This window comes from Sorex araneus, chromosome 4 (genome assembly GCF_027595985.1).
Source record: "Sorex araneus isolate mSorAra2 chromosome 4, mSorAra2.pri, whole genome shotgun sequence".
Taxonomy (NCBI): Eukaryota; Metazoa; Chordata; class Mammalia; order Eulipotyphla; family Soricidae; genus Sorex; species Sorex araneus.
Genome location: NC_073305.1, coordinates 137391123 through 137505720, shown reverse-complemented (window position 1 = coordinate 137505720; position 114598 = coordinate 137391123). Strand labels below are relative to the sequence as shown.

Here is a 114598-nt window from a genome sequence, read left to right as displayed (position 1 = left end):
CACGCCGACCTTGCTGTACAGAAGGAGCATCTGTTCCTTTGTCAGGGCTCTGGGAAAAAAGATCCTCACTTGAAGAAAACAAGCATTTATTTCCTAATACTTTGTATTTAGATAAAATAGTGTTTGGTCAATTTGTTCCTGGAAGATATTTGTAATAGGTTTGTTGGCTTTCTTACCACTGGCTCTTCTGCAGTTGAAGTTTAATTAGGCTGTCTAAAATATTTGCTGGAAGGAAGAAGGGAAGGGAAAGGGGAGGGGAAGGAAGAACATCATTTTGAGGTGTGGTGGAAGATAAGATCAAATTTTTGTTCTAAGAATGGTATTGTTGGGTACAGTTATCTTAAAGCAGGAAGTAACTGTGTATATATGTATATACATATACTTTTTTAAAAAAATTATTAAAAACACTGATTTACAAAGCTGTGATTTATATAATTGTTTCAAGCATTTAGTGTTCCAACACCACCCATGAGACCTTACCTCCACCAATATCCCCAGTTTTCTGCTCAGTCCCAATCTGCCCCCCTTGGCACATAAGAAATATACTTTATTTGCCTATTCCAACAAAACTTTAAGAACTGGCAAATAGAATAAGAAATTAAAATCATGTAATACAATATAAAAAATGCCAATTCTTATTTACATATATGTTTTCAACTTGAATATAAAGTGTATTACATTAAATTTTATACTAGGATCTCCTGAATTTTTCAGCAGATTAATTTCTGAATGATGCTCAACTTGAGGCAGTGGAGTCTAGCTGGAGATACGGCATCAACTGTGGAGTGTGGGAGCTGTTGGTTCTGTTTGGACAGGCACTGGGCTGATCAATCCTGCTCCGGGTGCCGGGGAATCACATATATTTTTATTTCATTCTTAAAAGTAAATGATAAGCGAGAAGAAGAAAATAATGGGTCCTGGGGAGCAGGGATAGATAGAACTTTAGGGCTAAGGATGTGGCTCAAATGATGGAGCACATGTCTTATTAAAGCTCTGAGATTGATCCCAGGCACCACGTGTGCCCAATCCAGCACTACCAGGAATGAGCCTGATTCCCCAAGTAATACTTGGGTTGGTCCCCACAAGTAACAAAAAGAAAAACAGTATTTTTACTAGTATTGGAATATCAAGAGGACCTTCACAATTTACAAACTCACACACACACACACACACACACACACACACACACACACACAATACCCAGAGAGCAGAGGCAGAATGTTTTTCTAAAAGTGAATTATGCCATTCTTCCCAACATGTGAAATAGTTAGAATCCCATGGTAGGGGAAGCTTTACCTTTATTATTTTAAATATTAACTATTACTCTCTAGCCCCTCAATTAAGGGACTGAAGAGATAATACCATCAGTAGGATGTTTGCCTTGAATACAATCAACCTGGACTCAATCCCAACCTCCCTGTTTGGTCCCCCAAGCCCAACCAGGAATGGTCTCTGAGTTCAGAGTCAGAATTGATCCCTGAGCACCTCTGGGTGTTGCCCCAAACCAAACCAATTAATTATGAGGTTTAAACAAATAAGACATTCTTTAGTGTGACAGGGACTATTCTAAGAATGTGATCAGTGACAATCAACTGCTCCCCCAGTAATTGGGATATTCCTTTTCAGGTAACTTACTACTCTTTTCATAACGTATCTAATGTTGCTTTACTTTTGGAGTCCCTCCCAAGCACCTCTTTGAGGGCCAGGGGCCACTTTGGACAATACTCAGCCCATCTGTGTGGACTGGTTGGTTCATTGTTCAGGTCTGCTACTTGATTCAGGTTTAGGTGTGCTGGGAGCCACCAGGGCCACACCCGGTGATACTCAGGGAACCGATATGGTGCTAGGGATAGAACTATGGGTCTCCATTTGCCAGGCATGTGCTCCAGCCCTTTGCACTACCTACTCAGCCCCAATACAACTCCCCTTTAAATGCAGTCTCCTTTCCAGGTGGTAAACTTTCCAAGAAGAGAAACACCTAGTGGGGTTCCCATTTTTCTCATTGAACCTAGAACAATGAGCTGGTGGAAAATGCACAATGGATGATGGAGTGTCAGATGGGTGATGGCATGTGGTGTGATGAAGGATGGGTCTGTGAATGAACCCCTCACCTAGGAAGCAGCTGAGCACACCGGGTTTGCTCCCTCCTTCCCTTTACAAATGAAGGTGCAGTGTCCAACAAGTTTCCAGATATGAATGAAAGACCCACCTAGCCCCTGAAGCAAGCACCATTAGTATTTGCCAAACTTTTCATCTAAACTCTTCCCAATGTAAGTGTAATCAACTTAGATCTCCTGGGACTGGTGGCTGGCATAGCCTCACTCTAACTTTGCACTCTATCAAAATTGGATCATCATCTCCTTAAGACAACATATTTATCCTCACATAGTATTTTCCTCAGTCCCTCGGGCTGTGCATTATTAACTAGCCTATGGCTTGAGGCATCCCTGACTGACCACTGCACAACCCAGGGTGCTCCTGTTCTCTACTTGAGCACAGCAAAAAAGAGATTATTTTTAGACTATTCCTGTCAGTGCTGGAGAGAGAGTACAGAAGGTAAGGCACTTGCTTTGCACATGCTTCAAATCCCCTCCCCTGCATATGATTCCCTGAAATTCTTCGGGGACCATTACTCCTCAGCAAAGACTCAGGGAAATCCCCTGAGCACTACCTGGCATGGCCCAGCCCCCACCTCAATACATATTCCTGCTGATGTGAAAATACTGTGATTAAATCTACTAATATGGATTCTCTTATCTGATTTCTTTTCTCCAACCCCTGACAGAGAAGAAAACAGATGAAGTGGCTGGCAAAAGAGGAAAGCCATCCAGAGTCACCTGGCATGAAGGTCTGGCCAGGTTGGCCTGCTTGTCCAAGCTGAGACCAATGGGAGAAGACAGGATAGACATATGAGCAAGGAGGAAAAAGCAGAGCTGGGATGAATGAGAGAAACTTTTGCCAAGTCTGTCCCGGGCCATGGGATCACAGTAGATATGACCGCGGATAGCATTAGCAATACACCGTTTTTCCTCCAATTGTACTTGGATGCGTATCATAGCCTACCCCTGTACTTGGTACTAAAAGACAAAAAGACAAGTACTCTGAGGCTGGAGACTCATAAAGAGGAGCCTAGTGGCGGGGTGCCCCCGAGTCCAGAAAAATGAGTGCAGGGATGCCTCCTGGGGGAGGTGAGGCCTAGACTTAATCTTAAAGAATAATTAAAAGTGGATTATGTTCGGTTTAATGATAGAGGCCCAGTTTTTCTGTTGTTGCTCTGGATATGTCTTTTTTTTTTTCTGATTCCTTCTCCTCACTAAGGGTCAACTCCTGCTTTGAATATAGAAGATGCTTAGCAAATGTGTCTAGATGAAGGAAATCAAACCACATAAGGACAAAGCGCTTGCTCGCTTGCTCGCTCTCTCTCTCTCTCTCCCTTCCTCTCCCCCTCTTTGACTCCCCCATCTCCCTCTCCTCCACTGTCCCTTTCCCCTCCTCTCCCTCTCCTCCCGCTCCCTCTCCCCTCCTCTCCTTCTCTCCTCCTCTCCCTCTCCCTGACTCTCTCACACAGAGTATATATGTATGTAGATCATTGAATCTGATTAGTGGGCAGTTAGCAGAAGGGAGTGGCAATTGACAAAGAGTTTAATTTTAGGCAGGTTGTTTACTCTAATGTCCCAGCTGCAATGCAGAATGAAAGATGTTTATAGAGCATGAACATAAAAAGAATTGCTGGGAAGAGACTTGTAATACCTCCTTACTACCTCTCTTAATAATAACTAATAGGAGTTTTTTCTCCCGTTTATGAGTCCATTGTCATTCTTTCCACTCCTCCATTTACTTACTTAGGCTATTTTGCTTGAATCATCATACAATATATAAAGTCAGCAATAAAGGTATATACTAGCAACTGTGAGGCTCTCGAGTTGTTTTGTTTGGGATCTTTTCCCTTTGGTTAATTATCAAGTTCTTGCTTGGTAATAATCAATGACTAGCTAATTGGAAGCAAGAGAGAATAAAATAGGCATTATTCAGATAGCACTTTTAATGAAAAGTATACATATAATACTGTGGGGAAATATTACTAAATAGCAGGAGGTTTTATCTTTTTTTTCTTTCACCTGTTTACCAAAGGATTCATTTAAAGTCACTCCTGAACTAAATCCAGGATGTGAATCCTTTCATTTCTAGACACCTCCCAAAGGGTGAGCACTGGATGATGCCAGGAGAGAGGAGGAGACTCTGGAGAGCCCCAGGACCCCAGTTACCCTAACGAAGCCTGAAGGTTCAATCCCCAGAGGACATAGAAGAAATGGTAAGCAAATGGCAGCAGTTGCCTAGAGAATTAGGGAATGAATAACAATGCATTTTGCTAAATTAACCGTATTACATTGTGCACAGCAAAGTGATGGGAAAACTCTTTAAAAATTGAATAATAATTTTCTCACATCATTTGTGTAGAATGAATAATTTTCCTACTTCAGTGGACTTTAGTTGGATTTAAAGTAGGAAGAGCTTCAGCACTGTTCACCAAAGCATAGTTTGCAAGATAATTGGGAGGGGGAAGAGGATGCAAACCGCAACCAGCACATTCCCGTGTGAGCATCTTGGTCTCCCTCCACTCACCTGCACGTGTCGGAAAACATTTGTTTGTACATTTCTGAAGGTCTCAAAATCAAAACTTGGAGCACTCATCTTTGTCCCTGCTATCACTAAGCCATGACCTCACCATGTTTGAGGAGGCAGTGTGTGGGTGGGGGGAGGGGAGGGGAGCAGGAATCAAAGCAATGCTTCATTCGATTCTGTATTTTTCTGCCCTCATTCAAATAAGCACTTGGTTTGGAATTTGTAGAGAAAATGGAAATGTAGCAAAGCCCTCCTTAAAACAGCAAGCCAGGAACAAAAGCAATGAGTGCCCAGCCACACAACCAAGGAGCCCGTGGAAGAGAGTAGATCAAAGACAAGGCTCTGCAGGCTGGGTCTGGGCTTCGGAAGCCAGTGCACAATGGAGAACATTGTTCTCACCGTAGAGGTTTTGCAGCTCACAATCCATCTGAAATAAAACGGTATCGTGTAATCCTCCTTGACATTCAGAAGCTGCACTATTGCTATGAGCTGTGATATTTGTTCATGACTAATGTCAATTTTTAGAAGCAGAGTAGGGGGCAGCGCGACGGGAATCCTACGGGAATCCCCAGAACCCTTCCCTTCCTCCAGCCGTGTCATCCTTTCCTCTCGTCCTCTTCCACTCCTAATTCACCCCTGCCCAAAACTACAGAATTTTTGTTAATCTGTTCTGTCAGGACTGGAGCGATAGCACAGCAGGTAGGGCATTTGCCTTGCACTCGGCTGACCTGGGTTTGATTCCTCCATCCCTTTCAGAGAGACTGTCAAGCTACCGAGAGTATCCCGCCCACATGGCAGAGCCTGGCAAGCTACCCATGGCGTATTCGATATGCCAAAAACAGTAACAACAAGTCTCACAATGGAGACATTACTGGTGCCTGCTCGAGCAAATCGATGAACAATTGGATGACAGTGATACAGTGCTACAGTGCAGTGCTGTTTTGTCATCCTCCTCTTCTCTAACATCATCTTCACAGAGGTCACTATTTACTTCTTTTCTTGGCGGGGATTGAGGGAGTGGAGGCACACCTGGCCCTGCTCAGGGGTTACTCCTGGCTCTCTACTCAGAAATTACTACTGGCAGTGCTTGAGGAACCATATGGACAGGGATCAAGTCCAGGTAAGCTACTGTACTATCTCTCCAGACCCAACTGTTTGCTTATTAAAGTCAGTCTTTCTTTAGTTTTGTTTCGGGCCCATACCAAATGGTACTCAAGGAATACTTTCAGTTCTGTGCTTGTTGTGGCCTGGTACTGCAGGTGACCCCCACAAGCATCACCCAGAGCTTGGAGGCAGAGAGGGTGCAAATGCAGTACCAGGACTGAACTCAGCCCTTCTGCATATAAAGCATGTGCTCATGCTCTGCCAACTGGGCTCCCTCCAGCCCACCTCAGTTCATCTGTTTGTTTGAACTCTTCCAAACATGGCTTAATCTGTCTGCTTCCCCTCTACGTGTTCCTTGGTTGACCTAATCCTGTCTTCTCTGTAACTCTGCTAGCCCCATAGACTCAACTTTGAACCCCACAAAACCCAACTTCATATTTCTTGGGTTCCCATCGTGACTAGGCAATGAGATCTTCCCCAATCCTAATGCTTCTCCCCATCCTTTCTTTCCCCACCAAATCCTGCCACTGACCTAAAGTTAGATACTATTTTGTTCCTTTGTATTTGCCCTTAGCAATAAATTGACTTTAGGCAAATTAGAAAAAGTTGCCCTATCTCAGGATACCCTGTGGCCATTTGCAAAAAAAAAAAACTTGAAAATTGGGGTCATGAATGATACAAAGGCATAAGGGGAGCATTCTTTGCGTGTACCTGATTGCATTTTGATTCCCACAGCCACTAGGGGCCCTCAAGCATCACTGGGTGTGAGTATCACTGGATGTAGCATTGGAGGGTCCTGAGAACCACTGTCTGGTGGTTTCCAGTACCTCAGAACTGTGGGCAATGCATCATTGGGCTTTGAGGGTTGAATGGCCTGGTTGGCCACGATCACCAGGGGTGGCCTTCAGGCACTCAAAGCATGGCTTAGGAGAACAAAAATCATTTCCAAGGGATGGTGACTAATGAATGGTGCCCCCCAGAATTATGTAGTACACACTGGTGTGACTGTCTCTGTCTCTGGCAACCATGTCACTGAGAAGCTATCCTGGACCTGCATTTACAAAGCAAGCTGGGGACTGAGGTGAGCACTCAGTGGGGTGAGCACATGTTTTGCATGCAGGAGGCCCAAGTTCAATACCCAGCACCACATATGGTGCCCTGAGCATGAGCAGGAGTGGCCACTGAATAGTAAGCCAGGAATGGTCCCCGAACACTGCTGGATATGGCCCCCAAAACATAAATTAAAATAAAAATCAGAGGCATAGTAGATCCATGTTGTCTTTTTTTTTCTTTTTTCTTTTTTTTTTTTTTGCTATTTGGGTCTCACCTGGTGATGCACAGGGGTTACTCCTAGCTCTGAACTCAGGAATTACCCCAGCGGTGCTCAGGGGACCATATGGGATGCTGGGAATCGAACCTGGGTCGGCCGTGTGCAAGGCAAATGCCCTACCCACTGTGCTATCAATCCAGCCCCCCATATTGTCTTATTTTTTAAAATTCTATTTTAGGCATCATGATTTGCAATATCGATAAGACCAGGTTTTCATGCATAAAGTATTTTAACACCACACCATCCACCAGAGTACCAGCTTCCATTCTTCCATTTGCTATTATCCCAGTGTCCTCCATGGCCTCCCCCCGCCTCCCTGCAGTGATATGCTTCCTACTAAAAACCACGTCTCCGTTACTGTTGCCTTTGGGCATTTGTTGTCTTCTTACCATGTGTCTTTATATCCTGAATATGAGAGAGATCTTCTGACTCACTTCATTCAGCATGATATTCTCCAGATCCTTCTATACAGCAGCAAATTGCCTGATTTCGCCTTTTCTTACAGCTGAGTAGTATTCCATTGTGTGTGCACCATACTTTCTTTATCCAATCATTCGTTCTTGGCATCTGACCTTATTTTCATGACAGTTTGCAATTTCAAAATCTTTCAGCCACAATCCCCAATGGCTGAGGGGCAGTTTCTGGGAGAGATGAGGCACCCAAGCAGCTGTATTTATGAAAGAAAAGGCTTCTTCATTCAGCCTGAGATTTGGTCCACTAGCTGAACAAACAAGTGTTGATTTTTAAGAAGGAGGTAACTTAGAAGTGAAAAATTGTGAAGTCTGAATATTGGCAGTGCGAGAGGGATGTGGACTTGGCTTATGTGTTTGTCTCTTATTATCCCTCTGTGGCATTGGCTGCTGAATTTCCCATTGATTATACCATTTCTTCCCTCCCTCCTTTATATTCACGGCAGAGTCTAGCAAGCTCCCTGTGGCATATTCGATATGCAAAAAACAGTAACAACAAATCTCATAAGGGAAACGTTACTAGTGCCCACTCGAGCAAATCGACGAACAACGGGATGACAGTGCTACAGTGCTACAACTTGCATACTCTAGTGATCTCTTGCTGTAAAACAAATCACCACCTTCCAAGAAAGGAAACTTTTCTTTGTAGTTCTCAGATCAAGCTAGGACTTCATGCTTGCAAGGTAAGTACTCTATGACTGAGCTACATCTCAAGTCATCCCCAGAGCTCAGTCAGTGGGCCATGCATGAAACCTGGGTTCAGTCCCCAGTCACTGTCACTGTCACTGTCATTCCGTTGCTCATCGATTTGCTCGAGCGGGCACCAGTAACGTCTCCATTGTGAGACTTGTAGTTACTCAACAAGTTACTTTGGTATTATTAGCACCAAAACGAATAATAATAAAACCTTAATGGCAAACATAGTAGCAGTCATTTATTTTGCCCATAAGCCTGTGATTTGGATTCACCAGGGATCAACCTTCTGTCCTGCATGGAGCCAGAAGGTCCAGCCATGGTGGGGGCACCTGCTTCCAGGATGGCTCAGCTATATGGCTGGTCAGTTACTTCTTACTGCTGCCCTGGGGCTCATCAGAGGCCACTGGTAGGGACTTTGGCGCCTCTCCACTTGGGCTTCTAGTGGCTGCATGGGCTATTTTCCAGGTAAAGGCTATATTCAAACCACTAATTGAACTACCTCAGCTGACTTCTCCCATGGACAGAGATGAACTGTCCTGCCAAACCCTGCCAAATTTCAAGCAATATGTTTTGTGGTTTTAAACCACTAAGGTTTGGGATCATTTATTTTACAACTGTATTTATCACCAGAATGTACAGGTTAGACTGAATGTAAGGTGAATTCATTCCCACATCTCTCTCTTGCAACCTCGAAGGTTAAAAACTACATTTCCCAAGGTTAGAGAGATAGTACAGTGGGCAAGGAGCTTGCCTTGCATAAAAAAGCAAAAATTTTGGCAGGAAATTTGATTCTGTTCACTTCTGCCTTCCCATCTTTATGGAATACATCTGCCTTCTGAGCCTAATAGTAAGGGACCTGGGAAATCTGGTGGGATTTTTTGGTTGTTTGCAGGCAACATCTGACAGTGCTCAGGGCTTACTCCTGGTTCTGTGCTCAGGAATTACTCCTGGCAGTGCTCAGGAGACCATAATTGATTTTGAGGATTTAAAGTGGGGCAGAAGACAAGCACTTTGTACTTATACATTCTCTCTGGTCCCCCACAACGTTCTTTTGCCTTTTTTCTCTTGCTTGCCTGCTGGCTTACTCTCTGATATCATTTCTTGACCACACATTTAAGGAGTGTCTTCTGTGTGCCAGGCACTGTGTTAGACTCTGGAGACAAATCTACAAGCTAAGCAAACATGACTTTATCCTCACAGAAGGTGCCAAAACAAAGATAGATGACAGCAAACTGCAACTGGAGGCGGTGCTCAGGGGCTGCTTCTGTCTCTGTCCTCAAAGGTTGCTCCCTGTGGTGCTCAGGAAACCATGAGGTAACAGGAGTCTAACGCAGTCTCCTGCACGCATAATATGTGCCAAACCCCTTAAACTGTCTGTCCAATCACTTCATAATGTCTTGTCTATGGCTAGTCTTTTTCCTCCAGTGACTATGTTGAGTAGTTGCAAGAGCCCATATGAGACAGAACTGAAAATAGTTACTCTCTATGGAGAAATTGGCCAACCCATGAATTAGACCAATCAAGCCCTGTTGTTCCCTACCTCTGTCAGTCATTTTACATATATCCTGTGCCACATGCAGTGCTGGCATCATTTCATTTCAATCAAACACAACCTTTGGGACATATTTAATTTTCTTTGCTTTAAGGACCAGAAAGCTGAGGGATTGAGTTTGGGCAACTGGGCAATCTGCAGTAACACTGATGGAGAGAGAAGGGCCAGGGAAGGAGCAGAAAATAGCAGGAGGTGGTAGATTCACTTGTGGCTTCGTGGCATAGGAGGCCCCACAGGCAGCTGCCCTGACTGACTCCCTGTGTGGTGTAGTGGGAAAGCCCAGGTCTCAAGGGTAAACAGAGTTTAGGGTTAACTCCCAAGTACTGTGTGACTTTGTACAAGTTATGTCACATCTTCAAGCCTCTTAGCCTCCATTTCTTCATAAGCAAAACAAGTTCTGGTGAAAATGAGTCAGGCAGCCTATGTGGTCGATGTTTGACATGATGCTACTTTCCCTTCCCCTGCAGGGAGCACAGGTACCTCCAAAGGTCATCACTTTGATTCTGTTGTTTCTGCTCTCCGAGTGTGTGATGGCTCCCCCTGCCCAGCCCGCACCCAGTCTTTCAACTCCCATGTGAGCCCCTCTATTGAAGGTCTCATTTTTTACCCTGTAATAGTGCCCCCACACACACATACACACACTAGAAAAGCGCATGATACTGGGGTGAACATAGCAGGGAGAGGGGTGCTGACTGACCATAGGTTAATGGAACCATGGTAATAGATGCTTGGCCTGTAGCGAATTGTGTCTGAGTGGGCCCCCTGAATGGACAAAATGCAGTCTGTGGGGGAATGCATGTCTGGAGACCAAGGTCACCCACAGGGAGAGTGATGGGGGTCTGTGGTGTGTACACTGGGAGCTAACTACACACCTCTATCTAGAGGGTCTGAGGTGCTTCCAGACACTGTCTCTGAAACTCAGTGGGTATAGCCAGATACTGTCTCATCACACAGGCTGAAGCAAGGGGTAGTGTCTACAGTTCAGTCCACTGCTCTGCCAGCCTCACCTCTCTATCCACTCTCCCACCCCCTCCATCCCAAATCTTGTTCATTTGGAATTGCCCACGGTCTTACCCCACTGATCTGGAAAGTTCTTTTGCCCTCTCTCCTTAACTGCCATCTGTTCTTCGCAGCCCAATCCTTCCTGGGGCCTTCTGCAATCCCAGCATGACAGCTGCCTCTTAAGAATTGCCCACACTTGGCTTCAGGCCTTTCCACGCCCTCTGCCTCTCCCAAAGGCCTAAGGCCTCCCTGCCTCTTAGTTCATGATGTACACGAGGCACCCAGACGTTGCTCTGAACACACTCCCAGGGCTGGAACCCTAAAATACACTTGGGGATTCATTCCAATAAAAAGCTCGAAGCCAATGTTAGACACTGTTCAAATGGAGATGCATTTCAAGAACGCCTCGGATTAAAGGGAGGAAGATCAAGGGGAATATGTTTCCCAAGGAGTTCTGAGTCTTGAGGACCTAAATCCATTGGAGACACTTGATTTCCTGAATTGATTGGAACCATAACACTGGGGTGAGTAGGAGATGTCAGAGAAAACTTGCTGAAACGCTGAGCCTGGCAGAGAAGCATCCGCTGCAGTGTGGCATTGGTGCCATCTGTGTACAAAATGCCAGTGCCCACGCCTGCAGCTGTCTGAAGGTTGGATTAAGAAGATGCCCGCATGGGCTGGAGAGATAGCACAGGCATTATGGGGCTTGCTTTGCATGTCACCAACCTTGGTTTAAATCCTCCATACTCCATAAGGTCCCCCGAGCCCTGCAGGAGGGACCCCTGAACACAGAGCCAGGAGTAAGCACTGAGCACCACCATGTGTGGCCCCTGCAACCAAAATTAAGAAACTAAGAGCTGGAGGAGTTCCAGACACACCCAGCCTCTGACCTTGCAGAAGAGGCTGTGTCTGTTTTACTTCACTGTATCACTGTATCACTGTCATCCCGTTGCTCATCAATTTGCTCGAGTAGGCACCAATAATGTCTATTGTGAGACTTGTTGTTACTGTTTTTGGCATATCGAATACGCCACAGGTAGCTTGCCAGGCTCGGCCATGCGGACAGGATACTCTCGATAGCTTGCCAAGCTCTCCAAGAGGGGCAGAGGAATCGAACCTGGGTCGGCCGCATGCAAGGCAAACGCCCTACCCGCTGTGCTATCGCTCCAGCCCTTATGGACACATACATGCTCAGATTCAAGATCCTTTGACTCGTGCTAAAATTAAAAGCAGCTGCTCAGGGAATAAGTTCATGAGCCAGAGAATTCCTGGGCCAGAGTCTCAAATCAACCATGGGCCTGACAGCTCCTTCGGGGCCCCTGGCCCACTGACTCAGCACTAGACCCACTCGTCCCGCCTACCTGCCTGGCTGGTCGATGCTCCCTCTAGACAAGGAGGCTGGGTTGGGGATTCTAGGTCATGAACTCTGACCCTAAGGCTAGGGAGGGAGGAAAAATCCTCACACCTAACGGAAATTCTTCTTTCTCCTTTGAATCTCTGGCTCTTTTCAGGTTTTCTGAACAACCCCCACTCCCATCTTACTGACCCAAAAGTATCATTCCCAATCTGCCTGACCATATCCTCATATCTTTCAAGGTGCAGGTTTCTAGGTTGTTCTCCAGCCTTGCTGATCTAGGTGTGCTCAGGCAGACGACCCGGGAATATGCCACTGAGCATATCCGCCCCTCACCTTCCTCTGAGCTACAGAACAGTTGCACCACACATTTCAGTACGCATCTCATGAGCGCTGCTGCCCCCCATCTCCCACGCTGGTCTGGGGAACTCTGGCACTCTACCACAGTCTGACCCTGCTGGTGAGGAAGGACCCTAAAGGGGGCTACTAGGCAGAATACCCCAGGGCACCCAGCAGGTGCACCCAGCAGGGACTAACAACCAGGGTCTGTCTCCTGGAAGTAGCCATAAGGCTGGAGCGAAACTTGAGCAGCAGGATTAAGAGGCCCCCATCAGGTGGAGGGGAGATGCTCACTCACATCTCTCCTTTCATTTGATTTGGGACTCCAAGGCAGAGCTTCGGCCGGGACCTCAACACTTACATTCCTAGGAGGTACCATTATATTAGACTGGCCGGACCAGTTCTTTATTGGACTTTCCGAAGATCACAAACAAATAGGGCCCAAGGAACTGCCTTCCAGGGCAAAGCCAAATAGACATAGAAAACTGCCTTTGTACATTTATTTCAGTATGAGAACGTGTCCACATGCATGGAATGGCTGAGCCTGACCCTGGGCTGGCCACATCCATCCCACTTCTTGGGCCTTTCTGATAAATTGTGACCAGCTCAAGTCACAAAGGAGCAACTCAAGATCATCTCTCTTTACCCTCCAGAGATTCAGAACCCCCCAAACTGAAGACAGAGCAAAGTAGGATAAAGAATTCTTGTCTTCAGAGGGGGTCCTGGTAATTACAGAGACAGAAAATGAGCTTCCTGGCTGGCCCATTTGGCTTTTCACACTGAGAAACCTTCAGACAGAGTCGTCTCCACTTTGGCTCATGGGGAAAATCCTGCCAGTTATCATGGGTCTTGCATTACTCAAGCTCTCAGCACTCATCTTGGCTTGCTTTTTTTTTCTTTTCTTCTTTTCTTTTTTTTTTATTATTGAGGTATCATGGTTTACAATAGTATATTAATGTTATTGTCAAACTCGCTTCTAACTCAGGTTGCTGAGAAAACAGGTTCTGGATTTTCAGTGAAATGTAGATTCCCTAGACTTTTCAGATCCCGGGACAAAACCTGGGACAAATCCTAGGACAAAAATCTGTATGTCAGTGTCTCTCCCCTGTACTATCTCTCCAGCCCCAGGGCTTTTATTTTTTAACAAATGAAACCATGCTATATTTACTATTCTGGACCTTAACTTTCCCGAATATATGTCGTAAATACCTCTCTGTGTCTGCATGTTTAGATTCACTTTCTGCTTCCTAACAAGTGGTATGCAATTGTGCACCCTCGAATGGAGGCAGCATCGTTTGTTTAACCATCCTTCTGTTGATAGATAGTTATGTTATTGCCAGATTTTTAGTATTATAAATAAGATAACTTCCTGGCACATTTTTAAGTAGGCATCAGCAAATATTTCTCTTGGAGAAATAGCTAGAAGTGAAATGGGTTCAATATTAATTTTAATGCAATATTAAATTTTAATATATGCTACTGAATTGTCCCATCAAACCCCTTAGCTGGAGTTCATACGTTATAAATTTTATGGAATCATAATTATATTTCTACTCCCCCTTTTTGTTGTTTATTTATTTGGGGGCCACACTCAGCAGGCCTCAGGGCTTGTATCACTTGGGGGACCATGTGCAGTGCCAGGGATTGAACTGGAGCCAGCTACCTGCATATAGCTACAAGTGAAATGGATTCAATATTAATTTTAACGTAACATTAAAATTCTACACTTCTGCACTATTCCCAGCCCTTCCTTCACCTCCCTTATTATTATTGTTGGTGCAATGTCTGGGGGTTGCACACTTAGTAGAGGTTGGGCTTGTGACTTCATAGAGTCCGTTGGGACCACACTCAGTGATGTGGGATCGTACTGGGCATCAAACCCTCAGCTTCACATGCACAATACCAGCACACTAACACTGACCCACACCCCGAGTCCAGGTCTTTATTTCTGAAGAAGTTTCCAGGTTCAGATGTCTGAGGACAGTCCTCTGAGAACATTGTAGTTACACGAATTGATGAGTGCTGCAATAAGGCCACCTTGAAAGTAGTCTCCAGACTCCATTGCTTCAGATCATGTTTTCCCCAAGAGTCCTAATACCTAGACTATTGGCCGGACCATAGGGAAGCTAGGCCTGTAGACCTTAAGCTCAGAGTTGCCACATTTGTTTAATAACAAACTTAGCCCCAGGTCAATTTCAGGTCTATTACATCAGTTGGTTCTGGGGCTCAAGTTGAAGAAAATGCTTTGCTTCCAGAAAAGCATTTGAAGGGCAGGAGAAATAATTCAGGAGTAAGGCACTTTCCTTGCACACAATCAATGCCAATTCAATCCTTAGCACCACATATGGTCCCCTGAGCACTGCCAGATGTGATGTTTGAGCACAGAGCCAGGAGTAAGATCTGAGTGTTGCCAGGTGTGCCTTCAAAAATAAATTAAAATTTTTAAAGAAAAACAAAAACCAGGAATACATTTGACTTCTGACTCTCACATCAGAACCAAGCCAAATGTCTTAGACTCTTTTAAAACAGTTGCTTATGTGACAGACACACCACCCCATTGGTCAAATAAGACTCCTGATCAAATACAGATCGATGGCCAGGAAAATATACTGACCCTGTAGGGTGGCTTTGCAAAGTGATGGCAAGGGAAAATGATGCCTTGGATTTATTCTTTCACTCTAATCTGCCACAAAGGTGAAGGGCACAGGTCCTGACACCAGAACACTTTTGGGTTTGAATCTAGGTGAGCTTGGAGAAGTCACCAAGGAGAAGATTTTTACTGCCATCATTGCCTTGACTTGGTCCTCACCAGAAAAGTTTTATGGTCATCTTTAATATTTGGCTTAAACACAACTAACAGAATGTGATAGAATAGGAACTTGAACTTGTCCCTTTACCCTCAGCAAGCCCAACCTGAAATTCCTCAGAGCTCGTTAAATGGCGTTTTTAACATATGGCACCTCAATGCCTCACACACCCAGCCTACAATTCTTTAGGGAAAACTAATCAAGCTTTTTATTACAAACTGCCTCCTCCTCTCCTCACCTCCACCCCAGCACCAGCAAAGCAGGGGGAATTTCTATCCCCAGGATTTTCGAACCTGTCCTCTGTATGACCTTGCCAGGGTGGTGGTAATACACAACTCTGCCATCTTAGACCACATATCCTTGCTCTCCACTAGGCAGCGGCCATCTATAGTGCTGAGTGCCAGTCTTTGGTACAGTGTGCAAAAAAGCAAAATTCAATTTGCACAGACTATTCGGTATAGTTCCAGCAACAACATTTCCTGGAAACAGAAAGGGATGTTGACAAACAGGATAGATTTTCATTTAGTTATTTTTATATTTTAAATTAATATTTTAATTTAGTCATTGCGAATGACAAAGTTATTCATGATTGGGGTTCAGGTGTATAATGTTCCAATATCAATCTAGTATCTAAGTTCCCTCCACTAGGGTCCCAAGTTTCCCTCCCACCTGCCATAGAAACACCTTTTCTCTTTTTTTCCTTTTGGGCACTATGGTTTACAAGACTGTTACTGATAGAACATCATACATACCACTTTAGGGATGGATGTGTTTGTATTCCATCCAAGAGAGCTTAAAATCTCTGACCAGGAGCTGGGGAAATGGCTTAAAGAACTGCAGCTCAGGTGTTACATACTGGAGCCCTGGTTTCAATCCCTGGCTCTGCTCAGCTCCCCAAGTGCTGGAACGTCACAGGGACCACCCCCAGGCATGAGCTGGGTATAGCCTCTGAGCATCTCTGTGTGACCCTAAAACTGAAAGCTGGAGAAATAGCACAGGGAACGGGGTGCTACATTGCACACAGCTGACCTGAGTTTGATCCCCAGGACTTCATATGGTCCCCCGAGCCCCACCAGAAATGAACCCTGAGCACAGACTCAGGAGTTATCCCCGAGCACCTCTGGATGTGGGCCCAAAACCAAGAAAGATGCAAACAAAGCCCCAGCCAGGCTCCTTTGGGGGAACCAGCCATAACACTCTCCTGGGTTGCCTCCCTGTACTTAGACCCAAGTGCCTTCCCCAGTAAATTTTTTCTGGGGAAAAAGTGCTGGACTCTTGTCAATTTCTATTTCTTGAGCGGCAGAGAACCTGGATGTCTAACAAGTAGACAATCAGATGTCTCCATGTATTCTTTAATTTACGAGTTGAGTTTCAACACTGCTTTTGCAACACACAGTTGTTCTGTTTTCCCAGGAAATGCACAAGATTGCAAGTTAGAAAAATCAAGAGGGGGCTCCTTCACATCCTCTTGTTAATGTGACATTCACACCTCCCTTTGTGTTCATTCAAGCAGGGTTTAAAGAGATACACTTATTTCTCACATTCTCTTTTTCCCAAGAAAAAAAGTACAGTAATTACCATAATTCCTTGAAAGATTTAAATTTTAAAATGAACAACCCAAAAATAGAGTGAGGTTTTCCAATAATTTTTATCAAGTATCATGCTATTTTAGAACTTTTTATTGAAGGAAAAGCATTAACATACACACAAACATGGTTTTTAAATAAGATAGCATAAAGAATTATTTTCAGGTTATTCTTATTTACTATATGAAACTCAGATTGGGAACTTTTTGTTTAAGAATCCTGGATATGTCGAAGTTCTGTTTCTCAATATTTATCTCTCCCCCTCTTAAAAAATATCTCACTTGTCTAGAAGTCTAAAAAGAAAATAGAAAATCCAAAATCTGCCTTCCATCAAAACGTTTTTCAAAAAGAAAACTTCAGAATCTAAAAATATTGCCCAATTTGATTTCTCCTTTAGACTTGGGGGGTTTATCTACTGATACATTCAGATTCACAAGGTGTTTGAAAAAAATAATAAAAAGATGGAACCAGAGAGAAAGCAATGCCTGCAGGAGGCTCAGGTAAGGCCCCGGGTTCCAGAGGTTCTCCTAAGTAGAGCCAGGGGCAGTCTAGAGGATGGGGCTGTTGTGACCCCCAAACAAACAAAAATCATCGTCAATGTTTTAGTTTGCCAGGGCTGGCATACGAAATACCACAGACTGATGGCTTTGAAGAATAGAAAGGTTTTGTTGTTGTTATTGTTGTTGTTGTTGTTGTTGTTGTTGTTTTCTCTCCCAGTCCAGGGGAAGTGGGAAGCAAACATGGGTAAGGTGTGGGCAGGTTGGGCTTCTTCCAAGGCTACTCTCCCTGGCTTGCAAGAGCCTGGCTGTGCCCACTTTCCCCTCCTCTAGGCCAGCAGCCTCAGTGGCTGTGTCCTGACCTGCTTCTCTTCAAGGATTGCAGTCACATGCACTTAGGTTCCATCCTATCTTAAACTTAACTCTCCCTATGAGGACCTAGTCTCCAAATACTCTATTTGGATGTATTCTGAAAAACTAGGGTTTAGCTCTTCAGCTTAGAAATTGGGAAAGGAAACATTTTGAAACCCACAATGGATTTCCCAACAACATAACTGAAAAGTTTGTTTATTTTGTTTTAAGGGTCACAGCCAGCAGTGCTCAGGGCTTATTCCTGGTTCTGCACTCAAGGATCACTCTTCATGGAACTGTATTTACAGCTCCATCCCCAATACGTCAAAAGTAAATTAATTAAGTAATAAATGAATAATACAGGACAGGGGAGAAAACTTTGAAGCTAAGGAATAATCCTTAGCATGTGGGAGGCCTGAGTTCAGTCCCCAAGCATCACCGGAAGTAATCCCCAGGCAAAAAGAACCACTAGGGCAGAATAAACACCCCCAAAATCACAAGAAAATAAAAATAAATAAAGTTACAAAATATGTGATGTGTGATCATTTATGACTAGCTTCTTTCATTTACCATGTTTTCAAGGTTTATCCATGTTATAGTATTTATTTGTTTTTCATTTTATAAATTGCCAATTAATGTTCCATTGTATGAATACATCATGTTGTATTTATTCATCGGTTAATTTATACTTCAGTTGTTTATACTTTTTGACTATTGTGAAACATACTGCTGTGAACAGTTGTCTGTGGACCTGTTTTTAATTCTCTTGGTTATATATATAATAGTAGAATTGCTGAACCATGTGGTAACTATGTTTAACCACTTGAAAATAGTAAAATTTTACTTCAACTATTTTTAGTCAAACAAAATAATTGAGGATAGATGTTCGATCTTTATGGATTAGGAATTTAATACTCTTAATATGTCCGTTCTCTCTGTACTGATTTACAGAGTCAATGCAATCCCAATCAAAATTCTAGAAGAAGTTTTTATGGAAAGTGGCAACAAGTTTTTAAAATTTATAAGGAGATATAAAGGACTCCTAATAGCCAAAGCCATTTTGAAAAATAATAAAGTTGGAAGTCTTATGCTACCAAATTATAAGACTATAAAACTAAAGACCAGAGAACTCTTGGGACAAGGATAAAAAGAACTATGGAGCAGACTAGAAACTTCTGAAATAGGCCCAGGAATATATAGCCAGTTGATTTGTGACAAAGGCATTACTGTGATCAAATAGAAAAAAGATGGTCTTTTCAGCATAAGATGCCAAATCATTTGCATATAAGTACAAATAATTAAATGTCACATTTACTTCAAAAGTGTGATAGTTATTTACTACAGAAATCAATTTGAAGGTGGATCATATTCATAATTGAAGGTGGGACATAAATGTAAAGACAGGATTCTTCATGAGATTGGCTCAAACAAATATTTCTTTAAAAGTTTTTGACTATAACAAAGCATAGTAAGTTGAACCTTTAAAAAAAGAAAAGCTATTTTAAAATAATATATTGAATCTTAATATATTGAATAAGTAATATATTGAATCATCAATGGCCAACATCCAGAGACTTAAAAGCAAGCTCCCAGAAGCGCATGCCTGCTTTGCAGCCTCGAAATATCTTGTAGCCTACTTTTCCCTCTGGGAGAAACCGGCAAGCTTCTGAGAGTTTCCTGCCCACCTGGGACAGCCTTGCAAGCTTTCCATGGTGTATTCATATGCTAAAGCCAATAACAAGCTGGATCTCATTCCCCTGACCCTGAAAAAGCCTCCAGTATGACATCGTTGGGAGGGCCTAGTCAAGAGAGACTTCTAAGATCTCAGGGAAAGGACGAATGGAGAAGTTACTGAGCCTGCTCAAGAAATCGACAATTAACGGGATTTTGTGATCGTGATCGTGATAGTGACTTTTATTAAAATAAAAACCTATATTCATCAGAAACACCATTCAGGGCCTGGAATGAGGCTTGACTAGGAGGGCACGTTCAAAGCATGCATAAGGCTCTGGTTGTGATCCCTGGCACCATCTCACACCGTAACAAAAACACAAAGCAAGTGAACAAACACAGATTTGGAGGACCTATTGATAATATGTATTCCTTACAACGTACTCATACCCAGAATTTGGAAAGAACAACAACTCCATCGGAAAAAGAAAAAGAAATCACTTAAAACAGATAAGCAACCAAAACAGACCTTTCACAAAAGAGAATATCCAGATGGCTGGCACAGGAAGAGGTGCTCAACACTACTCATCAGGAAAATGGGAATTTTAAATCACCCAATGGAGTTGCACCAAGTGGCTAAGAACAAAATAATTAATAATACCATTGTCAAGTGAGAATCTGGACAACTTAGAGGTCAGTCCTTGCAGTTGGGAGTGTGCACATATTTGTTCCAACATCTTGGGAAACTGCTGATAAAGGTAAGCACAAGCCAACTCCCCTATGCCCCACAATCCCACACCTAAGAGTTTGTAGTTGTAAACCACTATGTTATAGTTGTGAGACTTGCTCAAGGCGCCATGGCAAGGTACCAAATCCACTCTCCTTAATGAGGGCTCTGATTGTTGTTGTTCTGGTTTGTTGGTTTGACTTGCCTTGGTAATTTTTTTGTGGTTTGTTGCTTTCGTTTGGCTTGGCTTGGTTTGACATGTGGGAGGCCTGAGTTCAATCCCCAGCACCACATGGTACTCCAAATTTTGGTTGGTTTGGTTTGTTGATTTGATTTGCTTGGTTTGGTGTGTTGGTTTGGGTTGGGGGTCACACTTAGCTGGAGGTTACTCCCAGTGTGGTATTCAGGAGGATGGAATGTGAGTCTCCTGTTGCAGTCCCTGTCTGTGTCTGAAGGAAGCTTTCTCAGTCACAAATCACTGCTGGAAGCACTTCGTGCTGTTCATCTCCATCTCACCTTCCTTGGGGGTGAGGGAGCCCCCGTGGCACTTGTTACCCAGTCCTCCCCAGGATGCTTTGCCTTTTCTGAGGCCCCATTGGTTTCTGAACTTGTAAAACTCCTGCTAAGGCAAAGGGGCTCCTTCACATTTTCTGCAGTTGACACTTTCTTTCTCAACAAAGGTCCATCCCCTGTTCGCATGTCCTCAAGCCCAGCATCCACATTTGCAGGGGAAGGGGCGGGTGGACGTCATGATTTATGACATCCTGGGCAGCTCGCAGTTGTCATAAGTGAGTCTGTGAGGGTGAATGTGGTTTGGGTCTTTCGGGTGTGAAAAGATCTCACCTCCCTAGACCCCAGGGCCTCTGGCATTCACACACACAAAAAAAAACGCCTTGCAATTCTACTGACTCTGAGATAAAGCTAGAAAATGTAAGTCTGGCAGAAAATTTCAAGGGCTAATGGTGATTTTGAAGCAAAAAATTCACTAACAATGTTCTGTGCTTTCCTTTATAGTTGCTTTGTTTCAAAGCAGAACTCTGAAGTATAGTCATATACCTTCCCCAACTAACCCCTTCCCCCCTCCCAAATACATCTTCAGCTCATAATTTTAAGTATGCTTTCTCTGGATTCAGCATAACCTCCAGAAAGGTGTGTTTGGGATTAGAGGGACAAACCTGAGATTCAGCTCCAAGGAGAGAGATGTGGGAGAGCTGCCCAATTCAACCCACAATTCAACCCACCTTAGATGTGACTGAATTACAGTTCCCCCTCTGAGACCGCCAGGCTTTTGTTACTGCTGCTGGTGTTTAAATTTCCTGATTGATATACAGAGCAAATGAAGAGCCAGAAGGCAGCTCCAACCTTAAGCTTGAACAGCAGTGGGATCGCACCCATCATTCCTTTTGTTTAAGCTTGTCCAGACATGGAAGCTAGATCATGTGTTATTTTCGGTCCTATTGCCTCAAAGCAGTGTGTTGTCAAAAGTCCCAGTCGCTAGACACCACCAGCCCCTGCAGCTCCCTACAGCTCCTTCCTGGACCCTTACCTTCTCCACCCACCAGGGAAAGAAGGAAACACTTAGGAACAAACGATCTAATGGGACTATTAAGGAGCAGATCTGGAAGATACCTTGATTATTTTTTCATGCACTAAGCAGTACTATTGCATGCTTATCTAGAAGCAAATAGTCAGGAGTGTAATCTCTTCATGTGCATAAAACAAGAAATGAAATTGGTGGGGATCTAGAAATGAAGATGGTCCTGAACCTTAGCTCAGAGTCCCCGTCCTTGCCTAGAAGCCTATGTAATAACCCCAATCAGTGCTAACACACTTCTATATTCCTGGCAGTGTATGGTATCTGGGGTTCTATAGAGCTTCCCTGTTTCAGAATTTTCTCTAAAAACTCTTTAGGAAATTGACCTTTAACAAATTATCCCAGTGGGTTCAAAATGGCATATTTGTCTTCCTTCTCTCTCTCTTTTTGAAGGTGGTTTCTAAGAAGTGCCCAAGGGATGTGGCTACATTTCCAACAATTCTTAGCTACCCTTGTCAGTGGTTCAATGCAAGGGCCCAAGGATGTGGCACTATATAGGCCTTCTGGTGCCAGGACTTACAAGTAACACTTGTGGCCTCCAGGGCCACATGCAGTCGTGCCTGGGGTGGAGTGGTGAAGGTGGGGGTGTTCAGGGATGTACACAGCAATATTCAGGAGCCCATAGGATGCTGGTGATTTAACCAAGATTGACCACATGTAAGGCAAGCACCTTAACCCCTGTACCATCTCTCTCTTTCTTTAAATGTATGTACTAGTTTTCAGTTTACTTGCCTCTTGGCTCCAGATTCATTCCTCAGTGCCTGCTCTTCAAAAACAGACCTATTCCCTTTAGGCATGTTTCCTTAGCATCTGGCTCTGTGTTAAGCTTTGTCAATAGAGGATGCTGGAAAGACACTGAGGGCCTGGTGGCTTCTGCCCTGGTTTCCTGGTTTTGTTTAGCAGACTTCTGCTGTAGCCGATTCTACGGTACCCGTGGCTTCTCCCAAGCCTGGCTCTTACGATGCACATGGCCACAGCTCCTGGAGCCAGCAACTTCTCTGGCACTCCCCCAACTCTCTGGAGTTTCTCTGCTGAGTTCTGTTCTTGCTATCTGCTTTTCCTGACATCCTAGAAAGCAGATTTCTAAAAAGCTCCCTCAGACCAACTTTCCAAAATGTTCTTCTACCGTCCAGCAAACCATAGCCCGTCTCTTCCACAAGATGTGATCTCGGTTCATAGGGGCCCCTTCCTTAGGTTCTCTTTCTCCCACCTTCCTTCTTTTCCTCCCTCCCTCCTTCCCCCTCCCGCTCTCTGTCTTTCTCTGTCTCTCTCTCTCTCTATCTATCTATCTCTTTCTCTGACTAAGGAGTAGGTATGCTTCTTATCGATTACGCCTATATTCATTAGGTCGTCTTTGTTACTTTAATCCCTTGCTACAGTTAATATAATTCTTTACATTATATTCCCCCTATCCAAATTGCTGTGTAGTTTTTCTCTTGATTAGGTCCAGAGTGCTATGGAATAAAAAAGTCCTTGGACTAGAATTCACGAGATGTCAATGACACTTTGGTATAAAATATTTTGCTTTGCTTTCCCTGACAACTAAGGAGCAGAAGGTATCTTGTAACTAAAAGGGGAGAGAGTAAGAAGAAAGATCCCATAAGGGATAATGGAAAATTCCTACCTGTTTTATAGTTTTGCATGCACTGATACTAGTTGCTAGATTCCAATCCATTTCTGAGAAGGTAGAAATGGTGGGCTATATGTGGCAGGGACCATGTGGTGCCAGGGATCAAACAGGGCTCAGCCACATGCAAGGCAATCACCTTAAACCCTGTACTATATCTCTGACCCCAAATGTTCAGCTTTAAGGTCAAAGAAGAAGGACACATGTTGGAGCACATGTCTGGAGCTATAAGACTCTGGATCTGTTCCCCATACTTCACGACCTACCCCAACACTGTGAGGACCCCTGATGGGTTCTGGAGGCTCCTGAGCAACACTAGTTCTGGTCCCCATGACAACAGCAAAAACAACAAAAACTTTTCATCTTTATTTCAGTGAAAAAATATCTTTAGTTCCCCTGGGTCAGCCTAACCACATGAGAAATAGAATGAGAACATTGCTTTTCTGGTAAAGCAGCAACTATTGTACTTTGATAAGCTCAGAACGTTCCACTCTTTGATGCTTTTGTTTCTTAATCACACATAAAAGTGTGTTGCCATATAAAACATAAAGAGGACAGCTCTGGACATTTTATTTCACTGAACAGAGCCTGGCTACTCCCTGGGTGTATATTGACTCCTTCAGATGCACGTTATCACCTTCCGACTGAGGAAAGCATGAATCATGACCCCGAGGACTGTCAGACAATGCAATGACTCAGTTAGGGAGAGGCTGGTTAAGGGTCGCCTTTCTCTGAGGGTTGTTGAAAATAGTAGCTAGTGTTCTTAGGATGTGTCATATGGTCTTGATAAACAGTCAGAATAGTACCAACACATCAACAAAGGAGGTTGTTCTAAATTAAAATAAATAATTTTGTTTTGCTTTGTTTGAGGGCCACACACGATGAAGCTCAGGGCTTACTCCTGACTCTGTGCTCAGTGGTGCTAAGGTTCCTCTTGGGTTCGGTGCCTTAATCTTTGTACTAACTTATCTGATAGATGCCCCCCTTGAGTTATTTGATTTTAAACAAATAATTTATCTGCATGATTTGAAAACCCTTTTGTATAGAAGCTTGCCCCCACAATTCTCTTCATGTTATACTTTTGTTTGTCTATTTTGAGGTCACACCAGGAGCTGCTCAGGGCTTACTCCTAGATCTGTGCTCAGAGATCACTCCTGGCGGCACTTGGGAGAACAAATGTGGTACTGGGGAAGCACCCTGCCTGCTGAACTATTTCACTCAGCCCGTTTTTTATTTTTCCTTCATTATCATTTGAATGGGTCTTGGGTAGGGAACATATATGACTCAGGTGCCCATCTTGAAAAATAATTCTTCTTTTCACATTGATTCATTTTTTTAGGGCAGTAGACACACCTGGTACTGCTCAGGGCTTACTCCTGGCTCTGCGCCCAGGAATCTATCCTGGTGAGCTTGGGAACCACATGGGGTGCCAGGGATCAAATCCAGGTTAGCCACATGCAAGGCAAGTGCCCTACACACCGAACTATCACTCCAGCCCCCAGTCATTTTTTTTCTTAAGTAAAAACATAAAAAACATAATTCAGTATTTAAAATGAAAGCCTGTGTTTAAGTCAAAATATGTGTGTGTGTGTATGTGTGTAATTTAACCCTGTAATGGAGACATACATTTTCCATCTCATTTTGTCTGTTGGATCTTCTGGATATTTCTGTCCTGCCTGGCACACAGACTCAAAACCCAGACTTTTTGTCCTCATCCCTTGGTGTTCTTTGGGCAAATAGTACCTTGAATACCTATGTTTTAATTAGAACTTTTGATAGAGGCCAATTATTACAATAGCAGTAAATAGCAATATTATTGGGGCGGGGCCTGTGGAAAACCAACAATATTACAAACACTGGATTACCCACAGCCCCAAAGTAGCCTGAGCAGCAAGGGAGACAGCAGTAAGGCAGCTCAAACCCAAGTGGCTGGCATGTGGGGTCCTCACACCCCGTCCCTCCACTTTCCTGAGGGTGATTATCCCACCCCACAATCACCCACTCCTCAGCTGAGAGCCCCCAGTCAAGTATACTCCATTTCTCTCTTTCTGACAAAATCAAAGGCGGGGCGGGGGTGGGTGTCGGGCAGCTGTCAGTGATAGTACGGTGGCTAGAGCACTTGTCTTGCACGCTGTCAACCCCACTTTGATCCCCAGCACAGAATATGATCCCTGAGCATCACCAGGAAAGATCCCTGAGCACCGAGGCAAAAGTAAGCCCTGAGCACTGCTGGGTGTGGTCCCAAAATAAAACCAAACAGAAAGAAGATTGGGCCTCAGAGGAGGGAGAAATGAGACTAAAGTGACTCCTGGTTGCCATACATGCTGGTGGATCCTTCTGTGCCTCATTCCATCCAGCCAGTGTCTCCCCAGCTGCTGTGGCACCACAAAGGCCCTGCCTGACGGGCTGGGATAAGCTTAAATCGAGTTCTAATTAGTCAGCAGCACCACACTTCAGCTCCCATAATCTCACGGCTATTAGCCTACCATCTTTGTTTAGTAACAGTCGTTTAAAGAGAGCTGAGTAGACAATCCTCACAGAAAGCACCTTGATCTGGGTTTGTGTTAGGGACAAGGAAAAAGCTGGAACATCTACTTGCACCCCCCACACACACTCTCCCCCCAAAAAAAAACCCATCATCAAAAACATCTCAGCGCATAATACATTTTAGCAATCAGAGCCAGAATTCGAAAGCATAATAAAGAAAGGCAAATGAAAGCTTATAACCGTCCTATTTCAAATGCCTTATTTCCTGCCAATCATAAATCCGTTTGCAGAGAAGCAAAAGTTGCCTGTTCTGCCAGCGCCTTTGTCAGCTGCCAGCTGTTACTTCCCTGGAAAAAGGGTCAGAGGCTGCTGGTAGCTAATAGCCAGCAAGAAGCTACGTGAAAGAGTGTCCCTTGTGGGTCGGAGCTTCTGGCTGATTGTCAGCTGAGAGCTACAAGTTCTGGTTTGATAAAAGCCAGCTATAGATTTCAAATCTCACCCCCCCCCCCATTTTTTCCCATTTGTGCTCCGAGATTGCCGTGTACTCCAAATGGAGCTCCGTGAGCACACGAGCCTTTGTTCTGCCTTGTTAGGCGCCAGCAGATAGAGCTTCTCTAGACAGTCACTTTGTAGGGAGGGCCAGCAGGGCGAGGTGAAGTGAGGGTGGGGGGATGGAGGGGGCGTTGGAGGAGTGGCACGTACCCCAAGGCACCCTTGTAGTCCTGAGTGGTGAGGGAGTATGCAGAGACAGCTCTGAGAGACAAGCTCAGACTCTGGCTGTTTCTGTGACAACCAGGGCCAGGTGGGAAGTTAGATTCAGAATTTATTGACTGAAGCCCCCCAGGTCCATGCACCGTGCATGAAACCCCAATCTGAAACTGCCCTGATGCTCCCAGCTGTTTTCCCATAGGTCAGGAAATCAGGAACTCCCTCTCTGAGTCAGGGCATAGAACCTAGTGCCCTGCAGGCTTCAAGGGATTGTGGGGAGACCAGAGGACAGGGGCAGCAGGAACCCTGCCCAAGGAATCCTGTGCTTTAAATTCAGATGCTTAGAGGCTGTCATGTGCAATGCATCAACCGTGAAAAATAAACACCCGGCAGAAGCCGGCTTGGAGTAAAGGCGAGTGCACAATAAATTTCAACTGGTTAAATTAATCGCTCACTGCTCGTTGTGAATATTAATCCCAGGGAGGGAGCTGGCTTCAGCCCAATCAAAAGACAGGTGAAAACTGAAAACAGCAAAACATTTGGGATCTTGAGGAGGAAGGCTTACCTGTGAGTCAAGTGTAAAGAAATGAAAAAGCAGGAGCTGCAAAGAGCCACCTCCACCGGCTTCACAGGTCACCAAGGCCCTGGGCCTCACCTGTCCCCTTGAGGGTGCTCCAGGGACTTAGAATGAAGGAAGGTCTTGCCTGAGGGTGTCAAAGATGAATGGTGAAACTCCTATTTCTTTTCAAATGCTTTTGATGAATTATTTTTGCAGTAAATTATACCTAACTAAATTATGCTAGTTTAACTATTTTCAAGAGCAAAATTTTCACTGTTCTCCAGGGGCCTGAAGTTCATTTGCAATGTTGAACAGTCATCAACTCTATTAGTTTCCTAATTCTTCCCAAACAGAAACTGCACCCCATGAACAATAGCCTCCCCTCCTCCCATCCCCCACCACGCTTCCTTCTCAGTCCCTGGTAAGCTCTGATCATTCTTTTTTTTTTTTCTGTATGAATTTGGCTATGCTATGGCACCTTGTGTACGTGGGATAAAACATGTGTCTTTTTATGTCTGTCTTCTTGCACTTGGCATAATGCTTTCAAGATTTTCAAGATTCAGCTATGTCATCCTATGTATTATACTTCATTCCTTTGTAAGGCCGACTCACATTCCATTTTATGGGTATGTCCCATTTCTTTATCCTTTCCTTTGATGGACATGTGGGCCGCTTTCATCTTACAACCATTGTGAATAGTGCTGAAATGAATGTGGGGTACAAGTCCCTGCTGGCCATTGTCTGGCTTATATGCCCACGAGTAGAATGGCTGAATCCTACAGTGATTCTACATTTAATTTTCTGAGGAATTTCCTTCATCATCGTCGTCATTATAGTTGTTGGTGGTTGTGGTGTTGTTTTGGTGGTGATCGTGGTGTTTGCTGACTGGGAGCTTCACACACACTTGGCTGTGGGATTCCTCATTTTTAGGAGGAGTCTCAGAGGAAGCTGTGGTGCTTGTTTGCTACAATGCAGTGCTCACGAAGGTTTGTGTTCCTTCATGTGAGAAACTTGCTCACGTCCGGCTGAGATCTCTTAGTTGAGCTGCACAGAAACAAGGGTTGCAGTACTCACTAGAGGTGACTCACACACATGCTCCTCAAACTTCTTGGCCTTGACACCCCTATGCCTCTTTAGTTACAGTGCTCAGGGGAGTTCCCTCCATGGTTTTGATGCTTACACATACCCAGCCATGCCACTGTAAGAAAACACTTGTAGTGGTTGGGACAGCGGCCATGAAGCCACCAGGTTCAAACAGCAGAGCTGCAGATCATGTGAGCTCATGTGGGACTATGGGAACTTAGGCTGCTGGTCCCGCACTTTTAAGAGAGCCACTCTAGGATCATGAAGACGTGGCATATATACACAATGGAACACTGCACAGCTGGAAGGAATGATGAAAGCATGCAATTCACAGCAACATGGATGAAGCTGGAAAACATTAGTTAAATGAAGAAAGCTGGAAGAAGAAGGATAAACAGAGGATGATATCACTGAGATATGATATTTAGAATAACTGGATGAAGGAATGCAATGTTTTAAAAGTGGGGATGCCCTGATAACTCTAGGCCCCAGAGTATAAGGAGAAGAAGGGAAGAGAGAGTGGAGGAAAGAGGCAGTTAGGATAGAGAAGAAACCAGTATGAGAATAAGGGATGGAGATTATCATTTTGGATGGGACTGAGTGTTCAAAGTAGGTAAAGGGATATACCTGTACAAACCATAAGATGCAAAAGGAGAGAGAGAGAAAGAGAGAGAGAGAGAGAAGTACCTGCCATAGAGTCAGATGAAGGGGAAGGTGGTGGTGGTAGGATGAAAACTGGGGACATTGATGGTAGGAAATATAGACTGATAAAGGAACAGGTATTGGAACATTATGTAACTGAAACCCAACCATGAACAACAACTTTTTAACTGTGTATCTCACTGTGATTCAATTAAAAAATAAATTAAAATTTTTTTAATTAAAAAAATTAAGTGGCAGAGAGCAAAATTACTACAAACCAAAAAAAAAGATAAATGATTTTAAAAATTAAAAAATTTTTAAACAATTTTTTTAAAAAGAAAGGGGCCCACGCTCTGTATCACTGAGATTCAGAGATCTTGAGGTGAAAGAAGACTAGGGAGATATTTGCTAAGGCAAAGCTGTCCAACGACGCTGAAATACCTCTGAGTTGGCTGGAACTGGCTGGCTTGCTGTGCCCTGAGCTATAATTCTCTTCACTACCTCTGAGCTGGCACTGAGAACTGTACTGTACACCATAGCTGCAATTGGGCCCCTAGAGCAAGGAGAGAGATTGAGAGGGGCTCCCCAAATGTGAGGGGTAATGAGGTACTCCCATATTCAGTCTGGGTAGGGGTTCAGAGTGCCAGGTAATCGGAAACCTGAGTGGAGGTGATATAAGTCAGGTGGGGCCTGATAGTAAGGGAAACCTGGTTCCAGCCCACAGAAGGGGTTTCTGAGTAAGCCAGAGAATCCCATTCCTCCGAGCAGAAAAGTCAGAGCTCTTGTGCAGTAAACATCTTACGTAGACAGTGAAGGTTCTGCCGTGCCAGTCAGTGGCCTGAAACTCAGGCTTAGGCCCTCAGAGATAAGTTATAGACAGATGCAAGCCTGTGAAGCAACAATTGGGGGCCCAGAAGAAGGGTGCCTCTATGGTAGCTTTGGCTGGATTTAACTCCCATCACTAGGAGGAACATCCACACACTGGCCACTCACTCCAGGGACGAACAGGCCTGAGTCACCAGGGGCAGGGCCTGACCTTGGGCTGTGAACTTCCTCAGTCACTCCTGCGCCTATAGGCTTTTGGCAAGTGCTGTCAGCTTTCAGAGGCCCCAGAGTATCTGAACCTTGATAGTCTGGCCTGGTCGTGAAAGCCATCTGTCTAAACATAGTGGGGTTTCCTTAAATCTAGTTTTCAAGCAGGGGACAGAGAGATAGTCCAGGGATTTGCATGCAGCCAACCCCCTGTTTAATTCCTGTCACTATGTGATTCCTTGAGTAACTCCCAGTGTATCCCTGGAGCCTCTGAGCACCACTAGAGTGGCCCAGGCAATCCCCATCATCACAGGGCTGAGCTGCACTGCCCCTCAGACCCTCACAGCAGTGAAGTACAAGCCCCACTGGCAGAGAATCACCAGCAAGGACTCCCCCGCCCCCCACCTCCCCGTCTTCCTAAACACGGCTTGGGAGATCCAGAGGGGAAAAGTTCAAGTAACAGAGCAGCAATATGAATTAGCAACAGGGCATTTGTCTTACACACATGAGACCAGGTTTAATCTCCTTCATAGAAAAGAAGAGAGGGAAAGGGAAAAGAGAGGAGGGGAGGGGAGGGGAGGAGCTGGTGGTCAGCTCAAAGGGCTGGAGCATGTGCTTTCCCATGCTGATTCAGTCCTTCTGAGTCCTCAAATCCTTTCTATTTGAGTTTTTTCTCAAATTACTCATGATGGAAATACCCACAATCTTCAAGGAAAGCCCCACTTCCACTCTAAAGCTATTGTGGGGGAAAGGGGAGGTTGAGATACCATTTTATGGGGGAAAATCCCAATAAGACAAATCAGAGTCAAAATACGATCCTTATATAATATTATCTTCCTGGGATATAGGTTATGGTGTCATCAGCTGCCAGGAATTCTCTCTCATTTCACGATCATCGGGGCATTCCCATCAACCACATAGTACCCAACAGTTTGGCTCCTGCCACTAAATTCATGATCTAGTCAATGATAAGAGAAAGAGGAAGAGGAAGGCAGGTCCTTTTGCTTGAAGTGTGTGTCCTGAACATTGCATGCATCATTTCTCATATCTCATTGATCCTAGTCTGGGCCTCATGACCATCAGAACTGTAGAAAAGCTGGGTGATGTTGATTTTATTTCCTTTTGCCTGACTACAAATTCTATTATAATGGTAGATGATAATAAACATGGGGTATTTACTCAGCTTCGGTAATGGATGACAAACCTGTCCCAAACTAGATTTGGTTTCTGACAAGAGTCTCTGCGGGTAGATGATCAACCTATCTGTCTCAGGAGAGCCAAGGTGAGCACTTTGAAGGGAGCTTGCTTATCCTCCATTGTCACCTCCTTCACATAAGAGCAAAGTGTCCCTTGGGACAAAGACTATTTTCATAGAGAGGAGAAAAGTCCAACATGGCCCTGAGTTTCCTTCCCCTATTAGAAATAGGAAAACATCCAGACTTCATCAGACCCTAACTTATAGACCAAAAAAAAAAAAAAAAAAAGCCTAAGGCCTGAATAATTTCCAAATAGAGAATAAATTGATTTTGTATGTTTTGACCACACCAGGTGGTAGTCAGGACTTACTCCTGATTCTGTGCTCAGGAGAGCATACACAGTGGAATCGAACCAGGGTCAGCCAAGTGCAAAGCAAACACCTCAACCCTTATACTGTCTTTCCAGCCTTAGAGATTGAATTGAAAGGGAATGCATTTACTCTGACTGGCAAGCATAGGGATTTCCTCCAGTCTTTTTCACTTGTTTGTTTGGCCACACCCGGTGGTCCTTGGTGCTTACTCCCAGCTCAGAGCTCGGGGACCATGCAATGCTAGAGCTCAGAATTAGCCTTTGAGCCTCAATCCCAACCCCCCTTTATCCTATTCCTCTATGGAAAGCGAATTCATGAGGAAAGGCAGAATTGTGAGCTTTTTGTTTTCTTTTGTCTTTTGGCATTATGTAAAAGCAAAGTCTCAGTCTCTCTCTCTCTCTCTCTCTCTCTCTCTCTCTCTCTCTCTCTCTCTCTCTCTCAAGCTGTCACACACGTACACACACAGAGTACAATTTCCAGGCCTTATTGTCTTAAAGATGCTATTCTAAGAAACATCTTTCTTATAGATAGCATCGCTGTTCCTGTTTACTCTTACTTCTATATGCATTCTGCCAACCAGGCAAAGCTGAAAGGGAAGAGCTGTGAAATTAAAAGATTACTTTTTTTTTTTTCCCTGCCGGCAAGGGCTGTGCATAGAAGCAGCAGGCTCAGGAAGGGAAGCCCACTCCGAGGATCTTGAGCTCTCTGATGCTCTGAGAGGTGGCATAACTGGGTGTCACCAAAGCAGAGTGCCGAGGATGACTGTGCTCAGTGACCTGACCTTTGATCTTACCACAACTGGATCCTCACGTGTCATTGAATTCTCTGGTTTTGTGTTAATTCCCTGACATAGCAACACTCTGGTTCAATTGTGAGCATAAAAATATAACTTATTGGAGCCGAAGAGATTGTAACCTAAGTACAGAGATCAAGGCACTTGCTTTGCATGCAGCTGACCTTATTCAATTCCCAACAGCTCTGAGCACAGAGCCAGGAGTAGCCCCTAAGCACTGTTGGACGTGGTTTAACCCCTACCCCCTGCCCAGTTATGTTTTATTGCTACATATGATTATATAGAGTAGTCTTACCTGCTGTTTTATTGGTTTTTATCCTTTACAGTGATTCTTGATATATTAATTGAATTATATATTTACTGTTTGTTGATTTTTTAAAAAAATAAGAGTAGTGAGGATTTAGTGAACACAATACACACAGGTCATTGTATCCTATCTTGGTCTCTTGGGACTGCAGGACATAGTTGTAACCTGTGTCCAGGGTAGGAACCACAGTGGGCCAGAATCCATCCTGGCCTTCACACACACTCCACTCTGTGCTGGGGAGAGCCTTCATTCCCGGGAGGAAAGGAGATAGTCTCTTCACACAAAGGGAGTAGCTAAAATTGGTGCATTTGGAATCTTGATCACTCATGAAGAAGATAACTGACCGTTCCCGTTACCCAGATGAAGAAGTCAAGGTCTGAGAAATTAACAAACTTCCTTGAAGTCACCCCAGCTGTCAAGAAGTAGAGGGACTCACACCAGAAATCTGACTCAGAGCCTGGTTCTTTACCTAGATACTGTGAGCCTACTGTCTTTTCAACCTCTACGAATGCCCAGCTTTAGTCTCAGCATCTAGAGACAGTCATTCGTGGCCACATAATTTGCCTAAGGTTCAGTACAGCATGCTAACACAGTGAAAGCATAAAATGCTTTCCCCCCTCTCTTTATTCAGTGCCAAGGCTGGAACCCAGGGCTTCACACTTGCAAGGCAAGTGCTGTCCCGCTGAGCCACATCCCCAGCCTCTATAAAGTGCACTCTTAATGCTAAAGAAATGATTGCTCAGATTCTTCCAACAGAGATCTCCAGCTACCGCACCCAGCTGCTTTTGAATGGAATTTTTACGGTGTAAGAGGAAGAGCCTAGAGAGACATTGAGAACTGCCAGGGAAATGATACCCTGAGGAAATCAACCCTCTAGATTCCCTTTTCTGGGATGTGCATGGTCCTGGTGACAAATATGAGCTTGGAGGCTGGAAACGAAGCAGCCACGTTTATTCAGAGAGAAAGGTTTAATGTAAACTGCTCACCTGTCTCTCTGCATTCGCTCACGTCTCACATCTTTATGAAGTCTTGAAAAAAACTCAACTCGTCCATAAAATAGATCTCTCTTGCAACTTTGTACCTACATTTTCTATCATTTAATATACTTCTTTGGATTGCAGTTGCCCTACTGGCCAGCACCACCTTCTTATTCCCCCCTGCTTGCTCCCTGACGCCTGAAATGCCTTTAATATGGAACAAAGGCTTTCATTTCTTAGAGGGTGATGAGGCTTAAAATGCAAACACCCCTCAGAGAGGAGGCACAGCGATTTAAATTCACACCATGCAACTTAGGGATAAATGAGCGATCAGGTTTGGGTTTTGGTTTTCTTTTTTTTTTTTTTTCTCCCTGAGCGCACCTTTTGATGAGGGAAAGGTAGAGGAGAGAGTAAGGACACTAGAAAAAGCACTGTGGGAGGACAGGCAATCCAGAGAGGGAGAAGGCCGAGAAAGCACATGAAGCTGGTGACTGTATAAGTGCTGTGTGCTGCTTGCCCCAAGCCACGCCCGAGAAGGTACCAGGTGGCAAGGAGAGGCATAGCCTTCTCAGGAGTCAGATCTGGTTTGAACCTCACATCAGCAGCTCTTGCAAGCTCATTCTGTGCACCCTAACTACCTCCTCTGAAACACAGGTAATAAGACCTACCAGGCAGGGCTATGTGGATAATTTTTATTTTAAAATTTGCAAAACACACACAAGAAGAAGCGTACCCTATTACCATTCTGAATGGGGACACTTTAGTGGCATTGAGGACATTCACATTGTTGGGTAACCATCTCCACTGTTCGACCCCACATATTGTCAAATGGAAAGTCTCACCCATTAGCTATGACTCCCCATCCCTCCCTCTCCCAACCCCCCACAGCTACCATTCTCATTTCTCTCTCTGTGAATTTGATGACTCTGGACATGAAAAAAGCGAAGCGATGCAGTTTTGGTCCAGTGGTGGTTTGGCTTGGAACTCTCCACATCAACTCAGTTTGGACTTCTGAAAGAGATATCCAAACCTGCTTAGACTCTTCCTGTCTCTGTGCCTCACGCCGAGTGTGTGTCTGGAATAAAGCCAGCATTCTTTAAAATGTTTCTCAGGGCTACAAGGCCCTCATAGAACTCTAGGATATTGCCAGGGGATCACAGGAGAAAAATCACACAAACCGGATGGGATGGGGCATGGTGCACAGCCAAGACTAGGGTCCAACAAGTAGGACAGAGGTCCATAGGAAGGAAAGAAGGTCAGCAGGGAGCCAGAATCAGAAAGACTTGAGAAACACTGGTGGAGCAGTTGGGGACCTAGCTCGGTAGGTGGCTTTCTCACCCTACCTGACCCCGCAGGCAGCCCTGGCAGAGCAGCTGTGGGGACCTCACAAAAGAGCAGACTTCACACAGGGGTTCGGTCCCGGGAAGAGTGAGCCCCAGTTGTTCTTTTTTTCCCTCTTATTGGTCAGTTTTACCCAGCTTTCCAGCACTTGAAATCTCAGCATTTAAAAATGGAAAATTAAGGCTTGTCCAAGGAATAAATCTTCTCCTTTTACCTTTTCTTTCCCTTTAGACATTTATGCTGTGGGATGGAGAGTTTGTGAGTTAGGTCTAAGTGGTTCGCTTTGGATTTGTTTACAGGGGAAAGAACAGATGACCTTTATCCAATCACTATCACTTCAGCATGGATACTGAGCCAACTCTGGAGGATTTGCAGATTCTCCCCCCCACCCCCCTCCGACATTTCACTGGAGAGACAGGGGCTGACTTGCTATCCATGTGGCAGTTTTCACTATCACTGTCACCGGATAAACACAGCATCAGGGTAACTGGCTCAGTCTTACCTCACCCTTTCATTGCTTCAGGAGCAATGGCAAGAGTTGGATGAGCAACCAAGTTGCTTGTGCTCCTCCCAGGCTTGTCAGGAGCACTGACTGCAGCCCACACCAAGGGAAGGGCAAGAACGTTCTGGGATTGTGCACCAGCTTGCCGTGTGACTTTGGAGAAGTTAATCATCGTTGAGGCTTGGATTCCTGAAAGGTAACCTGGGAATGACAGTGAACACACTTCACAGGGTTGTTTGGAGGATTAAGAGTGCTAACAGGTGAAAGTGGGGTGGTAAGTGCTCCTGGAGAGCTCCTCTCCTGTGCCGGCTGCTAACAGGGCATCTGTTTTAGGCCCCAAACACCACTGGGGACATCTGGCTCAGGTGCTCATGCCCTGGATCCCCTGGGGTAAGTGCTGTTGCCTCTGTTCCACTTTCACAGCCTCAGGCACATGTAGACAGAGGCTTCTCTGCTGGAGCCCCTCTTAGTAAAGCTTATGTCTTCAGGCTGCTTTTTAGTAGTGTTCCTAGCAAAGGCTCCCAGGTAGGAACTCTTAACCGCTCAGGGTCACTTGAGACAGGAGGAAGGCCTAAGAAACAGCAATTAAGAGCAGCACTGCAGCCCTCAGTGTTCTCTCTATCAGGCTCTTAAGCCGTCAGTCTGAGGAAAAACAATTTGGTGGGATAAATAATTTGGGAAGCAACACCTGGCAGTGCTTAGGGGGTTACTGCCAGCAGTGCGGGGCTGGGGAATGATGTGGTGCCAGGGATGAACCCTAGGTACCTGCATACAAAGGATCGAGCTACCTCTCCTCCCTGCCCATGGTGGGATAAATGATAAACATTTCCCTTGTTCTCCCCATGGGCTATTTTCCAAAAAGTAGTGCCTGCCAGGAGCCTTCTCCAGGTTCTTCCCTGTCCATTTAAGGGCATCTGAGAGAAACAAAGACTTCCACCCCTCCCCTTTCTTTGCTATCTTTGCCATGTTTTTGTTCTGTTCTTTTCTCCCAACACTGGGAGGTTTTGCAAACCATTCTGGTACTAACTGCTCCCTTGAGAATGCTATTTTTCCCTACCTCATGAAAATTATTGGGACAATAGCTTTAAGGCAGAAAGTTCAAGACTGGAGTAATGCTTGTGCCTCGAGTTTAATTGGGGGGACAAAATGGTGGTACCAAGGGTGATTCCGAGTTTAGTGCTCAGAAGGACCACATGGTACCGGAGATTGATCCGGGGCTTCTTGCATACAAGCATATGCTCCAGCCCTTTAGGCTATCTTTCTAGTCCCCAAAGTTATTTTGTTTGTTTGTTTGCTTTGGATTTGGATGTTGAGCCACACCAGTGGTGCTCAGGTTTATTTCTGTCTCAGCATTCTGGGGTTACTCCTGATAGTGCTCAGAGGACCATATGTGGTGCTGGGGATTGAACCCAGGTCAACCATGTACACGATGAACATCCTATCAGCTGTACTATTCCCCTCCCCCCATTTGTTTTTTTTTTTGTTTGTTTTTGTTTGTTTGTTTTGGAGCCACACCTGGCAATGCTCAGGGGTTACTCTTGGCTCTGCGCTCAGGAATTACTCCTTCAGTGCTCAGGGCAATATATGGGATGCTGAGGATTGAACCCAGGTCAGCTTCATGTAAGGCAAACGACCTACCTACTGTGCTATCACTCTGGTCTCTATTTCTCTCTTTTAAAGTCCTAATTCTTTTTCATAGGAAAGCGTCATGTGTGTGGTAATATCAAATGGTGCCTATGATATGTGGTTATAAAAGTTTTTACTTATTTCCTCAAGCCCAAACCCTACTGCCACCCCACCCCCACCAACACACACACACACACACACACACACACACACACACATCCCAGCTTGGCATGTGCTCTTGCAGACATTTCAGATTTGGTCATTTGGTGGACACAGTGATTGCCTGCTGTGTTTGAGGCTAGATGTTGAGGACCAGGGGGGAAGAAACACTGTGTTTACGGTGTTTATATGTGTTTATAGTCACATATGTTGATAAAAATAAGGCCATGCTTCTCAAATAATATGCTAGGGACACAGCTCAAAAGGCTGGAGCATATGCTTTAATGTGGGAACCCTGAGTTTGCTCCCTAGCACCACGTGGATCCCAGAGCATCTGGAAGTAGCTCTGAATGTGGCCCAAAACCCAAACAAAAGAATTTCAGAGATACTCTTTCAAGTTAATATAAAGAAATACATAACAGACCAGAACAATGAGACAGTTGACACTTTCTTTGTATGGAGTCAACCCAGGTTCAATGCCTGATACCCCATATGGTCCTTGGAGCTCATCAGGAATAAGCCCTGCCAGATGTGACCCCCAAACAAACAAAAGAACGAAAGACATAAATATTTATGATTTTTAACAGCTGCATAGGATTCCATTTTAAGGGTTTACCAGAATGTGTGCAAGCTATGTTATGATCTTTTAAAAACCAAGTCACAGAGGCCAGGAAGATAGCTCAGGGGCCTGGGACTTGCAGGAATCAGAGTTCCATTCCCGGTACCACATGACCTCCCTGAGCACTGCAGGGTATAGTTCTAGAGGCTTCTAGCACTGCATTGTTGGGGCCTAGCACTGAACTGTTGGCTTGGTTGGCCTAACATCACTGGGAGTAGCCTTGGGATCCTCTCTTTATTGCTTGGGAGGCCTCCAAATAAATAAAAATCAAGCTATGTCTTTCTCTTCCCTCTGCTAGAATGTAGAGTAGCCCCATCACCTGCCCACTTGAGCAGAAACTGGCAGTATGGATGACAAGGCAGGGAGATATTTTCGAAACAGCGAGGACCTGAACAATTCAGGGATGGTGGCAGAAGCCTTGGGTGCGATGGAAGAGGACTAGCTTTCTGATGGCTGATTTCCAGGGAGGCACTGATGGCTTTTCTGTTCCTGTCTTTTGAAAGGGAGCCGAATCACTTTGGGAACCTTTATCCCTCTGGGGCCTGGGCCCTGTGTGAGGTGGGGACAGCCAGCCAGCTGAGTGAGCTGGCTCTTGGGCCTCGTCAAGGGGTGGACAGGGCCAGTCCTGGGGACACGGTGTGTGTGCCAGGCACCCAGCTGTGGCACCCAGCAGGCCAGCAACATTGCCTCCTTCAGGCCCAGAATCTCTGACTCTGCATCTGCCGACCAGCCCTCCCCAGCCCCCATCATCCTGTCTGCGGGCACTAAGCTCTGTAGGCTGCTGATTAATGAGGCAGAAGGGAAGGGGAGGAAATAAACTTGAGTCATGAGAAATATGCCAGGAAGAAGACACTGCATGTGTGTTCTCGCTTTTCTATTTACAACTGTGTTTGTGTTGGTGCTTTGGCATACAGTCATGTACCTCACCCCCAAACCCACAAATGTGCCCCAAACCCTCTGCCCTGTCCTTAGGTCGTGTGTGTGTTTAAAAGCAGTTGCTTTTTCATGACTGTTGGTGTGGCAATGTGTGTGTCTGTGTGTGTCTGTGTGTGGGGGTATGGGGGGATATGGAGGAGAAGCAGGTCCACCTCCTTCCATGCTCAAGAGCAGCAAATGCTCTTATCAAAGATGCTTAGATACCCTGGCTGCACACACCTCACTCTCTGTCCCCCAGACATGTTCTCCTGTGGAGCTGCTAGTGCACAAGGAATCCGAACCCCCAGATTCAATCCCCCTCCCCAGACACCTCCGGTGGGTCCTTAGGGCGCTGAGATCCAAAGTATATTATGGTAGTGAACACCCAAATGCAGCCTAATTGGTCAGTGACCTGTTCTACTGCATGAAGGAGGTTTCAGTTTTAAGAAATAAAGAGACTTCTCAGCGTTGATTCACTGCCCACGGGGAGATTTCTGAGCCCAGGCTTCCCCGCCACGGTAGAAATTTGCATACGGCTTCCACTTCCTGCTTCGGAGCCTGTTCCACGGCTTACCTGGGCCAGGCCAGGGCGGAGGGAGGCCGGGAGCCACTCCAGGTGGGTGACAGGCCAAGGAGAGAGCCCGACCACCCCGTCAGCCCGTCTGTCTGTCTGTCTGTCTGTCTCTCTGTCCCGGGTGGTTCTAAGGTAAGTTCTCCAGAGCCTGCGCGCCTGCTCACCGCTGACCCCGTTACTGCTCTCTCTCCCTTGCTGAAACCTGCCTTCCTCTCCTCCACCTTCCTCTCTTCCGCTTTGACTCGCTCCTGGAGGGACCAGCCCGGCCTGGGGAGTGACAGTTGAGTTGCTGCGGTGAGAAGGGCTGGGTGGTTTCGTGTTTCAGACAGGAGAGCCGGATGAAGCCTCTTAAGGAGTAGAGGAACACTCCAGGACGTCTCCAAGTTGCCTCCGAGACCCGTTTTGTTTGAGTATTTAGTGCTTCTCCCCCTCCCCCCGTCCCCACCCCCAGCCAGTTGTGGTGAGGACTACAAGCCCCGCGCTTCCTAGGACAGAGTCAGAGGGTGGGGGTGGGGGATGGCATGGATTAAGTCATTGACTTTTAGCTCCAGGACACGTCAGTGTTAAGAGATGGAAGGAGAACTCCCAAGTTTTCTCCAGCCCAAGTTTCCTGCAGGGAGTAAATCAACACCACATTCTTGGGACCCGCAGCTCCGCAGAGCGGCTTGCGGGCTGTAAACTGCCTTCTCAGCCCCTCTCTCTCCCGCCCCTGCGCTCAGATGATTTGCTGGCACTCACGGAGCCTGCAGGGAAAACCAGGAAAGAAATGTCCTGCCTTGGTCTTTGACACTAATCAAATTTCACAAGACTTTAGAGCTCAAGATGGTCTCTTAAGAGAAGAGGATGTTTTTCAGTAAATGGGAAAGAAAGAGACCAAATTAATGATGATGATGATGATGATGATAATAAGACTAGGAACTCGGTTTCAAGTTCTCTACTCTGCACTGGCTCTGAGATTTAGGCAATTCCTGTCAGTTTCCTTGAGCCTGGATTTCTTCATCCTTTCAGTGGGGGTGGCGCATGAACATGATTTTGGTCCAAATTCCCTTTCAACAAAATAAGGGCACGGTAATGAGAATCCCAGAGGGGTGGCCCTAATGGGTGGCCTTGGAAGACGTGTTTACTCATTACTCAAATATATTAATTTTATTGCCTGCTGCTAGATGATTAGTCCCTCCAGGAAAACGACTTTGTTTCTTAACACTTTTCTAATATCCCCCGTTTTGCTATTAAATGCTTTATAGATGCTCTAGCTCCGCTCATACAAGCTGCTCTATTTGGTTCCCTCGTTTGCTCTCAAGGTAGTAGGTAAAGCAGTGGTTAGGGGGAAAGGCCGAGGGCCATGTGGCTCTGTGAGAGGACTGCCTCGAGTTTGGCTCTAATTAAATAGGAGAAACCAGGGGATTTCTTGAATTAGTTCGTGTCCCATTTGGGTTGCCCAGGAAGAACTGACTTGTGCCCTTAACCACAGAATCAAAGGAAGTCAGAGAACTGGCAGAGAAGTCTGGCTCCAAAAGGCTGCCGCTCACTTAGCTGGGGCTGGAAACCATTCCTTCACTCAACTGGTGACTATGTGTGGGGCCTTTAATGGGGGGTGGAAGGAAGCTGAGAAGCACATCCTGATACCATGTAAGGGTGATGACTATGATTGGACACATTATTAAACTGCAGACACTCAGAAACCTTAACCTTTTCCTCACCACTGCTTACTTTAAGAAGCAACACCAAAACCTGTTATTATTGCTTGTCGTGCACCAGCTCTCTGTCAATGCCATTTATACAGGCTCTGGTGGACAGAAATGGACTGACCCAATGCTTTAGGTATTGCTCATCTGTCTGAGCAGAAAATCAAGACCCCGGTAGACTATAGTCCTTGTATAGACCTCGTCATGGTTGTAGCTATCTCTCACGACCTCTCTGGGATGAGGGGATGGAAATTTCAAGATATTTTGCCCAGGATGAGTTAGTGATTTTATTTTCAAACCACGATGCACCATTATTGGAAATCAGGCTCACTGTGGTTGGGCTGCCAGCCTCACTTTGATCTGGAAAGACCACCCACAGTCACTCTTGCAGCCTCTGGTATAGAAGCTCTGAGCAGTTCCAGGATGGAGCCTCTCGAGATAGACAGTGCAGTGTCACTGCTAACAAGAAGGCTAATTAGGAGTGAAGTCTGATCAGTGAACCAAGGTGTGGGTAGAAGGTTCTTAACCCAGGCTCCCTCATTGGGAGGGTGCAAAGGCAGAAGATGTTTCAGCTGGCTTCTTTCAGGATTAAAGTTAGTGACTTTCAGATGTTCTGAAAACTGTAAGAAGAGAAAGCTGTCATATTTGCAGGTATTCTCTAATAGAAGCTCACTCAGAACCATAGATCATGTGGGCATTTTGTCTAAATTAAATCTGTGTTTTACACATCACAGAACCCAAATCTCAGAACTATCCTTAATTCAAAAATAATTTTTTTCTGCTACAGGCAATTATAGATTAGCCTTTAAAAAGATATATGAATTGCAGGCAACTGCAGAGCAGAAAAGAGAGAGGAAAAAATTTTTTTTTGAAAAAAGGAGCACAGATGAGGCACATTAAACTTAAAATTCCTCTCAGATCCAACAAAATGACCCCAAATGTTTGATCATATTTCCTTATCAAAACAATCCTGCAGCCTTTCCGTGAGAAAGCCTCCGGGGCTTGGAATGAGACGCACTCCCCTCGGGCCTCTCCTATGTCTTCCAGTGCCTTGTCACCAAGATATTTTTAGTTCATGAAACCCAGGCTGTCTTTTCTCCTTCTGACAGTCTCTGCGTTTCGTTCCCAGCAGACCTCCTACTGACCCACATGTGTGTATCTGTTTCTGTCTGTGTTCATGCATGTGTTTATGTGTGGCTATATTATGTGTGTATGCATGTGTGCATGTGTGCGTGCGTGTGTGCGTGTCTGTGTGTGTGCATGTGTATGCATGTGTGTGCACCCGTACTTGGGCATGTGCAGATCTTCCAGGGTACCGGAAGTTGTGAACTCTGTGGAGGAGGATGGGCTTGTGACCACTGTGTAACTACTAGAGTTATGCCAGTTTGGCAGGGTTCCCTGGGAGGACAACAGGAGTCCTGCTGTTGGGGGATGCTGGGACAGACTGGAGCCCCACTGCCTGCGTGTGTCCCTGCTTCTTCCATGACACAGTGGGGTCTTGGCAGTTCCCTCGGTGATGAGGGAAAGTTGGCTCTTCTCCACTTCATTGTTTTGCTGTGCTAGGGGGTTCCAGGGCTTTTCCTTCTCCCCTCTTCAGGTCAACAGGCCTCCCTTCCCGCAGGCCTTCCCTCAGACTCTTCTTGGCTCATGGCTTACCCATAACACTCAGCAATTAAACAGTATTCATTCTTTCTCTTTCCTCCCCACTCCCCTCTCCCCCTCATTCTCAGGATACATAAAAATCATAGCTGCGGGTTGGGGAGATAATCCAGGGAGTTCTGGTGGTTTGATCCCCTGCTCAGGACTCCCTCTGAGAATTGTTGGGTATGATCCTGGTGATTCTGGCACAGCAGGGCCTGAGTTGCTCTGTATCGCACTGGCCAGAGTGATTGAGAATAGCCAGGAGTGGCCCCCCAGGGTATCCCGAGCACCACTTAGGAGGCTATTCCCTCAAACACTATGATTGGGACTGGGGAGATAGCTCAGTGGGTTGAGCACCTGTGTTACCTGCAGGAGGCCTCGATTTGGTTTCCAGCACTGTCTGTACCCTGAGCAGAGTCAGGACTAGCCCCGAGGGACTGCCAGATTTAGCCCCCAAACAAAACAAAATTATGATGGGTATGTCTCCAACGGGCTGGAGTGATAGTGCAGTGGGTGGGGCATTCACCTTGCACGCAGCCAACCCGGGATCAATTCCTCCGCCCCTCTTGGAGAGCCCAGCAAGCTACCGAGACTATCCCGCCTGCGAGGCAGAGCCTGGCAAGCTACCCATGGCGCATTTGATATGCTAAAAACAGTAACAACAAATCGCACAATGGAGACGTTACTGGTGCCCGCTCGAGCAAATCGATAAGCAATGGGATGACAGTCACAGTGACACACACAGTGATGTCTCCAACACCAAGGAAGGGCACGTTTCTTTGTTTTGTTTAGGAAGGCCACAGCCTGCACTGCTCAGAAGCTCCTCTAGCTCTGTGCTTGGAGGGTCACTCCTAGCAGTACTTGGGGGATCATGAGGTGCTGGGGGTGAGTCTAACCCTGGCCTCCTGCTTGCAACGCATGAGCTCAGCCCTTAGAGCTCTCTCAGGGCCCATGAAAGAGGCACATTAAAATTTTTTCTTTCCATGAGTCCTCGCTTGCCTTGCTTTTTTTCCCTCTTCCATTCTCCTTTCTAGCTCCTGTTCCTCTCCTGATTTTTCCCTTGTCTCCCTTTCCTTCCTTGCTCTGGAGCCTGGACTCAATTAGGAATCACAGCTCTGTGCTTAGAGAAACCTTATATGACACAAACAACCCATGGGCTGGGTTGAGGTTGTTCTGTATATTACCAGCTTGCAACATGGCACGGTCAGTCTGTTCCCATTAGCCCATGGCCCCCATTCCAGAGCCATCTCCTGCCACCAGGTTAGGTCACGCTGTACTTCCTGTAGCCCCATATGAGTCTTATTGAGCAGGGTAAGAGAAGCAGCCAGTAAATGTTCCCTCGACTCTTGGGCTCACTATTTTACCTCCTTCGGCAAATCAAATGGAGGAGCTTCTCTGGGAAATTCTGCAAGTAAACTTGGAAGGTTTCTTTCAGTGCAATCTGGACCTGAGCCAAACTGCTCACTCAAAACCAGCTTTCCACTAAGCAACCCAATGGGAAGCTTCTCATGCATTTGAGCAATAAACAGAGAGCGTTAATGAGTTTAAAGGAGTTTGTGCTTGTTTTCTAACTCCTGACTTTCAGGCACTTATTTTTAAAAAATTGCTTCCTGGGAAATGAAGAAAGACCTCAAGAATCTTTCACTGGAAGTATCTAAACTGAATGGGAGCTGAGGCTCCTTCTAGCTGTAAATGTACATTTTTATTCATTACATTCCCCTGAAACACACAGGCTGTGTCTCTAGGACTCTTCTGCCCTTTGTTGTTGGTTTTAAATGCCTTTTATTAATTTACTTTGGGTTTTGGGACTACAAACGATGCTCAGGGCTTACTGCTAGTGGGGTTTGGGGGTCCCTATAAGATGCTGGGGGTGGAAACCAAGCCAGTGGACTTACCCCTGTACTATTTCTCTGGCGTTCTTCACCCTTTTGTTGACCTAAATGATGATTAAAAAAAAATAAGTTGGTGAACAGTGAACCTTGATCATTTAGGAGCTAGAAACGTGGCTTATTAATTACTTAGGCTGCTCACTCCTGCCCTTCCTCTGTGTCTGACTGTGCTATTTGTCTTCCTTCAGGGACATAACACCTTCATTAAATCCCAGCCGTCCTTGCCTCCGAGGCGTCCCCTGAAAGATATCCCCTCTCTAGATGCATCACCATTTATCATCACCCTTTGTTTGTGCTCTGTCAACCAGTTTTCAATTTATTTTGAATTCAGTTTATGATTAAAATTTAATGAGATCCAATCAAGTGCTTTTTTTCAAATCAAGATGCTGCTGCAGTCTCATTCATATCCTCCATTGTAAGGGCATGAAGGGAAACCAGGACAGGTTTCCAGGCTGGCAATTCTTTCTGTGTGTGTGTGTGTGTGTGTGTGTGTGTGTGTGTGTGTGTGTGTGTGTGATGTACCCATGCTCCCTTAGCTTCAAGGTGAATGACTTTGAAACATTCCAGAAGCTTTTGCTCTATCCTCTTTTCCACACCCCGCCCCCGCTTTTCCTTCATAATAGCGCTACAACTCAGTGCTCCCAAAGGAGATACAAATGGTTAAATGTACAGGATCTGGTGTTGAATTGCTTTGATTTGAATCCCAGTTAGGTTTCTCACTGGTCATGTGACCTTTTCTAAGAAAGTTACTTGATTTCCCCATGCCTCAGTTTACCTATCTGTAAAATGGGACTGACATGTAGTATCATGTAGGATAACTGATCATTCAATGAGCTAAAAATTATAAAATACTTGGTATAATATTTGGTATGTAGTAAGCATTAAAAAATGTTAACAATCGCTTTGGGTTACTTATTTGTTTGGCATTACAGTTGGCAATGCTCAGGGTTTACTTTTTTCTCTGAGCTTAGGGGATCACTCCTGGCAGTGCTTGGGCATGAGAGTTGGGGGATGTTATATGGAGTGCCTGGGATCAAACCCTGGTGGCTGCAAGCAAGGCAAACACCCTACCCACTGTACTATCTCTCTGACCCCCCCAAATGTTAATTATTGCTAATGCAGGGAAAGTTTTATTAGGTTTATGATTTGGTTTATCAGCATAATCTAAATCAGGTCAAAGGGACCCATAGCCTGGTACTTAAGCCAACTAGTTGCTGAGAATAGTTTTTTTTTATTATTAAAATATTTCTTTGTGGTGCTCTGTGCTGAGGAGGGGCCCCTGGTGGGACGTAGGGGATCTTGGGATCTTACTTGGTGCCAGAGGTCTAATCAGGGTCAGCCTGGGCAAGGCAAGAGCCTTAACTCCTATACTATTTCTCTGCCTGCTGAGTTTGATTTGTAATTTTAGAGGGTTGTTCAAAAACCAACAGAATATGAGACAAAGACTATTTATATTCCACAAAGTAAAAACTATTTATTATCAGGTTCTTTAGAAAAAATGCTCAGCAAGCTCAAGTCTATGTGACTTGATGAAGAAAGTAAGGGCATCCATAGGCTAGATATGGCTGTGAATGAAAAAAAAAATTACCATCTTAGCATCTGTGGAGTAGGAATGGAAAAGTGAGCGCACACATCACCAATGGTTAGCTTGTTTTATTTTGCTTTTATTTATTTTATTTATTAATTTAAATTTATTCTATTTTATTTATAAACTCAAATTTATTTTATTTATTAACTCAAATTTATTAAGATCAAACCCAGAGCCTCACGCATCATGAGAAGTGTTCTGTTGTTGAGCCGCTTAACAGTATTAATATACTTAATATTATTGGCTACCAGCCCTGCCATATTGTTTTGAAAACTAAATGAAATCGTACATATCAACTGTGCTAGAAATACCCATGTTGGCTAAAAGTATACGCTCTCTGTAGATTAGGTTCATATCTCAGGTGTTAATCTCAGGTATTAGATTTGTAGAGTCTGGGGACCGAGGATGCAGGTCAGTGGGAGAGCATGGGCTTTGCATGTGTTAAACTCTGGGTTTTATCCCTTCAGTGCCTCAGCCCCTCGCCACCCCTCTGGCTCCAATAACCAGTATAGTCTAGGAAAAGAGTTCCAAAGCCAAGTCACTTGTGAAAATCATACCAAAATAGCCTAAGATTTTTAATAACTTGATATTGTCAGGTTCTACAGTCACTACTTTATTGATGTTTTTTCCTTCTTATAATACAAGGAAGGGGCAAGAGGTTGGTTTTTCACCCCACTTCACAAATAAGGAAAATGAGGCCCAGAGAATGCAAGTAAATTTCTCAAGGTCCATACATAGCTCATGGTGCAGTCAACAAAGAACCTTTGGGTGTTTGAATGGAGAGCCAGTGTATTTAGGGACAGCACAGTTCCTCACCTACCCCTGTAGGCTGTGCTGCCAGGGAAGGCCATCTGGAAGGCAAAAGCCAGTGTCAGCAGAGAGTGCGGTATTAGTTGTGCCTGATAAGTGCCTTGAGGAGCCTGGTAACCAGTACAAGTCTGGGTGGGCCTCATGGGCCTGCAGGATGTGAGGAATGATGGGAGGGAAAGAAACTTTCACATGACTTTGAGCTCAGAAAGGTGGGGCTGTAGAGATACCTGGGCTCTATTTTGAGAATTTGCTGGGGACGACAAAAGGTTGCTGGGAACAGACGTGTGCGGGGTTAGAGGCAGCGTGGCAGGTGGTGACTGAGAGCTGGATATTATGGAGGAAGAGTGGGAAATTCTGTGAATGACTGCTATAGACAGTATCTGTACTGCTGCTGCCTGGGCCGGGGGGAGCACTCAAGAGGGAGAGCACATGCCCAGCAGGAGTGAGACCCCCTCCCCTGCAACCCCAAGTACCACTGAGTGTGGCCTCGATGACTCCTTGGGTCTGAGTACTGCATTACCAGACATCAGGCAGACGTTGTCAGGCTGAGCATGGCCAGAAGGGACCCCTATCCATGCACAAACAAAGCTGAAGAGACAGTTTCTGGGGCTAGTGCATATGTTTTATATGCCAGAGCTCCAGGTCCAGTCTCCAGCACCTCGTGATCCCTGAGCATGTACCACACCTGAGCCAGGTGTGGCCCCAAAGCAAACAAACAAGCGAACATTAAATCCCCAACAAAACCCCAAAACCTGCTGTTATCTGGCTAAAGTCTCCACAAAACCAAGTTACTCAGCATGTAGAGGAGCTTCAAAAATGGTCTGCCTAAGGAAGCCAAAAGAGAGAATTGAATAGAGAAAAGCGAACAGAGATTTGAAGAACGGTCCCCGTGAGAGTCCAAGAACTGGAGCTACAGCTCACAGTCCAAAGTGCAGTGAGATTGCAGAGAAGGAAAGTGGTAGGTCAGATCAGAATGAAGAGGAAGCAGACTCAAATACTCCTGCCTATTTATGTGTATAGAGCCTGACAAGCTACCCATGGCGTATTCAATATGCCAAAAACAGTAACAGCAAGTCTCACAATGGAGACGTTACTGGTGCCCGCTCGAGCAAATCGATGAACAACGGGACGACAGTGCGACAGTGGTACTTATGTGTACGTGGGACTGGCCCTTGTTCCTAGCTGATTTCCTCTGCATTCTTCCACTCTGCCAAGTGCATATATTTGAATATCTTCAGTATTGAGATGTGTTCATTCTCTCTCCTGTGGTTTTCAGGCATTCCTCGCTCACATTGTTTGTACTGTTTTGTTGTCGTTTGTTTGGGGGAGGGACACGGCAGGCAGTACTCAGGAGACCATGTGGTGCCAGTGGTGGAACCCAGAGCTCTTGCATGCAGAGCAGCTGCTCAGCCCTTGGTGTGTCTCCCCAGCCTGACACCAATTCTTAATTTTTGTCAACATCAGAATCACTTCTGGGTCCTTTCCTTTTCCCTTTTTCTCTTTTAAGTAGATTGATAGGCACTTGTTCCAAATTTCAAAGTTATAAACTGCTCTGATAACAAATCTTCCTCCTGCTCAGGTTCCTCCTAAACAGTTTCCCTCCCAGAGGCAGCCAGGGAAGGATTTCCTGCCCTGATAGAACAAAGGACATCACTCCACAAGGGGTTCTGCTCTGTCTTCTTTTTTTTTTAGACTTAGAAATTGGTCTTGGAGAAAGTTGCACCTCAGTTCACATAGCACTTCCTCTGTCTTTTTTTTCTTTTTAAGGCAGAGTACTCACTGGGCCCCCATTGTAAGAATCCAACTCTGCACACGCCGGTGTTTTCCAGTCCTGGCCTTTATAAAACATCTCCATCGCCTGTTTCCATGTTCACACATGGAAACATGCATGTGTGAGCTCACACATTACACATGCACCACTGCAGAGGTGGAGAGTCAGCTCATTCTTAAGAGGCTTTTCAAAATCCTGAGAGTCACTGCCAAATAGTACAGTGTAGACTACCCTTTGGCAAAGTGGGAGAGAACCTACAGGCTTTAAACGAAAACATAGGACAGTTTTGGCCCCACCTCGGAGCTCAGGAGTGGAGCTTGGGCATCTACAAAAGGGTTCCTGGGTCAGAAATTCTCCCGAGGAGGGCTGGAGTGATAGTACAGCAGGCAGGGTGTTTGCTTCGCACCCAGCTGACCTGAATTCAATCACTGGCACTCCACATGATCCCCTGAACCTGCCAGCAGTAATTCCTGAACACAGAGCCAAGAGCACTGAGCACTGTTGGGTGTGGCCCAAAGCAAAAAGGAAAGAAAAAAAATTCTCCTGAGGCCCTAACCCAGCCCCAGGCCCCCACCCTGCCTCTCCTGTGCCCCAGGGATTTGCTGGTGTGAGATGGACTTGGCGCTTGTCCTCATGACCTGATTGGACTTTTCAGGCTCAGTATTTGGGGCTCATGAGACCTACACCCTCCAGGGCACTGCCTGGCAGGTTCTGGGTCTCCTCTTGGTGTCCTAGCCTTGTCCTGAAGGTGGCAGCTAGAGAGTAGAGGTTTTCTACTGCAATCCAACCCCAGCCTGGTCAGGGAAGGCCATGGAGGCTGGGCACGGTGTATACCACATGAGCCACAAGTGGGAAAGGGTTGGAATAAAATGGGAAATTGGAACTGCAGAAGAGCGGTGAGCTACTGAGAGCTTTTCAATATTTTGATTTGGGGTTTGGGGGCTACACCTGGCTGTGCTTGGGGATCCACTCCTGGCAGGCTCAGGGAGCCATAGGTGATGCCAGTGATCAAACAGGTTGATCATGTGCAGGGCAAGTGCCATCCCCACTGGATTAATGCTCCAGTCCTGGCTTTTCACATTTTTCACATGTTGTAATTTTACAAGAGGATATTAAAGACCAAACAAACAATACTGTTATTTCCCACACAACCACTGGCCTGCCCACAGCCCTCAGATGTGGCATTTGTGTCATTGTTGCCTGTGACATCCTCAGGAAGGTGTCAGGCTTTGTTCTGGGGGCACAGGGTATCCTAGGGCTGGGAGAGTCCACGAGGCAGCGGCAGGCATGCCAGGCTCTGAGATCACCTGGAGAGATCAGAACACAGAGGTATCTGGAGCAGAGTAGTGGATGCTCCAGCCAGCGCATGAGCAAAACCTTTCCTTTATCCTGCAAGGGAGGCTAACCCGTGGCAACACCTCTTAGGCAAGACTCGGGCCCATCCTGGAGCTTGACACTCAGTGGGAATTTAATAAATACTTATGAGAAGAAAAGAGGAAGGAGCAGGGGTAGCCACGTGGTACAATTTTAAGACCCCTGACGACTTGGCCCACTCAGCATTCCCAACTATCCCCCAATGAGCCCGACATTCACCATCAGTGATCAGGTCTCACTTCCAGCTACTCAGATCTGACCCCAATCAGAGATAATTTTTTTTCATTCCTCAAATGTTTGTTGAGCACCTACTACATGCTAGGTTCTAGGTACTGAGAAGAGAACAGTGCAAATTGTGGCCTCATAGGTTTGGGGAGACAGCTCAAAGGGTTGGAGCTTATGCTTCATACATGCAGGAGGCCTAGGTTTGATCCCTAGTCCAGTATGGTCCTCTAAGCACTACCAGGAGTGAAACCCCATCCTCAAACTCTGCCCACTGTGGCCCAAAAGCAAAAAAAACAAAAACCATGCCTGAGTGACAATTACATGGGATGAGGGAAGTAGGGAAAAGATAATATGCAAGAACTATTAGAGTTATTGTATTTTTGTGTTAGAGTTTTTGTATTTTTAACATACATCTTGAAATGTAGCCTGGAACCCCTTAAAGTGGGCCTGTGTCCTGAGGAATGCATTGCTCAGCAGTGTTTTCACTGTGCAAAGTTCTGTGTAATTACATAGATCTAAGTGGGAGAAATAACTTCACAGCAAGGTGATATGGGATAGCCTCTGGGTCCACTGACAAAAATATTACTATGCGCCACAGGGTCCTCTAGCCAAGGTGATCCCTGCCAGAGAGGACAATAAACAGGGAAGGGTGACAGGGTCAGGGGAGCTTGAATTGTACAGAGGATGACCAGGGACCCCTCAGTGAGAATGACAGCTGGTAAAGTGCTGTAGGTGATGCTGACCATGCAGATATGCAGGGAAGGAAGAGCAAGGACAAAGGACCTTTAGATTCTTGGACTTCTTTTTTCTCTTTTGAGCTGGATCAGAAGCAAGTTGAAGTTGAAATAATGTTTTCTATTTTTTAAAATTATTAGTTTTGGTGAGGGTCTAGGGGAGACAGAGAGAGAGACAGAGACAGAGAGACAGAGAGTACAGCAGGTAGATTTCTTGCCTTGCACATGGCTGACCCATGTTGGATCCCCACCCAGCACCTCATATAGTCCCCCAAGCCCCGCCAGGGGTCATCCCTGAACCAGGAGTAATCCCTGAGCACCTTTGGGTGTAGCCCCAAGTCAAAACCAAATAATTTTGATGATCTTTCATCCAAAACCACTTTGTACTTTGAATTTTATCTCTCTCAGATGTATTGCTTTTTATTTTTATTTTATATCCATGGAATAACACATGTAGCAACAAGTCTCACAGTGGAGACATTACTGGTGCCCACTGGAACAAACAAAGAACAACAGGATGAGTGCTACAGTGCTATTATTTATTTATTTATTTTTGCTTTTTGGGTCATACCCGGCCATGCACTGGGGTTACTCCTGACTATGCACTCAGGAATTACTCCTGGCGGTGCTCGGGGAACCATATGGGATGCTGGGGATCAAACCTGGGCCGGCCATGTGCAAAGCAAATGCCCTACCTGCTTGCTATTGCTCCAGCCTCAAAGTATTACTTTTTAACTTAAAAAAATGTTATGTGAGCTTACGCCTTTAAAAGAGATACACAGGATACAGGATAAAGGTAGATACTTAGTAGGACTCAGTAATTATTTACTGCCTTGAAGTTTTGAAAGTGATACATTCAAAACTGATCATCTCATTGTTTTCATAAGCTCAAAAAACCTAACTTTCCTGAAAGTCCGTTCATGGTCCAGTGGCTTTTGTTGACTAGGACATATCACTTATTCCTTTTTTTTTTTTTTTTTGGTTTTGGGCAACACCTGTCTGACTCAGTGCTTACTCCTGGATCTGTGCTGAGGGGTTACTACTCCTGGTGGAGCTCAGGGTACCATGTGGGGTACCAGGGTCAAACCTGAGTTGATCAAGTAAGGCAAGAGCCTTACTTGCTGTACTGTTGTTACAGCCCAACCATTCCTTTTCAGATCAGGTTATGTTTTGGTTTAGTTTTAGTTTGGAAGCCACACGTAGCAGTGCTCAGGTATTACTCCTATCTTTGTGCTCAGAAATCATTCCTGGTGTGCTCAGGGCAAAATATGGGATACTAAGGATCAAACCCAGCTACATGCAAAACAGGTGCCTTATCCATTGTCCTATCTCTCCAGCTCCTAAAATCAGTTTTAACTATAAAATTCTCCTCATAGAACGGCCCTCAGATTTTGAGTCGTGTGTAATAACCACACTGGTTATTTTTATTAAGTGAAGCCTCCTGAGCTAGAAGACTACACTTAGTGTGTTGAGGGAAGCATTTCTAAGGTACTCACACAGGGAAGCCAGGGAGAATGCTGGCCAGGTGGTCCTGAAATGGAGGAATGAAAATGAGTTGATTTAATAAGAATTGACCGGGAGGATTCCTCTCCTCAGTTGGTCTACTCAGTGCCTCTTTTTTGCCCTCCCATTCAGTGATGGGTCTGCAGAAAATTCTTGTTCCCGGCCAGATGGAGAGCATGTGGCATGGCACCACCAATTGCATCACTGCAGAAAAGCTGTCATAAAGAAAGGGAAATTGGGACGAACATTTTAAAATAGGAAATACTTATATGTGTGACAGGGGAATACCCCCTGTGCATTTATACAAGATCTTATCTGTTCAGGTTATGAGGAATCTTTTCTGCAGAGCCATGAGGCAAAAGGTACCCACCACCTGGAGACAGTGGGAAGAAGGGACAGGCTGAGTCTGGGAGGGAGGTTGGCCAGAGATGAGAGGCTGGACTTGGCTGTGACTGTGGTGTGAGTAACCAGAACAAAGGTTATTCACAGCAGATGGTACATATGATACCAAGTGAGGGTCAGACAAGTGCCTGAGAACATTCATTTGTCACAAGTACAGAGCAAACCACAGTCTCCCTCGAGAAGCAGTGAAGATACAGTTGGCAGAGAACTGCCAACTTCACTCCCTCCAAGGAACCTTATTTAAAAGTGCAGCCTGGACTATTGCTATTAGATGGGGTCCAGGACTCTAGGGCAGGTGAATTCGCATTTTCCAAAAACATATCCCAGAATAATAGTTGATATACAAAGTGACTTTAGGACTCAGTAACCCTCCGTCAATGTTTGTGGCTGAAATCTACAGAGATCCCCAAAGAGGAAACTAGAACCCCATCACCAGTGGACACCAGCTCTGTTATTTGGAGGAGGGACTGTACAGGGCCACCTAGCCCATGTTTTCACAAGAAGCCTTGTTCTCGAGCCTTCCATCTGCAGGCAAAGCTCCATCCCCAACACCACCCCCTGCCTGTCACTCCTCTGTAGTCTCTTGGTCCACCTCTTCTTTCTTTCTTCTTGACTTCAGGTATCTTGGGGCATCACACCTCCAATTTAATGACATGGGAGGTAATGTTCTTTCTCACTCTACTGTTTTGCTTACAAATCCATGGTTGCCTGGACAGGAGCTAACTGCTCTGTGGGCTGACAGCTACTTGTGCAGCCGTGCTCTTCACGACTCCATCACAGTGCTGATGGCCAGGGCTACCTTAACTGCAGGCACAGTGCTGGGGGAAATTAAGTTCTCCAAACAACCTATAATCGGTAAGTGGGAAATGTCACTATGACCTTTTCCTCAGTGCCTTATTTCAACTTTTCAACAATGTTTTCCTTTGTGTTTTTTAGACTTTAAAAAGTTGGGGACCTTTAAAGAGATATTACAGCACACAGGGTCCTTGCCTCACACACAGTTACCAGTATTCAATGCTCACTACCCCATAGGTGCCTGAGCACCAAGGCCCACCAGGAGTAATCCCTGAGCGCAGAACCAAGAGTAAACCCTGAGCACCACCAAGTGTGGTCCCAAAACAAACAAACAAAATTAAGCAATTGTTAATACAGAGCAAATTTTTCAAAAGTTTAAAGAATGAAAATTCTGTTTCTCGTTCCTTTATCCCAGCTTCATTGCATCCTTGAAGGCAATTAATATACTTTGTTCTTTATTTTGTTCGGTGTATCTCCCCCATAGCCATGTCAGCTCCCAAAGAGCAGTCCACGTTGCTACCGTTTCTCTCTCCTCCTCATGGAGCTGTTAGTGTTGCCTCTTCAGAGCCTGCTCTTGTTGGCCAAATTCTTGTACCACATACTGGTTTGGCTTCCTTCTTTGAATCACCTTCTAGAGAGAAAATATCTTTATGGGGCCTGATAAATAGCATAGGGGTTAAAGTGCTTGTCTTACCTGTGGGTGACCCAATTGGATCTACAGTACCACATATGGTCTTCTGAGCATTGCCAGTAGTGATCTGTGAGCACAGAGCCAGGAAGAAGCCCCAGCATGGTCAGATTTGGCCCCCAAACTAAAAACAACAACTATATAAACTTCATAGCTGGAGACCAGGCTTACAGTGTGAGGTGCTCAGGATATGTGGAAAGGCCAGTGTCACGCCACCATCAAGTTGAACCACATCTTGAATGAGGTCCCTGAGGCCATAAAGGGAGTGAGGGGACCTCGTGAAATTATTTATCTTCTGAGGCACTGGCTTGTTTTCTCTTGCTGCAGAAACTAGAATGAACCGGAGCATTCCCGTGGAGGTTGACGAATCAGAGCCATACCCAAGCGAGTTATTGAAACCCATCCCAGAATATTCCCTGGGGGAGGAACCAGCACTGCCTGCTCCAGATCAAAGGAATATGGCCCCCTACAGCAGGGCCACCTCCCAAACCTCTCCCTCTTCCTCGGGAGACTTTTCTCCGGCTCACCCACCTCTGAAACTCTCCGAGCACCAGCGGCCCATGTCCCAGCGAATGGCCCAGCTGCGCACTAGAGTCCTGGAGGAAAGTGAAGACAGCTTCTGGAGGAGGCACCCAGATCCTGGCAAAGATTTCCCTTCAGGGTCCTCTGCAGCCAGCAAGCCTGACACCGTGTCTGTGGTCAGAGGTCACCCCACAGAGCATCAGTTTTCATTTATGGATAAACATCATCCGTGGCTGGAATCTCAGCTTCCGGCAGCTTCTCCTGACACTGGCCATGACTCAGACAAATCAGACCAGAGCTTACCTCATACCTCAGTAGAGTCCTGGGGGAATAGTCAAGTGACCGTGCAGCGACCCCAACTCCACAGGAACCGCGTGGCCCCAGATCTGCCGACGATAGACACGGGGTACGATTCCCAGCCCCAGGACATCCTGGGTATCAGGCAGCTGGAAAGGCCCCTGCCCCTCACTTCGGTATGTTACCCCGTAGACCTTCCCAGACCGCTGAGGTCTAGGGAGTTCCATCCATTTGAAGTGCAGAGATATCCCGCACAGATGCTGCTTCCCAACCCTTCCCCGAACGCTCCCTGGAACAATCATTACCACTGCCCTGGAGGACCCGATCACCAGGTGCCATGTAAGTGAACTTTCCCAACTCAAGACATTCTGGGTAGGAGAGTGTGCCCACAAGGGTCTCATGGCAATGCCTCCTGTTACTTCATCAGCACAGATGGGTCATAATGTGGGGAGGGAGCTGGAGAGATAATGACTCATAGGGCTGAGAACATGTGTTGCATGCAGATGACCTGGGTTCTGTCCCTGGTATCCACATGGTCCCTTGAACACTGCTGGGTATAGCCCCTGAGCAAACAAACTGTTTGCAGGACATGCTCTCTTTCCCATAGAGGCTTTCTGGGTATTCTCAGATTTGCAAGGAGCTTTAGAATGCCTGATATTAGCCCCAAAGCCTGGCCCACTTGAAACATGTTTCTCAAAGAATCTTAAGGAATCAAACAGAATCTTGCCTCCATTGCTGTTTCCCAAAGTGAGTGATATGCTGGTGCTTGCTGGAACAGTTGGGTGGGAGTGAATTGGTAGCCTCCATGCAGCTGAAGGGTGCTATAGATTCGAGGGCTACTGAGTAATTTATTAGAAGTGGGCAGTAGACCAAATAAAGTTTGGGAACCACTGGTAGGTTTGTTGAACAGAAACCTGTCCCAGAAGCAGAAAACTGGCCCACATGTCCTCTGCAGCCTGACTTCTTGCACTATAGATTGTCGCTCCATGCAAAGCTGTGTCACTGACTGTGGAAACAGTGGTAAAAGACATCTGTACACACAATGACCAGAAAGTCGTTCAAAATCAATCATGGAATGAATCCAAAGTGTTTCTGGCTTTGCTGGCCCATGTGACATTTCTCAGGAGAAAATGGGCTGCAGGTGAAAAAAAAATGTAAAAGAAGCCCTGTTACAGAAAACCTGCTTTTTTGTCCTAATTCTTGAGCTTCTGGATCCTTCTTCTCTGCTCCCATCTCTGTTTCATTTTGGCAGAGAAAAGCACTTTTATTCAAAAGTGATAGAAAGTGCTGGAATACCACTGAGACTTGGGGTTCATGCCATGACATGAAGATTGAGAGACCTGTGATTCTGTTGCTTAAGCTCCTTCCAAGACTTGAACTACCCACACATGCCATCTACATGCCAGCCATGCTCAGAGATTGGCCATCATCTCTCTGGCCCGGCTATCTCACATCTGGGTGCATCTGCCCAGGCTCTTTTCTCTCTACGATGTTCTTTCCCTGCTTGTGAATTTTCCCCAGGTCTTGTTCTCTCTCTTTTTTTTTAACAGTTTTTTTTATGAGATCTTTAATGTGCTATAGAGTTTGCTCTTTGCATATTTTAAGAGAACAGCTCAAAGAACTATAGTATATGCACAGAGTTACACTGACATCATTGTCTATATCATTAAAGAAATAATTGTCCCTCTGAAAACTTCCCAGATGGTCCCTCTGTTCTCTTATGCCCTGCTCCATGATAGTAACATGACATCTTCTTATGGAGGGGCTCTTCCTCACCTTACAGGCCTTTTCACATGAGCAAAGATATGTTTTTCATCCATAATTCCCAGCATTCAGCATAGTGCCAACATATACTGACTCAATTCTTTCCTTCTGAATGAATGAGTGAATTAAGAATATGTGTCAGTGCAATTGTGCATTTCTGAGCATGATAAAAATCTCAGATTGAGATCAAAGGGCCATTGCAATCCTTGACCTGAAGACTTTGCTGAGCCCACCAGAAAAGAATGGTAGGGCTTTCCAGATGAAACACAGGACAGTGAGACGGGGTGTTTTTCTTAGCAAATAAACGCAGTGGGGGGAAAGCAGTTCGTATGGTCTGACTGAGGTCTAATTTATAGAAATAACCACAAATGCTGTTAAGTTCATAATGTGTGTGCTTATAGATGTACACTTAGTACAAAGCCTCCTAAAGTGGATGAAACACGTGGTAGTTCATCATTTGGAAAAGGGAAAACTGGAGGTAGAGAAATTTATCTCAGAAGATGCTTAGAAGATGCAGGGTGAGAATGAATGTAAGGTTAGGAGTAAGGCCAGGCCCTGGGAAGAAGCCAGACTCGGGGAGAAAGTGACCCTGGGTACACAGCTGGGACCTAATGTATTGGGTGGCAGGAAGACAAATGACTGGGAGTGTGGCTGCCACCACCTGCTCCTAACAGCATGGTGTGTGGTGTCAGAGGCTTGCAACAGGAGTCATAGAACCAACCCTCCACAGGACAGGGTTGCACATATTTCTATATGATTTCCAAGCTACAAAGGGATAATTTGATGTTGGGGGAACTGGCTGGCAAACATGCCTAGCAAGTTTAAAGTTCTGACACCTCACGGCTCCCGCCTCGCACACCACTGGGTGTACCCCTGATGGCCACGGCACTATAAGGTCTAGTGGCATTGCATCACCAGGCTGGCCCAAGTATTGATTCTCCCAACCCTGTTAGCTAAGGATCGCCAGGAGTGGTACCCCATCTCCCTGAGCACTGCTTGACAGACACCACCAAAAGGGATAATTTGTGAGTATTGTAGCACTGTCGTCCTGTTCATCGATTTGCTCGAGCGGGCACCAGTAACGTCTCTATTGTGAGATTGTTGTTACTGTTTTTGGCATATCAAATACACCATGGGTAGCTTTCCAGGCTCTGCCGTGAGGGCGGGATACTCTCAGTTGCTTGCCGGGCTCTCCAAGAGGGACGGAGGAATTGAACCCGGGTCAGCCACCTGCAAGGCTAATAATGCCTTACCTGCTGTGCTATCATTCTGCTATACTCAATTTGTGAGTATAGTACCATAAATCCATAAATGACTTTTCTTTTTTAGTATTGTACACTCTGCATCTGCTTATTTAAATTTTTTACAGTGCATTACCCTTCCCTTTCTTGCTGTTGTCACATGACCACGTGTGAGTTGCGCATACTTGGTTGTACCACTCACACCCTTGGTAGCAGTATCTTGAAAGCTTGTTTGGAGGTTCTAGCAGGGGAGCACAGCAACTCGTATACCCTCGACCGAAGACCGGTCCATCTCTATTCCGGGAAGGCCGTCCTCTTTGACGGAGCGCACAGCTTTGGGAGGGACGTACATAGAGTGGTGAGGGAGGAAGGGGAGACCCACCTAGCCAGCCAGATCAGCTGAATCAACCCTGGCGATCAATGGGGTGACAGATGTCGCAGCCAGATTGCCCTCACATCCATACACTTTGTGTTTCAGGGATCCTAAAAAGCAGTGAAGCAGAGCCTGTGCTCAAAGCATGTGGGGCAATTCTGTGGGTCAAACTGACTATTTCACACCTACGAGGCATTCGCTTTATCCCTCAGCCTGTCTCTGCATTTAAAGATGCTGGTGCAGATGGGGGCTGGAGAGATAGCACAGCGGGTAGGGCGTTTGCCTTGCATGCGGCCGACCTGGGTTCAAATCCCAGCATCCCATATGGTCCCCTGAGCACGGCCAGGGGTAATTCCTGAGTGCAGAGCCAGGAGTAACCCCTGTGCATCGCCAGGTGTGACCCCCCCAAAAAAAAAAGCAAAAAAATAAATAAATAAAGATGCTGGTGCAGGAATATGGCCCAAGCGGAGAACACATCCTTGATCACATATCCCATCTCCACTCCAGCCCACAGCCCCCCGTGGTCCCCACTGTGGGCGCAAAGCAAAGCACCAGACAAAGCACCAAAATGTCTGGGCCTCATAAAAATAATAAATAAGTTCAGGGAATTGACTCGAAGGAGTTGAGCGTGTGTAATCATGCAAGAGTCCTAGGTTCAACCCCCAGATTGCATGAGCACCCCCCCCGTAGTAACCCCCACACACCTATCAGACATTGACTCTGAGCACCAGAGGATAGCCCCAGAAGCAATGATAATAAATTAAATAAAGAGAATGTTTCTTATCACAATGCTAATATTTATTCACTTTGAAATGCACCAAAGTTTAATTAATTTTCATCACTCAAATATAATTTCTCATTGGATAAACTTGATTTCCCCATATTTATATATTTAATGTAAAAGTAAATAATAATGATAGCCAATGTATTTTGTCCAGCACCTAAATTTTGAAGTGCTACATAGTATTTCATCAGAGGGATCTACCAAATTGTTTTGTCTTTTTTGTTATTGTTTTTTAGGTTCTTCTTTGGGTGCCACCACCTGGCAGTCCTCAGGGCTTACTTCTGGATCTATGCTTAGGGATCACTCCTTGTGGTGGTTGGGAGGACCGTATGAAGTGCTGAACTATGTCTCCAGCCCCTCTACCAAAATGTTTTGAATTTGTTATCAATTACTAGATGTTTTACTCTATTTTATCTTACTATTTTGAGGGGCCTCCAAGGTATACTCAGTGGCCCAGGGGTTACTCCTGTGATGCGGGTCCAACTGTGTGAGCTTGACTGTCCTGTACTTGGGCTGGTGATGTAGTGCATTCCTGCCCAGCGGTGTCACTTGGGGTTAGGGCTGCTGGGCATTGCTAGGGTTATCCCCCCACCCAGTGCTCAGGAAGCCATGCGGTGCTGGAGATTGAACTCAGGTCCCCTTGCATTCTAGCATGTGCAGTATTCCTTTGGGCCATCTCCCCCGCCCATGGGGGACATTTTAAAAAGTTTCCCATTTCTGATCAAATAAGCAATGATATAACACATTGTAGACATGAGTTTTTCTCTGCACTTCTAATTAATTCTTTCCATTAATGTGCAGAAATGTGAATACTTAGTCAAGGCTTTGTGATGCCTTTTATCTATTAACAGGTGAAAGCCTCATCATGATAGAGGAAGAGAGCAGTGATTCATTATAATTTGTGGGTCCCAGGATAATCTTCCACTTGAGAATATTTTTTGTTGAAGCCGGAAATGGCACCATTAGCAATGTCTCCATAGAGGGAGGCATTGCCCGCTCTGGGCAGGCGCTTTTTAAAATGCAGGCCCTGGGAACACTTTTAGTCTCTGATGCATGTTGACCTGCCTCCTTTCATCAGGTCTCCTCCACTTGTTCTCTCTCAATTATTTTGCTCCATTAAAAATGGGAAGAAGCTGGAGTCTAGGAACTTGTGAGTGAAGATGGTAAAGCTGATAACTGTTAACCTAGAGAGGTGAACGGAAAATTCACAAAAGATATACAGTTATGGGGGGCTGGAGATACAGGACACGGGTTGAGGCACCTGTCTTACATGCACCTGAATCTGGGTCCTGCCGTAGCACCACCTAAGATCTCCCAAACACCTCCAAGAATGATCCCTGAGCACAGAGTTAGGAGTAAGTACAGCTGGGTGTGGCATCCATAAGCTGAAGGGGACCAGTTATGGGACTCCATGATAAACTACTTGCCTTGTATGTTTAAGACCCTGATTTTAATTCCTGTTGCTGCCAAACAAGAAAAATAATAACTGAGCTCAACATAGCTAAGAAATGCAAAATTCTTAAAGATACCTTTTTCCTAATTACATATGCAAAAATTAAAACCACAGACAATATCCAGGACTAGTGAGTTTATGGGGCAAATATACATTCGTATCTTGGTGGAAGCATAAATGGGTAGAATATTCTGGAAGGCAATTTTCATTTGTGATCAAATTTAGATATGTTTCCTCTTGGCACCAGCTGTCTTACTTTTAGGTATCTATCCTATAGAAATACTAAATAAGCATATAAAAATATATGAACCAAAACAAGGATATTTATTGGAGCATTGTTATAGTAGAGTGAAAATAAAAACAAATGTTTATCAATGAGGGGACAGAGAAGTCATTTGAGATTTATTTATACAATGAACTACTAGGCCTCCATACAGAATATATCACACCATCTGACATAAAAAAAGGATAAGGCAATTGGACTGGGGGAATAGTTCAAAGGGCTAGAGTATATACTTTGCATACTGGAGATCAGAACTCGATTTGGTCCGGTCCCTGAACCCTGCTGGGAGTCAACTCCAAGCCCTGAGTCTGTCGTAGCACCAAAGCACCAGAAAGTGAGGCAAATGAAGGGGGCAAAAGAGATAGTACAATGGCTAGTACCCCATACAGTCATGTAAGCCTTATTGAGAGTGATCCCTGAACACAGAGCCAGGAATAAGCCTGGAGCACTACCAGGTGTCACCCACAAACAAACAAAAAGTGGAAAAGCATGATGCAAAATTGATCCCGTAGATATAGTTTTGTTTTGTTTTCTATGCTTCATGCTAGAAATTGAACCCAAAACTTTGTGGGTTCAAAGTGTGTGTGGGTTCAAAACACACACACACACACACACACACATACATATCTATATATACACACACACATATCACGATCACGAAATCCTGTTAATTGTCGATTTCTCGAGCAGGCTCAGTAACCTCTCAATTCTTCCTTTCCCTGAGATCTTAGAAGTCTCTCTCGACTAGGCCCTCCAAAGGATGTCGCACTGGAGGCTCTTTCCGGGTCAGGGGAATGAGATCCAGCTTGTTACTGGATTTAGCATATGAATACACCATGGGAAGCTTGCAAGGCTGTCCCATGTGGGCAGGAAACTCTCAGAAGCTTGCCAGTTTCTCCCAGAGAAAAAAGTAGGCTACAAAATATTGCGAGGCCACAAAGTAGCCGCGTGCTTCTGGGAGCTTGCTTTTAAGTCTCTGGATGTTGGCCGTTGATGGGATTACACACACCTGGGTTCCTTTGCTGGTACTTTCATGCATGAGGCCTGTCCAAACGTATGGAGGGTGCCTCAAGCATGGCTGTAGCTAGGTTCCGGTGGTCTTCAGCCGCCGGGAGCTCTGCTCGGGGTGGGGAGGGAAGCTGGAGCCCATCCCCTCTGAGAGGCCCCAGGGAATACAGCCAGGTGTGTGGGCAAAAGACTCTCTGCATCGCTCTCTTCTGGGAGCTTGCTTTTAAGTCTCTGGATGTTGGCCGTTGTTGGGATTACACACACCTGGGTTCCTATACCAGTACCTTCATGCATGAGGCCTGTCCGAACATGTGGAGAGGGGCCTTGAGCATGGCTGTAGCTAGGTTCACATATATATGCTTTATATATATAAAGCATGGGTTCTACCATGAAATTACATTCACAGTTCCCTGTATGTTAAAATATATTTTAAAAACTGTATGTATCTAAAAACTATAGGTTAAAAAGTCTGAAAGGTGGGCTTAAGTGATAGTACACAGATATGGTGTTTGCCTCGCACGCAATCAATACAGTTTTAATCTCTGGCACCCATGTAGTCCCAATTTCCACCAGGAGTGATCCCTGAGCACAGAGCCAGGAGTAAGCCTTGAGCACCACTGACGTGGCAAAAAAGAATAGGAAAGAAAAGAAAACTGAAATTATTTTCTTGATGACTAACTGTGATCTTGGGGTGAGGGCATAAGAAAGAAGGTGATTAAGAATCAAGAAGAGATAGGTAGATTTTCCTCACAACATTATGCATTTTCATTAAATTGCTCATAGCAGAGATATTACTTTTGTAATTAAAAATAAGTAGACATTAAAAATGAAAAAGCAAAGTGAAGGGAGCAAGAGAGAACACACAGGTTCACCCATAAGCATGTTGCCTTGCATCCAGCTGCCAAGGATTGCTGACGGCAGAGAAGGTCAGGGCTGGACCAGAGTGGGCAGGGAAGCCCAGTGCTTATAGTATTCCCCTGGGCTCTGTAAGCCCCAAATACTGGTGAGACCTCCAGCAGCAAAGGTTCCTGTGCCGGTTGCTGTGAAGCTTAAATGATATAATGTGTTCAAGTCACTCAGGAAGTGGCAGGTTTGTGATAAGCCCTCAATCACTAGCAGCAATTAGTTATTATTGTTGTTATTTAAAAAGGATCCCGCATCCCAACCCTGCAACGTGCCCTTCTACTTCCAGAGCCCTCTCACTGGCACCGATTTTAAGCATTCAAAGCAGGTGTACAAATGCTTCATTTCATGTCAGGGCTATAACTGCATTTAATTGCCAACAAAACCACTTCAAAAGAGCTGTTCACCTAAGGGATGCCTGCGCCGCTGGCAGCCCTGGCTCTGTGGCTCTATGTGGCTTTAAAAGAGCATTACTTCTCCGTCCGTTAATGAAGCTATAAATAACTCATGATTGCCATGCAAATGGCACACCATGGCCTTTGCAAGGTACAGAAAAAAATGGTGGCTGGACACCCCTTTCATGTGGTTAAAAAAAAAAAAGTTCTCAAAGCAGATAAAAAACAAGAAGTGGAACAAGCCTGTTTCCCTCTCCTGCCCTGTCCCCTTACTGCCTCAGAATCCTTCCCCTGAAGGTCACCAGAACAGAGATCGTGAGTGTGCAATCCAATAAAACCTGTGATGTAAATAAATGGATGCAAAAAACAGTGTTAAGCTAAAAAGTCCTTATTTTACAATAAAATTCTTGCTTTCTTTACCAATAAAGTGGAACACCTGCCTTCCATTGCCCACATGGACTACCCCCCACCAAAAAATTTTTAAGAAGTGGTTTGTATATTCAAATGTGTGCACAATTAAAAGTAAGGAGAATACAAATTCAGTAGAAGATTCTAAATAGAGTGTCTTTCATAAACGTAGCTGTTCACAGCTGTAGAAATTCCTGAAACATTCATACTGGCCATTCTGTTTCTTGGCTCAACTGTATTCTATCATCCTCTCTTTTGACAGCTTGAAAATCAGATTTTATTTTTGCTCTTGTAAACTCTTTTAATACCCTTCTTAATAAGGGAGAAAAATGTTGACTGTCTTGACTGATAAGTGGAAAACCTCATTCAGGATTTGGCTTACAAATTCCAAATGGTAATAACCCAGTAATATGAAGAATGGTGTAACTAGGGCAGGAAGATTCCAAGATTGACAAATTATATGCGTCTGGGCACCTATTTCTGACTGAATGAGATTTGTACTTTTGTTTGGGATTAACACTGCCTCAGAACTGAGGAGTGGCTACACTAACAAATCCATTTTCTTCCCTAGCGCCCACCACCTTTTATTCTCCATCACATGCAGAATAAACTCCCTTGGCGTAATTTTAGGCCCCTTTAGTGACAAGTCAGTATGGGGTGATATTTTAGGGTGCTGCTCTGGAGTCTGCTGTGGAGGTGGCTACTGTCTTGCATGCTCCCTTTCTCACACTAACAAGTGTGGGTTTGTGTTTTAAAACAGACACCCACAGACACAGAGATTTTCTTGCCATTTATTTTGAGCTACTCAAGGAAAACTGTATCCTATTTGTCTTTGTTTCACTGCATGCCCAGCTGTAGAGGTTCAATAAATATTTGTTGGATGAATAAAAAGAAAGAAATCTGTCCTTTCCTTCCTGGGGAGAGGAGTGACCCTAGTTCAGAGGAGAGGCCTTGTGACACCAGCCTGGAAAAGGCCATCTGTAACCGTCTTACAGGAGGGCAGGACAGAGGAAGGTCAGCAGGATTTGGAAGCAGCTTTCATATTCATTTGCCAACTCAATCAACCAATATTTGACCAGTTGGGCACTGGGTGTGCAGTGGAGAATACAACTTACACCTGTCTCCATAAGGTCCACGGGCAAAAGGTGTGGGGGAGGTGTCGAGGAGTGAAATATTTGCAAGCAATGTACAGTATAAGTGCTGTGAAGGACAGAATGTGGTGGTGGGATAGTCATTCTTAGACAGGATGGTCACAACAGGCTTCTTTGGAGATTTGATGGAAAAGCTGGGATGAGACTGAGGAGCCGGGAGCTTGGTATAAGCAAGGTGCCCCCCCCCCCCCACCAGCAAGGCTGGGGCAGGAGAGAGCAGGACATTCGAATGGTGTTTCTCAATTTTTATCCAACCCTGGTCCTCTGCTGGCCTTGTTTCCTTTCCATGGTCCCTCTGTCCTACTGGTTGACCCTCTAGTTTTATGTCATGAACTTCTCTCCTCACTCCTGACCCATTAATGTGATTTTCACCTGTGGTCCCCTTGCACTATCCTGGGGCCCTACAGACCACATTTGAGAAACATCACCCTGGAAGATGGAGGTTCCAGAGCATGGTAAGGAGATGGGATTTCACTCTGAGTTCAACTTCTTTAGGAATTGAATGCTAGGCTCCTCAGTCAGGAATTCTGAATAATACTTGGCTTGTAGTAGGTATTCAATGAATGTTAGCTTTTATATACATGAACATAAATGTTTATATTACCCAACTAAGTATGTACCCAACAAACCTAGTTTTCATTTAGTAACTTTTCCATACAACTAGCCAAATTCCAGACAAACCTGACAAATTCCACTGACAAAAGGGAAAACATGTTTTATTTGGGGGCCACAACCAGCAATGCTCAGGGGCTAGTTCTGGCTTAGTGCTTGGAAGACCAAGTGGCCAGAGATCCAGCCCAGACCTCCCGCACTCGAAGCCTGTGCTCCAGCCCATTGAGTTCTCTCTCTAAACAAGAAAGGGTAGTCTTAATGGGCCCTCTGATAGTCAAGATGGTTTTCTTAATTTGTTTGTTTATTTGTTTGGAGGCCACCCCTGGCTGTGCTCAGGGCTTACTCCTGGCCCTGCTCTCAGTGATCACTCCTAGCAGACTCAAGAGACCATATGGGGTACCCTAGATCGAATACATGCAAGGCAAATGCCCTACCTGCTATACTATTGCCCGAGTTTTATTTTATTTTTTTTAAAGGTTTCACTGAGGTTATTTCTTTGTTTTAAGGAATCACAGCACAGCCTGAAGTGCCCTAATTGCCCATAGCCTAATTTTAGAAATAGACGAGGTGGATCATTTTCATCTGCTCACATAAACCCGTGTAAGTTTTTTACCACAGGTGGCGATTTCAGAAATGAAAGTTACAGCTAATCAAACACTTAGCCCACATGCCTTAGTGATTTTAATGATATGATTTGTTGCTATGAGACAAAAACATGTTGTGCAGGAAATAATCTGTTAGACATCATATGACCTTGATTCAAAGGCTTTTGATTAACAGCACTAACATCCGTTTTTTTTTTTTTGGTTTTTTTTTTTTCTGGAAGAGACACAAAGCCTATGATTAGAGCTTGGTAGCCCTTTTAAAGCAAGTAAAATAGTATTCGACATTCATTAATAGCTTTGAGAGGCAAATAGGGTTCCAGACATTAAAAATGTTCAAGGCCACAGGCAGCCTTTCTCCTCCTTTATCTTAACATTCTCCTTCCTATTTTCCAGAGGGAGATACTGAATGACAGAAAAAGAAACCCCCAATGGTCATTAGGTGACTATACGGCCAGAGTGACTTACTTTTCTTTCTGTGCATGAAGCTGGCTGGGGGTGGGTGCAGGCTTCCTTCCTTCCTTGGCTGAGCATCCCTGTGAGCCAGCAGTATGCCTAGGGATGCGGGGGCCACACACGGCTGTGCTGCTCACAGAGCTGATGCAACAGCAGAGAAGACAGATAAGAAGTGATTCATGCGCACTTACACAATCGAATGGCAAGTGCTCCAGATAAAATAAAAGGGGAGGGAATAAAGCAACTGGGAGAAGGGGTGGGCCTCTTTGAATGGTCTCTGGGCTGAGTTGTGAATGACAAGCTGTCATTCAGTAAGTAGACAAGACAAATAGAATATAGGGCAAAACTATTTTGAGATGAGAGGACAGCAAATTCAGGGTCAAGGAGGGAGGGACAAGTATGGGATGGTTATGACAAAGAAAGATGGTCAAGGTAGGTGGGAGAGCCTGTGAGTGTGGAGATGAGGTCAAAAAGAACAGGATGCCATCTGACAGGGCACAGTGAAAGCGCAACAGTGGATGGAGAGATAGTAGAGCAGGTAAGGCGCTTGTCCTGCATGTGGCCAGCACTGTATATGGTCCCATCAGTTCCATCAGGAGTGGTTCCTGAGCCAAGAGTAAACCCTGAGCAAAGCTGGATGTGGCCTCCAAACCCAAAACAAATAAAACCCAGGAAAGTTCAATGGGGGATGGAAGGGCAGGTGATGGTTAAAAGGGCTAGTGCACGGCCTTTGTATGTGAGAATCCCAAGTTGATCCCCAAAACCACATGATCCCCTGAGCACTACCAGGAATAATTCCTGAGCAACTTGTTGGGAGTATCTCCTGAGCACCACCAGATGTAAGATAAAGGAGAAGAGATGAGATGAGACCATATCCAGGTCTATGCCCGCTACCATGTATGGACACTCAAAAACCCTGAGAGCCAGGAGGAGCTCCTGAGTACGGGTGGAATGGACTGTGCATGTTCATGTGCATGTGAGCAGAATCAAGATCTGGACTCGTGGCCTCACGCTTGCAAAGCAGGCACTTGGTCCACCAACACATCCCCTAGGGCTGCCTCATTAGTTTTCTTTCACTGCATGTGTCTTAGCTATAGGGCAAACAGACTTGATTATTACTTCATAATCAGGAGGGGGAAAAAAACAAGATGTCATTTATTTTTCAAATACAAGCCAGGGAAGTGATTCAATAGAGAAGCACATGCCTTGCATGCATGAGACCTGGATTTGACCCTGGGTGCTACAAATTAAAATACAGCTCAAATAAGGTTCCTGGGCAGGAGAGTTAACTCAGTGGACTGGAGCACATGTTTTACATGCAGAAGGCTGGGATTTGGTCCCTGGAATCAAATGGTTTCCCAAGCTCAACCAGAAGTGACCCCCCCCCACACACACACACACTCAGCACAGAGCCAAAAGTAGTCCAAGTTCTGTCAGGAGTGGCCCCAAAATAGACTAAACAAAAAGTAAGATTCCTCCTTGCCCTAAGGAGAGACTCCTTCATCCAGCTTCTGCTTGGGCGGAGACGGCACTGGTTGGGGCATTAGGGGGCAAGAAGATTTTCTTTTGTTGGGTTACCCTCCTTGTGTTGCCTTACCTCTCAGAATCCCCAACACCTGAGCCCCTATGGTAGGTGACACCTTCCATATGTCACTACCAGTCCTGGCTGTGCTCTGGCCCTGCCCTCTTCTAATTGCCCTGACCCGAGTGAACAGAGACCAAGATAGCTGGGTGGTGATGCCAGCTGACTGGCTGCTCTCCAGGGACAGGAACCAAGTGTTCATTCATTTGCTCCTTCTGAAGAGGGAGTGGAGAGCTATGGAGTGGGTTGGGGTGTTAGTGTGTCCCCGTGTCATGGGGATAACTTCTCGTAGCCTAGGAACTCGGGGAACTGTGGTAGAAGTAGTAGGGTAAGAGAGAGACTCTTCATGGTTAGGTTGTCCTATGTATTTTACTAAATAGGAGCTTGGGTGGATTTTTCACTTTCTGGTTAGAACACAAAGCAAGAAACTGCATCTAGAATTTTAGTTTAAAAAGCCAGTGACTCAGTTTAACAAAAAAAAAATCAAGTCAGTACTAGCTCAGATAGGGAAACCTCTGTGGAACTCAAAACTGGCATCTGGAACCTCCAGTTGGTAATCAAGGCAAAAATTGCTCTGTGCTTCCTGTCTTTTCATGAAGAAACCAACATAATATGTCCTGTTGTTAATCTTCACATAGATGGCCAGGAGTACCCTAGGGCAGCCTACCAACAAGTGATCCAGCCAGCCCTGCCTGGGCAGCCCCTACCTGGAGCCAGTGGGAGGGGCCCACACCTCGTGCAGAGAGTCTTCTTGAATTATCCGACTCCCTGGGACCAAGAAGAGAGACCTGTCCATGGAGACTTCTCCCCGCCAGGGATCCCAAGGTACCAGTAAGTATACTGACTCTCAGATATTTTGTTGTTGCTGTTTTGGGACCACATCCAGTGATGCTCAGGGCTTACTCCTAGCTCTGCATTCAGAAATTATTCCCGGCAATGCTCAGGGGACCACATGGGATGCCAGGGATCAAACCCAGGTTGATCATGTACAAGGCAAACACCTTACTGTCTTTGCTGTACTGTGTCTCTGGCCCAAACTCTCAGATCATTTTTATTTATTTATTTATTTTCCCATTTTCTTTTAACATTGTGATTTACAAAGTTTCTTGTGATTTGTTACAGGCATTCAATATTCCAATCCCAATCCCACCACTACCACTGTCCCCTTCCCTCCACCATTTCTCAGATATTTCTAACATGACAAAGAATTATGCCTCAGCAAAATGCAAGCAAGAGGCCTCGGCATGGCCTGAGCATGAACATCTGGCCCTACCACCAGGCAGAGAATGCCCAGGAGTGTTCCCTCAGCACTGCCTAGGAGGGCTCTATTGGTTTGCAGGCCTGGCTGGTGACTAATTCTCACAGGGAAATACTTAATAGAGTCTGTTCAGGTCAGGATGAAATGAGAGCCAATTACCAAGAATCCCTGCACCAGAAAGCAAAGTGCTTAGTGATCTCCTAGTCAAAACTCTTAGAAGATATGCAGTCACACCCTTCCGCTTTTTCACTTTCAGGTCATCCAAGCTTTTTGCCCACAAAATAGATTTTTCTTATTTATCTGAGACTTAGTCCCACCATTAGGAACTTGAGCATGGTTTATTCATAGTTTTTTCTTTCTTTGTTTTTTTTTTTTTGGTGTGTGTGGTGGGGATGGGGGATGGGACTGCAGAGAGAGAGACCTGCACCCAGAAGTGCTCAGGGGCTATTTCTGGCTCAGGGGCTATTTCTGGTATTCAGGGTTTGCTCCTGGCAGTGCTCAGGCAACCTTCGGCAATGCAGGGAATGAAATCAGATTCAGTTGTGTGCCAGAGTTAACTTCTGCATGATTTCCCCAGCCCAGGAAGGTTTTTTTTTTCAATATCTAATTTGGTAACTATTTATTTTGAAATTCTAAATTCAATTAGTTAGAATAGAAATAACCTGGGTGGTTTTGTTGGTTGGTAATAAAATCATTCACACATGTTGAACACTATGATTAGATCTTTCCTAAAGATCTTTCTGAGAACAATACTCATTTTCTTCCTTCAGTTATCCAACTCTTCAATCACGTTTCTTTTAATTTTATATATATATGTACATATATATGTGTGTGTATATATATATATATATATATATATATATATGGGGGGGGGCTGAAGCGATAGCACAGCAGGTAGTGTGTTTGCCTTGCACGAAGCTGACCTGGGTTCGATTCCTCCATCTCTCTTGGAGAGCTTGGCAAGCTACCAAGAGTATCCCACCTGCACAGCAGAGCCTGGCAAGCTCCCCGTGGTGTATTCAATATGCCAAAAACAGTAACAACAAATCTCACAATGGAGATGTTAATGGTGCCCATTTGAGCAAATCGATGACAGTGATACAGTGATCAATGTTTTGATCATCAATTTACTCGAGTGGGCACCAGTAATGTCTCTATTACACTCAGTCCTGAGATTTTAGCAGCCTCTCCTTACTCGTCTACCCCAATGATTAGAGGCTCTTTCAGGGTCAGGAGAATGAGATTGTTACTGTTATCATATATCTCCTGATACAGTGATACAGTGATATATATGTGTGTGTATAAATACATAAATATATATACTTATATATATATTGGTGGGGGCTCTATGTCAAGATTTTGGGCCTAATTTATGGATGTTAATGATATAGAAAACACATATATTAAAGGAGAACATCCTAATTTATTACCCAGAGGTTTCTTTTTTTTTTCTGTAATGGGCAGTGCTCAGGGACTAAATTGGTCTCATTGCTTAGGGGTTGGCCCCTGGGGAATCATAAGACACGGGGGACTGAACCCAGCCTCTTTCCTGAGAAGCATGACTTCAACCTATTGAACTATTTCTCCTGACACTCAGGCTGCTGCCTAATTTATGACAAAATTGGAGTGTGCCTGAACTGTTTGCTCTTGCTCAAGCACAACTTAATATTTACTATTAAAAATAAAGCTGTATTTTGTTTTGAAAATCGAATGAGATAGGAAAATTATATTAAGATGAATTTTTCAGAAAAACAAAAATGGTAATTAGCTCCAAATTTTGAAGAGGAAGTAGGGGGAAAAGTGCCCAGTTTCACTCACAAATAAGGCCTGTGCTTGCTTTTCTTTTACTTGGGAATTCACACATCCACTGATTTTCTTTCTAGACCAGTGCCTTTGTCTTTAAGCAAAATGACATCAATTTTAAATATTGGAAATAAGTAAACTGTGGTTTTACAACAGGGTAAGCTGTGTTGTTAAATAAATACCTAAAATTCTAAGACAAAATGTAAGCAGCTCTCTGAAATAAATTGGGTATTAAAGAGGACAGGCAGCAGTCATTTTTAAATAAATTTTATTTTAAAATGCTTTTAGATTTACAGAAGAATTGCAAAGGTAGTACAGCGTAATTGCTTTTGTACCATCAATATAAGCCTGCTATGGTCTCCTTGGATTTATTTTATCATTTTATAATAATGAAAAATAAGTTCAGGTAATAAAGCTAATTCTCCTCTTACTGATAATTTGAAAAAAGAAGCTTAATACAGAAAGTTTATTCTGCCATTAATCTTCATGATGTTTTCATATGGAAGTTTTTTAATATTATCAAGGATTTAACATATTTTTATTTAATGAGCAGTCATCTTTTATAACAACCAAGCAACTTTGGGTAGAAAGGGATTTAATGCAAAGGATAGGGAGCAGACTCCCGTTGAATCAAGACATTCTATAGGAATTTTTAGATTTAGAACGTTCACATTTAGAAACATAGTACAGTTTTGATTTTAGATTTAGAACATTTTGTTCTATTTAGAACAATTTGACTTTAGAACATTTTGATTTAAGAAATTTAGAATATTTTGATATTAGAAATTTCGAACATTTTGATTTTAGATTTATAATATTCACATTTAGAAACATAGTATAGTTTTGATTCTATTTGGTTTTCTTTTAAATCCTGTCACATAAGACTCAGGATTTTTAATTTCTATTTTGGTTAAAATATGAAACTATGGAGAGGATGCTTATGAGGCAGAAGGTGCATATTTTATCCCCAACATTGTGTGACCACCCTGAGTATGAAGCCAGAAATATTCCCTGAGCAACACAGGGTATAGCCTCTTAAACAAATGATATATATGTGTTTGTATGTGTGTGTTTGTACATGTATCTGCAATATAAAAGCTTGAAATTTTTTAAATACATTAAATTAATCAATTATGTACTAAAACTGAGTAAATGCATACATATTGTATAATTAAAACTTTTTAAAAATTGTATTACAGGTCCAGAAAGGTCATAATTCAGGGTCAGGGCACAAGTCTTGCATGAACAGTGCCCTGAGTTGAGTCCCTAAGTCGTTCAGCAAGAAATGCCAAATACAGCCTTGGTGGACCCTTAGCATGTCCTAGGTGGCTATGGTGGTCCCCAATACCTTTGGGCCTAAGTAGCTCCACTTACCTAGGCCTGAACATTGAAGCAACAAAACAAACTGGCCAAGCATTACCGGGCCCCCTAGTATACTACTTGGGAGCCCCACCCCTCAAATGTATGCTATTAAATAATTTTAGACACAATAAATAACAAACATCTAGGTAGACATACCTCAATCTTATTCTCTCTCTCTTCCTCTCTTTCTCTCTCTCTGTTTCTCTCTCTCCCTTTCTCTCTCTCTCATTTTTAGGTTTTTGAGTCACACACAGTGATGCTCAGGGGTTACTCCTGGCTCTGTGCTCAGGAATCACTCCTAGGGAGCTCAGAGAAACATATGGGATACCAGGGATCAAACCTGGGTTAGCCATGTGCAAGGCAAATGTCTTACCTGCAGTACCATTGCTCCAGCCCCTAATTCTCATTTTTTAAATTTTAATTTAAAAAAATTTATTAATTTTTTTATTGAATTATCATTGGTTCACAGTACTATGAATTTTGAGGGGCTTGACTGTAACTGTCATCACCACAACTTCTAATGTTGCAGTGCCACCCCACCACCAATAAAACCCCTTTCTCATTTCTCCCTCCTCCTTTCTCCCCTTGCCCTCTGGTAACCCCATAATTTTCACTTTGGCTAGAAGTTAGTTTTGCTATTTATTGCCAGTTTGTTTTCTTTAGTCATTTATGTTCCACATATGTGTTGAGTCATCTAGTAACTCCTTATTTATTTTACTTGGCAAAAAATCACATCAAGTCCCAAATATTCTATCTCAAAAGATAATATTTCATATTTTTAATCTGTTTTTGGCTGCGGGGAGAACTTCCTAAGCACTGTTCAGAAGGTTCAAGGGCCCCAGGCAATTCTCAGCCAACCTGGCTGGAGGGTCTGAGGATACAGTAAAAGGGATCTCCAGGACTCTATCTGATAGTGCTCCAGGGACCATGTGGTGTCAGGCATCACACCCACTGTAATGTCTCCTGGCCCAATGTCAACTTTTTAATGGCAGAATAGTATTCCATTCAGTATACAGAACACAGCTTTTTTCTTCAGTTATCCTCTGTAGGGATTTGGGCTGCTTCTGTGTTTGGAATTGTAAATAATGGGGCTAGGAACACAGGGGTGCAAATTATCCTTTTCTATTACTATTTTAATCTTCTTCTAATAAATCCTTCTTACTACCTAAATTTTAAAATATGCTGCTACATTTTCTTCAGAGTTTCTATAAAAGAAATAAAACACTGTAGACACAGTTTTAGTCTTACAATCAGGATTCAGTTATAGAAAACAGGAATAATTCAATGCAGAAGAGAATTTGATTAAGGGAATTGTATACTTTAAAAAATTCAGGAGGTGGGGCTGGAGAGATAATATACTATGCAGAGCATTTGCCTTGCATGTTCAACTGGGTTCAATTCTTGGCACTCCATATGCCCCCCTCCCAAGCCCTGCCAGGAGTGATCCCTGGGTGCAGAGCCAGGAGTAAGCCCTGAGCACTGCTAGGTGTGGCCCCCAAACAAAATAAAACATAATTCTGTAGGTTGGAGGAGAGAATTTCAGCCTGGGCTTCTAGGAATGATCCAAAAGCAACACCACAGAACACAGAGCAGGACTCCATAGAGACTGCCACCTGGCATAGTCAGAGAGGTAGATGATGGATGGACCCAGCATGTCAGTCTCTCCTCAGGTCCCTTCTTCCTGGTATAGACCAGCATCAAACCACTGGAGCCACTGTTAAATTCGCTGGCCAGAGCTGAGTGTCTGTAGTACCATGGAGCTCTAATGGGACTCTGGGATGCTTCCCAAGGAACTCTGCACCTTCTGATGGCATTTAGCAACAGAAACCACAGAAGGGGCTGAAGCAGTCTGTGTTTCCTTCTGCCTCCCAAGTCTCACACAAATGCATCAGGCTGTTCTCAGCAGACACAGAAGTCAAAAACAGCAAAAATCAAATTCTCAGGGGCTGGAGCAATAGCACAGCCAGTAGGGCATTTGCCTTGCACACAGCCAACCCGGGTTCGAGTCCCAGCATCCCATATACTCCCCTGAGCACCACCAGGAATAATTCCTGAGTATAGAGTCAGGAGTAACCCCCTGTGCATCGCCGGGTGTGACCTCGCCCCTCAAAAAAAGCAAAAATAATATATCAGATTTTCATCCATATATATGTATATTTTTGGTCTCAGGGGAATGCACCCAGCTTGGGGGCTATTCTTGGCTCTGTGTTTGTGGGACCATGGTTGCCAGGAATTGAACCCAGCCTTTGAATGTTCCCAGTCCATCTGGATATATCTCCAGTCTTTACATCCATATATTAATAACCTAAGTATTTTTATACCTACATCACTTTTTCTACCTTTTAATACATTAAGTAAATGTTCTTTATTATGAACTAAAAGTCCTGTCTTTATTTGAAGGCCTATGTCACCCATTATATTACTTGTTTTGTGAGTAATCTTATCTTCCAAGTGCATAAGACTTGTCTACCAATTAGATAGTCCAGGGATCAAAAAATGAAAGCTAACTTGCTTTTTAAACTCCTAACACAGGCCCTCACATGGCAGCTGACTATTGATGGAAACTTCATGGAGCAACTCTCATTCCTCTGTCTCAGAAAAGAAATAGAGGCAGAGGAAAGAGTAGCTCCCTGGTGCTCTCCCCAAACTTTCTGCACTTCAAGGTTTGCCTTTATAAGGAATGACAATTTAGGGCCAGAAGGAGACTACAGGGATTAAGGTACTTGCCTTGTATGTGGCAGACCCTGGTTTAATCCCTGGCACCACACATGGTCCCCCAAGTAGTGCCACGAGTGATCCTGAGCACATAGCTAGGAATAAGTCCTGAGAACCACCAGGCATGATACAAATACCCCAGCCCCCACAGAAAATAAAAATAAAGAAATGCCTATTTACTTTAAATGTATTCCTTTGCAGGGACCCACCACACAAGCCGCCACCTCACAGAGCCAGAGCTTCTGAGGAGTCCTTGGAGGGTCCCACAGAGCTGAGAGCACAAGGACCCCAAGCTTTATCCCCAGCTGCTGTTCCTAGACCCCCTAGTAACCTTCCAGTCAGAGGAACCCTGAAAACCAGCAATTTGCCAGAAGAATTACGTAAGTTGTTTACAAAGTGGCTTTTACGGCTTTCTTGTCAGGTCTTACATTTTAAAAACATTTGATGGCTCTTCATAAATTGAATATTTCTCCTGCACACAGTGAAATCTACTTTTTTTTCTTGTCTTTTACAAGAAAATGAAATTTAAAAAAAGAACCAACATTCATTTTAGAGATTTTGACATGACCAGTAAGTAATACTTACAAAGTGCTTACCCCAAGATTTTCTGCAACATACTCCCCAACAACAAATAAATCCAACACTTTCCCCTCTTCTCAGTGATACTCTTGCATGCCCTGTTCCCAGGTGAACTGATTGGCCGTCCACGTGGTGCTGGCCAGAGGCTAGAGTCTCCCCTGAACTAGCAATAGCTCTTGTTGTTGCGAACATGGTGATTTGATTTCCTATTAGAGTCAGCTATCTTTTTGTTGTTAATTTTTTGTTTTGGCAGTAGTTCAGGTATGCTCAGGATTTACTCCTGACCATGTTCAGTGTACCTACCATATGAGGTGCCAGGGATAAAACCCGGGTCAGCAGTGTGCAAGGCAAGATCCTTACTCACTATCCTATCTTTCTGGCCCCTGAGCAATTTTATTTGGAAAAAAGCAGCCCAGTATTCTCCAGGCTGCTTTACAGCCTAATGCCTACTAAGTCTTTGAATTAAAAAGAAACATTTGTCAGGTGATGGATGATTCTTTTTCCAACATTTTGCAGCCAGAACCAGAAATGTTGAAATATCACCAAGATGTTCTCTTATTAATGTCAGGACAGTATGCTCCAGAAATTTGAGGAAAACATCCCGGGCTTGTGAAATTATTAGATTACATTGAGCTTGCTTGAGTAGCCCAGCTAATTATCATAATAGGCCCTTTCCAAATCCAGGCACTTCTTTGAACTAAGCCTGAATGCCTTTCTATTTGCTAATTTCTATTGGGTGACCTGTGAATTTTCACCATTTAGGACTCTGAAAGATTTTTTTTTCTTTTTGGGTCACACCCAGTGATGCTCAGAGGTTGTTCCTGGTTCTTCACTCAGGAATTACTCCTGGCGGTGCTTGGAGGACCCTATGGGATGCTGGGGATTGAACCTGGGTTGGCCATCTGCAAGGCAAATGCCCTATCCACTGTACTATCTCTCAGGCCCCTCTGGAAGATTTTGTTTGTTTTGTTTTTGGGTCACACCCGGCTATGCACAGGGTTTACTCCTGGCTCATGTTCTCAGGAATCACCCATGGCTGCACTCAGGGGACCATATGGGATGCTGGGAATCGAACCCGGGTCGGCCGAGTGCAAGGCAAACGCCCTGCCCTTTGTGCTATTGCTCCTTCTGGAAGATTTTTTAAAAATTTATTTTGTATTATGGGATTCTCCCACATGGCAGAACCTGGCAAGCTATCTGCGGCATATTCGATATGCCAAAAACAGTAACAACCAGTCTCACAATGGAGACATTAATGGTGCCCACTCAAGAAAATCGATGAAACAACAGGACAACAGTGCTATTATGAGATTCTGAAAGATTTCTATGACAACAATCCATTGTTGTCATTCATTCTAAAGAATTTTATTTTTAGTCACTGTGAGTTCCAGTTATTCATGGCAGGTTTCAGGCATACATTGTCTCAACACTGATCCCTTTACCTGTGCCCACTTCCTTCTACCAATGTCCCCCTCCCCTCCATTTGCCTCCCACCACCAGTATGATTGACAAAGAGCACTTTTTAAAATCTATGTTTTCGCACTGTGATTTGCAGTCTGTTGCTGATAAGGTTTCAGACACAACATTTACCACCTTTCAGTATGGCTTCCTCCTCCCAGCCGAATGCTTCCCACCACCACAGTTGTTGCCGCCTCCCTATCCTGTCCCCCAGCCTCCTCAGGGGCATGATTCCAGCTGAAGACTAGTTTTCAGGCTGTTTGTTTCCATTGTCTTTGGGTGTTTGTTATTTCCCCATTATGTTTTCTTATACTCCGCATATCAGAGATATCATTCATGTCGGTCTCTCTCCCTCTAACTTCACTCAGCATGGTACTCTCCAGGTCCCTCCATGTAGCAGCAATTTGCAAGACTTTATCTTTTCTTATGGCCAAGTAATATCCCCTTGTGTATATGTACCATAATTTCTTTATTCAGTCATCCATTCTTGGATACTTAGTTGTCTCCAGATTTGGGGTATTGTGGAGAATGCCCCAAGGAACATAGGGGTGCAAATATCTTTTCTCCATTTTGTTTTTGAACTCTTGGGGGATATTCTGAGATGTGGGGTTGCTGAGTCAACTGGAAGTGGAATTCCTAGATTTTTTTTTTATGATTGTCCATATTGTTTTTCAGAAATCTGGAACATTCGATATTCCCACCAACAGTGAATGAGGCTAAAAAATATTTAGGTCTTCTTAAACACCTACACATTTTCATTCTGAGCATTTGGGCGGGGGGAGAGTAGTGGATGGCTGGATGATAGCACAGCGGGCAGGGCGCTTGCCTTGCGCATGGCCAGCCCAGGTTCAATTCCTCTGTCCCTCTTGGAGAGCCCAGCAAGCTACCAAGAGTATCTCGCCCGCATGGTGGGGGCTGCAAGCTACCCGTGGCATATTTGATATGCCAAAAATAGTAATAACAAATATCATAATGGAGATGTTACTGGTGCCCGCTTGAGCAAATTGATGAGCAATAGGATGACAGTGATATAGTGATACAGTGACAGTGGGGGTAGCCCTGCCAAGTTTACCAATCTGTTGTCCACTATAGAGCCTAATTCTCTTACTGGGATCTACAAAGGAGTTCCCAATTCTTCCAGAGGAACTGGAATATTAGGTATTGACAAGAAAATTAATCATGGGGCCAGAGAGATAGTACAGTGGGTAAGGTCTTGCATATAGCTAATCCAGCTGAACAGAACATGGGACTCGATCTTTGACACCACATATGGTCCCAGAAGCACAGCTAAGAGTGATCCGTGAGCACAGAGCCAGGAGTAATCCCTGAGAAGAGACAAGTGTGCCTCCTCCACCCCACCTCTCAAAACAAAAAACCACATATACCCAAAAGGATATTAGTCACTATTAAGTCCCATATATATGCCCGGCTGCTTAAATTCATCCCTGTGACCATTGTGTTCAATTCCATTTGAAGAAGATGTTTTAGAGAACAGCCTAAGCAGAGGGGACTATATAGACTCAGATTTTCTCATTATTCCCTTTCTTCTCTACCCTCTAGGGGTACGCTGATTTCCAAGGGCTTCCTGGAATTTAGCTCATCCATTCCAAACTAAAAGTCAACACACAGATGGGGCCGGAGCAATAATACAGCGGGTAGGGCATTCTTCCTTGCATATGGCCAACCTGGGTTCAATCCCTGGCATCTCATATGGCCCCCCAAGCCCACCAGGAGTGATTCCTGAGTACAGAGCTAGAAGTAAGCCCTGAGCACCACCTGGTATGGCCCAAGCCCCCACCCCCAAACAAAAGCCAACACACAGAGATGATTCTCATCTCTCACTTGAGCACACTAGCCTGATCATTTCCTCATCCTGGTGGGGTAAAATGGAAGGGCACAGTACCACCCCACCTGCTGCTCTATGTGGGCTTGGGAAGACATGCTAGGCAGTGGCCAAAGGCTGTGTCTCTTCTTCCAGCTGTTGAAGTTCTTACTGACATCTCCCAGCTGGACCTCAGCCTATTCTGACTTCCCCATCTTCTGCCCATAGCCCCTCCGCTCCCCACACCGGTGAACTGATATGGCAGGACATGGAATGGGGGTGGGGAGTCACTTTCTCCCTCCCCCATCACTTGCTCTTGAAAAACCAGAGTTCAAGGCTGCAGAGAGCATCATGAGATCAAAAGAGGAGCCCCCTGGGGAAGGCTCAGTTTATTGGTGTGCTAAGAGAGTGTTTGCTGGGCACCGGGCCAAGTATCTCTAAGAAACTAGGCAGTGGCCTAATCTTTAAACCCTGCAGGTTCTGGGTGATGGATTTTTTGCTCACACCCCATGTGGCTTTTCAGAAGACCTCCTCAGCTTGTCTCAGCTTGCCAGCTCTCCCTTCTGCTTTTATTTCCATTTACCCCAAGCAGTGGGCACTCCCAAGGACAGACCCCCCCCCGCCCCCATCTCAACAGGCCTGAGATCTATGTCTCAAGAATAGCAATCCATACTGCTGTGACAAAACCCTGAGACCATACCCTCCTTGAGGTTCCTTTTTATTCTAGAAGAACAAAAGATAATAATACATCCAGTTTCTAATAAATATGAAACATCTCTCTTAGGGAAAGTCTTTATCACTTACTCTATGGACACAGCCATGGAGGTGATGAAATTTGTGAACTTCTTATTGACAAATGGCTTCCAAACTGCGGTAAGTATTTTCTCCAAAGAGACGACTGAACAATTCAAGTGAGTACAATGAAAACAAAGGCAGGAGAAAAAGTCTGAACTGTTGTTGGTGTTCTAAATGATATGGTATGATTTCTAGAATTTGAACTAAATGCTGTTGAGCTCATTCTCTTCAAACATTTTAAACCATCAAGTCTCCTGTATTTTTGCTGGGTGTTTTTCGAGTGACCCTGAGCCCCAACCTGTCCCCCAGTAGCCATGATAGTGGTCCTGTGAGCACGTGCGCATCTGGTTTAGAGTGGGAGGTGTGCCTGACTCTGGCTGCACTTTGGACCTTTGTCCTTTTGCACTCAGCACGCCTGCTTGGGTTGTGATTCTCATGATGCCAGAAGGTGGCTGGTTTATAGGTCCCTGTGTCTTGCACTGGCTTGTGAGGGTGGAAAGAGGAGCGGTGCAGTGAGGTCCCCTGCTGTGCACTATTGCCACCCTACAACTGGAGGCAGCAGTGACACCTGGACAGCGAGCCCAGGGAGAGGGTCCTGCTTATCTAGCACAGTTCTGATGTTTACATGAATAGCATTATAAAAGTCATCTTAAATCCTATCATTAGGTGGGCTGGAGCAACAGTACAGCCAATAGGGCAGTTGTTTTTCAAGGGTTCAATCTCCAGCGTCCCATATGGTCTCCTGAGCACCTCTGAGAGTGATCCCTGAGTGCAGAGCCAGGAGTAAGCTCTGAGCACCACTGTCACCCCAAAATAAAACAAACAAACAAAAAAATCAAAACCACCTTTCTTGTTTGCTTTCTGGGCTTGGGGGCCTTGCCCTATGATACTTGAGAGACCATGTGATGCTGGGGGTTGAACTGAGCCTCCCGCATGGAAATCAGCTCAGTCTTTTATCCTCTCTCAGGCCCCATCCCCTACACACACACTCACCAAATCACTTCTTTCCCTCCCAGAGAATTCCTGTGAGTATTAGTGACCATAAATTTTAGAGAATAGTGGTGAACATTTTCAGAGAAATGCCTATGAGTAGGAGTGCTGAAGGATAAAGAGGGACTGTGTGGTAAAATTTATATATAAATTTTAAGATGTTTAAACATTAATGGGAAATTAAACAATTTTTTTCTATCATTTAAACAAAAATAAGAGCATCTGCAAGGTTGGGAAAAAAAAAACTCTACAGTTTATACAAGCCCATTTGTGAGATGGAATCAAAATGGGTCTGAGGCTTGTGTGGTGCTTTTAGGGCCTAACACAGAGATTTTCTCTTAAAGTTTTCTCACTCAGGATCTCTTTTCAGTCACAAATTTTTATGTGACCTGACTCTAACATATCAAAAATGGTATGCAAAACAAACATTTTCTGATAATATTATACATTTATTTAAAAAAAAATTTTTAGTTATACTTTTTAAGTTACACTGCCACCTCTCCCAACACACACACACACACACACACACGGGGGTGGGGGGAGGTCACAGGCCCTGGTTAAAAAGCGAGGCTTTAGAGGACATTAATGTAGAAGTAAAGCAGACAGATCGTGTGGGAGGGAGAGAAGACTGGACATGTGCAGCATGGAAAGTTTGCTGAAAGCCAAAGACTTGATTTGATCACCCTAAATGACAAAGTAACTTTTCAGATCATTGACTTGGAAACAATGTTAGCGAATCAAATGATTCCTGCTCAGGGATATTCTCCCAGAGTCACCATTCAACAGTATCATCCCCTTCCAACCAACAGCACATGTGTGTGCATGCACACACACACACACTTGTGTGAGGACATACATGCACACATACATACACTCTTATAAACGTATGCATGCACACATCTACACATGTGTATGTATGCATATGCACACAGTCCAAGAAAATCCTTCTTCTTTGGTCTCCTGTTGAAAATACTGGTTTTTCTGCCTTTCAAACACTCCTTCAAAGACTTGATATTTAATATCTGGCCCAAGAGTTCTTTCTGACTTTCATTGTAAACCTTTTCACCACCATCTCAGTCATGATTGCTCCTTGGATTGGCTCCAAGTTTCATACACTCCTTTTAAAAGTGTGGATCGAAACTGGACCTAATACTGTAATAATGACCTAGCTAATGCAAAGGAGACACCACAACTGTCTCTCAGTACTTATTTACTATACATCTATTAAAGTGATCCAGGATTATGTTTGCCTTTTCAATTACAGATACCTGCATAGATCCATATGGCATGTAGATTGCTGGCTTGTTTCCAACTCGGTGGTCTACTTTATCCCTCAGATTTTTTTCTGATCTCTCAATTTTTTAAAACAAGATTATTGTGTAGCTCCAAACTCATTTTGATGTGTACCGCTCTACCCTAATTATGAATAAAAATACTTTTAAATGCATAGCGAGGTTGCAATAGGGAGCATTTTAGGAAAATTATATTTTATTTTCTTACACTTAGAAGCTCCTCCCTGCAGAAAGCATTAGTAATTCTTCCCACTTTTAAGGCATATTGTCTACAGTACTTTCTGTTGCTTTGCATCAAGAGAAAGCATCTCATTAAGAGCCACTTCTCACATCTCTTTCCTTGTAGATTGACATGTTTGAGGATAGGATCCGAGGCATTGATATCATTAAGTGGATGGAACGTTACCTCAGGGATGTAAGTACATTCCAAAATTCTGAGCTTTTCTGGTGAGAAAGACAATTAGCTTGTGAAGTTATTTTCTGAAAGAAACCCTGGCATGGTCAACCAGTCCCAAGCTGAGAAAATCCCAACAAAGCCTCTCTTGTTGGCAGCTGTGCAAAGACTTGGAAAGGAAGGATGGGGTCGCGCTCCTGGACTTGCACAGGCAGGAAATAACAGGCAAACCAGACACAGGTGGTTGATAACAATCAGAACAAACATTTTTTTTTCTTTTTTTTGACCAGAAGAGGAAAGGATGAAATGATGGTGGCAAGTGGGGAAGAAGTGGCAGGTTTCAGTTCAGTCGAAGGCCACCCCAACTATGGAAGGCTCAAACTGAAGTGGGTTCCCCAGGATAGCCTTGGAAACCACGCTGCACACCGCCCCCCAGGGACCCCCTCGCCGCCCTTGACTTGTTTTCTGCTGACAGGATCTATACCTTTCACCGGGACCCTGTGCTTTAACAAGATAGAAATTGATTGCTGCCACCGTGTCCGTGTCCGCTGCGCTTGTGCTTCTGGCCCAGGGAGCGGCGGGGGACGGCGTCTCAGCAGGCTGGGGATTGTGCAGCTTTGCCTTTTGTCTGCAGCCTGACGTTTGCTTTGTGCTGAAGGGTCTGTTGCCCCTGACGGTGCTCAGGCGTGTGCAAGGCTCCAGGCAGCAGAGTAGCCGCGCTGACAGCTAGGAGCCTGAGGAGGGAAGAAGGCAGGGCGGCAGGGCGGGAGGAGGCCTCAGCACTGAGGCTGCAGAGCCTTTTAGCTGAGTGATGCTGGCTTCCCCCGCCCCACCCCCACCCCATGTTTATTAGTGGCGGTTGTAGGAACACAGGCAAAACCGCATCCACTTCAGAGAGGTCCTGCAGGCGCCGTTCATTCTATTTGGAAGGGAAGATGGGAGCCAGACAGGGGCTGCCTGTGTGGGAGAGCTGCGCCTTTCCCTTTCCTGGGTTCCGGGTGCTGGAGCAGAGAAGGCAGGGTGGCCATCAGCTGGCCCCTCTCCAGCTGGCCTTTCCCAAACAGCCTCCCCTCAACGCGCTCTCTCCCTCTCCTTCCTTCACAGAAGACAGTGATGATAATCGTGGCAATCAGCCCCAAATACAAACAGGATGTGGAAGGCGCTGAGTCGCTGCTGGACGAGGACGAGCACGGCTTACATACTAAGTACATTCATCGCATGGTGAGTGACGAGGGGACCCCAGCATCCCACAGCCCCTTGGACATGGGGTCTTTCTCCTGTGAAGCCCTAGCATTCACTAGAAACTAGAGCACAGCAGGATGAGACGGGAGAGAGGGGGCAAAGGGCTGCTGGTCTGGCCCCAGCTACGAGAGTTCTTGGGCAAATCACCATCGGAACTCTGAGGCTCCATGTTCCTCTCAGCAAGCAGGAGAGACTTGTCTGTGATCTCTGAGGCACAGAGTCTGGCCGACAGTGCTTGACTGTCTTGGAGGGTTACTCAGTAACAGATGTGCCGTCCTCCGAGTAACTGAGGCAGGGCCTGAGGAGTGTGCATTCCTGCCTCTGTCATGGTCTGAACTCTGCAGAGAAGCAGGGCAGCGCAGTGGATAAGACACAGGCTACTGTGTCCCACCGTCCTGTGTCAAAGCTAGACTCTTCGTATGGATGTATGGCCATGAACAAATTGCTTAGACCTCTTTGTAACTCTGCCCATGTTCATCCAATGGCCGGCTAATACTTCGAGCGTTGTGGGGAGGATTCAGTGAAATCACATCTGTAAAGCATCTGGCACTATCAGATGTTCAGTCCAAGGAGATTGTTCTCAGCTCATGATGGATGAGCACTGCCACGCCCAGACCCACAGAGCCTGACCCAACTCAAACCAGGGAGGGATTTTTGTAGGAAATCAGATACATTCTGACTGACAATATTATTGGACTTTGGAACTGGCTATTTCTGTGCCCAAGCAATCTCCCTACTTTCTATGATTGCCGAGATTCTGTGGTGACATCTCTTGCTTGGCTAAGATGCGGAGCTAGGTTTTTGACTTTCATATTTCCCTGCGGAATCCCAAATGGGTACCCAGATAGGCTGAGGGTTGGGGTTCGTCTGAGCCTCTCTCCCCAGATCAGCAATGCCTCTAGGTCTTGTTTGACTGGTAAGGAGTCTGATATTCAAATAGGTTTGAAAATCACTGGCCCAGAACATGTATGCCCTGCTCTATTCCACACTCAGGGAAGACATCTCCAAGGGCTATAAAGGATCCCTGAGTGAGATAGGAGGGTGGGGCAAGAAGCAGAAGTGGCCAGACAGAATAACCAGACACCACAAGGCTGGAGGCAGGCAAGGGACATGCAGCTTTGCCTCAGAGGAGGTCAGCCTAGTTCTATCCCTCAGGTTAGGAGCAGAAAAAGAAGACAGGGAGAGTGAAAGGGTAGGTCTTCTCCATTAGGGTCTCTGGATTTTCTTCTTCCAAGCACCGTCACTTATTTGAGTCCAGAACCAACCAGAAATAAAGGCTAAAGCCAGGCGGTAAGATCAAGGAGTAAAGCTAAGGAATCAGTCAATGTCTCTCTCCTGTTGTTCCATTCTCAGCTGTTCTGACAGGTCATCAGCGGGCCCCAGGAAAGGTGCCATTGGGGCCAGAGAGATAGTACAGAAATTCAGACACTTACCTTGCACATGGCTGACCCATGTTTGATTCCTGTTAAAGTATATGGTCCCCCAAGCATCACCAAGAGTGTCCCCTGAGCACAGAATAGAGGGAAAGGGAGTTGAGAGGAGGAGGGAAGTGAAGGGGAGGAAGAGATTAGGTGGAGAGTGGTGGAGAGGGAAGAAAATCAAGGCCCACTTGGGGTGTAGCTCTCCTTGGCTCTCGTCATATGCATGGTCCCACAGCACAATGTGTCCTATCTGCATCTCCAGGGAGCGACCAGTCCCAGGAGCTTACAGCTGGAGTTTAGGAACTGCTCCAGGTCCCTGTCAGTTCCTGGGAAAGCCTGTGGGACTCTGCTAGGGTGTGTCTGCAAGCCCTCCATCAGCGCCCAGCTTGAACTAGGTGGTCTCCAAGCCACCTAGTTTTGGGGACAACATGTCTTAGGCTCTTCCTCAATCCTGAAGGAACTGAAGAGGACAGATTAAAAAAAGGCAGTTATCTTCCAGCCCATTTGGCTGACTTCCTAGTTCCCTCCATGCAGCAGAAAATTCTAGGACAGAGAAAGTGAAGAGGGACCCAGGAGTAACTGCATCGTAGAAACAACAACTTCCCAGAAAGCCAGTATCAGAAAATATGTGAGAAAAACCGGAAATTAATGACTGCTGGTTATTCAGCAGCTGCTTAGCCTAGCAGATGAACAAAATGTTATAGTAGGTGATATTCTATAAATCAGAATCAAAATCCAATTCTTCTCTATTGACTTGTAAATCCTATGACCTTTCTTACTTGGGTTGGCTGGTTTGATTCGTGCTTTTAGCTGTGTGGTCCTTGAGCTATTTAAATATATGCTTTTGGTATTGTCTTCTGATTTGTTTTTGTTTGGGGGCGACACCTGTTGATGCTCAGGACCTATATTCCTGGCTCTGCACTCAGGGATTACTTCTTCTGGTGCCTGGGGGGGACAAGATATTGTACCAAGAATCAAACCTGGTCAGCTGCTGTACTTAACTGCTGTGCAAGCAAGTGCCTTACCTGCTATACTATCTTGCTGGCCTTCTCTTCTGATTTGTACAGAAAGATAATTTTGAGAAAGCATCTTTTTCTCAAAATTTTTTTATTGAATCACCGTGAGATAGAGCATTACAAAATTGTTCATGATTGCATTTCAGTCATACAGTGTTCCAGCACCCATCCCTCCACCAGTATAATTTCCCCGCACCAGTGCTCCAGTTTTCCTCCCACCCCTTCAAGCCATTCTCCACTTTAGTCTGCTTCTATGACAGGTACCTCTCTTCTCTCTTTCTCTTTCTCATTTTAGGCATCATGGTTTGTGATACAGATGCTGAAAGGTTATCTTGTACATCCCTTTACCTGTAGAAAGTGTCTTAAAAAAAACAATTGTTTAGTCACCATGGATTACAAAATTATTCATGATTGGTTTTTTTGTTTGTTTTGTTTTGTTTTTTGTGTCACACCCAGGAATGTCAGGGGTTATTCCTGGCTCTGCACTCAGGAATTACTCCTGGATGCTTGGGGGACCATATGGGATGCTGGGGATTGAACCTGGGGATGGCCTCGTGCAAAGCAAACACCCCCACACTACCCGCTCTATTGAGCCCTCATGATTGGGTTTTAGGGATATAATGTTCCAATACCAGTCTGTGTTCACCACATGGAGGTCCACTTCCCTCCATCAATGCCCCCCATTTCCCTCCCACCCAACATCCTGCCTTTAAGGAGGGGTACTTTTTTTTTTTTGGCTAACTTTTCATACTGTGGTTTTCAGTGCTGCTGCTGCTCTGGTTTCATGCATGATACTTTACCACCTTTCAGCACCACCTCTTCCTACCAGTCGAACGCTTCCCTCCACATTGCATCAGTGTTCTCTTCTCTGTCCTGTTCCTCGTCTCCCGCCCCACACAAACTTCCTGCTGAATGCAGTTTTGAGAAAACATCGTGTGGAGGGTCTGAGTGTGCTGCGATATAGGTTGTGGGAGTTTGTGTGTGAGACTGTGAGTGCATAAGCTCAATGGACTGAGCCATGCACTGCATGCAGGAGCCATGGACACTCTCTCCAGCCCCACATGGTCTCCTGAGCACCACCAAGAGTAATATCTGAGCACACAGTGCAGACTAGGCCCTGAGTATTGCCAGGCATGGCCCCAAACAACAAAAGAATGCATCTCAGGACCAATTTGATCGATGACACAATACACTCTCCCATGCATCACCAGGTATGGCCTCGGTGCAGTGTAGGCCTGAGCAGCAGTATCCTCAGACCTGAGCAGGCCCAGAACCGTCAGCCCCAGTTACTGAAAACTGCTGGAGTCTCCTCTGGGGACACTCCACCCTACACACACTCCAAAATCAGAATGTGTGCCTCTGAAGTGGCAATTTTAGTAACCAACTCCATTCTTGTCTTCTTCTTTATTCTGTTTTTCATTTGCAAACATGGTGAACACTTTCTCAGTTTATAAAAGTCAATTGGAAGGTAAAATAGTTGGAGATAAGATAATTACTCATCTCCTTGTCATCAGATGGCTGAAATCTTTGTGCTGGTCTTAAGAATTGGAAACTTGAACTTTCCTCATATTGAATAGTCTGTATTTGAGTTTGTTTGCTTGGCTGGCTATTGCGGGGAGGGGGCAGGGTGTCTCCCACCCCGTGCCCAGAAGGCCTGCAGCCCCTGGTGATTCTCAGCCAGCCAGGGCAGCTCCCACTGTTAGGGCCAGAGGATGCAATGCTGCTTGGGTTCTGTGGTGCTTATGGTTACCCAGGACACCCCTGCAGAGTTCAGGGAGATGCAACTAGTGGTTCTTGCAGGGGTGGCTGAGGTCCATGTGATATTGGGAACACACCAGGGTCAGTGGCGTGCAAAGCATTTATTTATTCAACCCCTGTACTATCTCTATGGCCCCTTAACGGTCCCTTGGTGGCTAAATCTTTGAGGACAGCTATAATTTCAACACAAATTGAACCTAAAACTTGGTCCAGGTGTGGGGAACTTAAAGCCTGGATGATATTCTCGATCTATCTTCCTCTCCCTTTACTTCCTCAACCCATTCTGTGCTCTGACCCCAACAGTGCCCGAGGGATCCCCTCCACACTGACATCCTTCCTCCTCAGGTTCACTCCTGCTGCTCCCGCTGCTGAACTCGACCTTCCCTGCTCCTCCCTTTCTCCCTGCCTGTCCCTTTCTTTCCTTTTCATATCCACATGGTACTGGCCAGCACTGATGTTTTGAGCCTCCTCCTGGCAGTCTGTCTACACTCCCACATCCTCTGTGTTAGCACTGCTTTCTTCCTGTGCACAGAACCTCCGGCTTTGTAAGGGGAGGGACTGTCTCTGTGCTGTTCTGCTAGACTAGGTCCCCCCAAACTCCTAATTTGTAGCATTTGCTCATTTCCATGGTATAAATATCCTCCCCGTGGCCAATTTCAAGCTACCAACGTGCAAGCACTGAACCCAGAATTGGGAAGAGATGCATACAACTGACTTTTGTGAGCTGATGGGAGCCAGCTCAGCGTACCTTGGAAGGAATCCAAATCCTTGAAACCCTAAGTCTGCACAGAGCAGGGCTTTAATAGGCCTTCAATAAATGATTGATGAATGAGTGAGTGGCAGAGATGCATAACGGGGAGAGCTTAAAACTGTAAGTGTGTAGCACTCAAAGAAAGAAACCAGAACAAAAATACTGTGTAGGCTTGCATGGTTGTGGATATGCCATTAACTCCTTCTCACGCCTGAAATTAAACCTGCAGGTTTGTTCTATTACAGATGCAGATTGAGTTCATCAAACAAGGAAGCATGAATTTCAGATTCATTCCTGTGCTCTTCCCAAATGCTAAGAAGGTAAACACACAAATCCCTCTCTAGCGCCTGTTTTGGTGTCATTGCTAGCTGGGATTTTAACTGGAAACCCTTATCTACTCATTATCAGTCCTTGGAGAGCACTGTGCTACCAGCAAGATCAACACATTGTCCCCAGCATCAGCAGCGTGCATCAAAAAGGTTGCAAAGTGTTATCTGATAAACCTCCATCCAAATTGTCCATTATACACACAGAAGTAATTTTTATTTTAACTCATGAGACAAAAAAGACACCAGAAATCATTCAGCTGATACTTTTTTTTTCTTTTTGGGTCACACCCAGTGATGCTCAGGGGTTTGGGGTTTTTTCTGGTGGTGCTTGGGGGAACATATGGGATGCTAGAGATTGAACCCAGGTCAGCCGCATGCAAGGCAGACACACTACCCACTGTACTATCGTTCCACCCCCATCTGATGCCTATTTCTACACCATATGAGTCAAGATGTGTACATTTTTGCCGGTATAGTTTTGACGTATTCTGTTGTATGGAGTTCAGCTCTCCGAGCTGGAGAACACCAGAATGCAATCGACAGTAATCAAAGCGAACTCTGCAACGAGCTGTTCCTAAGGAAGGGGGTTTGCTCCAGAAGTGCAAGGCAGCAGGTTTGGGGTTTGGAAACGGGGGCCATCTGAGGCCATATGCCAGGCTTGATGAAGGGAAAGCAGTGGGTGGTAAACATTTGAAGTCAGGCCACAGCATCCTGAGCTCTGACCCAGCATCACCCTGGAGGATCAATCCCTGGTGGTCAGAACTGCATCATGGTCTCTGTCAGAGTGGGGTGAGCATCCCATGGAGGTGAACAAGCCATCCAGAGGTGCTTCCCTCTCAAGCGGCAAAGAATCAGCTTTTCCATGCTCCACTCACTGCGAGGTCTCCTTACTGCTCTCCCTGCTCCACACTGACCTTATACTAGCCTACCCCTGCTGCCATCCAAGATACACAGCTCTGACCTGTCTCCCCAGCTGAGGGCTTTTGTGGTAGTTTTCCCACCAGAGCCCATGAGATCATATCCACCTTTCTTCTCAGGACATGGGAGGCCCTGTAGAGGAGGTGGTGCCCACTTGTTCCACCTTCTGTCTTAGCCTCTACTGGGGACTCCAGGTCCTGGGCAGTTTCAGCACCCTACTGCATCCTTTTTGCTGCAGTGTGTTCGTGCTCTCTGTACCTTCTGCTTGCCATATAGTCCCCTCATTTGCCTGGCTACTGAACTCTTGCTTTTCCTGCTCATTACCCACTCCTTCTAGCCACTCCCAACCTTTTTTTTTTTTAATTTTTGGGTCACACCTGGCGATGCACAGGAGTTACTCCTGGCTCTGCACTCAGGAATTACTCCTGGCAGTGCTCGGGGGACCATATGGGATGCTGGGACTCGAACCCGGGTTGGCCACTTGCAAGGCAAATACCCTACCCGCTGTGCTATCGCTCCAGCCCCCCAACCTTACTTCTTTTGTGTCAAAATATTTCATTGTGTCTCTCTTGAGAGCTCTTAATTAGAGTACCTTGAGTCAGAGGAATAAATGTTTAGAATTACTAGAGCAGGGGTAGTAGAAAAAGCAGACCAATGTTTAGTTGGTTTCATGAATGTTTTTAAATGTCTTCAAATTCCCTTGTTGCTAGTGATCAGGGCAGACAGTTCACACTAGTGCTGGAAAATGCTTTCTCTATATATTTGGTCTCCAGCATAAGACAGCGAATTCCTCAAGGCAGTAACTGGTGTCTCCTCAGTACCTAGTGTGAGGCTTGACACGGACCACAAGTCGTTTCTACACTCAAACTCTTCTAAGGAGCACATCCCCGGCAATCCTGACACAGCCCTGCACACCTGCTCTCGCCCCTCACTCTTCTCTAGACCCACTGAACTTGCTCATCCTTGAACAGGCCAGGAGGCTCCCACCAGGCCTTTGCACTGGCTCTCTCACTGGCGGGACCCAGGCCTTCACAACGCTCTTTCCCTCCACCATTCTATTAGGTCTTGCTTCATTTTCTCAGGAAGACCTTTGCTAAGTACCTTTATTAAAAAAAAACAAACACATGTGAGGGAAAGGTGAAGAGGATGGGAGAAATGAGGAGCAGGGTCACTTGCATAGAGTGATGGTATTAGAACTCGGAACAGGGCCGGCTGTGAGGCGTGGTGAGATACGTACAGAGAGACAAGAAACTACTCCAGAAGTTTTGCAGTGTTATTATGAACCAAAGATAAAGCAATAAAATTTGATTTAAACATTTTTAATCCTGCCAACCTTTCATCCCTGCCCCAGCACTCCCTCTCATGATCCCGTTTTATTTTTCTTCCTACCATGCACCATGAAACACACGTTTGGCATATTCAGTATCTGCCCTTTCCCCGACAGAATGTCCACTCCATGGGGTCACTGAAGCTCTACGTAGCCGCCTGCCTTCCCGGGCACCCGGGTTCTGCCTTCTCCTGATCAATCTTTCCCCCGCCAGCCAGACCTGTGGATGGAATGAGAGGATAATGAATTAGATTAAGCCCAGAGACTTGGCATACCTCTTCCAAAGCCACAAGGGAATTTACATCACGCTGCATGACCCCGGTCGTCCCCCTTTCATGTGAGGGTGCTGAAAAGCATGTTGAAATGCAAAGGGCAGGTAGCCTGGGAGACTGATGGAGAATGCTGTGCACATGTGGTTCCTATAATGAGCTACACAGCTTGCACCCGAAGCCAAGAGCCCTGCACAGGCACTCCCCTTCACTTTTTCTTTTTTCCAAATGCAAAAACAACCCAGATCCCTGGGTTGCTCAGCAGGGAAAGCCTGTGAAGGGAAACGCCAGAGAAGTTTGGGAGCCAAGCCTGGGATCTGGACTCCAGGTGCTTCTCTAACTGCCTTTGCTCCTGTCACTCTCCCTCCCACAGGAGCACGTGCCCACCTGGCTGCAAAACACTCACGTCTACAGCTGGCCCAAGAACAAGAAAAACATCCTGCTGCGGCTGCTCCGAGAGGAGGAGTACGTGGCACCTCCCCGGGGCCCTCTGCCCACCCTCCAGGTGGTTCCCTTGTGACCTAGCAGCCCAGGCTCACTGGGGGCCACCATGCCACCTTGGGGGCCTATTCTTACAAGCATCTTCTCCTGGAGGCTAGCTGGCAGCATTCGCTGCTGCTGCTTGTTCTCTGTGCCTCCCCAAGTGGCCTCCAACCCCAGGAAACTGCTCTGCAGAGGACACTTCTTCCTGCACCCGGACACAGCCCGGCTGAGAAACAGGACTTGGCCATTTCGCTTTCTCTCCTGAAAATCCACTGCATGTCCTTCTACTCTGATGCATTTGTCCTGGGCCCTTTGGTGCTTCAGCAAATAGATAAGTGACGTTGCAATAAATGTAAACAACCACAACACTTTCCCCTCACTTCCTATACGAGTTAACCAAATGCTTCTGTGTCCCCAAACTGATTCATGTACAAATAATAAAATGCTGTTTTATAAGCTTTTGTTTCACTTATCTCAAATGAGATAGATATTAATTTATAATATGGGCAGTTGCTTTCAGGGACAGCAATAAAACCTCTTGGATAAATGAAATAAACTAGCTGTGCTGTTTTCAAGGATTAAACACAGATAAACAATCCCTTTTAGCATCGACTTGAAAGTTTTATTCTTGCAATAGAACTTTCTCACAAGACAAATTTGGACAGGTCACAAACATGATCTCAATAGAATCTACGTGGAGTTATCTAAGATAGGTGAAATCTAATTGTGGTGTGAAGGGACTTTATGATTTGACTTGTGGTTTTGAAGATCTGTGTTCTGGTCTTAGTTCTACCACTAATCGGTTGTTTGATCTTAAGTTATTCCACTTTTCTAAAACTCCAGAGATTTATTTATAAAATGACAGAACATCTCTAATGGTCCTAGAATCAATTCTAAATATTCTTTTGAAGAATGGGCTGGAGCGATAGCACAGTGGGTAGGGTGTTTGCCTGGCACACAGGCAACCCGGGTTCGATTCCTTCATCCCTCTCGGAGAGCCTGGCAAGCTACTGAGAGTATCCCACCTGCACGGCAGAGCCCTGCAAGCTACCCGTGGCGTATTCAATATGCCAAAAACAGTAACAAGTCTCATAACGGAGACGTTACTGGTGCCCGCTCAAGCAAATTGATGAACAACAGGACGACAGTGCTACAGTGCTACAGTGCTTTTTCATTATTTTATTTCCCTGGGGATAAAAGTACCTTTTTTTTTTTTTTTTTTTTTTTTTTTGCTTTTTAGGTCACACCTGGCGATGCACAGGAGTTACTCCTGGCTCTGCACTCAGGAATTACTCCTGGTGGTGCTCAGGGGACCATATAGGATGCTGGGAATTGAACCCAGGTAGACCGCGTGCAAGGCAAACGCCCTACCCGCTAAGCTCCAGCCCCAAAGTGCCATTCTCTTAACAAAGATTTTTTTTTAAGGAGCTTCAACAATATCTTCACAATAATCATTTTAGAAATACATTAACATCTTGCTTGTGTGACATCTAAAATACACACATGTGAAATATATATAAAATTTAGATAAACTGTTGAAAAAGGTGGAATATTATGGCCCAAGTTTGTAAACCTATATAAAGACTTGTTATAGGGGGTTGTGGAAGCTCGTATAGCTTATGAGTTATTTGTACTACTCTGTAACAAGTACCTATTAATTCTTAGCATTTGGGACCTGGTAGAACTTTTCAATTATTTGAAATGCCTAGAAACATGCCAAATACTAACTTCAAGTATTTTCCTTTTATTATCTTTTTTGAAGATTACCACATCAGTGCAGATTTAAATAAGTACAGTTTTAAATAAGAAAGACATCGGTATGACCCTAAAATATTTCTAATATCCTAGGGTCTGATAACAGACTATTACCTGGGTCTCTCTGCAGAGAGGAGTCCTGAGTTCCCAAGCACTATTCCTCCAACAGGTAGGAGGGAAGGTCCCTGGGGTTCCACAATAAGTTGCTGGAGTGTTATAGGTGGTAGCACTGGTAGCACGGGTAGCAAACAAACAAAACAAAAAGCACACACATGCAAAATACCTGGCCAAGTGATGAAAGTTTGACCCCTGAAGTCCTATGAAATCTGATGACCATGAATATCACAGGAATTTTAACAGCTATTTGAAGGCCCTGACAGTGAGATTAACATGTGGTTAATTTAGAAGTTATCCTGGTCCTGGTACATTCATTTGCAGTTATTTAGGGGGTGGAAGAAGGATGGAGTGACTCAGTAAAAATAACCTCCAGCCTCACAGCTTTCTTCAGACCTAAATTGGTTTGATAGGAGTGAAGCAAGCAGAATGCCAGGTTAGCGTTTCATATAGTCTTTAATGAATAATTAAAACATTTAAGTGCCATTTTTAATTTCAGCAACTAGTTTCAAATGATCTAGCTGCTTGATTTGATTTATATTATTCAAAGCTATCTCAGTTTGTGGCTACAAACAAGGATTAGACTCGCTGTTTCTCAGCTCAGTGCTCAGAAATAGTAGCGTTGTTGATCCCCTTTTGCTTCTTCCCTACTGTAGTTAATGAATTTCCCTATAAATTACCTAACGGCTGAGTTTTGCAGAGTCACCTCAATGAGGGAAGCAAACTATTCCTTTGAATATTTCAGACCTTGTTTCAGGATGCTTTCTTTGCCAAGAGCGTTTCTCTTTTCTATCTTTATTTTTTTATTTTTTGGTAGTGGGGGATTGTATTGGGCAAGTGTTTGGGAGAACCATATGTGGTGATAGGAATTAAAACCAAGGTCGGCTTTATGCAAGGCCTGTGCCATGACCCCTGTACTATCTCTCCAGCCCTAAGAGCATTTGTCTCGCCCTTGACCACATCACCAACCACTTCATCCACTTTGCCAAATCCCCCAGTGTCACTAGCATCTCAGAAAAATGGATTGCAGAATAATATAAATATTGCGAAATGATCCAGAAAGTTGCTCAAAACACAGGATCTTTCTGTTTCTTAATAAACCAAGAAGAACCAGTGAGACCTATCTCCTAATGGCAAATGAAAAGAGGAGGAAGGTTAAACTGTGGAAAATACCACATAAAAATAAATAAAGTGTGGGGTGGGGGGTGGGAGGGAAGAAATGCCTCTCATCCCAAAGAATAACATCTCAGGATAAATAGCCCTATATAAGCCCAGCAATTTAATAAATGACTACCACAACCATGAAAATCAGAAAAAGAGAGCTGGAAAGAAGAAGGAAGCAAGACGAGAAAAATCAATTCTCAGATCATTTATTTGTGTTGTGAAATCTTTAGTCTGGAAAGAACCTTAGAAATCATGTACTTTTACAGTTTTATATGTGTGCTAAAAAGAAAAAAGTGGGACACAGAAACCTGAGGGGCTCTTCCTTCTAAGTTCAGTCTTGGGCCTGAACCTTTTATTCAGGTCTCCAGTCTGCAGACTGGAACCTAGAAAGCTTTCTAGGTGAATTGAATAAATGACCCAGCCTCTCCCTGAGGTAAACCGAGTCTCCGGAACATAGGAGGCCTGAGGGAAGCCAACCCTCTGTCCTCTGGTGGCTGGATCATGTTGCAACTTTTTCTGTGGGGAATTCTTTGGGGAATTAATTATTACAGTAATTATCGGGAGTGCTACTTTTCTTCAAGTAGTTGGGCATATTTATCTTCTACAGCTATTATACAAAACTTAGGTGTGATTTTAAAAGGTCTTGGTGTTTTCCTGAAATTGACAGACAAAACCTGCTCTCAGTCAGATCAATTTTCTTTTACTTTTATCTGGTCAAACCCCCAAAACAGCAATGAAACAGGTTTGTTTGTTTGTTTTTTAATACTGTGCTATTCAGTGTCCTCTCACTCTTACTCTACAAGAATGGCGTGTGTTTGAATCATCAGAATCATCAGATGCCCAGTGATAGTACAGTGGGTAGGGCACTTGCCTTGTACGTGACAGACCAGGTTTGATCCTTGGCATCCCATACATAAGGTCCTCCAGGAGTAATTCCTAAGTACAGAGCCAGGAATAACCCCTGAGCACCAATAGGTGTGGCCTCAAAACAACAGCAACAACAACCAAAGAATCCTCACATTCCCTTTTAGGTGGTCCAGTGAGAAACAAATGGGATCAGGGAATCCTCCCTGGGGTGAGAGGGACCACAGGGAAAGTGCAAAAGACACCCCTACACCAAGGCGGAGTCCAGCCACTACAGTTGTGTTCTGTTTGGGGAGGTTTGGGGCCCAGGCGGGATGACAGCTCCCTGGTATGTTCCATCACCTATCAGAGAAGCTTGCAGAGAGGAAACCAGGCACTTGGTGAGGAGGTGGGTGGTGTTTGCAGACCTGGTCAGTGGGTGAGCCCCCTTCTCATGGCCAAACACTTACTCCCAAATCTTTAGCCTCAAGTCAAGCAGAAAAGAGCTGAGAGGAGGAAGACAGCCTTCAGTTCTCTATTTAACATTTTTGCTCTTTTTTTTTTTTCAAGTGGTGAGGAGGGTGGCGGGGAAGGCTGAACCATACCTACCAGTGCTCAGGGGCTACTCCTGGCTCTGAGCTCAGGGGTCACTCCAGGCAGTGCTCAGTGGGCCATATAGCGTCTAGGTCACAACCACCCAGGGCTTACATAAGTGATATCTGGGGGTCTTCGCTCAACAGTGCAAATCAGGGATTCCGATAAATCTCAGCCAAGTGACCAGGCTCTGGGCCTGCCTGCTGTTTTCCAGAAATGCTTGTAGGGAAGGAGTCATTGCGGCTGCAGATCTCCTGGACATGTGAGTGCCCCTCGCAAGACACGGGTTTCTTGTCCCTTGCCTGACCTCCCTTTGCTCCCTTCTCTAGTTGGGCGCGGACACAGGCAGCAGCTGGGGAGAGCGGGCAGGGAGGGGGCTCGCGCGAGGACTTTGCCTGATGGATCCCATTAGGCTTAGTGTGCAAAGCAAGTGGAGATGAAGTAGCTGCTCTGGTATTCGGCCAAAACTGCGGTGCTATTTTTAGCCTCTCCCTCGTGCTTCTCTGCCTGCACTGTAGGCCAGGGCCACCTGGATCAGCAGCAAAACACGGAACTGAGGCACTCGGTTGTGAAACTAGACCGAAGGAGGCCACAGATGCGGGGCTTGTTGGCCGATGAAAAGGAAGGAGACATGGAATGTTAATGAGCGGGCTTGGTGTTCGAGGAGTTCAAAGGAGAAGGCGGACTCGGGCCTGTGCCCAGCACATGCGAACCGTTGATACAGGGAAGGAGAAATCAATTACGCTGTCGCTGGCTTCTATGCCATTGTGTGGAGTGGTTAGAAAAGGTAGGACAAGGACCAGAGCTCAAAAGGAAGCACAGCCACATGGCCTTGAAGTCTAACGAGTTTGCCATGGCAACTGCTGGAAATGAGCCTCCCGGCACCGAGCAGGTGTGTTATCTTCCAGAATAAACAGACTTCTCACACTCCCTGGTTTTTATCATAAAAACCTGTGTTTGGATTACTTTCCCTCCTCTTTGTTACCGGGAGAAGTTGGCTGTTGTACAATGAGCCCAGGGCTGCAGTGAGGGAAATGTAATCAGCATTATCAAAAGGGCTGCTTTGGAGAAGCCTGGCTCCAGGCCTGGTCCCTGCCCCTGCAACTCCCCCGCTCCAAGTTGGGCACAGGTCCCTGCCTGACCTTTGACACCTACCAGGTGAGTCTCGAGGATTTTCTGGAAGAGACCTGCTCGCCCAAGGCGGGTGGTCAGAAGCCCTGCTCTCCCAGGGGGAGGAGAGGCTTAGGTGAGGCTGGAGCCTGGCTGCTCGCGCCCTGTGCCGTCTGGGCTGCAGGCCAAGGGTTTTTTGAGTTCAGGGATTAACTGATTCCATCTTCCAATCTGTTGTTATCTCCAAAGTTCAGTTACTCAGAAACTTGCAGAGAGCTGCAATTTCCCTAAGCTTTTAAATTCCTCTCAAATGGGTTCTGAGGTGATGGATTCTCATGTCCCCAGTAGACACGAATGGTGGAGGTTTTATAAAATCCTCTCAAATCGGAAAGAAAGGTTGGCTGGTCTGCTGTGACACTCAAAAATAACAATCAAGTTGGTTTGTCCTAGTTTTCATAGTTCTGTGTAGCTGAAAGAAAACTTCTTTCACGCTGGCTTCAGCTTGCTTTACTTGTTGGTTTTTGTTTGGGGGGCTACTTCCAGGGCAGAGTTTGGGGGCTGCTATTTATTCCTGGCAGCGCCCAAGGGATCGGGGAGTGCCAGGGATTGACACCAGGGCTGCGGTCTAGCCCTTTAAGCTGTCTCCTCAGCTTCCTCAAACTGACTTTCAAAACAAGACACTTTTCCACAACAGGTCCCTAGAATGCACCACATTTTGGGGGTAGATTTTGGCATCACATCCAGCTGTGCTCAGGGAACCATATAGAGAATGATATAGGGATAGAACTAGAGTCAGTCACGCACAAGGCATGAACCTAAAACCTCTGAACTCTCTCTCCAGCCCTCACACATGACTTATAGTGAGGTGGCAGCAAGGTCGGCTGAGAGGCAGAGACCTTTATGGACAGAGCCAGCCAGCTTCATGCTGAGTGGTTGCTGTTCACCAGGGCCTCTGTTGCTCTGCTCTCCTCTTTCTTTCCTGAGATGTCCAGAACCTACTGCTCGGCTTCTCTCTTCTGGTCATATCCTCCCACCCCTCACAACATCACCATATCTTTGACTCTAATAAGAATCTGAGGGCTAAGGCCCAGCAGATGGCTCAGACACTAAAATCGCCTGCCTTGCATACATCCAACCTGGGTTTGATCCCCGACAATCCATATGGTCCTCTGAAGAATGCCAGGAGTAACCCTGGGTCATCACCAGGAATGACCCAAAACCCAAAGATAAATAAAGCGTGTTAATGATATCCAATATTAGAAGAGGGAATATAAGAAGTAGGAAAACATAACCCAGGCACATCTGCATACTGGCATCACCCACATCTTAACGTGGGCTGTATATTTCCTTTCTTGGCGGCACACCTTCAGCTCTCACCCCTCTTGAGAAGTCCACATTGTCTCTTTAATATGTCTCAGTCTCTGTCTCCCCCTCCCCATACAGCCTTAATAAAACTACTTTAACAAGAACAACATACCACAGAGCATGCAGATATAAGTAATCAATGACAGTGCAGTCCCCAGCCCCCACGAAAGAGGCCCCCAGGTCCAGCGCCTTGGGACAGTCAGGCAACAATACCTCGGGGAAATGGGAGGAGCAGAATGTGCTTTTCACACAGCATCTTCCACCTGGGAAGAGGCTGGACTGGCTGATGCTGGGACCAGCAGAGAGACAGCAAATGGATTTTTGCGCTCTGTTAAGGGAGGAGGGGTGGTTGAAGTTGACCCTGTCCGCTAAATTTACCAATAATGGAATGACGAAGCCAAAAATGAGGTAATTAAGCTGAAATGGGCAAAGAAACGCTCTCCATAAACGAAATTGGCATTATCCAATTTTCCTCCAACAAATCTGCAGCAGAGAACTCTGACCACACGAAGTCTGTGATGTGACTTAACACGCTTCTTGGCTTCATAATCAGAGCAGCCTGGGTCAGACTCCCACTTCGGATCCTCACAAACGGTGTGACTTTAGACAAGTTGGTCTTTCTCTGAGTCTCAGTTCTAAAATGACTTCCAGGAAGGCAAGTTAGGGTAAAGTCAGGTGACTGGTATAAAGCTTCTCAAACATTGCCTGGCGTATGGCAAATACATAAGTATTCTAGGGCTGAAGAGATAGTATAGCGGGGAGGTCATTTTGCTTGCCAGGCTGGAGCAATAGCACAGCGGTTGGGCATATGCCTTTCACGTGGCCGACCTGAGTTCGATTCCCTCGCCCCTCTTGGAGAGCCCAGCAAGCTACCGAGAGTATCGAGCCCGCGTGACAGAGCCTGGCAAGCTACCCGTGCGTATTGGATATGCCAAAAACAGTAACAATAAGTCTCTCAATGAGAGACATTACTGGTGTCCGCTCGAACAAATTGATGAGCAGCGGGATGACAGTGTGATAAAGTGTGACCAACCAGGTTCGATCCGTAGTGTCCCCCAAGACCATGCATATGGTCCCCCAAGCCTGCCTGAGCACCACTGGGTGTGGATCAACAATTCTTAAAAACACACAAATCCTTTCTTGCCCTTTTACTCCCTACCACATCAGTAATAATCACTTATGGAAATTTCCGAACTGTCAAACAGGAAATGCTAACAACGTCAAAAAGTATCCAGGGCCTAGAAGAAAAGCACAAGGGCTTATATCTCCTGCCTTGCAAGCATATGGTCAGGGGTTCAAATTCCTGGAGTCCCACATGCACTGAGCATGATCCTGACAGTTCTGATGTTTAATCCTCTCTGCTTTAGTGTCTGTGGTGCCTAGTGTCACAAGGGATCTTCAGTTGTACTGTAGCCGGGTGTGTATAAGCACCTCTAAAGGGGAAAGACCCCTGGTAGTTGCACAGCTATTACAGATGTTCCAGTGTGCCATGGCCAGGAGCTATCTCTGATCAGCATGTGTGTAGCACCACAGCCTCTGACACAGCCGTCGCTGTGTGTGAGCTCCAGGGAACATGTGTGCAAACACCACAAATAAGGGAACGCAAACCTCTCATGAGCATTGTGGCCAAGTGTGTGAGCACTGTGCCATGATCTGGGTAAGCAGTATAGCTCGAAAGTTGTGCGTGCCACATTCAAAAGAACAAAAGCAACCAGTGCTGGCATGGAAGAAGGGAAAAAGGGACGCTCCTTCACTGTTGGTGGGAATGCCAACGGGTCCAGCCTTTCTGGAAAACAATATGGACAGTCCTTCAAAAACAAGAAATTGAGCTTCTATATGACCCCGCAATACCACTTCTGGGAATATATCCCGAGGATGCAAAAAAGCATAGCAGAAATGACATCTGTATCTATATATTCATTGCAGCACTGTTCACAATAGCCAAAATATGGAAACAACTCAAGTGCCCTAAAACAGATGACTGCTTAAAGAAACTTTGGTACATCTACACAATGGAATACTATGCAGCTGTTAGGAGAGATGAAGTCATGAAATTTGCTTATAAATGGATAAAGATGGAGAGTATCATGCTAAGTGAAATGAATCAGAAAGAGAGGGACAGACATAGAAGGACTGCACTCATTTGTGGGGTATAAAATAACATCACATGAGGCTGACACCCAAGGTCAGTAGATACAAGGGCCAGCAGGATTGCCCCATAGCTGGAAGACTGCTTCATGAGAGGAGGGGAGAAGACAGATGGAATAGAGAAGGCATCACTAAGAAAATGATGGCTGGAGGAATCAGTTGGGATGGGAGATGCATGCCGAAAGTAGATAATGGACCAAACATGATGACCTCTCAGTGTTTGTGTTGCAAGCCATAATGCCCAAAAGTAGAGAGAGAGTATGGGGACTATTGTCTGCCATGGAGGCAGGGGGAGGGTGGGAAAGGTGGGTATACCCGCGATATTGGTGGTGGGGAATGTGCACTGGTGGAGGATGGGTATCTGATCATTGTGAGATTGTAACCCAAACATAAAAGCTTGTAACTATCTTATGGTTATTCAATAAAGTTTAAAACTTTAAAAAAAAAAGAAAGTTGTGAGTGCCACAGTTGGGCATGTGCATGATCCCTGGTCATTGCAACAGCAGCAACAACAATGACAACAAAGATGGAGGTGGTGATAGAGCCAGGGGAGGAAATTTATCCAAGCGGGATGTTGTTGGGCCATCAGCACATACTCAGGGCTCATTCTTGGCTCTCTGTTCAGGGATCACTCCTGGCAGGGCTTGGGGAACTTATGGGGCTCAGGGTGATAAAATGGGGCAGATGTGTGCATAGCAAATTTCTTAATCCCCATACTATCTCTCTGGGAGTAAAAGGGCAGGAATTTAAAATAAATAAAACTCATATGAAGGTCAATATATGCCCCTGTAAGTATAAAAACTTGACCCAGGATTTTCCGGAGATTATCAGCACAGTTTGTTCTCTTTCCATTTGTTTATTTGGATACCACACCCAGTGGTGCTCAGGGGCTACTCCCATATCAGTGCTCGGGGAGCCATGCAGTTCTGGGGACAGAACCAAGACCCTCTGCATGCAAAGCATGTGCTCAATGCATTGAGCTCTCTCTCGGGCCCACGGCTTGTTTTCTTAATGAGACCTGACAGAGGCCTTGGAAGATTTAAGGATAGTCAGGGCATCTGGAGACAGCCTTCTTTCCTCTCTCATCTGGTGAAGGTGCAAGACTTCCAGCGGTACTGGCTAGAATGATTAAAGGCAGAACACATCAAACTTCGCAACAATGGTTGGCTTTAAAGGAAACTAACTTTAGAGAATCACAATGGGGTCACCAAAATAGAAGAATGGATTTGAAAAGTATTTTGAAAAGTAATTTGAAAGGCAGTATTGTATTCCTATTATCCCTATTATTAAAAAGGAAAAACCTGAATTCAGACTGGGAAAACTGCTAAACTCTCCGCTTGCTTTGCTTTTCACGCAGTGAAGTCCCACTGTCGCCTCCAGCAGTGCCCACTCTGAACTGTGTGGCCGGGGAGGAAAGATGGAGGCAGGTGGGGCTTAGCTAAGCAAATGGAAAACTGAGAGTTACGAATGCTCCGTGAGTCTCAAAACTCTTCTTTTAACAAGAAAAATAGTTTTTCTGAAACTTCTTTGTTGACAAATCACTTTTATTCAAAGGTTCCTGTAGTAGATATTTAGGTATTAGCACATTAAAAAGCATAAGTACGCAAAATGAAAACTTGTAGAGGTCTGTTGCATAGCAATATAAAGATACTTGACACTTCCAGTTGTATACTGAAAAATAGTTAAGACAAGGGACTGGGGAGATGGCTCAAAGGATTGAAGCACAGGCTTTGCATGCAAAAGCCCTGGGTTCAATCCCTGGTCCCCTGAGCACCATCAAAAGGAAAAAGAAAAATAGTTAAGTTGACATATTTTATGTTATGTCTCTGTGTTTTAAATCCCCTACCCACTCCTTTTTGCTACTATTATTGCAATGACAGGGGGTTGTCAATATAGTAATGGTTTTAGCTCCAGGGAGGTCACACTTTTTCTTGGGGAGGGTCTTCCAAGCCCTCAAGGATCTGGGTGCCTCCCCTGGTGGTACTCAGTCTTCCAGGATGGCAGTCAAGGGCTAGACCTCTAGGATGCAATGCTGCTGGGGTCGTGAGGCTGTGGGGGCCTCCAAGGCCGCTCTCAAAAGCCATGTGGTGCTGAGATGAAACGTGGGCTCTCAAAAGCCATGTGGTGCTGAGATGAAACGTGGGCCAGGTACATTACAGGAGCCCCAACCCCTATCCTATTTTCCTGGCCCCTACAGTTTTCAATTGAGGTGCTTTCACACACCTGGCTATGGTGAGCCGCACTAGGGATTATACACTCCACTAAGGCGGCACCAGGAGAGTCCCAAATGACAGAACTGCTGGCACCCCCCTTTGCATATGTAGGAGGATCAGGAATTGAGCTCTTGGTTTCACACTTATATGGTAGGTGCTTTAGCCACTGCGCCATCCCTAGCCCTGCTGTATGTATTTTCACCACAATTTTAAGGCTACAATAAGAAATCAAATTTACATAGTAGATACAAGAAAATCACCAAATAAATTCAAATAAAAACATTAATCTAGTGTGACAGTGGTAACATTTTGTTGAAGATAAGTAGCCAAAATTGAATTTAATTAAAATATATATGCAATTATGAAAACATAAGATGTTTTTACGCATTTTACATTTCCATTGTTGACTTAATTACTTGATTTTGAGTATGATGGACAATCATTCAACTTTCAATCATTATAATTATCATCATTTTTTCCTCCCATTAGGTTACTCATTTGAAATCATCACTTGATTATTTTAATTGGTGCAACTGATTTAAAAATGGTGATCTCCAAAATATAATATTGCTACTTTTTAAGGCTTCTAATAAAATATTCTTCATGGGGAGGGGGTAGAGGGAGACACAGGGCATTTTCTTTACACACAGCTTGCCTAGATATAACCCCTGACACCCATATGATCCCCCGAGCCTCACTAGGAGTGATCCCTAAGTACCTCTGGGTGTGACCCAACCACTCCCCCACAAAAAATCTTCATAAAGAATATTTGCAAGTTGGTCTGTGATATAAACACAGAATCAATCAAAGTAACTGCCTTTGCCTGGCTGCTTTTGTATTCAGCTTCTGCTGCTGTGTGACCTGTAATGACTCAATTTTCTTGCCATTTCCCTCTATTTGAACTACTGTAAGACTTCACTCTCGCGGGTGCCAGGATTCATTTGGCCTTCACTTTGCATGAATGCATCCTTTGTGGATTAGGTGAGTGTGGTTCTTTTCTCATTAGCCTGTGACAAAGTAGCATAGCAATTTTTATGAAAATGGAAAATCAAAGTTAATTTATTGAAAAATTAAGAAACGAAGCTTAATTGCACCTTATCAAGGAAAAAGAACAATTTTAGTTTTATAGTGGATCATGCAGTATAATTTTTATTAAACAGAAAGCACTTTTGTTTTGATGCCAGGAATGCCAATATAATGATTGCCCACGTAGTAAAGTTAAATATTATCTCAGGACTATTTGGTGCCAACACCACTTTAAATATAAAATAAAAATATGTAATTATAAAATGCACATCCCAGATAAGTCAGATAGCTTTATGTTTTTATTTTAGACATTTTCCCAATTATTGTTGATATGAAAACATGCTATTACTGATAGATCATCAATAATATATGCAAAAACTCCTCTACTTGGTGGGGAAATTGGTATTACTGACATTACATAAGTAGATAATAGTTTTTTGTTTGTTAATGGGCCACTCTGGTGGTTCTGCAAGGTTACTCCTGGTTCGGTGTTTGGGGGTAGCTCTTGTGGTGTGAGGGACGAGACCTGGGATTCCTGTATGCAAAGCATAATGTCAGCCCACTGAGGTATCTCTCCAACCCCGAAAATCTTTAAAGACTTTGAGCACTAGGAAAGTGGATATGGGGTGCAGTGTCAGGCCCCTGCAGGACAACAGGAAGGGGATGTTGTAGCTCCAAGTCAGATTCAAAGTAGGCAAAAGGATAATGTAGTGCAGGTTGTGGGGTCCCCGTGGACTGAGGATGGAAGGCAGCCTTGGAGGGCTGGGGGTCAGTGCCCACGTGGATGAGGGGAATGTTCTCTAGCACATGGTGTGTTCCATGTCCCTGCTAAGAGGATATAGGACTTCATAGTCCAATGGGACAAGGAGAAGCCTGTCTACGTAGGAAGTCCAGCAATGCTGTTATAGCCAAAACAAGTTTGCTCTCTAATAAATCATAGTAAGCAATGTCAACTCTCTCATATTCCTGAAAAAATGTCATTTAATTGTGAAAAATCACCAAACTCACATGGAAGGGCATTTTGCAAATTAACAGTCCCTACAGTCTTTAAAATATGATGAAGATGAAAGTCTAGCAAAGATGGAGGAACTGTTCTAGTTTGAGGGAGACTAAGGTCACAGGAGGAATAATCACAAATGTGGATCTGAACTGGACTGTTTTCCTATCAAACATATGGTTGGGTCATGATGAAACAATGGATTTTGAGGTTGAGCCATCAATGTGTCAGTGCTGATTGTGCTATTTGTTCTGGAGTTACATAGGAGACTGTCTTGGAGCAAATGCATGCTAAGATCTTTGGGAGCTAATCAGAAGTTAAATTCACATTTTTTTTTCCTGAGGTAGTGGGGGTGGGTGTTTAGGGTCACATCTGAGTATGTTCAGGGCTTCCTCCTGGCTCTGCACTCAAGAATCTCTTCTGGTGGTACTCAGGAGACCATACAGGGTACTGGGATCAAACCCAGGTTTAGGGAGGGATAAGGGAAGAAAAAGAAAAGGCAGAGAAAAGAGGATAAAAATGAATGCATATTGTATGACCTACTATGCAGAAATATCTTACAAAATAGTACAACTTCCCATAATGAACACTTATTATTGTGTGCCAGATCTCTTTGAAACTGAACATCAACCTTTTGAACCTCAACCAATCTGGGCTCAGAAAAGCAAAGTCACTTTCCCAGCTTATTGACTAACTTGTACAGAAAGATTGAGGGTAAGGTCTGAAATGTTAAGGAGTTTCTGAACAGTGGCACTATGAATGAATTTTAGTTCTTTCCTCTTACAGTTTTCAATATTTTAGGAATATTCATGATAGCGTATTGACTTTGTAATTAGTAAAGAAAAAGTGGAAGCCATCATTTTAAAAGTAAGTCATTTGTTGTGGAATAATGCTGTCAAATTATGCTAATTACTCAAAACTATATTCAATGATCCAAACTATTAACAGTGATGTTCTTTCCTAGTATTGATCTCATTGACGATTTTTATTTAAATATAATTGTATCTCTACAAGTTGTTCTTTCTATTATTAATCAGAATAACAAATATTGAGTATCTATAACTTTTTTTTACTTTTTTTTTAAATGCCCCTTCCCTTCTCTCTCCATCCTCATCATCATTTAAATAGCTCCTTCTTTATCCTTTAGGATCTCGCCTAAGGATCTTTCCTGAACATCTATGGTAAATTCAAACTAGTTACTAGATGCTGTCTCTGCTACTTTGCTTGATTTTTCATAGAAATTTGTCAGCTTTTGAAGCTGGAGTGGTACAGCACTTGCCTTGCACACAGCAGATCTAGGTTCAATCCCTAACACCTCGACCTTGCCAGAAATAATCCCTTAGCATAGAGCCAGGAGTAAGCCATGAGCACTACCAGGTGTGGCTCAAAAACCAAAAAGTAAATAAAATTGTCATCAGCTGGGACAGTTTTGCCCACAAAGTGGTGCCCAGTTTCCCCCAAACACATGGCATGATTATATTTCCTCACCTGTGCAGTTGGGTGCAGCCATGTATCTTAATTTGTTTAGCAAAACATAAATAGAAGTGCCATGTGTCATTTGCAGGTGTAAGTGCCTGTGTACAGGGGCCAGGGAAATGGTTCAAAGGACTGGAGCATATGGTTTGTATATAGGAGCTCCAGGTTTCAAACCTCAGCATCAGCTGGTCTTCCAGCACTGCCAGGAGGGATCCCTGAGCATAGAGCCAGGAGTAATTCCCAAGTCGGTGTACAATTCACCCCACTCTTTTCATTCTCACCCACAAAGATGAGATGCACCAGAAGTTCTCCAGCAGCCTGAGCCTCAGAGCCTCAGAACAGGGCAGAGTCCAGCAGGCCTGCAACAAACCTCCAGTCTAAGTGAGAAATAAACTATTGTTTCAAGTCCCTGTTATTTGGGGCTATTAAGTGCCACAACATCACCTCAGCTGTCCTAACAGACATTATATATTTGTTTGCTATCACCCAATGCCCCCCAACCCCCACTATATAATACGGCCTCTGTGATGGCAAGAATTTGTCATCACGCTGTTTCCAGGGATCAGTACCTGGCATATGGTGGTTATTCAATAAGTAATTGTTGACAGAGTGAATGATCATCCTAACTGAAATAGCTAATGATGGCAGGTGAATGTAATCCTGGACTCATCTACCACACATGCATTCTGCCTGATCTGAATGTGAGCAAAAATGGCTCCTGACTGAAGATGAGAAGCTTGGTTGCTTATCATACCAGACACAGCCTGAATTCACAATTTGCCTATGGGTACACAGCAAGTCATGAAAGTGCATGAAGTTGCTCAAGTTACCACCCAAATGGAGGTCTGACACAGTGCTGAGGGGATGTGATGACAACCGTCAATAAGAACACATTAGCAGTGTTTGTATGGGGGATGATTGCTGATGTGCTCCCCATTCCCGTGTGGACATTAGCATTTGCAGTGAACTGAATGTAAGAGGCTTGGGATTTTTTATCTCGCATGATCACAAATGGGGAGATGAGCCCTTCTCCGGACTTCAGCAAGAGCCGTGTGTGTTTTTGTGAGCTGCTTTCTTTTCACATGCTTCCTCCCGGTATGCCTGAATTTGGATGGGGATAATGCATTTCCTGTATCATGTGGCACAGTACAAGGAAACTCATTGTATCCCCTCAGAGGAAGAGTACATCTGTAAGTAGTTTTTAAGCGTGTACTGAAGGATCTTGTTAGAGTGACTTATTCTCCCAGTTCCATTTGGTTGATGAAGTGGATCACGTGACAGATGTGCATAATGAACTGCTTCAGTGGCTGCCAGTGGGAAGCTCTGCCTATAAAATGTGAAATCTCCTGGCCTCATTGAGGGCAGAGCCAGCAGATCGCATAAGGGAGGGTTGCCTCATTCCGCACTGTCATTTCTTACTGCTGCATACAATGCACCAGTGTTTCTAGGCTTTGGCGTTTGCTTTCCCCAAAAGTATCTGCCTTTCTATTTTATTTCTAATTCAAACCGGAAAGGCAGTTCTTCTGTCTACATTTCCCTAAAGGGCGAACATGGTTAGGATGTGCAAGTAATCAGCCATTAACGACACCTTACGCAAGGAATCTTTCCGTTTTGTCACTTAAAAAAGGAAAGGGGTGGGGAGATAGCTTGGCACTCAAGGAGCACTCCCAAGTTCGAACCCTAGCTCCACAGGACTCACTGCAGGCAATGTGGAGTGCAGGCAATGTGGACTCTGACAAGCATGACCACAGAAACCAGGGTGCTCACCACCTCATAACTGTGTGCCTCTGCTGGGAGTGCAAGCCCCAGCAAGCAGACATACAGAAACAGCACGTAGAAGAATGCAATCCCTGGTGAGCACCACAACCAAGAATGTGCGAGAACCACACAGCCAGGTGTGTGTACAACCCCTGGCCAACAAAGCAGCAACAAGAACAACAGCAAAGGGAAGGGGAGAAAGGGTGTTAAAGAAAAGGGCAGGCACTGGAGAGATAGCATAGTGGGTAGGATTATTCCCTTGCAGGTAGTTGATCCTGGTTCGATCCCTGCTACCACATATGATTCTGAGGCCCACCAGGATTAATTCCCGAGCATAGAGCCAAGAGTCAACCCTGTTCACAGGTGAGTGTGATCCAAGCCCCCCCTCAACAAAAAACAGTGCAAAATACCTTCATTAAAGAGGTTAAAAAGTGCATAAGGTCATAAGTGAACTCAGCTTTTGGAGGGGGCAAATCATTTCATAATTCCAGTTTCCTGACTAACCATGTATGTCAGCGACAGGGGTTTGCTAAGGAACATTTAAAAATAAGCATCAGTTGAAAGTACCAAGACATCACAATTTTTTTGTTTTTGTTTATGTTTTTTTTTTCTTTTGGGGTCACACCCAGCAATGCACAGGGGTCACTCCAGGCTCTGCACTCAGGAATTACTCCTGGCGGTGCTCAGGGGACCATATGGGATGCTGGGAATCGAACCCGGGTAAACTGTATGCAAGGCAAATGCCTTACCGGCTGTGCTATCGCTCCAGCCCCAAAACATCACAGTTTTAAACTGTAAATTGATTATGAGGATAGAATTATTTTTCTTGAATACCGATGAGTGTCATGAATTTAAAATATTGCTGGATTTGAGGAAAATAAAACCTATAATCTGGGAAATGAGAGATTAATTATTTAGTAGCAAGAGAGCTTACAAAACTTCCTGAGGAGACTTTTAAAGATGTCAGCTTTGGCTTTTGTGCATTCAGTGAATCTTCCTTGGTAGACAGAAAGCTGGCATTGGGGCACCACAGACAGCTCCTGAGCACCTCAGCTGCTTACTTGGGACTTTGTAGCTGGCAGCAAGCTCTGGTGAAGAAACCCTTGCTCTTTTCTGCTGAGGAATGGTAAGACTTGGCAGTAACCATTAAATTCACACCAAGATGGAGTGACTTGTTCTGCAGGTCAGCTGAGGTTGGGGTGAAAGGCAGCTCAGGGTCAAGAGTTTGACTTCCTGACCATTCCAGAAAAGTATAGCATTCTTCTCATTTATTCCTAATTAAAATACTTTGTGGTGGCTTTTCTGGCTTCAGAACATGCTCCTTTAACCATTTCCTCTCAAAAGCCCTTTGTTAAATTTGATTTAGTTCTTTCAGTGTCAAAATAGCTACCATATAAAGCTCATTAGCAAAATGTCTCATGTTTCTGCTTCACAGACCTCGATCATTTGGTTTCCGAGGTCCTTGGGACAATTGGTCCTTTAGGTCAAATAAAGTTTAAGAAAAATAGAAGGAAACTCTTTGCACCATCTTCCTAATTCTGAATGCGATGTGGTTTGCATGAACCCACATTTTCATGAATCACCTATTTTTTAAAATCGAAACATTAGTGTTTTTCTTTAATGCTGCTTGTAGTTTTTCCACTATGGGCACCCGAGGGGCATGTTTGCAGGTCCCCAATGGCACAGCTAAGTGGTCTGGTTGAAACCTCAGATTAGATAAAGTCGATTGTTCCACCAAGAGAGATTTTTCTCTTCAGCATTTTCATTCTCAAATTCTGTTGCCCTCACTCCCTTTATGAGTTGGAGTCAAAAAATATATGACTCAAAATAAATAAATAAATAAATAAATAAATAAATAAGGACGGTGAGACTTTCCTTGGAACATAAGCATGCAAAAGGCCATTGGCTCCAGAAGCTACAAACTCCCAACAATATCAATGTAAAATGTTAAATTTATACAGCAGTGCAAGGAGTCTGGTCTTGCTGCGTTTTTAAAAAAATTTTTTATTAGAGAATCACTGTGATGTACAGTTACAAACTTATGAACTTTTGTGTTTGTATTTCACTCATACGGTGATCGTTTACCCATCCCTCCACCAGTGCCCATTCACCTCCACCAATGATCCCAGTATCCCTCTCACCACCCCCACCCCATCCCCCACCACCCCACCCTGCCTCTGAGGCAGGGCATTCCCTTTTGTTCTCTCTCTCCTTTTGGGTGTTGTAGTTTGCAATAGAGGTATTGAGTGGCCATCATGTTCAGTCTATAGTCTACTACTTGCTGCCTTTTAAAGTGTGCATTGTTTCAGGAACCAGAAAGATAATTCCTTGGGCCAGGCACATGCTTTGCATGCAGGAGGCCCAGATTTAATCCTGGCACCATGCAGTCCCCCAAGCATAGCCCAGAGCAAACCCCGAGCACAGAGCCGGAAGTAAGCCTGAGCACTGCTGAGTATGGCCCCCCAAACCAAAAGAGAAGAGAAAGGAAAAGTCTATTGTTTCATCATTAGTTTTAGCAGAAACCAGAGAAGCGAATTAAAGTTTTGCTTGTAGAGCCTTTATAAGAATGAGGTATTTTGTTGTTATTCTTTAAAAGACAATGAAAATTAGGTACTGAAATTTAGATAACTTCTGAAAATGACTTGGAATGATTTTATTGTTAAACTGTGCAGCCCTGACATTGCATGCTGTATAAATCACTTTTCATTATTCTTTAATGACTCTTGCTCATTTTTTTTCTAGAATTTTTCCGGTTTGACTTATGTTCACCTTCCAGTGAAATGCTTTAAAGGGCATTTTATATAATAGCAGAGCAAAACGATAAATTATAGATGCCAAATCACAGAGTAGTGATTTAGGTAGCACTAGGGTAAGATTGTGAGCAATAAAATAAAATTTTTCCCAATCAGCCTCCACATTAGGAGCAAAAAAAGAAATAGCTGTTTGCATAATTAAAGAGAGACAAGTCAACGTGCTTGTTAATATGCTAATCTGAAGACTTGAAAAAACTTCAAATCATAAAGTACTGGTAATATTTTCAGGGTAAGTGAAGAAGTTCTGTACTTTTGAATGAATATAAGGCATTTCACTCAAAGTGCGTTCTGGAAATGCAGATATCAAGAAGGGAAAAATAAATAAGAAGCTTGGTCTTAAATTTTTATGCATTTGGTTAGACAAGGACAAGGGGTCGAGAGCTTACCTGGACATAAATTTTGACCAAGTCTCTGCTAGCTGTTTATACGACCTCAGATAAGTCACTGAACTTCTTTGGGTCTCTGCTTCCTCAACTGTAAAATGGTAAAGATAGTGAGCCCTCCCTTCTAATGTTATTGTGAGGATTACAAACAAAAAATACCTCTTCAAGAAGACTTTCCTGGACTCCTATCTAACGTTTCAACATTTCATTTACATTGATTCAAAATCATCTTTGTTGAAGGACTGATTGAAAATCGGGGCCCCTTCTAGCATTCTGGCAGAGCTGGGTGGGCAGACAGGGGTGAGATGGAATGCAAAGCTTCACACTTGTTAAGCATCTGCATGACCTCCCTGTACCTCACTGAGTTTTCATAGTCCCCTTTCTTACCTTTTCTCCTTAGCATGAATTACTTTCTCATACACTGTATCTCTCACTAGTGTATCTTCTTTCTTTTCTCATCTGTCACCAGAATATAAACACTAATGAGACAGAGGGGTTTTGTTTGGGTCACCATCTTCTCCCCAGTTCCTAAAACTGGGTTTTGTTACTTGTTGTCAACAAGCATTTAGAGCCTGAGTGGCTTTCTTTAATTTTGAACAAAATATTATATTCTGCATGAATAATTCTTTATTCGCAAGTTTAATGATATGTCATTTTGTTATGACGACTTCTTTTTTTTTTTTTTTGGTTGCCATGATGACTGTCAGCACAGACTTGGCAACATTCCTTGACACATGTATGGTGAGAGGAAAAGGGGCTGCCTTACCTTTGATTTAGCTAGCTTTGATTTTTGTCCTATATTTTATTTTTGGGTTTTTTTTTTTCAGTGCTGGGGAGCAAACTTAGAGCTTCACACACATAAGGCATGCACTTTACTATGGAGCTACATCCCCAATCCATCCCCCTTGTCTTTGAATAGGGGCATAATGTGTATTGAAAGAGCTTTAAGGAAAAAAAATTATGTAGGTGGCACAGAAACCAGCAGAGATGACAGATGAGGAAAAACTGATTGTAGTTTAGAAAACAAATAGCAAATCACCTTAACAAGGTCAATGGCAGCAGAAATTGTAAAAGGGGGCCCAGTGCACAAAATATCATGATTATGGGCTCACCAGGACTCATACTGGTTCTTCAGAGATGAGTTTATGGGAAACAGAAGGAAAGTCAAAATTTGAAGCCAGAGCAAGTAGGACGTAGAGGTTAAGACAGCTCTAGTTTCAAATCCCTGATAGCACACAACCCTCCCCTTAGTTCAATAAATATTTACTGAACAACAGTATGGGCCAGCCATTGTTCCAGCCCCTTGTGCTATATTGGAGACTCAAATGGATAAAGACACTGGAGCTTCTATTCTAGCTCTAACTTAATCTTGCTAATCTTCCATTTCCTCATGCATAAAATGAAGGTAGTACTATCCATTTCAGTGATTGTTGTGAGGATTGAGTACTCAACAACTCCTAGAGCTCATTATGCCCAATGTTTCAGTCTGGGTAACAATGATCAAGGTGATATTAAAAGCAGCCGGGGTTGGGGGGTTATCTCGAGTGGTAGGACATATACCCGGCATGTGGGATTTCCTTGGTTTGATCCCAGATATTATATGGCCATTGAACACTGCTGATAGTGGACTCCACACATTTTTTTTTTCTGTTTTGGCTTTTGGGCCATACATGGCTGCTCAGAGCTTACTCCAGGCTCTTCACTCAGGGATCACTCCTGGTGGTGCTGGAGGGACCATAATGGGGTGCTGGAGATGGAACCCAGATTGGCTATGTACAGGCAAACACCCTACATGCTGTACCATCTTTCAAACACTCCTTATACAAAAACTTTAAAGTGGAGTCAGACAGCTAGTATGGGGTGAGGACATTTACGCAGTCAACACTGATTCAATTCTGGGGGCTGGAGCTATAGCACAGCAGGTAGGGCATTTGCTTTGCACGCGGCCGACCCGGTTTTGATTCCCAGAATCCCATATGGTCCCTTGAGCACCGCCAGGAGTAATTCCTGAGTGCATGAGCCAGGAATAACCCCTGTGCATTGCCAGGTGTGACCCAAAAAGCACCAAAACAAAACAAACAAACAAGAGAAAACACTGATTCAATCGTAACACCTTACATGGTGCTCTCAGTAATGCCAGGTGTCACTCCTAAGCACAGAGCCAGGAACAAAGAATAGCCCTTGAGCACTTCCTGGTATGGCTCAAAAACTTTCCAAAATTTTATATACATACACATATACATATATAGAGTCTCTTGCCCCTGCACCTGGCTGTCTTCACCGGGGCCCCTCAGAGGGGTGGGTTGAGTTTCCCTCTCCACCCTGAGCAGAGTCCCGGCAGCCAAAGACCTCTGGAACCCAGCTACAGCCATGTTCAAGGCCCCTCTCCACACGTTTAGATGAGCCTCATGCATGAAGGAACCAGCAGAGAAACCGAGGTGTGTGGGATCTGAGGCTGAGATCTCCAAGCCTGCTCAGATCGGGACTGGGCCTCTTCTGCCCAGATCCCCTATTTTCCAGCAGCTAGGTGGTCAAACCCAGAAACTGCACCCAGTGCCATGTGATCACACCAACGGCCAACATCCAGAGAATATAAAAGCAAACTCCCGGATATCATATAGCCTACTTCTCCCTCTCGGAGAAGCTGTCAAGCTACTGAGATTTTCTTGCTCACAAGGGAGAGCCTGGCAAACTCCC

At 44.8% G+C, this 114598-nt stretch overlaps 1 protein-coding gene across 2 annotated transcripts; it reads left to right on the top strand.

Moving 5' to 3' along the window:
* Window positions 1–39235: 39235 nt before the first annotated feature.
* On the top strand, window positions 39236–92705 carry TRAF3IP2 (TRAF3 interacting protein 2). Of its 2 annotated transcripts, XM_004605724.2 has the most exons (9): window positions 39236–39353; window positions 54654–55484; window positions 68799–68991; window positions 75500–75678; window positions 79942–80030; window positions 82581–82649; window positions 83733–83849; window positions 89062–89136; window positions 92033–92705. In XM_004605724.2, exons 2-9 carry the CDS (start codon window positions 54662–54664, stop codon window positions 92177–92179), a joined length of 1692 nt encoding a protein of 563 aa, XP_004605781.2. In that variant the 5' UTR covers window positions 39236–39353; window positions 54654–54661; the 3' UTR covers window positions 92180–92705. The 2 variants fall into 2 exon arrangements, with proteins under 2 accessions (XP_004605781.2, XP_054991192.1); XM_055135217.1 differs by lacking the exons at window positions 39236–39353; window positions 54654–55484; window positions 68799–68991; ... (1 more) ...; window positions 79942–80030; window positions 82581–82649 and adding an exon at window positions 83174–83287.
* The last annotated feature ends 21893 nt before the right edge of the window (window positions 92706–114598 follow it).

Coding starts and splice junctions, on each gene's coding strand:
- TRAF3IP2 (XM_004605724.2), top strand. CDS start 54,662: ATGAACCGGAGCATTCCCGTGGAGGTTGACGAATCAGAGCCATACCCA. Junction 75,679..79,941: donor CAATTTGCCAGAAGAATTAC/GTAAGTTGTTTA, acceptor CATCTCTCTTAG/GGAAAGTCTTTATCACTTAC. Junction 89,137..92,032: donor TCTTCCCAAATGCTAAGAAG/GTAAACACACAA, acceptor TCCCTCCCACAG/GAGCACGTGCCCACCTGGCT.